The 127,467-nt window shown below is 39.3% G+C and overlaps 6 protein-coding genes and 1 long non-coding RNA gene across 9 annotated transcripts; all 7 read left to right on the forward strand.

Annotated features, from left to right (window-relative positions):
• The first annotated feature begins 23,189 nt into the window (after window positions 1-23,189).
• On the forward strand, window positions 23,190-24,132 carry LOC113069527 (uncharacterized). Its single transcript, XR_003279746.1, has 3 exons — window positions 23,190-23,560; window positions 23,712-23,822; window positions 23,931-24,132. It is a non-coding gene; the product is annotated as an uncharacterized LOC113069527 (long non-coding RNA).
• Window positions 24,133-29,386: 5,254 nt separating this feature from the next.
• Window positions 29,387-48,668, forward strand: LOC113085231 (MAP kinase-activated protein kinase 5). The gene is made up of 14 exons (XM_026255106.1): window positions 29,387-30,106; window positions 35,577-35,650; window positions 36,308-36,383; window positions 40,412-40,509; window positions 40,642-40,750; window positions 43,786-43,875; window positions 44,289-44,384; window positions 44,804-44,884; window positions 45,256-45,443; window positions 45,873-45,993; window positions 47,183-47,313; window positions 47,407-47,522; window positions 47,654-47,758; window positions 48,373-48,668. The coding sequence occupies exons 1-14, from the start codon at window positions 30,071-30,073 to the stop codon at window positions 48,465-48,467; spliced, it is 1,416 nt and encodes a 471-aa protein (XP_026110891.1). The 5' UTR covers window positions 29,387-30,070; the 3' UTR covers window positions 48,468-48,668.
• Window positions 48,669-48,801: 133 nt separating this feature from the next.
• kiss1rb (KISS1 receptor b) lies at window positions 48,802-55,345 on the forward strand. Of its 3 annotated transcripts, XM_026255109.1 has the most exons (8): window positions 48,802-50,268; window positions 50,719-51,441; window positions 52,103-52,155; window positions 52,295-52,372; window positions 52,454-52,578; window positions 52,942-53,077; window positions 53,577-53,815; window positions 54,858-55,323. In XM_026255109.1, the coding sequence occupies exons 4-8, from the start codon at window positions 52,345-52,347 to the stop codon at window positions 55,212-55,214; spliced, it is 885 nt and encodes a 294-aa protein (XP_026110894.1). In that variant the 5' UTR covers window positions 48,802-50,268; window positions 50,719-51,441; window positions 52,103-52,155; window positions 52,295-52,344; the 3' UTR covers window positions 55,215-55,323. The 3 variants fall into 3 exon arrangements, with proteins under 3 accessions (XP_026110894.1, XP_026110892.1, XP_026110893.1); XM_026255107.1 differs by having other exon boundaries at window positions 52,103-52,372; window positions 54,858-55,345; XM_026255108.1 differs by lacking the exon at window positions 48,802-50,268 and having other exon boundaries at window positions 50,666-51,441; window positions 52,103-52,372; window positions 54,858-55,345.
• A 14,311-nt stretch (window positions 55,346-69,656) lies between these two features.
• LOC113085283 (transmembrane protein 116-like) lies at window positions 69,657-79,883 on the forward strand. Its single transcript, XM_026255110.1, has 11 exons — window positions 69,657-69,891; window positions 70,087-70,133; window positions 70,238-70,301; window positions 70,395-70,523; window positions 73,453-73,554; window positions 73,632-73,681; window positions 75,156-75,239; window positions 75,379-75,514; window positions 75,918-76,062; window positions 77,971-78,050; window positions 78,138-79,883. Exons 1-11 carry the CDS (start codon window positions 69,826-69,828, stop codon window positions 78,321-78,323), a joined length of 1,089 nt encoding a protein of 362 aa, XP_026110895.1. The 5' UTR covers window positions 69,657-69,825; the 3' UTR covers window positions 78,324-79,883.
• Window positions 79,884-80,681: 798 nt separating this feature from the next.
• LOC113085299 (phosphoserine aminotransferase-like) lies at window positions 80,682-85,984 on the forward strand. The gene is made up of 9 exons (XM_026255111.1): window positions 80,682-80,861; window positions 82,170-82,230; window positions 82,327-82,396; window positions 82,485-82,690; window positions 83,736-83,908; window positions 84,002-84,171; window positions 84,396-84,524; window positions 84,825-84,962; window positions 85,473-85,984. The coding sequence occupies exons 1-9, from the start codon at window positions 80,805-80,807 to the stop codon at window positions 85,573-85,575; spliced, it is 1,107 nt and encodes a 368-aa protein (XP_026110896.1). The 5' UTR covers window positions 80,682-80,804; the 3' UTR covers window positions 85,576-85,984.
• A 390-nt stretch (window positions 85,985-86,374) lies between these two features.
• On the forward strand, window positions 86,375-107,227 carry LOC113085315 (terminal uridylyltransferase 7-like). Its single transcript, XM_026255112.1, has 30 exons — window positions 86,375-86,394; window positions 87,364-87,720; window positions 87,800-87,918; window positions 88,093-88,200; window positions 88,280-88,457; window positions 88,530-88,618; window positions 89,474-89,525; window positions 89,734-89,803; window positions 91,962-92,088; window positions 92,201-92,320; window positions 93,368-93,490; window positions 93,608-93,785; window positions 93,863-94,206; window positions 95,286-95,525; window positions 95,774-95,924; window positions 97,958-98,044; window positions 98,314-98,414; window positions 99,109-99,166; window positions 99,468-99,571; window positions 101,347-101,436; window positions 101,602-101,715; window positions 102,300-102,377; window positions 103,080-103,257; window positions 104,061-104,108; window positions 104,216-104,307; window positions 104,467-104,582; window positions 105,024-105,178; window positions 105,250-105,302; window positions 105,399-105,465; window positions 106,598-107,227. The coding sequence occupies exons 2-30, from the start codon at window positions 87,420-87,422 to the stop codon at window positions 106,660-106,662; spliced, it is 3,606 nt and encodes a 1,201-aa protein (XP_026110897.1). The 5' UTR covers window positions 86,375-86,394; window positions 87,364-87,419; the 3' UTR covers window positions 106,663-107,227.
• Window positions 107,228-108,158: 931 nt separating this feature from the next.
• Window positions 108,159-111,066, forward strand: LOC113085332 (iron-sulfur cluster assembly 1 homolog, mitochondrial-like). Its single transcript, XM_026255113.1, has 4 exons — window positions 108,159-108,311; window positions 109,949-110,002; window positions 110,104-110,209; window positions 110,383-111,066. The coding sequence occupies exons 1-4, from the start codon at window positions 108,231-108,233 to the stop codon at window positions 110,529-110,531; spliced, it is 390 nt and encodes a 129-aa protein (XP_026110898.1). The 5' UTR covers window positions 108,159-108,230; the 3' UTR covers window positions 110,532-111,066.
• Window positions 111,067-127,467: the final 16,401 nt, after the last annotated feature.

Below are 127,467 nucleotides of genomic sequence, written 5' to 3' on the forward strand. Positions count from 1 at the left end.
CTGCGTGTGGTAATTTCGATTTCATATCGCATATCGTTACAGCCCTAAAATAGAGTATATGCAGGATCACAATATTGCAGTTCCTTCATTTTTGGATTGGGCTTCTCATGTATTTTAGTCGGAAAGTCAGACGGTACTGTGAGATTTTGATTTTCACAGATTACACAGATTTTCGTGAAGTTAATAGCTTAACAAAACCAGATTGATTTCCTTTGCCCTGGGTTGAAGACTGCGTAGACCAGGTTGGTTCAGCGAAGTTCAAGCCATTCAGAACTTTCCTTCTCCGGCAACAAAGAAAGAGTTTATGAGATTTTTAGGGTTGGTTGGATACTACCGATCGTTTTGTCGCAACTTTTCTACTGTAGTGGCACCACTGACTGATTTGTTGACAGTGTTGGGAGTAACGCGTTACAAAAGTAATGCATTACAGTAATTTATTACTTTTTCCTGTAACGCAGTAGTGTAAGGCATTACTAATAAATTTTCAGTAATATTTCAGCAAAGCTTGCGTTAAAAAAAAAAAAAAAACTTTGCCAGACCGCGAGATTTCATTAATCTCCCTCTTGTTGGTGAAACTTTTTTATTGTGTGACATTGTCCAGTGAAGGAGGGTTTTACAAGAGTGGCGCGAGGCACGATTTCTGCCCCTGTTGTGCTCGCGAGTCGCCCTTGCCAGTGGAAAAGCGGCTAATGAAGATGGCAGAAGACGACTGGTAAGCAGTTAGGCTATGTTTAGCCTATATGTTCAGTTATGTGGACTAAAATGACTGAGGCTAAGGGGTTGGTCTTCCAATTGCATTTTATACTTGAGAAAGCACAGCCTAAGCTATGTTCATCATGTGCACTTTGTGCATGACAGTTTTGTGTTGTGAACCTCTTGAATTCAAAGAGAATAAAGTAAAACAAATGTGCATCTTGTCATGGCATTAGAGTTTACTTATGTTGTGTCTAATATTAATAGACCCAAGCTATTCACGGATATTGTCAGATAATAGTTTTACCTCTACCATTCTTTTAACAGACTTTAATCATTTATTAATCATTTTGTCATTTTGTCTTGAGCCTTCACTTTGCCAATTATATGCCATATTGTTAGTAGCCTGGATAGCCCACAGTCATTATGGAACATCAAATTGCCTTCTACTGGATGTAAAATGCTCTGTATAACATTTAGTCATTTTAGAATTTTAAGTTCTACCTTGTAGTTATTTTCGTGAAAGTAACTCAAAACTAATACAGGAGTAATGTAATGTATTACAATTCTGAGACAGTAATATTGTAAGGTAAAGTATTACATTTAAATAACAGTGTTTTGAGAGAACTTTCACGTTGCACATTGATGCAAGTAACATGAGCACTGGAGCTGTTCTTCAGCAGTCTGATGCTGATGGAGTAGTACATCCCGTTAGTTTCTTTTCGAGGAAGTTTAATTCATACCAGCGTAATTACTCTGTAGTCGAAAAAGAAGCGTTATCTGTTATTTGGGCCTTGCAGCATTTTTCTGTGTATTTAAATTCCAGCACACCTGTTGTTATATATACGGATCATAATCCATTAACCTTTTTAAATTATTTGCAGTGTCCAAATCAGAGGTTGGTCCGGTGGTCTGTTTTTGCAGTCCTTCTGCCTGGATATTTGACATGTCCGGGGTTCAGAAAATGTGGTAGCTTATGCGCTGTCATGCATTGTCTTTGGTCACGAATCGGGTGTCGCTTATTGTTTAACTGTTTTGTGTTTTGTTACAGGGAACTTTGTAAAAGTCCCTGTCTAATGCTGTGACGACCTCTGCTGTTGGTCTTGGATATTGTAGCTTTGTACTAGTTTCCACAAATTGACATTCTATTGGAGACACCTGCGACCAGTGTTTCAGATGCTCCTTTAAAACGAGATCTCCATTTGAGCAAAGGAAAGAAACTTTGATCTTTGTTTGGTTTGGACTTTGTTTTGGCTTTGGGACTTTGTTTTGTTTGACTTGTTCTGTTGCATATTAAGCGCCGTGTAGGATTTAAATCCAACTTCGCTTATCAATACATACATAAAACAGGTGCATATACACATATAAATTACTCACATATACATGCATACTAATGGATGTTCAAAAATACATACATAAAATACATCCGTGAATGATCCGTGCATTCACATCCATAAAACAATCCTGCATACATAAAAAATTACATTTACTAACGTATACAGTTCAGATGAGAAAAACATGCATTATTTGTGTACACACACACACACACACACACATATATATATGCAAGTGATTTCATATGTGGATGTGCGTGAATTTTCAGTGTAAATGGAGGGCATTTCAGTGTAAAAGGAAGTTGTGCAAGTGACCGCATTTGCAATCATAGACAGAGATCTGGGTCATTCCTAATCGTTTGCTCAATCATTAAAAAAAAAAAAAAAAGTTTTAATAGGAAAGCGAAAGCTGAATGTTTTTAAAGGGTGGGTGAAATGCTACTTCATGCATACTGAGTTTTTTTACACTGTTAAAGAGTTGGATTCCCATGCTAAACATGGACAAAGTTTCAAAAATTAAGTTGTACGTTTGAAGGAGTATTTTTGTTCCCAAAATACTCCTTCCGGTTTGTCACAAGTTTCGGAAAGTTTTTTTCGAGTATGGCTCTGTGTGACCTTAGATGGAGCGGAATTTCCTTATATGGGTCCTGAGGCACTTCTGCCGGAAGAGCGCGGGCTCCCGTATAGCAGAGCACTGAGAGCACAACAGACTTCACTGATCAGAGCGATTCACTGATCAGAGAGAGAGCGTCGCGAAAAGTCACAAAAGAAGTGTGTTTTTGGTTGCCAGGGCAAGACAACCCTGCACAGATTACCAAAAAAAAAAACAGCATTAAGGGACCAGTGGATGGAGTTTATTTATTTTTTTTTTTATTTATTTTTTTTTATTATTAAGGGGAAGTCGTGGCCTAAGGGTTAGAGGGTTGGACTCCCAATCGAAGGGTTGTGGGTTCTAGTCTCGGGCCGGACGGAATTGTGGGTGGGGGGAGTGCATGTACAGTTCTCTCTCCACCTTCAATACCACGACTTAGGTGCCCTTGAGCAAGGCATCGAACCCCCAACTGCTCCCCGGGCGCCGCAGCATAAATGGCTGCCCACTGCTCCGGGTGTGTGCTCACAGTGTGTGTGTGTGTGTGTTCACTGCTCTGTGTGTGTGCATTTCGGATGGGTTAAATGCAGAGCACAAATTCTGAGTATGGGTCACCATACTTGGCTGAATGTCACTTCACTTCACTTCACTTCACTTCACTTTACAGAGCATCAACGGAGTTGTGCAAGTGTTTTTGTTTGTTCCCTGCATTTCGAAGATGCTTGTTTTACAAACAAAGCCCAGTTTGATGACAGATTTGCGTATCTTTTATTTCTTAAGGATGATGCAATCCCAACGAAAAAGGGTCATGATCGTGTGTTGGAACCGCAGGCGGTGAGTAAAACTGCTTAAAATATCTCTGCCTCCTTGTTAGTGCGTCCGCCTCCCATGCCGGAGACCCGTGTTCGAGCCCCGCTCGGAGCGAGTCGTTGCTGCTGCTGCTCTCGTTCTGTTTCAGCCTCGGGATCTGATTCTGGATCATAAATAAACGGCTGAATCTGACTGTTAGCCATGGTTTGTTTTGGATGATGTTTTTTTTTTTTCTCACGGTAATGTCACAACTTCCAAACGCTCTCAACGCAAAAGCCTACTGGCACTCCTGATTCTTTAGCTCCGCCCACACGTCACGCCTCCAGCCGGTCGTGTTTTTCCAGGAAAAATCGGTACAGACTATCTTTCTCTTATGAATATAATAAAACTAAAGACTTTTTGGAGTTATGAAGGATGCAGTACTACTCTATAGGTACTCAAGATTAACAGGATATTGAGTGAAACCGAGCATTTCACCCCCCCCTTTATTTTTTTTTACATTTTTTTTATTTTATACACACATTAACTGGAATATAAAGATTCTTAAAGTCTCTATTTTTTTATTTAAAAAAATGTTTTGTCCCTAAATGATACATTTAGTAGATAAAATGTAGTATATAGTTATAAAAAGGTTGTAAAATGTCTTTATACACTTTGTTTTTGTCTTTAGCATTGTGCACTTTGAGATGAATTATCCACGGACCATGCTATATCACCAGAATATCCACCAACATAATCTTTTTTCTAAACCCTTTATCCACAATTTATTAGGTTGTGCTTGATTTGATTACCTTTGATTATCTTAATTTCAAAAGTGTGGATTTCAGGAACAGAATGTAGTAAAACTTCAAAACTGGTTAATAATACAACATTTGTATCAAATAGTATACAAGTTTTTTTTGTTTTTTGTTTTTTACTTACGATGTTTAACTATTACACTGATAAAGATCCACCATCCACCATCCCCTGCATCAGATAAAAAACCAAAAGTTAATTCTGAGAATGTTTACCCATGTATGTGTGCAATAGTGGCTCATGTGACACCCTTTTTAAGGAAAAAAAAGTTTAACAGTTGTTACTGCATACGAGTCTTTATATACAGTTCTTTATTCTCAATGACACCAAATTGATGAAAGATTGCACAGAAATGAAATTCTCACCTTTTTCTAGATCGAAACTGCCAGTTACCTTACTGCTGGCGAGTGTGATATCCTGGTCCATGAACTCGCCGGTGTTCTGAAATGTTCAGTGTCAGAGATATTTGGTGTCATTGAGAATAAAGAACTATATATAAAGACTGGTATGCAGTAACAACTATTTAACTTTTTTCTCCTTAAAAAAGGTGTCACATGGAAATGCATGAGAGCCTACAGTTCATGTGGAGAAGCTGTTTGTTTGTAATTAATGTATATGTTACAAATCAGCAGGGTTTGATACTTGCACTTCTGCCTGTTATTTTTTTTCCTAGTTTGCAGAAGCTCTTCTAATGGGGGAGACTTACATTTTCTCGAGTTATATACGAGCCACTATTGAAAAAACATGGGTAAACATTCTCAGAATTAACTTTTGGTTTTTTATCTGATGCAGGGGATGGTGGATGGTGGATCTTTATCAGTGTAATAGTTAAACATCATATGCAAATAAAACAAAAAAAACATTCGGTTTTCCTTTTATTAATAAACCTTTTTTTGAATGATTGAGCAAACGATTAGGAATGACACAGATCTCTGTCCATGATTTCAAATGCGGTTACTTCCGTTCACGCTTCCCTTTACACTGAAATGCCTTTTATGGTAACCCACTAGTAATTACTCAAGTGTTACTACATCCTTCAAAAGGAATTATTAGTTACTTGGATCAGTATTCTGAAGTGAATATCATGGGTAACCCACTAGTAATTACTCAAGTGTTACTACATCCATCTAGAGATATTATCTAAAAGTATACCATTAAAAAAAAGACAAAAAAAATCAACGAAAACCTCAAAAGCATTAAATGACATAGTGTTTGGTTGCACATGATATTTACTCATCATGACTAGAAAACAAGAACAATACTTAACCAGAATCATGGAACAAGCAACAGCTAAAATAATAGTGTGTATAGACACAAGGCCATATTTACGATAGCTGAATTTAAACAAGTGGAATGAAAAAAGATTAAAGTTAAAGTGGCTGTGTGTGTGTGTAGTCATTGAGCCAGAACATGTATGGAATGGTATTTATCATAGAAAGAAACACACATACACATGCATAAACATTTTTGTCTCTCACAAAAGTCAATAAGCATGCCAGCTTTCTTTTTGCTTCAATGGTGCTTTGCAATGGCTCCTGTCTGCATAATTTTCTGCACCACTCTGCAAAATCAGACAGTCTCAGTCCTCTTCAGAAGGTGCCACGCAAATTTTAGTAGGCCTCGATGTCACATGCTTCGAGCTCTGCAATTGCAGCAGTATTCACAATTGTCTTTCTATCCACGCCACATTTGAAGTACACCTGTTTTTTGTTGTTCCACTTTTCAAATAGCCCAAGACCTTCTTGTATCTCTTAATGGCTTGCTCTGGAAGAAAGACTGACAAAGAACAAAGAAATAAACCATTTGTGTGTTATGCTAATCGGATGTCTGTTTTGTAAATGAATGGAAATTGGAAATTTGCAACAAGGAATTAAAGTGTTAAAGTCTTTGCTGAATTTGGTGGTTAGGTGGAAAGCTAGGAGAAGTTTATCTTGGAAAATTAGGGTCTAAGAAGTAGAAGAACCATAATAATAATAATATAAAAGTGCTTCTATTATGCTTTTTAGAAAGATATTGGTATTTGAGGTAAGGTTTACATGCATTAGAGGTCAAAAAACTATTTTCATTAAATGTTCATTGCAGCATAATCTCCCTTTTCTTAACCCTCTTAACTCCTCCTTTCTGACAGCTTACCCGGCTCTGATAGGTCAGAATACCCAGTTTGTAGTGGTAGGTCAACAACACAGAAATAAAAAATCCCATTACCAAATCTGAATTTACAGCTTTAGAGGCTTTAGGGTATGGAAGTAAATTAATTACATATGTATTTGAAAAATAATTTGCATTTTCAGTGCATGCGTTTTTAGGGTCTGAAACTCAATGTGGTTGTATATTTAAACTAGGGATGGGCACGAGTTCACAAGATTTACAAGATGTTTTTTCAGTAGTTCTCAGGATCTGCTAATCAGTCATCAGTCACCCTTCCTTACTCGTTTATGTGGTAAGTGAATTTTAATGTACTGTAATGTAACAGGCAACCATTAGCAATCGTAATTTGTTTTCCATGCCTTTCTGAATACAGATTCATGCTTCGGGCACACCCCCTAATCCCCCCAGCCCCAGACCCACCCAGTCCTGTCTTCCTTTCCCGTGCAGCAGTATGTCAATTCTGTGAATTGTCACGTAAACAAACTATTTCACAAATAATGAAATCTTATAACGCAAATTAGATAGTTTTAATATGATTTAATTTAGATATGTGTGTCCAAGACCTCTCATAATCAAAGAGAAGACTTTTCTGACTTTTTATGACCTTACATTTTTTAAATTAAAATTAATTATTTCATTTGTCTGGTATTGTCGAAGTAAAGTGGTTGTTACAGTTTTCTCCTGTGATCTCTTTTGTTTTCTATTGGTGGATTAAATGAAGACCGTTTTTGTTAATTCTTCATGCACTTCATCACTAAAGCCACCCATTTGTGACAGTTAGCTTTATTAAACAACAAAAAAAGTTTTAGTAAAACACCAAAATGTTATCATTTCATTTTTCTTTCTTTCTTTTTTCTTTTCCTGTTTATTTTAAAAGTTTCATCCAAAAAAGCATCAGCCTGTCCCATCTTACTGCAATGTGTTACTAAATAAACAAATAACTAATATGAAACAAATGTATGGGGAACTGTACACAAAGATTACTGTAAGGTCATTTAAAATACATACCTCTTGTGCATTTCTGCTTTTTTTTTCTTCATTCCTTTTCTTGGCTTTATACTTATTTTTGCTGGATTTTAGAGGTGCAGGGGATGAAGAGGATTGAGATGAGAATGAGGTTAATTCAGAGGAGGACGATGAGTCAACTTTGCAATGTTTTTTTGTCACACCCAGGGGCGGCTATGCTTTGACTAAGCCACACCCCTTCTCAACTTCCACCTCGAGGAGGTCCCCAAAGCCAACCCAATGGCCAAACAACACGAGAACAAGTAAGTGATAAAACAATCTTTATTTAAATATTTAAAAATAGCTTGGGGAATAGGGAAAGGGCAATTAAAACTAAACTCTGACTCGGCCCTCCAGATGGGCTATGGCCGGGAAGAGGTCAGGGAGGCAAGGGGGCCACGGGGATCCGGGGCGTGGGACTCGGGGCCCGGCCAGAGTCTTAGGTATCCGTAGCGCCCTCCTTCTTCCTCCTCTTCGCTGAATACAACTCACGGTAAGTACTGGTTCACACAGTTCGTTCTCGGGGTGCTCACTCTCTTTCTCTTCCTCCACAGGCAACGGCTGGGATGCAAAGGCACAGTTAATTCGGCTTGGTTTTGCTCTCACCTCTTCGCTGATTGCAGCTCACAGTAAGTACTGGTTCACACAGTTCGTTCCTTGGGTGCTCACTCGCTTTCTCTTTCTCCACAGGCAGCGGCGTAAGTACAGGTTTCCTCGGTCTCTCCTCGTGTTACCCACTCTCTCTCCTTTTCTCTCCACAGGTATCAACTTGGGCACAATAGCACAGTTAGTTTGCTTTGAATGGCTCTCACCTCTGGGCTGGACACAGCGTACTGTAAGTACAGGTTTCGCTCTATTTCTCCTCGCGTTATCCACTCTCTCTCCTCCTCTCTACAGGTATCAACTTGGACACAAAACACAGTTACTCTGCTTTGGATGGCTTTCACCTCTGGGCTGGACACAACGTACTGTAAGTACAGGGTTCGCTCTATTCCTCCTCGTGTTATTCACTCTCTCTCCTTTTCTCTCCACAGGTATCAACTTGGGCACAATAGCACAGTTAGTTTGCTTTGAATGGCTCTCACCTCTGGGCTGGACACAGCGTACTGTACGTACAGGTTTCCTCTGTTTCTCCTTGCGTTACTCACTCTCTCTTTCCTTTTTTTCTCCACAGGTATCAGATTGGACACAAAGCACAGTTAGTTTGCTTTGAATAGCTCCCACCTCTGGGCTGAACACAGCGTACCGTGCTATCTCCGGAGATCTGAAGCACGCTCACAACATATACTGTACTGAACTAGGCTAGAACCAGCAGTCTCCTTGTCCTCCCGCGACGGAGTGCGTGAAGACGGGGGTTTATCTGACAGGACACACGGCAATACACAGCAACCCACAGCAATATACAGCACCACATCAAAATTTTAGGTTTTCACAGCACGAAGACTCACCCACCACACTCAGTGTACGAAAAGGACACCCGTCTTCCTTCACTTCGCTTGGTTCGGATCTGGTGATGGAATATGCGGCCTAGCTAGTGATGTCGTCGTTGTGACTACTTCAATAAGTATTCCTTCGGCTCTCCCATCACGCTATATTAGGGGTAGGGCCGCCCTCCTCCTCCTGGGGAGATCTACACAACGCCAGGTCAATATACAGGGCACTTTCGGCTTGCTCTTAGTACTCACATCAATGCCGCTTCCAATCCCCTTTTTCACGTCGTCTCAATTCGCCGTATAATCCGTTCACTTCTCAACCTTTAAGGTTCGCGATGTCTTCACAATCATACAATTCCAGCCTGAGGGAGAGAGAGAGTTAGACAGCCACCAGCAGCGCACCAAGACGGGCACGACACAGTGCTTCACACACACCAGAAAGAGCTCCCAGACTGTGAAATAACTTGGCCTTAAGTACTGCCTTGTCCAGCGTATCCTCCAATCACCAACCGCTGTCCCTAACTAGGCACAGGTGCATCGAATTCCCTGATTTTCCCTCTTACGGCGCTACCGGACGTTCCGGTGTTCTGTTTTTCCGATCCGGGCGGAAACACTTCCGGGCGGAACCAAACTTCCCGAATTTTGGTTCCGCCCCTAAAGATCGTCACCTTGTGACATCCTCCCCCGCCAATCCGTTCTAGTCCCTAGAACGTCCTCGGGCTGTCCACTCACCATAGCGGGCAGGGGGTCGGCCTCGGTTCTCTCGCTGGGATCGTCTCACTGGTGAATCGGGCTCAGCTTGTTCAGGAGCTGCTTCTGGTTCTCTCGGGGCGATCGGGGGTGGTGCCACCACGGGTCTCCCTGGTACCACAGCCCAACCTTCAATCCAGGGGGCCACTGGTACAGGTTCCGTGGGGACTTCTTCCACGGCTTCAGGGTAGTTAGGGCATGGGCGAATCATGTTCCGGTGCACCACACGGTCGGGGCCTGACTTCCCTTCTGGCCGGATGGTATAGACCGGCTGTCCCGGCCTCTGCTGCCGGCAGACTACATAAGGGGTGGCCTCCCAACGGTCACTCAGTTTCCCCTTCCCCTGCCGCCGATTATCTCTCACCAACACCCTCTCTCCTGGCAGTAGAGGGGCTTCTCTAGCAGTCCGATCATACAACCGCTTACTTTTCTCTCCTGCCGTCTGTATCCTTTTCGACACCTGCTCGTAGGCGAAATGCAAGCGCTGGTGATGGCGCCCCACCCACTCCGTTACACTTGCTTCCTCTTGGTCGGCTGTCACTCCTAGGACCAGGTCAGTAGGCATTCGTATGTGTCTGCCAAACATCAGGTACGTGGGGGCGTAACCCGTAGTACTATGTATACTGTTGTTATAGGCCTGTAGGAGGTTTGGCAATACACTCACCCAATCGTCCTGCCGTTGTTGGTCCAAGGTCCCCAGCAGCCCCAATAGGGTCTGATTGAATCTCTCGCAGCCGCCGTTCCCCTGAGGATGATACGAAGTGGTGTGAGTTTTCGTGCAACCGTACAACTGGCATAGTTCTCTAATTACCCTGGACTCAAAGTTGGCTCCTTGATCGGAGTGCAGAAACTCCGGGCATCCGAACGTCTGGAAGACGGCCCGCCATAAAACTGTAGCGGTGGTGGTTGCAGTCTGGTCGAGGGTGGGGATAGCCCAAGCGTACTTTGTGAACAAATCCGTTATTACCAAGATGTTCTGGTAGCGATCTCGTGGTCGGCCCAGTGTCAAGAAGTCCATAGCCATGATATGAAGGGGGGCCTTCGCATGGATGGGTACCATTGGCGCTCGGACCTCCCGTCTGGACTTAAACAATATGCATCTCGGGCAAGCTTGAATTAGAACGTGCACCAATGCCTCTAGCCCGGGCCAAAAGAAGAATCTCCTAAGCAGGGACACGGTCCTCTTCTGTCCCTGGTGCCCCAACTGGTTGTGGTACGCCGAAACTTATGCCGTTACCTCATCTGCGGGTACCACGATCTGGCGTACTTCTTCGCCCAACTTCGGGTCACTGACCCTTCTGCACAGAACGCCATCTCTCAGCTCCAGCCTGTCCCATTGCCCCAGCAGCCTCCTCCCAGTATCCGTCTGGGCTAACCTCTCCGCTGGCGTCAGCCGTCGGCCCTGTTCCAGCCATTCTCTTACCAGCCGCACATCTTGATCCCTGGCCTGTCTCTCCCTCCACCGACAGGGATCCCATCCCCAGTTCTCAGGCACGGCCTCTTGTCTGCTGCCTGGTGCCTCTACTGCTCCTACCATATAGCCCTCCTCCGGGCTGGCCCCTCCGGGGCTTTCCGCTTCGGGCAGCCTTGAGAGGACGTCCGCGTTCGTGTGTTCACGCCCTGGTCGGTACTGTAGTCGATAGTCAAAGTTGGCCAGTTGGGCCACCCACCGCTGCTCCACGGCTCCCAGCTTCGCCGTCTGTAAGTGTACTAATGGGTTATTGTCTGTAATGATCGTCACCTTGGCACCCCAGAGGTAGTCTTTCAATTTCTCACTTAGGGCCCACTTCAATGCCAGCAGCTCCAATTTGAAAGAACTATAGTTCGCATCGTTCCTCTCGGCTGGGTGGAGGCTCCGGCTGGCGTACGCGATGACCCTCTCGACTCCGTCCTGCCGTTGAGCCAACACCGCTCCCAGCCCGAGATTGCTGGCATCTGTATACAGAAGGAATGGTTTTGTGAAATCTGCGTATGCCAAGATAGGGGCCTGTAGCAGCTCCTGCTTCAATGTCTGGAACGCCGACTCACAATTTGCATCCCAGTCTACGTTGGGCGACCCCCGGCCCCGGTTACGACCTGTGCCAACCAGCAACTGATTAAGGGGTTTAGCAATTTTTGAAAAGTCCTTTATGAAACGCCTATAGTATCCCACAAATCCTAAAAAGGATCGCACTTGCCTCACTGTCCTCGGGGCCTTCCAGTCTTTCACGGCCGATACCTTTCCAGGATCTTCGGACACTCCAGCCGCACTGACCACGTGGCCCAAAAAGTTGACTTCTCTCCGTAGTAAGTGACACTTATTGGGCTTTAGTTTCAATCCGTACTTCTCCATGGCCCGAAAGACTTCCTCGAGGTGCCTCAGGTGTGAATCAAAATCTGGGGAGTAGACAATCACATCATCCAGGTAAACTAATACTGACTCCATTAACTGACCTCCCAAGCACCGCTGCATCAGCCGCTGGAAGGTGGCCGGAGCGTTACAGAGCCCGAAAGGCATCCGGTCCCATTCAAATAGTCCAAACGGGGTTGTAAAGGCAGTCTTCTCCCGGTCTGCTTCGGCCACCTGCACCTGCCAGTAGCCACTGGCCAAATCTAGGGTAGAGTACCATGCCGACTGCGTGAGGCTGGCAAGCGAATCTTCGATCCGCGGCAAAGGGAAAGCGTCTTTCTTAGTCACGAGGTTCAGCTTACGGTAGTCCACGCAGAATCTCCAAGCCCCCGTCTTCTTTTGCACCAGCACTATGGGGGCCGCCCACGGGCTGCTGCTTTCCCTGACAACTCCTTGCTTCAGCATGCCTTGCAGGAGTGTACGTACCTCGGTATACAAAGTGGGCGGAATTGGGCGATACCTCTCCCGGCTGGGCCCTGCATCCCCGGTAGGTATATGATGTTGTACCACCTGGGTGCATCCGTAGTCTTCATCGTGGGTGGCGAACACATGCTGCCATCTCCGAAGGAGGGCCTGTAACTTCTGTGTCTGTGCTTGTTCTAAATCCTCCCCTTGTAATGACTCACCCGCCAGGTGGCTCGGCACACTCCTCTCCATACCACCCCATGGGGTGTCTACTTGTGTCAGGGCCACCTCGATGACAGTGGGGCACACCTGACGAAAACTAATATCCCTCTTTTCCCTTACTTGGTGGGGTGTAACCGTTGTCAGACGGGCTAATCGTTGGTGCCGATGTAGTTGCACCGCGTATGGGTGTACATTCCGTATCCTCACTGGGACTCTCCCCCGCCGGACCGTCGCTAGTCCTCGTGCCACTTCCACTTGTGGACAATCCACATGGGGCTCCACCAGCACCCACTCTTCTGGGCCCGCTCTTCGGGGCGGTACTCGCGCCCACACAACAGCCTCACTTTTTGCGGGGACAGACAAAGCAAAACGACACATCACTCTTCCTACCTCTTCCTGTTCACTGCGGACTTGGCTCATTTGCACCCTTCGACAGTCAGCTACCACACACTCCCACTTGGGCCTCTCTGCAGGTGGTATCTTCGATATGGGCCTAGCCCGAAATAGCTCTTCCCAGCAATCAGCGAGGACATTCATGCCCAACAGGGCTCGATGTGCACCCAGACAATGGTCTTGCACGATGATCACACCTTTCTGGGGGACCATCACTCCGTGAACCTCTAGGTCCGTCAATCGGTAGCCAATATATGGGATGTCGAGGCCGTTTGCGCCCTTCAGAGTAAGCCAGGGGGCCTCCGCCCCTGGTGCCCCTTGTTTCCCAAACACTTCTTCGGATAAACTCTCAGCAAATAACGTCACTTGGGAGCCTGTGTCTACCAGGCATTGAATCTCCTTGCCGCACACTCTCACCTTCGCCCAATCATCTGGCTCCTAGAGCCATATCCTCTTCCAGGGTCTTCTCGAGGGGTCCCGGCCACACGACCCACAGTGGCCGGCCGACCTAAAAACCCCCTTCTGACGCCCTGCGGGGCCCACACTGGCGGCTATAGTGACCTGGTTTGCCACAGCGGTTGCAGATGGGTCGCCCTTGCTCGTCCCATTCAAAACGGGGCCGATTAAAGTGGTTCGGGCGCCTGAACGGCTCTCGGCCTCCCTCTGAGTACACTCGGTCTCGGGGCGCCGGCCGTGGTTCCTCCCGCGCCCGTCCTTGGCGCAATTCTCCTACGAGGGCTTTAGACAGTTCAGACATCTGATCGCGGACATCTTTCAAAAGTTCAGCCTTCAGTGCTTGCTTCCAGTCAGGGCCTCCGGGTTGTGCTGGTGCTACTTCACTGACGGCCGCACACACTGGGGGACCACTCACCTCAGTCTCATCACCTTCCAGGGCCAGTGCCTCTTTCTTCAGATCTTCGAACGTAAGACCCGGGTCCCTTCGAAACTGGATACGTAGGCTCTGTCTCACCGGACCCTCCTTCAGCCCCAGAAGAAACTGGTCCCGCAATAGAGTCTCTCCATCTCCCAACCCGTGGTCCTGACGGGTCTGTAGTCGGGCGAATTGCTCTCGCAACCTCAGGGCGAAAGCTGTAATCGGTTGACGGGGGCCCTGCTTACAATTGAAGAACTGGGAGCGAAGGACAGCTACGGGGGTGTGGTCACCATACTGTTCAGTGAGGAACTGGAACACGGTTTGGGCGTTGGCTCTAACGGCTTCGGGGGCGGCATGCACCTCTCGCCGCGCTTCTCCATCCAGGGAGTTTAACACAAATTGAAGCCGCTGGGCTGCACTAAGGCCCTGTAGGTCGGCCAGGTACTCTAGTTGGGCCTTCCATTCAGACAATCGTACCTCGGATTCTGTCCCCCCATACTTTTGGATCCAGGGGCTCCCCATAAAAACGGGCATAGCACGGGGTTGGGCTGAAGGCCCCGCGTCGTCGGTCATTGGACGACCTTGGTTACTCAACTCGAGGTGGAAACCCTGCCGACTACGCCAAATCTGTCACACCCAGGGGAATTGCTCTCGCAATTCTCGCTATGCTTTGACTAAGCCACACCCCTTCTCAACTTCCACCTCGAGGAGGTCCCCAAAGCCAACCCAATGGCCAAACAACACGAGAACAAGTAAGTGATAAAACAATCTTTATTTAAATATTTAAAAATAGCTTGGGGAATAGGGAAAGGGCAATTAAAACTAAACTCTGACTCGGCCCTCCAGATGGGCTATGGCCGGGAAGAGGTCAGGGAGGCAAGGGGGCCACGGGGATCCGGGGCGTGGGACTCGGGGCCCGGCCAGAGTCTTAGGTATCCGTAGCGCCCTCCTTCTTCCTCCTCTTCGCTGAATACAACTCACGGTAAGTACTGGTTCACACAGTTCGTTCTCGGGGTGCTCACTCTCTTTCTCTTCCTCCACAGGCAACGGCTGGGACGCAAAGGCACAGTTAATTCGGCTTGGTTTTGCTCTCACCTCTTCGCTGATTGCAGCTCACAGTAAGTACTGGTTCACACAGTTCGTTCCTTGGGTGCTCACTCGCTTTCTCTTTCTCCACAGGCAGCGGCGTAAGTACAGGTTTCCTCGGTCTCTCCTCGTGTTACCCACTCTCTCTCCTTTTCTCTCCACAGGTATCAACTTGGGCACAATAGCACAGTTAGTTTGCTTTGAATGGCTCTCACCTCTGGGCTGGACACAGCGTACTGTAAGTACAGGTTTCGCTCTATTTCTCCTCGCGTTATCCACTCTCTCTCCTCCTCTCTACAGGTATCAACTTGGACACAAAACACAGTTACTCTGCTTTGGATGGCTTTCACCTCTTCACTGATTGCAGCTCACAGTAAGTACTGGTTCACACAGTTCGTTCCTTGGGTGCGCACTCGCTTTCTCTTTCTCCACAGGCAGCGGCGTAAGTACAGGTTTCCTCGGTCTCTCCTCGTGTTACCCACTCTCTCTCCTTTTCTCTCCACAGGTATCAACTTGGGCACAATAGCACAGTTAGTTTGCTTTGAATGGCTCTCACCTCTGGGCTGGACGCAGCGTACTGTAAGTACAGGTTTCGCTCTATTTCTCCTCGCGTTATCCACTCTCTCTCCTCCTCTCTACAGGTATCAACTTGGACACAAAACACAGTTACTCTGCTTTGGATGGCTTTCACCTCTGGGCTGGACACAACGTACTGTAAGTACAGGGTTCGCTCTATTCCTCCTCGTGTTATTCACTCTCTCTCCTTTTCTCTCCACAGGTATCAACTTGGGCACAATAGCACAGTTAGTTTGCTTTGAATGACTCTCACCTCTGGGCTGAACACAGCGTACTGTAAGTACAGGTTTCCTCTGTTTCTCCTTGTGTTACTCACTCTCTTTTTCCTTTTCTCTCCACAGGTATCAGATTGGACACAAAGCACAGCTAGTTTGCTTTGAATAGCTCCCACCTCTGGGCTGAACACAGCGTACCGTGCTATCTCCGGAGATCTGAAGCACGCTCACAACATATACTGTACTGAACTAGGCTAGAACCAGCAGTCTCCTTGTCCTCCCGCGACGGAGTGCGTGAAGACGGGGGTTTATCTGACAGGACACACGGCAATACACAGCAACCCACAGCAATATACAGCACCACGTCAAAATTTTAGGTTTTCACAGCACGAAGACTCACCCACCACACTCAGTGTACGAAAAGGACACCCGTCTTCCTTCACTTCGCTTGGTTCGGATCTGGTGATGGAATATGCGGCCTAGCTAGTGATGTCGTCATTGTGACTACTTCAATAAGTATTCCTTCGGCTCTCCCACCACGCTATATTAGGGGTAGGGCCGCCCTCCTCCTCCTGGGGAGATCTACACAACGCCAGGTCAATATACAGGGCACTTTCGGCTTGCTCTTAGTACTCACATCAATGCCGCTTCCAATCCCCTTTTTCACGTCGTCTCAATTCACCGTATAATCCGTTCACTTCTCAACCTTTAAGGTTCGCGATGTCTTCACAATCATACAATTCCAGCCTGAGGGAGAGAGAGAGTTAGACAGCCACCAGCAGCGCACCAAGACGGGCACGACACAGTGCTTCACACACACCAGAAAGAGCTCCCAGACTGTGAAATAACTTGGCCTTAAGTACTGCCTTGTCCAGCGTATCCTCCAATCACCAACCGCTGTCCCTAACTAGGCACAGGTGCATCGAATTCCCTGATTTTCCCTCTTACGGCGCTACCGGACGTTCCGGTGTTCTGTTTTTCCGATCCGGGCGGAAACACTTCCGGGCGGAACCAAACTTCCCGAATTTTGGTTCCGCCCCTAAAGATCGTCACCTTGTGACATCTTTTCCTCTCAACTTTTCCTTTACTCTTTGTCTTCTTTTCTGTTCTGTATGAAGGTCATCTTCTGTACTGGAAGACTGTGACACAGGATCATCATAGTTGGGTTTGCAGGAAGCTCCCATCATGTCTTCCTTTGCTGACAAGACTGATAAGGAATACAAACCAAATCATATTTACATTCACATTTAATTTCTTCCATATTTGCCATCTTCCAGTCTAATGCTATTGAAAAATACAAAAATACCCTTAGACTCCAGAGGGTTAATTGTTGATATTCTTTGATATTCTATACCTTTGTTAAAGAAAACCACAAAATATAATTTAAAACAACAACAGATAGGCCTCAGACTACAGTAACCTGCTCCATCTTATGCCAGGATATGTTATAATGTGGACTATATACATTTTCCACAGTAAAAAGTGAATTCATATCTATTTATAGTACACCTTACCAAGTAAAACATATAACTGATTGTGAAGTTTAGTTGATTTTAAAGATAAAACAAATTTACCATTGTCTACTATTGTAGAAATTTGACTTTCTACAACTTTCTCCCACCTCCCGACTACATCTCTGGAGCTCAGCCACAGTGATTTTTGGGTTCTTCTTTACCTCTCTCACCAAGGCTCTTCTAAATGTAACTCGCTCAGTTAACTTATTTTCTGTTGAACTGCCGTGTAAAATTAATTTAACATTTGCGATCACCGTCACGTGCTGATTCTTGTGTGAAATTACTTAAATACATAAAAACTCACACAGGGATTTTTTTATTTCGTTATTTAAATTATATAGTCATGAAAATGTATTCTGATAGGTCACTGACATGGGCCTAACATTACCTGACAATGTCAGCTAGCGTAAATAACAAGAGGGCAATCGTTTCTAAATGAACGCAACCCTTGTCAATCTCTCTCTCTCGCTCTCTTTCAGTATCGTCCCACAGTCATACAAGAGTACTGCACAATAACTATGTAAGGGGAAGTCTTTAAACTCGAATCAAAGAAATATTAATATGCACCTTATTAAAGGGTAACTAAACCCCTGGTCAGTGCCTGACTCCACCCACTGGCAATATTTGAAAAAGGCTGAAAAGTGGGCAGAGCACAGTGGAGATAGAGGGGATGAACTGAGGGCGGGGCTGAGTGCGTGGGGCGTGAACCTGAGGATTGATTAACAGCTGCTCTCAGAGTCGCTAAAATGGAGAGCAGTGTTGCTAGACGTACGATAATTATTGTATTTGTACGATAATTATCGTATTTGTACTATCATTTTTACCTCTGTACAATATATGATCAATAATGAAAAAAATCCTGTAATGTATGATAATTTCAGATTTTTATGAAGATTTAATTGAAGTTGCAGTCATAGGGCTTCTTTACTCATACACGAAATCGGCTAATTACAGACACTCTAAATGCGTTCGTGTGCACCTCAGAGGAGGTTGCCCTACTTTAAAGCCAACGAGTACTAGTAGCGGTCCATGACAGCAAGAACCCCTGGCAACACGCAGGATTCCAATGACAGCGGCTCAGATGTGGAGTTAACTGCACCACGCCACAACAGTTAAATTCCGCCTACACTGGACGTAACAGAGCAATTGTTAAAAAATAATTTTAATATGTTTTAATATGCGCCGCAAAGCAGACAGTCACTGAAAAAAATGGGATAGTATTTTGTTGCACTGCTTCCGTCCAACCATACGCCTAGTTATATATTGTGGTAATTTGCATGACGTGTTGTTGGTTTAGAATAGATAAATAACTCTTTTGACTCCTGTACGATAATTTTCTTCCAAATACGATAATTTTGAACTTCTGGTACGATACTTGGACATTTCCAATCTGGCAACACTGATGGAGAGTGACTGTAGTGATGCTTTGCAACTTTGCAGCTTTGTTCATTGGAAGTAGAGGACATTTCTCCCCCACCTTCACCTGAAGTGTAGGATGTCGAGGTGTCTGTGGCCTGAGCCATATCAATTCGAGCCGCTGGCTCAAACTGCGGTCTTAACTCCCACACCGCGTCGCTTTTCAGCGCGAGCTGTGTGGAGAAGCCCATTTCCACCTCCATTGCGTTGGAGAAGCAATCCCGTGTAAAATGCAGTTCGCACACTCCAGCTCTAGAAGGGAAGTCGCGATCTTCCAGGCCGAGTACATGCAACCAATTGTGCCTAATTTTAAAGTCTGCTGGAAAACTATGCAGTTCAGCAGTGCTGTCGCAAACAGCAACACTACACATACGTACCATCCTGACCACTGTACTAAATACAGATAAATCTACACCAACTTGAAGCTATCCTAACTGATGCAATACTATGCTACTAACTATGCTTCTAACAATAGTAACGTTGCATTAATAGCTATGCTAATTAACTACATATTCTACACAAAATAATCTAAATAACTATATAAATGCTATGCTAAATAGATGCTATAATAGTCTATCCTGGTAGTTTTCAATATTCGCAATTCCAACTCCTGACTCACTACAGTAATTTTGACGGAACAAGATGGGTTTATACTGCCAAGGGCGTGGTAGCTCATACCAAGGGGCGTGGTGAGCTGGAAACTGCTTACGTTACCTGCCACCGCTTACATCACTTGCCACCATAACATACAATAGGAAAAATCAACTGCAGTAGCCACCGTTCAACCTGAAGAGGGCAGCATTCAGCCCCATTCTTACAGATCATTAACTAAAAAAAGTTGTTTTAGGGTTTAGTTACTCTTTCTTCTTTTTAAAGAACGTCAGAAGTTGCACTTAAAATATTTTGCGCGAAAAAGAACAAACACATAAATGAGCTCATGCGCAGCTTGTTTATACTGAGCTCTGATTGGCCAATCGTCGTTATTTCATTTTAAAATTATTATATGTAGAGAATATTCATATTTAATTTGCACGATAGATTTTACGCGATAAACAACATTATTAATGTAAAGGGGGGTGGTAAGAGGAATGGTGGTTTTACAGAGGTGTTTTTTTTTTCTCAACAAGGAGGATAACTTACCCGCATCCCCCGTCAATTCAGCCTGGACAATAAATTACCTTCATTGCTGAAATTATGAATTTGTAATTAAAATATTTAACCAGTTTTGTTAATGAACATTATTGCCTCGCAAATCACTAATTGACCGATACAGCTTTTAAGTGGTGCTAGGCCTAACTTACTAACGTATACACATATGCTGCTAATCGCATTATAACATGCCTGTCTAGAACTTAAAATAGAAAATTTAACAGCATCATTACCATCATTTTCCTCTCAAGGCGATTAGGTGGTACTCTTTTACGTGGAATCCTTCGATCAGCCATGCTTTCTCCCGAACTATTCCAACGTCTTGTAAAAGCAACTTCCGTCCACACAGATGAATTCTACTGCCGTGAATGATTCCTCCCCTTCATTTACGTTGTCCCAATATGTTATAAAATTAATCACTGGCCTTACACCAGTCATTCTCAAATCATTTAACATTTTAATTATGATTTTAGATTTGCCTTTCTTTTTATTACCAGTTATGAAATCCATTTTTTTGAGAGAACACTTGTTTGTGGTTGCTTAGTAGGCTAGGCATGTCCGGTCAGTTTTTAATTACATATTAATGACTACTGAATTAATAATTATTTTCACCACCTGCAGGAGGGATCATAAGGGGCCGGTGCATAGTGGATCGGGCGACAGTCGAAGGCGAGACCCCCGACGTCCCGATCTCTGGACACGGAATCTGGCTTTAGGGACGTGGAATGTTACCTCGTTGGCAGGGAAGGAGCCTGAGCTTGTGTGGAAGGTCGAGAGGTACCGACTAGAGATAGTCGGGCTCACCTCCACGCACAGCTTGGGCTCTGGAACCACACTTCTTGAGAGAGGCTGGACTCTCTACCACTCTGGAGTTGCCCATGGTGAGATGCGGAGGGCTGGAGTGGGTTTGCTTATAGCCCCCCAGCTCAGCAGCCATGTGCTGGAGTTCATCCCGGTGAACGAGAGGGTCGCTTCCCTGTGCCTTCGAGTCGGGGATAGGTCTCTCACTGTAGTTTGTGCCTACGGGCCGAAAGGCAGTGCGGACTACCCGGCCCTCTTGGAGTCTCCGGGAGGGGTGCTGAATAGTGCTCCGACTGGAGACTCCATCGTTCTACTGGGGGACTTCAACACCCACGTGGCCAGTGACAGTGACACCTGGAGGGGCGTGATTGGGAGGAACCTGAGCGGTGTTGTGTTATTGGATTTCTGTGCTAACCACGGTTTGTCCATAACGAACACCATGTTCAAGCATAAGGGTGTCCATCAGTGCACGTGGCACCAGGAAACCCTAGGCCGGAGGTCGATGATTGACTTTGTGGTCGTGTCATCAGACCTTCAGCCATATGTCTTGGACACTCGGGTGAAGAGAGGGGCGGAGCTGTCAACTGATCACGACCTGGTGTTGAGTTGGATCCGATGGCGGGGAAGGAAGCTGGACAGACTTGGCAGACCCAAACGTACTGTGAGGGTCTGTTGGGAACGTTTGGGCGAGCCCCCTGTCAGAGAGATCTTCAACTCCCACCTCCTGCAGAGCTTCAACTGGATCCTGAGGAAGTCTGGAGATATTGAGTCCGAGTGGACCATGTTCTCCACCTCCATTGTCGCTGTGGCTGCTCGGAGCTGTGGCCGTAAGGTCTCCGGTGCCTGTCGAGGCGGCAATCCCCAAACCCGGTGGTGGACACTGGAAGTAAGGGATGCCGTCAAGCTGAAGAAGGAGTCCTATTGGGTCTGGATGGCTTGTGGGACTCCGGAGACAGCTGACAGGTACCGGCAGGCCAAGCGGACTGCAGCCCGGGTAGTCGTGGATGCAAAAATGGGGCCTGGGCAGAGTTCGGTGAGGACATGGAGAAAGACTCGAAGAGATTCTGGCAAACCGTTCGACGCCTCAGGAGGGGGAAGCAGTGCCCTACCAACACTGTTTACAGTGGAGATGGGCACCTGTTGACCTCAACTGGGGATATCGTCGGGTGGTGGAAGGAATACTTTGAGGATCTCCTCAATCCCACTGACTTGTCTTTCGTTGAGGAAGCAGTGGCTGGGGAGTCGGAGGAGGACTCATCCATCACCCTGGCTGAAGTCATCGAGGTAGTTAAAAAGCTCCTCGGTGGCAAGGCACCAGGGGTGGATGAGATCCGCCCTGAGTACCTCAAGTCTCTGGATGTTATGGGGCTGTTTTGGCTGACAGGCATCTGCAACATCGCATGGCGGTTGGGGACAGTACCTCTGGACTGGCAGACCGGGGTGGTGGTCCCTCTTTTCAAGAAGAGGAACCAGAGAGTGTGTTCCAACTTTCCTGGAAAGTCTATGCCAGGGTACTGGAGAGGAGAATTTGGCCGATAGTGGAACCTCGGATTCAGGAGGAACAGTGTGGTTTTCGTCCCACTCGTGGAACACTGGACCAGCTCTATACCCTTTCCAGGGTGCTGGACGGTTCATTGGAGTTTGCCCAACCAGTCGACATGTGTTTTGTGGATTTGGAGAAGGCATTCGACCATGTTCCTCGCGGCATTCTGTGGAGGGTGCCCTGGGAGTATGGGGTCGGCGGCCCCCTGCTTAGGGCTGTTCGGTCCCTGTACGACCGGAACAAGAGCTTGGTTCGCATTGCCGGCAGTAAGTCAGACCTGTTCCCGGTGCATGTTGGACTCCGGCAGGGCTGCCCTTTGTCACCAGTTCTGTTCATAATTTTTATGAACAGCATTTCTAGGTGAAGCCAAGGGCTGGAGAGTGTCTGGTTTGGGGACCATACGATTTCGTTGCTTTTTGCGGATGATGTTGTCGTTTTGGCCTCCTCAACCCAGGACCTTCAGCGTGCACTGGGACGGTTTGCAGCCAAGTGTGAAGCGGCTGGGACGAGAATCAGCACATCCAAGTCCGAGGCCATGGTTCTAAGTCGGAAAAGGGTAGATTGCCCACTTCAGGTTGGTGGAGAGTTCCTGCCTCAAGTGGAGGGGTTCAGGTATCTTGGGGTCTTGTTCACGAGTGAGGGAAGGATGGAACGGGAGATTGACAGACGGATCAGTGCACCTTCTGCAGTAATGTGGTCGCTGTACCAGTCTATCATGGTGAAGAAGGAGCTGAGCTGTAAGGCAAAGCTCTCGATTTACCGGTCAATCTACGTTCCTACTCTCACCTATAGTCATGAGCTGTGGGTCATGACCGAAAGGACAAGATCCCGGATACAGGCACGTCCTACCGGGAGGAGGCCCTTGGGAAGACCTAGGACACGCTGGAGGGACTATGTCTCCCGGCTGGCCTGGGAACGCCTCGGGGTCCCCCTGGAAGAGCTGGAGGAATTGGCTAGGGAGAGGGAAGTCTGGGCATCTCTGCTTAGACTGTTGCCCCCGCGACCCAGCCCGGGATAAGCGGAAGATGATGGATGGGTGGATGGTTGGAATTAATTATTTTTTCTATTCTTTACTTTTATATGCTTCCTGAACTTGCCTTTTATATATTTATTTTTGGCTAAAAAAAGTTTGTACATTTTATAACAAATGTCCTACAACCAGTTCTAAATCATGTGGGGGAAAAGGCGCCTTCTTAGAGATTCAGCCTCTCTTCCAGTTCGTATGTCGTTAGGAGAATCTACAGTCCAACAATGGGACTTGCAAGAAAGATTTTAACGCTCTGTGAGAATAAGGGCGTAAAAGGAAACCGAAAATAACTAAATGGCTTCAAAAAAACAGTCTAATGGCTTCAAGAAGAAATGCAGAATATGTAAAAAAAATGAAATTAAGGAAGACGCAAAACAAAGATGGATACCAATGGTAAATATACACACCCTTAAGACACTTTTTTTTGTCAGATTGGAAGCCTGATTCAAATCAAAATTATATTGTGTTACTGTACTTATTCTATCTGTTACTTTTATTTATTTTTTTATTTATTTAATTGTATTTTTTGTTACTGTGGTATCAGGATATGTCAACAAAGAGCACACAATGAAAAAGTGACAAAATCATGCAGGTCAGGATCAATATTCGACGAGACCAAGACAAGTTTACAAAATTGGATGACTTTTATATACAGGTAGGTGTAATAACATATTAAATAACCTGTTTTTGTCTTTTAACTTTAAGAAACATTACTTTTTCTTTTTACAACATTTTTTTTCACATAAATATTTCAATATTGGAGATTCAGTCAAGGTTTACGTTTACGCCAAGTCGACATGGTCCAGGATGGCCTTGCTGGAAGCTCTGCCACCATTACTAAAATGACCCGGAAAATGAGATTAGTCTGCAGGAAAGCCTTGGAGATGTTCAAAAGGAAGACAGGAAAGGCATGGGTGGAAGAAGGGAATTTACTGTGATAGATGAAAGCAACATCCGCCACAAAAGGAAGGTGGGATATCCTTTTTTAACTATTTTTGTAAGACATTACATTTGTAAAACATGTAAGGTGGAACAGCTGAAATACAATATCTATATCAAATTTCAATAGTGATATTTGATGCATCACTGAATCAGACAGAGACGGAGAATCATTCCTTTAAATTTGGTATTTTTATTGAACCAGATGAACCCGTATCATCAACTGTATCACCTGAAACTGTTTGCATCTCGTGTCAGCACTGATCCAAAAATGATTCCACCAGTCAAGTCAAGTCAAGTCACCTTTATTTATATAGCGCTTTAAACAAAATACATTGCGTCAAAGCAACTAAACAACATTCATTAGGAAAACAGTGTGTCAATAATGCAAAATGATAGTTAAAGGCAGTTCATCATTGAATTCAGTGATGTCATCTCTGTTCAGTTAAATAGTGTCTGTGCATTTATTTGCAATCAAGTCAACGATATCGCTGTAGATGAAGTGACCCCAACTAAGCAAGCCAGAGGCGACAGCGGCAAGGAACCAAAACTCCATCGGTGACAGAATGGAGAAAAAAACCTTGGGAGAAACCAGGCTCAGTTGGGCGGCCAGTTCTCCTCTGACCAGATGAGACTAGTAGTTCAATTCCAGGCTGCAGCTAAGTCAGATTGTGCAGAAGAATCATCTGTTTCCTGTGGTCTTGTCCTGGTGGTCCTGGTACAGATTTTACTTGGGCTCTAGTTGTCCTGGTCTCCGCTGTCTTTCAGGGCAGTAGAGGTCCTTTCTAGGTGCTGATCCACAATCTGGTCTGGATACGTACTGGATCCGGGCGACTGCAGTGACACTCTGATCTTGATACCGACTGGATTTGGTGGCTACGGTGACCTCGGAATAAGAGAGAAACAGACAAATATTAGCGTAGATGCCACTCTTCTAATGATGTAGCAAGTACATAGAGTGTTATGGAAAGGGTTTCCAGTTCCGGTTTACCTAATTAATGCAGCCTAAAAATCCTTTAACGGATTTGGATATTAAAAGCATATTAGTATGTTATGTGAAAGCTAGGTTAAAGAGATGGGTCTTTAATCTAGATTTAAACTGCAAGAGTGTGTCTGCCTCCCGAACAATGTTAGGTAGGTTATTCCAGAGTTTAGGCGCCAAATAGGAAAAGGATCTGCCGCCCGCAGTTGATTTTGATATTCTAGGTATTATCAAATTGCCTGAGTTTTGAGAATGTAGCGGACATAGAGGATTATAATGTAAAAAGAGCTCATTCAAATTCTGAGGTGCAAAACCATTCAGGGCTTTATAAGTAATAAGCAATATTTTAAAATCTATACGATGTTTGATAGGGAGCCAGTGCAGTGTTGACAGCACCGGCTAATATGGTCATACTTCCTGGTTCTAGTAAGAACTCTTGCTGATGCATTTTGGACTAGCTGTAGTTTTTTTTACTAAGCGTGCAGAACCACCACCCAATAAAGCATTACAATAATCTAACCTTGAGGTCATAAATGCATGGATTAACATTTCTGCAATTGACATTGAGAGCATAGGCCATAATTTAGATATATTTTTGAGATTTTGGAAAAATGCAGTTTTACAAATGCTAGAAACGTGGAATTGTAAGGAAAGATTGCGATCAAATAGCACACCTAGGTTTCTAACTGATGACGAAGAATTGACAGAGTAGCCATCAAGTCTTAGACAGTGTTTCTAAGTTATTACAAGCAGAGTTTTTAGGTCCTATAATTAACACCTTTGTTTTTTCAGAATTTAGCAATAAGAAATTACTCATCATCCATTTTCTTATATCTACTATGCATTCCATTAGTTTTTCAAATTGGTGTGTTTTACTGGGCCGCGAAGAAATATAGAGCTGAGTATCATCAGCATAACAGTGAAAGCTAACACCATGTTTCCTGATTATATCTCCCAAGGGTAACATATAAATCGTGAAGAGTAGCGGCCCTGGTACTGAGCCTTGAGGTACTCCATACTGCACTTGTGATCGATATGATACATCTTTATTCACTGCTACGAACTGATGGCGGTCATATAAGTAAGATTTAAACCATTCTAATGCACTTCCATTGATGCCAACTAAGTGTTCAAGTCTTCGCAAAAGAATGTTGTGGTCAATTGTGTCAAACACAGCACTAAGATCCAATAAAACTAACAGAGAGATACACCCACGATCAGATGATAAGAGCAGATCATTTGTAACTCTAAGGAGAGCAGTCTCAGTACTATGATACCGTCTAAATCCTGAATGGAAATCCTCACATATACCATTTTTCTCTAAGAAGGAATATAACTGTGAGGATACCACCTTTTCTAGTATCTTGGACAGAAAAGGGAGATTCGAGATTGGTCTATAATTAACTAGTTCTTTGGGGTCAAGTTGTGTTTTTTTGATGAAAGGCTTAATAACAGCCAGTTTGAAGGTTTTGGGGACATATCCTAATGACAATGAGGAATTAATAATAGTCAGAAGAGGATCTATGAATTCTGGAAGCACCTCTTTTAGGAGCTTAGATGGTATAGGGTCTAACATACATGTTGTTGGTTTAGATGATTTAGCAAGTTTATACAATTCTTCCTCTCCTATAGTAAAAAATGAGTGGAACTGTTCCTCAGGGGGTCTGTAGTGCACTGTCTGATGCGATACTGTAGCTGGCGGCTGAATGGTTGCAATTTTATCTCTAATAGTATCGATTTTAGAGGTAAAGTAGTTCATAAAGTCATTACCGCTGTGGTGTTGGGAAATGTCAACACTTGTTGAGGCTTTATTTTTCGTTAATTTAGCCACTGTATTGAATAAATACCTGGGGTTATGTTTGTTTTCCTCTAAAAGAGAAGAAAAGTAATCGGATCTAGCAGTTTTTAATGCTTTTCTGTAGGATAGGTTACTTTTCCGCCAAGCAATACAAAATACCTCCAGTTTTGTTTTCCTCCAGCTGCGCTCCATTTTTCGGGCTGCTCTCTTTAGGGTGCGAGTATGCTCATTATACCATGGTGTCAAACTGTTTTCCTTAACCTTCCTTAATCGTAGAATCGTTAAAGTGCTAGAAAAGAGAGAGTCCATAGTTTCTGTTACATCATCAAGTTGTTCTGAGGTTATGTATATGCTAAGGAATTTGGATACATCAGGAAGATAACTTAAAAAGCAGTCTTTTGTGGTAGAAGTGATGGTTTTTCCATAATTGTAACAAGAAGTAGAATTTACAATTTTGGCTATATGAAGTTTGCACAAAACTATATAATGATCTGAGATATCATCACTTGGCTGCATAATTTAAACACTATCAACATCAATTCCGTCCTTCGGATGAGACGTTAAACCGATGTCCTGACTCTCTGTGGTCATTAAAAATCCCAGGATGTCTTTCGAAAAGAGTAGAGGTGTGACCTCGGCATCCTGGCTAAATTCGCCCATTGGCCTCGGACCATCATGGCCTCCTAACAGTCTCCATATCTACTGATTGGCTTCATCACTCCGTCTCCTCTCCACCAGTAAGCTGGTGTGTGGTGGGCGTTCTGGCGCACTATGGCTGCCATCGCATCATCCAGGTGGATGCTGCACACTGGTGGTGGATGAGGAGATACCCCCTGTCTATGTAAAAGCGCTTTGAGTGCTAGAAAAGCGCTATATAAAATGTAAGGAATTATTATTATTATTATTAATTCCATGTGACAGTATTCAATCTAAAGTATGATTTCAACAATGAGTAGGTCCTGAAACGTGTTGTCTAACCCCAATAGAGTTCAGAATGTCTATAAATGCTGATCCCAATGCATCTTTTTCATTATCAACATGGATTTTAAAATCACCAATTAAAACTTTATCTGCAGCCAGAACTATCTCGGATGTAAAATCACCAAACTCTTTAATAAAGTCTGTATGGTGCCCTGGTGGCCTGTATACAGTAGCCAGTACAAACTTAACAGGGGATTTATCATAGAAAACATTCAGGTTACAGTTCACCTCAGATTGTGTTGCTGATTTGAATCATGTGTATGGGATAGAAGGATAAGAAGAGCTTGGTCAAAAATGTCTTCTCTTCTGGCTCTGTTGTGAGCGCGATTGCTGTGACGGTTGACATAAGACGCTGCTGACGCGTTATCCGATGCGCCCAATAACACGTCAGCAGCGTCATACCACAACAACGTCACTGCAGTGTTGTGAACGCACTCACAACAGACCCGCAAGAGAAGGCAATGCTGATTGTTATTTTTGGACGAAAATGTATTTTTGATGCTTCAACAAATTCTAACTGACCCTCTGATGTCACATGGACTACTTTAATTATATTTTTATTACCTTTCTGGACATGGACAGTATACCGTACATAGGTTTTTAATGGAGGGACAGAAAGCACTCTGACTAAATCTAAAATATCTTAAACTGTGTTCCGAAGATGAACGGAGGTCTTACGGGTTTGGAATGACATGGGGGGGGGGGGGGGAGTCATTAATAACATAGTTCTAATTTTAGGGTGAACTAACCCTTTAATCTTATTATTCTCTTATTCAGAATAAGCTAAATAATTAGATTACTGACGTCCATGTAAACATAATCATTATGTCACCTCATAGCATAGCCTTAGTAAAGGCACGAATTACACCTCATAGTGCTGAGCTGAGCTCCTCTGCGTTAGGTGGCGGAATGCGCTCGGGTCGCTGCTCGCGCAATGTGGCGTGTAACAACGAAGAACAATCTTCCCCAGCTTTGGATCAAAGGTAGCACTAGCACCTTAGCAAACAAGCCTAGGATAGTATCAGGTCTCTATGGTGCTTTTCAAGACACTCTTAACCGCTGAGAGCTGGGTAACGCTAGGCGAGCGAAAATCGCAGGATCAAGGAGGTCGTGGCGTTCATAGAGTTAGCGTCTGCTGTGAACGCGAGCTTCGGAGCTAACAGCTGCACTACGTTACCGAGAACGGGCAGCCGACGAGGAATTCCGCTTTTATTGTCCTTCACCGGTTTCGTTGCTCACTTGTTAGGAACAGCGTGGAGCAGCTGGCAAACAGTGGCTAGATGTACGGCAACCTCCGCGGTGGCTAGTCTGTGGAATAAACGTGTAAGATGCTAGCCAAGCACGTCTAGCTCAGAAAGTCGCGTCTTTATTGCTTTTAACTGTCTAGTGGTCTGTCACTCAGTGCATTGCATTTAATGCCAGTTAACGTTACGCAACGGCGCAAAGTTCATTAACTTTGTAGTAAAGGCACGAATTACACCTCATAGTGCTGAGCTGAGCTCCTCTGCGTTAGGTGGCGGAATGCGCTCGGGTCGCTGCTCGCGCAATGTGGCGTGTAACAACGAAGAACAATCTTCCCCAGCTTTGGATCAAAGGTAGCACTAGCACCTTAGCAAACAAGCCTAGGATAGTATCAGGTCTCTATGGTGCTTTTCAAGACACTCTTAACCGCTGAGAGCTGGGTAACGCTAGGCGAGCGAAAATCGCAGGATCAAGGAGGTCGTGGCGTTCATAGAGTTAGCGTCTGCTGTGAACGCGAGCTTCGGAGCTAACAGCTGCACTACGTTACCGAGAACGGGCAGCCGACGAGGAATTCCGCTTTTATTGTCCTTCACCGGTTTCGTTGCTCACTTGTTAGGAACAGCGTGGAGCAGCTGGCAAACAGTGGCTAGATGTACGGCAACCTCCGCGGTGGCTAGTCTGTGGAATGCACGTGTAAGATGCTAGCCAAGCACGTCTAGCTCAGAAAGTCGCGTCTTTATTGCTTTTAACTGTCTAGTGGTCTGTCACTCAGTGCATTGCATTTAATGCCAGTTAACGTTACGCAACGGCGCAAAGTTCATTGGACAGCATGGGAAGTGTTCATAAGAAGGCATCTTAGCACTTAGATCTCGTGCAACGTCCAGATTTAGGGAAGATCGCACCTGTAAGAGCCTGTTGAAGACAAAAAGAGGGAATATCTGCGGGTGTCACAGTTATCATCATGTCTGAGGACCCCAGCGTGGACCGATTCATCAAGGTACGTCAAGTCGACTAACTAATCAACAAAAGCGGCTGAGTTATGTCTTTACATTCTGTAACTTCTTACACCGTAATTTCTGACACGTGTCTTTTCCTGCTGTCTGTGCATTATCCTGCTTGGCATATGGCTGCTAGCCCCAAAAATGTCAAATAAAATATCAATGTGAGTTGAAAATAGTACACAATATTATCTTAAAGCGTCCACTAAGAAAAAAAGTTAGAGTTAACAAAGCAATCCGCCCAGTAATAAGACGACCACTGTGTTATTACAGAATATTACAGTATTTTTATGAATAATGAAGGCGTCCGAGGTCACGCGCGGTGGCGCCATTTGTTTTTGAATAAGTCACAAGACTTCCATTCAAGGAGTCAGTCAGTTTCTTGATCTGGTCAGAATAAACTTTTTTTTTTTTGCGCAGTCGCAACCACAGCCTCCCAGACACTGTTCAGAGAGGTGTACAGTTTACCTTCACTGTAAATGTATTGCTTCAGAAGGGCCCAAAAGTTCTCAGTAGGGTTTAAGTCAGGTGAAGAAGGGTTTTTCATCTTTAAGGCCTTTACTGGCCAGCCACGCAGTGGAGTACTTTGATGCATGTGACAGAGCATTGTCTTGCAGAAAAATTTAAGTCTTCTTGAAAGATGCAGACTTTTCCTGCACCACTGCTTGAAGAAAGTGTCTTCTAAAAATTGGCAGTAGGTATGAGAGTTGATTTTTCAGTCAATTTTCAGCCCGAAAAAGGTCCAACTAGCTCATCTTTAATAATATCTGCTCATACCAGTATCCCACCTCCACCTTGCTGGCGTCTGAGTCGAAATGGAGCTCTGTGTCCGTTACTGATCCAACCACAGGCCCATCCATCTGGTCCGTCAAGAGTCACTCTCATCTCATCAGTCCACAAAATCTTTGTAAAATCTGTCTTCAGATATTTCTTGGCCCATTCTTGACGTTTCAACATATGGCTCTTGTTCAGAGGTGGCCGGGTTTCAGTCTTTCTTACCTTCAGTTACCTTCAGTTCTGAGAACTGAACACCTCGTACTTCTTGACACTCCAGGTAGGTTGCAGTTGTGGAATATGGCAGCACTGGAGGATAATCGTTTTTTTGTAGCTTCATGTTTGATTCTTCTCAAATCTTTGGCAGTTAATTTGCATCTTCTCGACACGTTTCTTGTGACCCTGTTGAGTATTTGCTACAAAACGTTTGATGGTTCTGTGATCACACCAAAATATCTTAGATATTTCAAGAGTGCTGCATCCCTGTGAAAGACTTTTTAAAATTTTTCAGTTTTCAGAGTCAGTTAAATCTCTTTTTTTGGCCCATTTTGGCCTAATAATTATGCACACCTTGATATAGGATGTTGATCTCCTTAGGCCACATCCTCCCTCGTTACACAAATACACATCACCTGATATGCATTAAATCCAATAAGCATTCAAGTTTATACTGCTTGGACTTCGAAATTATGGATATAATATGGTCAAAATAATCACTTGCCTAATAATTGTGCACAGAGTGTATAGAGTAATAATTAAAAAAATGCATGTTGCTTGAAATTATACATAATTTTTTTGTTGTTACTATAAATAATAAATGAAACACACATGTAACAAGTGTTACAGAAAACAATCATGTCCCTGTCCATATTACAAGTAAAAAAAAAAAAGGATTACAAGATTATCATCCATTATGAATAGACAACCTACTCGTCCTGTAGCAATGTCTAAAGGCTGTAAACGGTGAGAGATGCGGCAGGCGAAGAGAAGAATAAATATAATGATGATTATAATAATACATTTGCAGAGCCTGTGTTACAAAATAACAACAATACCATTTATTCTATGATATCAGTTAGGTTATTGAAACGGGTAAAACTCGATCCAATAGGTGAAACGCTGATTCAGAACCACACAAATGACATTATGATGGAGTTTCTAAGAATTTAGAGAACAGCAAACTACATAGTTTACTCTGTGGTTTGTTGAATTTTGTTAATTGCAGAATTAAATCAATACCTACAGAAAATACTATTATACAGGTCATGGTCATATAATTAGAATATCATCAAAACTTGATTTCACTAATTCCATTAAAAAAGTGAAGACATAAGAAATATATTTCAAATGTTTTTTTGTTTTTGTTTTTTTTTTCATTTAATTTTGATGATTATAACTGACAACTAAGGAAAACCCAAAATTCAGTATTACAGGAAATTTAGAATATTATGAAAAAGTTCAATATTGAAGACACCAGGGGCTCGTTCTTCGTACGTCGCTAACTCTGTTAGCTGGATTTGAATGTTGACGATTTGTCGTGTTCTTGGATTGTTTGGTTCTTCGAAGCTCATCCAGGAGCTGCTGTCATAGCAACAGGTCCGTAAGCTTAAACCTGCTCGGGAGCAGCTTATTTCATGTAAACAGGATTAGATCGCTTCTTTTCAACCAGAACTGATACTCAAAATATGCCTGCTACCACCGCTACTTTATTACAAGAGTATCCTACTGATCCAGGGACAATAATTAAAAATAATAATCATTAAAAAAAATATTTAAAAATAATATAAAAATGTTGTGTAGTCTATAACAGCCTACTATAGACACAGCCAGTTTTACTCACTGAAATATTTATTTGTCATAAAATTATTACTTCATAATTGTATTAGAGTCTTACACACATGCTATACAGATAATAGAGTCGTGCATTATTTTGAGTGATGACTGCTATTATTAGAGTGGCTTGATGGAGCGCAGGAGATGCAGATAACATGATATTGACCCTTAAGAAACTTTCATTAATGCTGTCACGTAACAAATCTGTCCAAATATAAAATGAAATGAATAGATAATTTCTACATTGAAATAAAAATTTAAAGACTGCACAACTATTATAAATTGCGAATCTAAATAATTGGGAATAATGAAAAAAAAAATCTAATAAAATAAAAACATGTATCTATTATCACATTTATGTAGTTTTGTTTGCTTGGCTGTTTCCTTATAAAAGTCCAGAAATTTGTGAAGTTTTTCGTCAGGTCTCGTTTTAAATTATATGATGTCATTACATTGCCGTCTTGCCACCAGCCAATCCCTGCGCTGCTGATCATGGTTTCGAGTATCGATACATATCCCCTTTTAAGACAACACATGAACGTGCAATTATCTCAGATAACTCAATCCAGCGATACTAATCATACACAACAGGTGTGTTCGAAGAACCCAATTAGCCGGATCAGGATTAGCACGATGATATCATTTTGGATGTGTCATTAGATCTCGGATGTAATAAGCGATGTACGAAGAACAGGCCCCTGGTGCCACACTCTAATCAGCTAATTAACTCAAAACACCTGCAAAGGCCTTTAAATGGTCTCTCAGTCTAGTTCTGTAGGCTACACAATCATGGGGAAGACTGATGACTTGACAGTTGTCCAAAAGACGACCATTGACACCTTGCACAAGGAGGGCAAGACACAAAAGGTCATTAGAAAAGAGGCTGGCTGTTCACAGAGCTCTGTGTCCAAGCACATTAATAGAGAGGCGAAGGGAAGGAAAAGAAGTGTACAAGCAATAGGGATAACCACACCCTAGAGAGGATTGTGAAACAAAACCCATTCAAAAATGTGGGGGAGATTCACAAAGAGTGGACTGCAGCTGGAGTCAGTGCTTCAAGAACCACTACACACAGACTAGGGGCTGCACGATATTGGTAAAAAATGACATTGCGATATTTTATTTTTCTGTGAAATATATATTACGATATGAAATCTAATAAAAAAATTTCTTACAAACAAAAATGAGGTGAGCACACTTACATTCTCATTTTAAATTATTTAAACATCAACACCATCGTGTCAAGTGATTAATATGCGCAAGAGAGCAAGACCGCGCTCTTGTTGTTTGAAGACGGTGAGCGTGAGGCCGGGGCGTGCGCGCTCTCTCTCTCTCGCGCACGCTCTCTCTCTCGCGCACGCTCTCTCTCTCGCGCACGCTCTCTCTCTCTGCCCTGTTAAACTGACAGGACTTAAAAACTATGATGGTTAAGCTGTGCAATTAATCCGCAAATCACATTCGTCAAGGGCCGTGGAGCAGCTGGCCGATACAGTTAATGAATAACGGATCAACTTAAAAAAGTCTCGCTTAAAAAAGGACTGGACTGCTGCTGAGTGGCCCACAGTTATGTTCTCTGATGAAAGTAAATTGAGCATTTCCTTTGGAAATCAGGGTCCCAGAGTCTGGAGGAAGAGAGGAGAGGCACACAATCCACGTTGCTTGAGGTCCAGTGTAAAGTTTCCACCGTCAGTGATGGTTTGCGGTGCCATGTCATTTCTAATTCAAATTTCCTGAGATACTGAATTTGGGATTTTCCTTAGTTGTCAGTTATAATCATCAAAATTAAAAGAAATGAACGTAAATCTATCAATATATCAGTCAGTCTGTGTGTAATGAATGAATATAATATACACGTTTCACTTTTTGAATGAAATTAGTGAAATAAACTTTTTGATGATATTCTAATTATATGACCAGCACCTGAATAACATTGCGGTAATTATAACTCAAGGCAAGCTACTACAAATCTCATCGTACAATCTCCAAAACAGTTGCTTTGTATTACAAGCATGTTTTAAAATATTAGGTTTAAATATGAAAATAAGTAATTATCTAATTAAATTAACACATTTCCATACTTTTCCAGGACAGAAATCTAAACACTTGATAAAGCCAGATTCAACATTTTTTTTTTCATTTTGTTGACACATTGGAGCTATGGGTTTTTTATCACTCCATGAACCATGAAAATATTTTCAACAATGCCCCAAAAATGTAACCGTTATATAAACCAGCGTGAATGATAGGTAATTTAAATCTACAGACACAAATAGATAAATTGTAATAAAATTAACCCTTAAAATATGTATTTTGGATGTTTTATTTACACTAGTCTGAAAGACGACATGGAAGCAAAATTCACTGTATTGCTTTGCCTATTATTTGTACTGTTTGCAAGGACTTTTATTTGCAGTGTGGTATTACTGCACTCAAATTTTTTTTTACATTAAATGTGTACCTTCATTTTAACATGCATTCTAAACATTCAAAATAGCAACAGGATCTTTGAAAGCTGAATTCAGCACAGCAGCAGTACATGATTTGACTACACAATAATAAAATGTTGAGTCTGACATTTCCTGTTAAATACATGTTATTACTACTGCACGTTGTGCCAGTGACTTGTTGCATCATAACTCTTTAAAAACCACTAGCCATGGATTCTTCTCTGACTCTATCCTTTAAATATGCTTTTAAGCCCTTTCAGTTTTATCACAAGCGTCTTGTGATGCGCAATGCAGAATTCAACTATTTGAAAACAATGGCAAAGTAATCAGTTTTTAAGTCAGGTCAGTCAGTGTGGATTAGTTTATGAAGTGAACAATGAACTGTTCCCAAACACTCAGTATGCTCTTGTTACAGGAGACCTCCATCCTGGAAGAGTACAACATTAATTGGACACAGAAGCTGGGAGCTGGGATCAGTGGTCCTGTGAGGTACAGTATGCTGTTAGTTTGAAGGGGATTTTAAATGGTAATTTCTGCATTAAAAAAGTTTTAAATAAAAATGACTTTCCGCTGTTAACACTATAAAGCTCCTCCAGCAGAAGTAGTTATTTCCCACTTTATGAATGCATTTTTGTTTCATTAAATATTTTCTGTTTCGTTGCTGGAACACAAATCAGCCACCATCCTGGGGGAAAAGTATTCATGAGTTATTTTGGATTAATCTTTTCAGCACTATTATTTCTCAATGATTGTACTGCACTGCATTATGTTTTGAAACTTCATAGCATTCAGCATTAAACTAAGCGTTTAAATACCATCTTACTAAGACACTATTGAGAAATATAGAGTGACAACTGATTTAAACTCATAATGTTATAAAATCTCATTGATTTCCATTACAATCTATCGGAATTGCATCTTCATTTTTGGCCACATAGATATAATCATCTTCGTCAGTTTGGTCCATATTCTCACTTTACCATTCTATATGAGCCATAAAATCCTGATGGATCAAATATGATTCTCAACAAAAACACATAATGAACGTTTCAATAAACCGTTCCATTTAAAAACGGTAGATTTTTGGGCTATATTTGGTTTTACAGTTAAGACGTTAACTAATGTATTGCTGTTTTTTTTCACCAGGGTTTGTGTAAAGAAGTCTACACAAGAACGGTTCGCCCTAAAGATCTTGATTGACAGACCCAAAGCCCGCAATGAGGTAGTGTGTGCTGTGTGGATGCTTTGGTTTTTTTATTTAAAGAACATCTAAATTATTTGGTGTTCTAGATTAAAGGCCCCATTATACTTCAGGTGCAATCGAAGAATGAACTGGTGTGACATCATTTCAAACAAAATCAGTTCATTTCAGTAGTTCAAAACAGCTTGCCAAATCAAACTTTCCAAAAAACGTTCATTCCTGCTGGTTAACACCTTTGACCTACCATTGGTCCGTGGAGATGATGTCATAGGTGTGGTCTGGAGCTCCGCCCTCTTTGATATGGAAATCTCTGGTTCATTTATTCTGTTGAGTCCAATGTCTGAGTAAAAGCTGCTTTATTTTAGAAACTGAAGTGTAATTGTAATCGAAATCAACACTGACACTGCTTTTTCATGTTTAAAGGCACAATAAATAAACAAGGACTTGTAATCCAGATAAATTACAAGTTTAAATAATGGCTCATCCCGTTTCATTGTCACTTATCAATTACGCAATATCCACACTATCAGTTTCCACTTGTAGAAACTACGGCAACACACATGGACAAAAATGCTGCTGTACAGTTAAACAAAAAATTTAACTAAATCCATTATGGCATTCATGAATAAAATGAAAATTAATTCAAAATTGTTGACTGCAGCATAAAATTTAGAAGTGCTCAAAGTTGATTATTTATGCATTTTTATAGCGTTGTGTATTATAACTAGGGTTGGGTATCGAAAACCGATTACATTTTAGAACCGGTTCCAAATTTCCAAGAACCGGGTATTCGATAACACACGTGCATTTCGATTCTGGTTAATGATTCCTGCATTTGCATTTCAATTTGATTAAAAATGACTAAGTGCAGGAACGAAAAGAATTTGCGCCCTGTTTGTGTGCAGCGCACATGAAGCAAAAGCGTGTGCACAGAGAGCAGCAGTCGCGTTGGCGGTTCCCGGTTTGTGTCCATTCTCGGACTGTTCCGTGTATTTCTACTGTAGAAAAGGGCGTTTCAAGCCGAAACTGACTTCTTTCATATTTGTCGACCAATATACAGAAAACTACATCGGTATATCATCATAAACACAGCCATTTTGTTTTATGTGAACGTAAACGGATGAGAAAGAAAACACACATGTACAGTATTTTTGGCTTAAAGAGACAACAGCCTAATAAACACACTGCCTGTTATTAATTTTAATCAAAGAATAAAAGATCATTCACCAATCTTGACTGAATACATTTAATAACTTTAATTGATTAATCTTTATTTTATATATTTAAATAAAAATATGTAGTGTTTTTAATCTTTTAATTAGTTTCTGTACCTGAAATTTTGTTTAAAGCTGCAGTCGGTAACTTTTGACGCTCTAGCGGTTAATAAACAGAACTGCTTGCGTCTTGTGGAAGAACATCGTAGCCGGAACTACTTCTCTCTGTTTATGTCTATGAAGAACCACAAAGGTACTGGGTTACTCCGCCGCGGTACCCCCGAAGCAATCTAAAATAGTCCGAATATAAACACTTATTATAGGTGTACCCTAGTGATTCAGGACAAGCTAAAAACAAGGTTTGGAAAATGGATTCATGGTGTATTCGCTTATTATATACATTTTTCTACATTTTGAACACAAACAAAACTACAGACCGCAGCTCTGATTGGTTGTTTCTTACCGGGAGCGATGGAGTTTCTGCAAATGGCAATAGGACACTGGGAGGAGCCAGAGGAGCTTGATTTTTATCACAGATTATCTGTCTCATATTCTACTGTCAAGACATAATGACAGGTTTAACAAATATGTAAAAAATATTTTTTTACAAAAGTTACCTACTGCAGCTTTAAAGAGATAGTTCACCCAAAAATGAAAATTCTGTCATTTGACTCACCCTCATGTCATTCCAACCCGTAAGACCTCCATTTATCTTCGGAACACAGTTTAAGATATTTTAATTTAGTCCGAGAGCTTTCTGTCCCTCCATTGAAACTGTGTGCACGGTATACTGTCCACGTCATCAAATTAGTCCATGTGAAATCAGAGGGTCAGTTAGAATTTTTTGAAGCATTGAAAATACATTTTGGTCCAAAAATACCAAAAACTTGTCTTAGTTTTTGCTATTTTTGAACCAAAATGTATTTTCGATGCTTCAAAAAATTCTGTACTGACATAATTTTAATATTTGGGTGAACTAACCCTTTAATTGTAATTATTTATGATATTGCTAATTGATTTGTTCCTATCTTATAACTGACTGTTTACTTGCCTTTAATATTTGAAATTTAAATTAATTAGTTGTTTTTGCTATGGTATTTTTTTTTTTTTTTTTTTTAAGCACAGGCAAAATTCCTCTTGCAGTGTTTTGTAGGCTGCTCATTTTTGCTCATGTTATTCAGCTGCAACAGAATGCTTCGTAAAAAGGCAAACATGTTTGACATCTAAATGTTTGACTTAATCTTTTTTTATATTGGATTTTTTTTATCTTATTGGAATTGAAACTAGGAATCGATAAGAATCGGAATCGATAAAATTCAAACGATACCCAACCCTAATTATAACCAATAATATAGGCCAATCATAGGCGTTCAGATGATTCATCGCTGAAAAAAAAAAAAAAAATGTTGTTCAGTGCATATGAATTCTCTCATCATAAAAAACCAAGTGCAGATGTACGTATGATGTAAGTAGAAGATTCATTCATTAAACCGTGTATAGACAACTTTACTGATTTATAAGAGGAATTTTTTAAGAGTGCTTAAACTCAAGCTAGACTGAAGTAAGTCATATACTGTTCCTTGACCATGTAAATGTTCTTTGATCGCTTTCTCTGTATAATTTATTTGCTGTTTGAATAGCTTTGGAAGGTGCAGGTAATAATAAAAAAAAATCATTACATCCATGAACATAATTTGGACATCTCTGGACAACACCCACACGTTTTCTGCAGTTTTTCCGCAATTTTGCACAAATGCCTTTCTACAGTCGCTTCTCCGTTTCTCTGGCCGCTCTGTGTGTCTGCGCTCGCCGCGGCTGCCTCCTCCCCCCTCCCTCTCAAACATGACACCGGCTTTGAGTGTGACCAGCTGATGATTGGCTGTTCTCCCTTAAGTCCCGCCTCTCTTGGAGTGTTATCGGTCAGCTCGTGCTGAGGAGGCGGGAACTTATGGTTATGGTTATTTACATCTCCCTTTTCCAGGTACTTTGAGTGTTTATGCTTTCGAGGTTTTTAAATAAGCTTGATATGTGTTTGGGAAGATGTTCTGTTATTGCTTTGTTGACATGTCGAGACATGTTTTCGGTATTATATTTAGTTTTTTAGACTAATGCTAATGGCTATTGTGATATTGTTCTGCAGCTATTGTTTGCATACCTGTTGAAGAACTATAAAAGTGTATATATTATTATTGTTATTATTATTATTATTATTATTTTTTTAACAGTAAATTGTGACATTATACATTTTTTTAAATGTAGGATTATTTTTTTTTCCAGCCAAACGCTGCAAGCCGGAAATCCGGCACGGTGCCGGATAACTTTAAGCCCTGCATTTTGTAACCCTCTGTCACTGTATTCATCATTTTTATTGTTTATAAACAAACCACATCCATCCCCCATACTTTTGAAAAGCTTGCTACGCGCCTGGGTTTAAGGCAATCGGTTGTATAAAGTGCTATATAAATAAACATGACGTGACTTTACTTGATTGGAGTGCTGGATCACAGAGCTGCTGCAAACATGTCCATATCAGGATGATCTGATGCTTTCTTAACTGCTGTTTTCTCACCACTGTCATTTTTGTTATGTGTTTATTTTGTTAGTGAGAGGAAAGCGTGGTGCACATTTACACACTCAGTCTACACCCTACTTCTGACAGTGCGGGATGTTTGATTGTGTAAAAACACAATATACCGTTGTTTAGCTTTTTCTGACTTCTTTTTACCCCCAAGCGAAGAACGAAAAAGAACTTCGCTTGAAGTATATCAGGGCTTTAATAAATTGTAATTTAGATTTTACAGAACGTTTTAATTCTCTGCTGTTTTTTATTCGCAGGTTAGGCTTCATATGATGTGTGCCTCTCACCCCAACATTGTGAAAATAATGGAGGTGTATGCCAACAGCGTACAGTTTCCTCATGAATCCAGTCCGAGGTAATGGAGTTCAGCAGCATTCGTGCACACAACATAGCACTTACTACACGTACAGTACAAAGAAAAGGTTTCTAATGCTCTTACTACCTCAAATGTAAGTAATCTGCTATTTTCTGTGCTTCTCTCTGATAGGGCAAGGTTACTGAATGTCATGGAAATGATGGAAGGTGGCGAGTTGTTCCACAGAATCAGCCAGCACAAGCACTTTACAGAGAAGATGGCCAGTCAGGTCACTAAACAGGTACAGGCTTCACAGTTAAAGGCCTTGCTTGTTGAGTTAGGCTCTGGTCTGGAGAAGTAAAACAAGTTATATTATTCTTGGGGATGGAAATTATTGCTCTTTTCCTACAGTTAATTTGGGTAATGTAGCAGCTCAATTGATGGTGAAAAATTAATTTAGAGGCCAACAAGAAAGCTATAATGCAAAACTGTCTTCAGTCCAAGCTTTCACCAAAGCCTGCTTGGTCTAGGGCTGGGTGAAAAACAATATCATATTGAAATTGATCAAATTTACAATAAACTCTGGACATTTTTTACTCAGTATGGATTAATCTAACAGTCTATCACATAGCCGAGACATAAGTAATAAGTCACACAGTGTAATAAGACACAGTTTCGTCTAGGGCTGTGTATTGCCAAGAATATCAAGACACAGGGGTTGCTATACAATGTTGCGATACTGTAAGCAAGGCGATATATTGGGATATTTGTTATTTTAGGAGTAGTATATATTGTAAGGAAAGCTGTCATTAAAGAGTAAGTTCACCCAGTAATAAAAATTATGTCATTAATAACTCGCCCTCATGTCGTTCCAAAGCCGTAAGTAAGAGAGTTCAAAACACTGCAGTTTAAGGGATATCCGGTTCGCGAACGAATCATTCGATGTAATCGGATCTTTTTGAACCAGTTCACCAAATCGGACTGAATCGTTTGAAACGGTTCGCGTCTCCAATACGCATTAATCCACAAATGACTTAAGCTGTTAACTTTTTTAATGTGGCTGACACTCCCTCTGAGTTAGAACAAACCAATATCCCGGAGTAATTCATTTACTCAAACAGTTCACTGACTGAACTGCTGTGAAGGGAGAACTGAAGATGAACACCGAGCCGAGCCAGATAATGAACAACAGAATGACTTGTTCTCGAGTCAAGAACCGTTTTTGTCAGACGCGTCCGATTCGAGAACCGAGGAGCCGATGATACTGCGCATGTGTGATTCAGCGTGAAGCAGAATGACACACAGAGCGCCTGAACTGAACTGATTCTTTTGGTGATTGATTCTGAACTGATTCTGTGCTAGTGTTATGAGCCCAGGTAAACCGAAGTCATAGGCGAATGTTTGTAAACATTAACATTACCATAGTAAACATGATAAATGCAACCACTTGGAGAAGCTTCTTATTCTCTATCACAATCATGAATTTTTTTTAGTAACATATTTTATCTGTCATAAATCTCGTCTCAAGAGTTTAGCTCTACGTAGCCTATCATAAAAATATAATAATGTTTTTTGTTATAGAGCTTTTATAAAAATAGAGATATTATCATTCATTCTTAATGTGATGTATAGACTACAAATAACAGACTCGACTGAATAAGCAAGCTATTTTCATAAATATAAAAAAAAATATTTTCATAAAAATAAAATAGAACGAAATTTATTTCTGTGTGACTAATTTTGAGTCATGATAAATTAATTCATTATGATCAATGTATCACGTATTCTATAGTAAAACATCGATGCTTTTGAATTTAAATATTTAACAAAGCATGCTAACAAACAGCCACTTTTATCATATTCGTTTTGTGATCGCGCTAGTTCCAGTGACTTATTTCTTATTTTTCTGATAACTTCTCTTTGTTGCTGAAATTATGTTGTTTCGCGACGTTGTTCCTGAGAGGCTTGTAAAGCACGTGTTTTAGTGAAGCGCAGCGGAGCTTCAGGACAGACAGTGGAAACACTTCGCTATTCTGGCCTCGGTGCTACTGGCCCGAGACTATTAGCCCCGCCTGGCCCATTTTAAGCCCTGGCTCGCACTGGCCATGGCAGTGGAAACACGGCTATTGCAAAAGAGGCTGGCTGCTTACAGAGCTGTCTGGCCAAGCACATGAATAGAGAGGCGAAGGGAAGGAAAAGATGTGTTAGAAAAAAGTCCAACCGCACCCTGGAGAGGATTGTGAAACAAAAACCCATTAAAAAATGTGGGGGAGATTCACAAAGAGTGGACTGCAGCTGGAGTCAGTGCTTCAAGAACCACTACACACAGACGTATGCAAGACATGGGTTTCAGCTTCGCATTCCTTGTGTCAAGCCACTCTTGAACAACAGACAGCGTCAGAAGCGTCTCGCTTCAAAAAGGACTGGACTGTTGTTGAGTGATCCACAGTTATGTTCTCTGATTAAAGTAAATTGAGGATTTCCTTTGGAAATCAGGGTCCCAGAGTCTGGAGGAAGAGAGGAGAGGCACACAATCCACGTTGCTTGAGGTCCAGTGTAAAGTTTCCACAGTCAGTGATGGTTTGGGGTCCATGTCTTCTGCTGGTGTTGGTCCACTGTGTTTTCTGAGGTCCAAGGTCAACATAGCCGTATACCAGGAAGTTTTAGAGCACTTCATGCTTCCTGCTGCTGACAAACTTTATGGAGATGCAGATTTCATTTTCCAACAGGACTTGGCATCTGCACAAAGTGGCAAAGCTACCAGTACCTGGTTTAAGGACCATGGTATCCCTGTTCTTAATTGGCCAGCAAACTCGCCTGACCTTAACCCCATAGAAAATCTATTGGGAAGATGAAGATGCGATATGCCAGACCCAAGAATTCAGAAGAGCTGAAGGCCACTATCAGAGCAACCTGGTCTCTCATAACACCGGAGCAGTGCCACAGACTAATCCATGCCACGCTGCAGTGCTGCAGTAATACAGGCAAAAGGAGCCCAACTAAGTATTGAGTGCTGTACATGCTCAAACTTTTCATGTTCATACTTTTCAGTTGGTCAAGATTTCTAAAAATCATTTCTTTGTATTTTATGCAATATTGTAATTTTCTGAGATTCTGAATTTGGGATTTTCCTTAGTTGTCAATTATAATCATCAAAATTAAAAGAAATAAACATTTGAAATATCAGTCTGTGTAATGAATGAATATAATATACAAGTTTTACTTTTTGAATAGAAATAGTGAAATAAATCAACTTTTTGATGATATTCCAATTATATGACCACCACCTGTATATTTATAACCAGCAGTTTGACTAAATTTCCATTATTTTTACAGATAAGCCTTGCATTACAACACTGTCATTCATTAAATATTGCACATCGAGACCTGAAGCCAGAGAACCTGCTCTTCAAGGACAATTCACTGGTGAGATCTGAGACCTGAATAATAATTTATTGCATTAATTCATTTGATTTCATTGATTACAGTGCAAATAAAGTGATCGATCAGGGTCTTGGTCAGTTGTGGTCCTGATCTCCCACGCACAGGGGCAAAAGTGACTTTACAGTTAAAATGCTGACTATTATTATTTGGATTTAATGCATATGATTTAATATGAAGTGTTCGTAACCCATTATTATTATTGCTTTTCACATTAATGATGCATCATCATACAATCTTGTATTTTGTCAGTCATACCCACAATGCATGTATTGTTTTAAAAATCCTAATCTCTTAAATTGCTTAGAATTGAGCAAATGTTTTTTCAATAATCAGGAAGGACATTTTTCCATTATTAGATTCTGAATCACGTTTCTTGTGTCTAACTGCTCCATTAGGACGCTCCGGTGAAACTGTGTGATTTTGGTTTTGCCAAAATCGACCAAGGTGATTTAATGACCCCACAGTTCACTCCATACTATGTAGCACCGCAGGTAAGACCTCAGTGACTTATTATATATAGATGATCACTCTCAATTCCTACTGTCAAATCATGAAAAATCACATTTCACTGGTCCTTTATCCATATTTACTTTTCTTGATGATAATGGGTCAAAACAACGAAACAAAACTTTTAATCAATTTATTTAATAGATGTCTTATACTGAACAGTGCAAGGAAAAGACAACAAGTTTCTATGGTCACGAAGTTTCATGGATTATTGTAATTCTAGTAAATAATGATAAAATCATTATGACCATGATAACAAAGTAAGCGTGTCCAAACCTTTGACTGGTATTATGGTGTGGTCCCTTTAAAACATTAGTTGGTCATTTTTACAGTGTTTTTCTGATCTTGGCAGCTACACATGAACTCTTTGATCAGTCTTATGTGAACTAACTTTCTTCAATAGGTGCTGGAGGCACAAAGACGCCACCAGAAAGAAAAGTCTGGAATTATACCTACCTCACCCACACCTTACACATACAACAAGGTAAACTTTCTTTCTCAGTTTTTGAACCCTTTGGAAATATTTGGATTTCGTCATTCGTTACTCAAACATTTTGGTCTATATGCATGAGTGACTTTATTTTCCCTTTCAGTCTGTGCAATAATTAATCCTTAATACTTTTGGACAGACAAAACATATACATTTTCATCATTGAATTATTATTATTATACATTTTTCTTGAATGTGTATTAATTTGTATTGGGGCCGTTTTTTTTGTTTGTTTTTTTTTTGCATGCAGTTTTACGCTTTTTTCACTTTGTCTAGTCGCAAGACGTACAAACTGGCGGTGATTCACTCGCTAGTAGTAAAGACAGTGCATTCATTCTTCCTTGCTTTTCTCGTCCGCTCTTCAGAGCTGTGATCTGTGGTCCTTGGGGGTGATCGTCTATGTAATGCTCTGCGGATATCCTCCGTTCTACTCCAAACACCACAGCCGCACCATCCCTAAAGACATGCGCAAAAAAATCATGACGGGCACCTTTGAGTTCCCAGAGGAGGAGTGGAGTCAAATATCTGAAATGGCCAAGGACATTGTCCGCAAGTGAGTGACTTTCCATTCACTTTTCTATTTGATCAAAACATGCTTTCCTCCTTATTCGAGGCCAAGCACAGAACGTATGTAGGCATGTACTGATTCTGTTACTCGAGTCCGTGCCAGCCTCGTCTAGATCTCTTTGGTAAAAAATTGTGAAATTTGGCACTGGTTTAAAATCTTAGTTCTTTATTGTGATGTCAGTTCCTCAAATACTCTGGTGCCACTAGGAGTCTAGGATTGTACATTTATGCATTTAGCAGACGCTGCTTTTATCCAAAGCAGCTAAGATTGGTTACTATTAACCAACGTTGGTTTAACTTTAAAAAATAATAATAATGAAGCAACTATGTATGATTAGTTAATCTTTTACCCAATTTTACCCGCTTTTGTCTCACGTAAACATAAGTCACATCTGACATATTTTGTTGCATCAAGGCTACTTAAAGTCAAGCCGGAGGAGAGACTAAACATAGAGGAAGTTTTAGCCCATCCTTGGCTCAACTGCACTGAGGCGCTGGACAATGTGCTTCCCTCGGCTCAAATGATGATGGACAAGGTGAGCTCCGACCAATCTGCCAATCTTTAATGCACTCGATGCAGACACAGTCCCTGGAGCAACATTGTCATTGATTTTAAACGCTTTCTGCAGTACATTTCAGATGTGGGAGGGAAAATGTATCGTTTAGTTGAACTTTAGTATCTTAACTTAAGCTTTGATTTAAGTTGAAGCTACACTATGAAACTTTGGGCAAGCATCTGCGACTCTGAAAGACAAAGAAGAAACATCATATACCGGGTAAACAAAAAATGCCCACCATTGTCTTGTAAAGTTGTATTGCCGCTGCTTGTGTGTAATGACTATTAGCTAAGAGAAACATGCTCTCTGACTTCTATTATGATTTCAGCATTGCTTTGACTACTTTGTGAAAGCAATTTGTGATGTTGCCATCCAGTGGATGTGTCAGTTACTGCAAAGAATGCCAGACACATGCACAGATGATGCATTCAGACGCACAGATGTCTGTGCATCCAGAAGAGTTTGACTGCACACAGACTCTTGATGACAAAACGCATGCACTTTGCATGAGATGCATCATCAGTCACAGACACCAAATCACTAGATTAGCCATTGTTTAGCTGTTGTTTGCATTGCACAAGAAACAAACGGTCACTCGTCGGTGATCGAGTGTGCACATTTATAACATTTAATTCTGTTGCAATGGACGCCCAGGTTACTGTAAAGCGTAGGCATTTCAGGCTCACGTAACTGCTGCTAAGCTAGATAGCACTGAAATCCATTCCAGTAAAGCCTGTGATTGCTCAGGTAATTCGCTTTGCCTATTCAGAATTTTGTGGAATCTTTGATATTCGCTTTATAGTGTGTGTGTGTGTGTGTGTGTGTGTGTGTGTGTGCAGAAAGCCGAGCTGGATGCTGTGAAGAGGGTGGAATTGTATATGTTTGTGCATGTTACTGGTATTTCTGAAATATTTGAACTTGTGCAAGGATTTCAGATTTATGTAGTAGCTTCATGGAAATAAAGAGGAAAATACCAGTGTTAATAAGACGCGCCCCACCATACAGCAAGTGTTCAAATTCAATCAATTCTGAATTTTTTCGGGAACAGATTAAGTACAAAAGAAGCGCAGTGCATCCGAGAACTGATTGCTGCATCTCTGTACACATAGTGCACTACACATGTGCATAATAAATATAGAAGTTATGTGTTGTTATATTGTTGGTCCAGGCAGTTGTGGCTGGAATCCAGCAGGCCCATGCTGAGCAACTGGCCACCATGAGGATACAGGACCTCAATCTCAGTCTAAAGCCACTTAACTCCGTCAACAACCCCATTTTGAGAAAGAGAAAGCTACTTGGGTGAGCTTCCCCTCTCTGCTGTGTTCCTGTTCATTTTATTGGCATGATTCAGGATGCACTTACAGATCCGTGTTTGATTTCTGCCTCATGCAGCACCAAACCTAGCGATGAACTTTTCATTAATGATCCAGAGGACGAGGCGGAGGACACCAATGTGGCTCTGGAAAAACTTCGGGATGTAATCGCACAGTGCATCTTACCACAGGCTGGTATGTATGGAGATACAGCGTAGGTTTGTGGTGTTTATAGTGTCCTTAGGTTATTCTTTCTAGAAGGTGCATTATATAACTCAGCGCTATGAACTACTGTAGTACTTACAATGTCTCTGTTGTTTTTACAGGTGACAATGAGGATGAGAAGCTAAATGAAGTCATGCATGAAGCATGGCGATTCAATCGCGACTGCAAACTTCTCAGAGATGGATTGCAAGGATTAAGTTGGGATGGTATGTGTTTGCAGTTTATTTGCTCTATTTACTATAGACTTGAACATCTGAATCTATGTGAAAAAAAGATTAAAGATTAAAGTTCGACATTTGAATCAATTATATTTTTTATTACAGATAACCTCAAATGGTGTCCTAATGTTATCTTAGTTCTAAACAGTCATGAGCAACCTCAAAGAAATGTCAGAATAGGTATTTTTTGCTCATGTGCTCTTTGACCTTTTAACGACAGGATGGATGTAAAATAAAGACTAGAGTTGCATTTGCTGAGGAAATAGTAGTTGTGTTGCACTAAAGCTAGGGTTTGGTTCTGTAGCATCAGTGCTTTAGTTCAAAATCTTTAGTTTGTTTATTTCTTTAATCTTTTAAGATGCTGGATTGTTATAAAGTGAAAAAATTTAAATATAGGACGAATGGCTAACCAATTCTTGGCAGTAAGGAAATTACAGTATTTACGTAAATTAATGATTTTTAATTTAAAAGTGACATTATAGACATGTTGTTTCACACGAACTCTGGAAAAAGTGAAGTATTAAGTATGAAAAACAGTAATGTGAGCCCTCTTTGACTAATTATTTGGATATTAGTAAAGTATCAACCTTCTTTCTTCACAGGTAGGTCTTTTTCTGACAAAGTAGATCGCTTGAAGCTGGCTGAAATCATCAAACAGGCCATTGAAGAAAAGACCCTTTTACAGGACGCCCAATAGCAAGTGCTGAAATTTTAACCCCTTTTGTACTGTTCATTATAATTGTCATTAGGCATATGATTGCAAAACGTTTTTTATTAATTGCAGACCTTTTTCCCTGGTCATGCTGTAGTCTGTTGTAAATCTGTAGCTGAAACCAAGTTGTTCTTGATGGTATGATTTGTTTTCACTACAGACTGCAGTAAAGAAATGTGTTTTAAAGAAATTGCAGCGTTTTCATTTCTGAAATTAGCCACATGTTGTTTGGGGAGGGATTCAAGGAGAATAAATGAGAAAATCCTCTCATCCCAAAACAAACTCCAGCTGAAACCCGACTGAAACCAACGGCCAGTGTCTGGATCTTCAAACAGGACTGGGTTCTAGGGTCAGAAAAAAAGGGTTTAAAAGGATACACAAGGATAAAACAACCAAAAAATGTGCTCATGTCCACGTTACGTATACTGCTATATTTGCTGAGCTCAAAATGAAGCTTCTGTCACAGTTATTCCATTCCGTTCCAATTCATTTATTTAATAAGGAGAAATCTGTCATTTTCATGTTTTTAAATATATATTTCGGCCATATACTGTATTCTACCTACCTATAGATTACATCTGGAAAAATATACTACTAGAACATAATTATTATAGGTTTATACTATTCATATTTTTTCTTATATAGACCAGCTGTTGGGACATTTTATGTCAAAAGACACTTAAATTATTTGCTATATAACTACAAACAAAAGAAAACAGCAAAATTAATAATAAAAAAAAAAATATGCACACACAGTACTATGTGGTTTGGGTATATTACTGTATGAAAATCTTATTTTGTAAAAAAACCTTCACAGTATGAATACTGTATAATTTTGTCAAAAGTGATGTTCTAAGTCTTTTCTTGTTTGATAAAAATTAATGACAGACTGCAGCAGGTGTATTAGACTGCTCTCACTTTAAGACTTAAATTACGTTATTGACGTGTGATTAGTTTTCCAACCATTTACATGCACTTAAGGAATAACTCTTTACATCAATATCCTTTTTTTACATTTATTGATTTTATACAACAGTTCAACAAAAATTCCTATTACAAATGTAAAGGGAAGGAAGGTGGTCATGACAGATTCCTCCAGCTTGCTTGAGCGTGTTGTGTGTTTACACCGCTCCAATAATGCAGTGGTGGGTTACTATAAAATGAAAATGTCCCAGAAGCCAAGCGTGGGACGTGACACAAACCCTGTGGGACGTCTGTGGGAAGGCTGAATGACGTCGTCGAATTATAATTTTTCATCTTTGTAATCCACCATTAAAAAAAAGTTCCTGAGGCATATTTGCGCAAAGTCAGCATCTTGATTGGGTGTTTCTTAAGCACATGGTTCACATGCCTTGACCCACCATTTTTCTTTGGAACAGGGAAGTAGCAACTGTAAAAGCCTGACCAACTCTGGTTTTTTATAACCTCTTTCTCCAGCGCCATCAACAGTGGTGAAGACAGCACAATTAGAGGAGTGGACACGCTTTGAGTAGGGGCATGCTATGCCTTGGTAAGTTTATCGTAAACTTACTCCTTTTATAGACTGAAGTTTCGAGGTATCTTTTGAAGAATGACACACGGTTTTATCACGGTTCAAAAGCAATTGGCATGGAGTGTGTAAAAACACCCAATCCAACCAATCCACCAGTAACGGATGAGAAACATCATCCTCATATGTCTTATGAGGGCCTGTAAACATAGTGAGATTAAAGTAGAGAGAGAGGAGAAAAAGACGGGCCAATCTCGACTTTCTTCACCTAGAGCTGCTAAATACGATCTAGTTCAGGTAAGTACTAAGTATTGAGTGCTGCACATGCTCATACTTTACAGTTGGCCAAGATTTCTAAAAATCCTTTCTTTGTATTGGTCTTAAGTAATATTCTAATTTTCTGAGATACTGAATTTGAGATTTTCCTTAGTTTCAGTTATAATCATCAAAATTAAAAGAAATAAACATTTGAAATATATCAGTCTGTGTGTAATAAATGAATATAATATACAAGTTTTACTTTTTGAATAGAAATAGTGAAATCAACTTTTTGATGATATTCTAATTATATGACCAGCACCTGTTTGTGTGTGTGTGCATGTGTATATATATATATATATATATATATATATATATATATATACATATATACACACTTTGGATAAAAGCATCTGCTAAATGAATAAATGTAAATGTAAAATGTATAATAAACCTGTATGTGTATTTATAATGCTCTGTTCCATTAAGTTTCATAGTACGTACATTACCCTGACAAACAGTAGCCACCCTTGAGGCACCTGCAAACGTCATTTCTGTCATGAACTCAGGCCAAACATCTACTGTCATCTGCCATCTCTCATACTTTAGGAGGAATGCAGGAAATGAACAGGTCTGGGAAATGTAAAACTATATCAGGCTCTGTTATGTGTTCTGCTTGATGCTCAGCTATTACCACCACTGTGTTGCTGATCTTTACAACATTTTCAGTGTGAAACCATGAACAAAAGTCAAAATCATGTCATTAATAAAGGTTTAAAGCTCTAACTGGGAATGATTCCTATAACAGATCTCCAGCTGCAACCAGTAATGATTTGGCATGTGATTGCCGTCTTATGAAGGAGTAACTATGTTCATCAATCACATTTCTGATGGTATCTTTTATTTTTTTTTTCAAGTAAAGATGCTTGTACATCCAAAAAAAAATTAACTTAATAATTAGCATTTTGTCTTGTACTATTGGCAGTTTTTTAATTGTTTACAAACCACATGTAAATGACTCTTTCTCTATTTTATTTTATCTAAAAGACCTTTTATAGCAGTGTTTCACACCTAAATGTCATTTAGCTCCTCCCTTTGAGCCGGACTAAATGCAGTCAATGCATGAGTGACCCTCCACTGCAGTGAAGAAGAGTCATGGACCGCTCCGAAACACTCACTGCCCCTTAGGATTGAACGAGGTTTCTGAAAGAGGTAAGCTAATATTGCTTATTACTGCATATATACAGATGTGTCTTCAAAATGAAGGCAATACCACAAAGAGAGTGTTGTGTTTAAGAAATTAGACTTTTCCGTAATTAATACTTTGAGTGTTCAGTGTGGCTGATACACTTCAGAAATGATGTTACACTTTATTTTAAATAATATTAATAAACTACATGCACTTACTACAGGATTAGGGATTTGTTGAGGGTTTGTTACTTGTAATTATGCATAATTTACTATTATTAGAATAAAATAAAAAAGTGTAACCAAAATGTCTTCTAAATAAGATCTGTTTTACTTAAATATATCTAATAAATATCTTTCACATTTTTTCTTTAAAAATCCATGAAACAAGATAAATTGACTTTAACTATTAAGATATTGAGTCGTTTTGATAAAGCGATAAAAACATTTTAGATATCATTAATAACAGGGTTTCTGCAGTGTAACAGGTTAAAAATAGTAAATAATATTTTTGATTACTCATCATGATGATATGGGGTTGTAAAAAGACTGTAAAAGGTGCATTTGTTCACTTGGTCACTTGTTCAGAATATTGACAAAGCTGTGAGATGTATACTTGTGTTTTGCAAATAATGAAGATTAGCATATTTATTGAGAAAGTTGAATATGTTTTTGTGTATTTCAGGTTATTGCTAGACCCATGCAAGGCTAATGGCAGAAAGCAACAGGACCACTGAGGTTGCAGAACTTATCTTGTGCAATAATGAAGCAAATATTTATGATTGCAATCAATCTGATCCCATGGGATCTCAAAGCCCTGTCCCGCTGACAGACGCCTGGCTAGTGCCAGTGTTTTTCATTCTTATATTGTTTGTAGGCTTGGTGGGTAACTCACTGGTCATCTATGTAGTCGTCAAAAACCAACAGATGAAAACTGTTACAAACTTCTACATAGGTATCAAAGATTCCTTGTTTCCTAGAATACCACATTTACTACTTGATATTGTTTTAGTGAACAATCTTTGTTTCTCTTCAGTTAATCTTGCCAGCACAGATATCCTTTTCCTGGTTTGCTGTGTTCCTTTCACTGCCACTTTATACACTCTTCCTAGCTGGATATTTGGGGACTTCATGTGTCGCCTGATCAATTACCTGCAACAGGTGAGTGCTTTTTTACACTGTAATGCATGACTGAGCCCTAGTGAACTGAACAAGGTCTGTAAAGACACGGTTGAACACCTTTGGGATGAAGTGGAAGAGAGACAGACCAACATCAGTTCAACTTCACAAATGCTCTACTGGATGAATGGGAAACAATTCCCACAGAAACCCTCTAAAATGTTATAGAAGCCGTTTATACAGTAGATGCAAACGGGAACCAATGGACAGGTGTCCAAATACATTTGTCCATATAACAGTTCTGAAAAAGTACTACAAATGCATTTAAACAGCTATAGGCTAAACTTTGCTGGAAGTGGTTATGTAGTTGTGTTTTTTAAGCAGTGTCTTTGAATGAATTCCCAGGTAACTGCACAAGCGACCTGCATCACTTTGTCTGCAATGAGTGTTGATCGTTTTTACGTGACGGTCTACCCTCTCCAGTCCCTCCGTCATCGAACACCACAGATGGCTCTGTCTGTATGCACCACCATATGGATATGTATGAAAATCATTCCACTCAGTTTAAGTAGAATCATCATTTCAATGCTTTTGACAGCTATTCATCATGTCATAGTTATACTGTACACTTTTAAAAACAAAGGTTCCAATAGTGGGGTTTTCAGTGCCATAGGAAAGCCATTTTTGGTTCCCAAAAGAACCATATTGTGAACAGTTCTTAAAAGAACCTCATTTTTTTCTTAGTGTGAAGAACATTTTTCCATCTTTTGTGGAATGGAAAGATTCAATAGATGTTAAATGTTCTTCACTGAAGCAAGATTCCAAAATAGAACCTTTATTTTTAAGACTGAATGCATCTTTGCATTTAGCTTTCTCTCTGCTGCTAAAGTGACTAGCAGTAATTTATTACTGTAATATATTGGGCTCACAATTATTTTTATACCGCATCCATTTGAGTTATTTGGGTTTGGATTGTTTTAATATTCCAACTTGTTTATTTGAAGTGAGGAAATAAATGATTTTGTGATCTTTTGCCACAGGTTCTTTGCTGCTTTCAGTGCCGATAGCGTTGTATCAGCACACAGAGTCTTCGTTCTGGTTCGGTCCACAGACGTACTGCACCGAGGCCTTTCCATCTCTCATTCATAAGAGGGCTTACATTCTTTACTCCTTCTTGGCTGTTTACCTTCTGCCTCTGATCACCATCTGCATGTGTTACACCTTCATGCTGAAGCGCATGGCTCAAGCCACGGTCGAGCCTGTAAATGGCTGTAACCAGGTAAAGGTGTTACCGCTTTAACTGCATTTCAATGTAAATACATTATGTATTTAGAATTAAACTTTTAGCTGGTCGACCAGTTTAGACAAGCCAACCAGCTTAGGCTGGTTTTAGCTGTTTTTTTTTTTGTTTGTTTTTTCAGGAAGGTATTTTTTTTATTCTTTTTTTTTTTTTTGCATGACAACATTTGAATTCTGAGACTTTGTTCCATACCTGTCTGTCAGTGTCCTCTTTGCTCTGCGATGTATCTTTCACTGCATGAAAACATGATGTGTGGCGTGAGAACACCATGGCTCGTCAGATGTAGCAACAGTAACTTAGGGGGGCGGGTCTATTAAAAGATTCCATGGAGGTTAACCATTGATGCTAATAAAGAATACTGACGAATGACAAAGCCAAAAGTTTGCGGAGAGATGAAATATTTTTATCAGTAATAATAATCGGCTAAATAATTACTTAAGTTATATTAAACTAATTTAATTCTAAACTGGTGGGTCGTGACCAAAGAAATTGTTATTTATGGCTTGGGTTCTAGTAGTGTTGTGCAGCTGGAAAAAAAAAAAAATGCAGTTATGCAAAATAAAAAACTGACATTTGTAGCTGTAGACACAGTAGACTTTCTTTATCATTTATTAACATCAACGGTTGTGTCCAGTCCAATCAAGCGTTATGATATTTTTGTCAAACTTATGTTGCAAAATAAGATAAAATATTGACAACCGTAAAGTTTTAATAATCATTCTAGATGTACGAGAATAGGTCAACATTACAGCTACAATGATAATGACGCAGAAAAATGTTGTCGTTGGAATTTCAGAACTGAATTGACAATTGCTGATTAACACTTTGAAGGTCTTTTCGAATCCATCCAAATTTGAGCTTGAGCATTTCATGTGGTAAATGACACAACTACAATGTTAATATAGTTATTAATCTTAGAAAATTATCATTTTACTTTTTCAGCCATGTTAATAATGTAGCATTTTGTTATGGACAACCACAGTAAAGCCTATTTTTTCTAAGAGTGCTCTTTGTTTTCTAGCTGCAGACGCCAGCAGAACGTGTTGAAGCAGTGCGGACCAGAGTCACCAGGATGGTGGTTGTAATGGTGCTGCTGTTTCTGCTCTGCTGGGGTCCAATCCAGATACTGATTCTCTTACAAGCATTCTGTTCTGAAGACGTGAGTCACAGCTATACACTCTACAAACTGAAGATCTGGGCTCACTGCATGTCCTACTCCAATTCCTCCATAAACCCCGTCATCTACGCCTTCATGGGAGCCAACTTCAGAAAGGCCTTCAGAAGTGTGTTCCCTTTGATCTTCAAAAGGGGCGCAAGAACAGCCCAGCCTCTCCCCACCTATAACAGAGAGATGAACTTTCTTTCATCCGGACCCTAGGCGTTTTGGAAAGGCTTTGCGTAAATATTAAATGCAACTAGCTGAACATTAATGTGTTTTTTGTCCCATTTAAGAAGGACTTAACTGTATCTTTATATGTAATTTCAATAAAAATGTATACGTCTATGAAACAAGGTTAAAGTGTTCTCTCACCGATAAGCATTTATGGTCAACTATTTCAATGTCATTTCCGTGAAACTTATGTCATGTTATATATATATATATTTATATATATTAAAAATAACTTTAGAAACAGTAGAAAACTTTAAGAACAAACTACAGTTAACATATACATGTACTCTACATGTACTTTACATATGCTTTAGTATGTTTACTAGAGTCAATGCATCAAGATAAGTGTACTTTAAAAGCACAACAAAAATTATTACAACATTATGATTTAATATACTTTAAAACTTTTAATTTGACAGCATTACAAAGTGCACATTCAATACAATTAAGCACATAATATTTTTTGTGTATTATGAATGCACTGATAAAGAGCAGTGTATAAATATCAAATGCAGTTTAGAGTTGAAAAAGCTCTGTGTACAGGACAGACAGATCTGTAATGTTGGCTTAAAGGCACAAACATCTTTTCAAAAACCAAACCAAGACCGAGGTTTTCAAGGTAAATCCAGCAAAATCTGGATTGAGTAATCAGATTCCAAAGATTAAGTACTTGTAATTACATTAAATTACATTTTAAAATACTCTGAATCAGACTTCAGTTACTTTTTTTATTGACTACGTGATTACATATTATTCACACAATAGCAAAATAATTCGTATTTTATTGATTCTGCATAATTCCTATTTTTCATCTTCGGAAATATCCTACCACTTATAGATTCAGAAAGAAAGCAGTTTTGTAGACATAAACACAAAAAAACTAATTACAAACCTGAGAGGCCACACCACATTTGACCTCTGGATTTACAGAAATCATTTACATTTTAAAGAAGTGCTTTCTAATGAGCACTTTCTTTTTTATTTGAATTGTGATTCAGTATGTTATTTAACCATTTTTTGCTTAGTCTTTGGAATATTTTTTTTTCTTCAGACACCTTTAAATGCATAAATTTACATAATTTCTTATTTACGTGTAATGCAGGGCTTGACAGACCTCTTTCTCCCAATATATTTAGCCTATTTGAAGCATCCCTGAGATCTGAAGTAATACGTTAATAATTAAGCTACAGGTTTGGATGCTCACGTTCTCACTGGCCAATAGTTATATAACCTTTTTTACATTTACATTTTACTTTTTTAAAAAACTCATAAACCCCAGTTTGAGAAACATTGATGTAATATTTAATGTTCTTCATGTTGTTAATAACAACAAATGGAATCCACTGCTCCGGGTGTGTGTTCACTCCTCACTGGTGTGTGCGTGTGTGTGTGTGTGTGTGTGTGTGTGTGTGTGTGGGCATGTTTTTGTATCATATCAGGACACAACTCTGTATAATGACATGGGTATGACACAGGTATTACAAGGAGAGGGTGACTTAGTTATGAGGACATAACCCATGTCCCCATTTTTCTAAACGCTTATAAATCATACAGAATGAGTTTTTTGAGAAAGTAAAAATGCACAAAGTTTCCTGTGAGGGTTAGGGTTAGGTGTAGGGTTGGTGAAGGGCCACAGAATATACAGTTTCTACAGTATAAAAACCATTACACCTATGGGAAAAACAAACATGTGTGTGTGTGTGTGTGTGTTCCCTGCTCTGTGTGTGTGCACTTTGGATGGGTTAAATGCAGAGCACAAATTCTGAGTATGGGTCACCTTATATTGAATGTCACGTCACTTTATATTTTCTTTCTCTTTCTATTATTATATCATGTGAGAAAGAAACAAGGGGCTTGATTTCACTTTAGGAAATTACATTTTAGCATTGATATCTTTGTGTTTCCTGCCATTTAATTCGTATCTGAGAGAATATTTCTGTATTATATTTGATGTCTTTGTCTAGGTACATTGTTGTTCTTGATAATAAAGTGTTTGTGATACAATAAAACTCCACAAGATGGCAGAAGATATCTTGGTTGGACACATTTATAGATTGAAATCCTGTGGCCTCCAAAAATATTTTTACACTTAAAAATAAAAAAATAGTTCACCCGAAAATGTAAATTAGCTGAGAATTTACTCACCCTCATGCTATGTTTTTCACAGGAGAAAGCATGATATGGATTCAAGTTAAAACTTCTTGATGATGGAGACATTTTTTTATGTATTTATTTGACAAAACAAGCAGCTTTTCACTTCACAAGTCATGGACTGGTGAACTGGAGTGGTGTGGATTACTTGTGAATTATTGTAAAGTGTTTTTATCACCTGTCTGCGCTCTCATTCTGATGGCACCCATTCACTGCAGAGCATCCATTGCTGAGCAAAAACCGAAAACTGAAAAAGAAACAAACTCATCTACATTTTGGATGGCCTGAAGGCAAGGATATTTTCAGATAATTTTCATTTTTGGGTGAATTATTCAAAACTATTGGCCTTCAGTTTAAGGATAAATTGTACACTTTAAGCAAAACAATTGACAAAAAGATGGTTATCTTTTTAAATTAAAAAATATTATAAATATTATATATATTTTTTAAATGAAAATGAACAATATCGTTGATGAACACTATATGGTTATAATTAATGTGATTCCCTACACCTTTGGTTTTTCTTCTAGGGCGTCTGAAGATGAGAATGTCTTGGTTACCTATGTAACCCCCATTCCCTGATCGAGGGAACGGAGACGTTATGACGAAAGACATATGGGGTCTCACTTGGAAGGTCAATTATCAATGAGTTTAAGAGAAATAGCCAATGAAAATTGGCTAATGGATTTTGCAAACCTGAACCACTCCCAGTGCCTACGGGTATATAAGACGACAGCGTTCATCCACTTATTAGGTTTTACACTGAGGAGCCGAGAACATATCCAGGCAACAGCAATTAGTTCAAGGTTGTGGCATGGGGACATTACGTATTCATTCACTTCATCAGGGAATGATGGTTACGTATGTTACCGAGATGTTCCCTATCTGTCAGTCACTACAAGCTATGTCGAATGACATTTGGGCTCCATGGAAAATGCCACAACCTGAACACCGTCACAACCCTGTGGTGCTGCAATTGACCCAGGAGGCAGTACTACATATGGAATGGGTCTCTGAGGCAGGTCCTACCTTAGAATAGGTTGGAACGTCTGCCGGAAGAGACTGACAGAGGGGAACAAGATTTTACCAAGAGGGAAACCTTACCATGGAAGGATACACATATGAGAAGGCCAGAACAAGGGCTGACTGGAACTCCAGGCATGTTAACACCAGTACTGGGCCTGGCGTCACACTGTTCCTCCAAGTCTGACTGCCGAGTGTGCTGGAGGATGCTCGACTCTGCTGGGAGAAACAAAGTGCTCGCATCTCCGTGTGAGGGGGAATGGCGCAGCAAGCATGACAATGAACAAGTCCTTCCAACCACTTACCTTTTACCCAACAAACAGGAAGAAACCGGCTCTACAAGAAAGGTTGTAAAATCTTGCAAAGATGTTAGGTGTTGCCCAGCCTTCAGCTTGACAGATGTCTGCCAGAGAGGCATTCGTGTGCCAGCGCCCAGGAGGAAGAAACACTCTGAGTGGAGTGGGCTCTCACTCCCATTGGGCACGGTTCGCCTTGGGATTGGTACGCCAAGGCGATGGCATCATGTGGGCCAACCTCTGCTTGGAGACAGCCTTCCCTTTCTGCTGAACTCCAAAGCAGACCTAGTCTTAGTGTTTATACTTGACTAACTGGAACTGGGGTCAGGAATCAGACAGACTGGCTAAACCGACCGTCTGCTAGGTGCCTCACATCACAGAGGTCAGTTAATTCTCAGCACATAGAGACTCTTTCACCTAGATATCACACTATAGAGACTGTGTCTGTTCCCCAAACTAGAAAATACAAAAAATGTCCAAACCAAGTTAATTAACAATTTAATTGAGGTTCAAAAAATAAAAAACAGATGCAATACGGATAAACAAATGATAAAGCTTGGCTTATTGAATATCAGATCCCTTTCTACGAAAACACTTTTTGTAAATAATATGATCACTGATCATAATCTAGATGTGCTCTGTCAGAAACCTGGCTAAAACCTGATGATTATATTATTTTCAAGTATAACTCGTTTGAAGTAATGGTGCTTCATATAACATTATCCAGAGAAACAAATGTTAATGATAAATCCCCTGTTATGTTTGTAATGGCTACTGTATACAGGCCACCAGGGAACCATACAGACTTTATTAAAGAGTTTGGTGATTTTACATCCAAGTTAGTTCTGGCTGCAGATAAAGTTTTAATAGTTGGTGATTTTAATATCCATGTCGATAATGAAAAAGATGCATTGGGATCAGCATTTATAGACATTCTGAACTCTAGTGTTGAAATTATGCAGCCAAGTGATGATATCTCAGATCATTATTTAGTTTTGTGAAAACTTCATATAGCCAAAATTGTAAATTCTACTTCTTGTTACAAGTATGGAAGAACCATCACTTCTACCACAAAAGACTGTTTTTTAAAGGGACAATAAGTAACTTTTTAGGTATTTTATTATCTAAAATCAATATTTTTATTCATAAATATGCCCTCAATGGTGTACAAATACCTATGCCAATGTTTAAACTAATCCTTGTAAATGAAGAATTTATTATCTTTATATACATGGGACGGGTAGGTCGACGGAGGCTTCCATGTAGTTCCGCCATCTTGCAAAACTATAATAGCAGAGAGGGACAAAAAGTACTAAGCCAACGCGTTTCCACAGCGCGTTTTCGGTCAGAGCCAGAAACGCAGGTGCAGAGCAGTGAGAGGCGCTTGAAACTGCACCGGCAAGTTTAAAAGTCTGGATTGCATTCTTATTATGGACCATACATATGCCGCGCCACAGGAGAAGAAAACATCGTCGCCAAAACAGTCAAAAATAGAACGTAAAAGGAAACGTGACCGTAGATTACAGAAAACAAGAGTTAATGTCGGGGAAGCTTTTTCTAGGTGGAAAGAGCTAATGCTGGATAAAGATTTCAAAAGAGACGCTGAAGTGGCCAGTTTTCTTCTCGACAGGTAAGTCAGTGTTACAGTCTATATTATAATATTTTTTTTATATCTAACAATGCATATAATTCAGAAAATATAACGAATAAATTAGACATAACTACTAATTACAATATTTCATGTTTTCCACAGTCAGTAATTCATACTGTAACATTCGTTTGTTAGTTGTCATGTTGCAGTTTGTTTGAAATAACACACCTGTTCACCTGAAGGAAGACTCGACGAAGTGCTATTAGAAGACATCCCGTCAATGCTTTTTGGTACATATCGCCTACCGTAGATGCAACGCGCATTTGAAAAAGCGAGGCGCTGGAGAGCAAAATTAGTTTGAATGCAAAATACAATTTCACCACTAGATGGGAGTAATTCCTACTTAGTGTCCCTTTAAGTTATCTTCCTGATGTATCCGAATTTCTTAGCATATCCAAAAGCTCAGAACAACTTGATGATGCAACAGAAACTATGGACTCTCTCTTTTCAAGCATTTTAAATACAGTTGCTCCTTTACGCTTAAGGAAGGTTAAGGAAACCAGTATGACACCATGGTATAATGAGCATACTTGCACCCTAAAGAGAGCAGCCCGAAAAATGGAGCACAGCTGGAGGAAAATAAAACTAGAGGTATTTCGTATTGCTTGGCGGGAAAGTAACCTATCCTACAGAAAAGCATTAAAAACTGCTAGTTCCGATTACTTTTCTTATCTTTTAGAAGAAAACAAACATAACCCCAGGTATTTTGTCAATACTGTGGCTAAATTAACAGTAATGACTTTATGAACTACTTTATTTCTAAAATTGATAATATGAGAGATAAAATTGTAACCATTCAGCCGTCAGCTACAGTATCACATCAGACAGTGCATTATAGACCTCCTGAGGAACAGTTCCACTCATTCTCTACCATAGGAGAGGGAGAATTGTATAAACTTGTTAAATCATCTAAACCAACAACATGTATGTTGGACCCTATACCATCTAAGCTCCTAAAAGAGGTGCTTCCAGAAGTCATAGATCCTCTTCTACATCTTATCATCTGATCGTGGTTGTATCTCTCTATTAGTTCTATTGGATCTTAGTGCTGCATTTGACACAATTGACCACAACATTCTTTTGCATAGACTTGAACACTTTGTTGGCATTAATGGAAGTGCATTAGCATTGTTTCAATCATACTTATATGACCGCCATCAGTTCGTAGCAGTGAATGAAGAGGTATCATATCAATCACAAGTGCAGTATGGAGTACCTCAAGGCTCAGTACTAGGGCCACTACTCTTCTAGCTTTATATGTTACCCTTGGGAGATATCATCAGGAAACATGGTGTTAGCTTTCACTGTTATGCTGATGATACTCAGCTCTATATGTCTTTGCGGCCCGGTGAAACACACCAATTTGAAAAACTAATGGAATGAGTAGTCAATATAAAAAAACTGGATGACGAGTAATTTCTTATTGCTGAATTCTGAAAAAACAGAGGTGTTAATTATAGGACCTAAAAACTCTGCATGTAATAACCTAGAACACTGTCTAAGACTTGATGGCTGCTCTGTCAATTCTTCGTCATCAGTTAGGAACCTAGATGTGCTATTTGATCGCAATCTTTCCTTAGAAAGCCACGTTTCTAGCATTTGTAAAACTGCATTTTTCAATCTCAAAAATATATCTAATCTCAAAAATATATCTAAATTACGGCCTATGCTCTCAATGTCAAATGCAGAAATGTTAATCCATGCATTTATGACCTCAAGGTTAGATTATTGTAATGCTTTATTGGGTGGTTGTTCTGCATGCTTAGTAAACAAACTACAGCTAGCCCAAGATGCAGCAGCAAGAGTTCTTACTAGAACCAGGAAGTATGACCATATTAGCCCAGTCCTGTCAACATTGCACTGGCTCCCTATCAAACATAGTATAGATTTTTAAATATTGCTTATTACTTATCAAGTAACCTAACATTGTTCGGGAGGCAGACACACTCTTGCAGTTTAAATCTAGATTAAAGACCCATCTCTTTAACCTGGCATACACATAACATACTAATATGCTTTTAATAAAAAGGATTTTTAGGCTGCATTAATTAGGTAAACCGGAAACCAGGAACACTTCCCATAACACCCGATGTACTTGCTACATCATTAGAAGAATGGCATCTACTCTAATATTAGTCTGTTTCTCTCTTATTCCAAGGTCACCGTAGCCACCAGATCCAGTCTGTATCCAGATCAGAGGGTCACTGCAGTCACCCGGGATGTAGACAGGACCTCTACATCCCTGAAAGACCGCGGAGACCAGGACAACTAGAGCCCCAGATACAGATCCCCTGTAAAGACCTTGTCTCAGAAGACCACGAGGACAAGACCACAAGAAACGGATGATTATTCTGCGCAATCTGATTTTGCTGCAACCTGGAATTGAACTGCTGGTTTCCTCTGGTCAGAGGAGAACTGGCCCCCCAACTGAGCCTGGTTTTTCCCAAGGTTTTTTTCTCCCTTCTGTCACCGATGGGGTTTTGGTTCCTTGCTACAGTTACCTCTGGCTTGCTTAGTTGGGGTCACTTCATCTACAGCGATATCATTGATTTTATTGCAAATAAATGCACAGACACAACTTAAACCGAACAGAGATGACATCACTGAATTCAATGATGAACTACCTTTAACTGTCATTTTGCATTATTGACACACTGTTTTCCTAATGAATGTTGTTCAGTTGCTTTGACGCAATGTATTTTGTTTAAAGTGCTATATAAATAAAGGAGACTTGACTTGACAAAGAATTGCTCAGAGCGTCTGAAGATCTGGGTGCAGTCCACGTATTTGTGTAGCGCTCTTACGGGACACAGCAACGCCAAGGCTGGATCTGCTTCCCCTCTTCCACCACCTGGTCTCAGAAGGTAGTGGTCGGAACCTTGGGCATGTACCCAGGCCGGGGTCTCAGGACAATGTGAGAGTATGCCGGCCCGAACACAAGGCACTCTTCACTTACCGAAAATGCTTGGAGGTCCCCGACCCTCTTGATGGAAGTGAGCGTGATCAGGAGCAATGGACTTAAGAGAGGAACTTTAGTTAAACTGAATCAAGCAGCTCAAATGGACCCGTCTGGAGTCCAGCCAGAACAACAGAAATATCCCAGGAGGGTATTGGGGTGTCCTAGGAGGATTCAACCTTCTGGCACCCCTCAAGAACCTAACGATCAGGTCATGACTTCCAAAAGACCATCTCTCCACTGCATCATGATGTGCTGTGATTGCAGCAACATACATTTTCAAAGTGGAGGGAGACAGCCCACTCTCCAACCTTTATTGCAGGAAAGAAAGCACAGTTCTGACCGAGCATCTCCAGACTCCACTTCAGACTCCACTTCAAACCATAGACCTGCCTCTTAGAGGAACTTCTAGCCTGAGTAATTAGGTCTACCACCGCTGGCGGTAGATCACTTAGGTCTGCCACATCCCATCCAGAAGCCACACATGGAGATTCCAGAGATATGGACTCAGGTGCCAAAGTTGCCCAGCCCCTGAGAAAGGTGGTCCCTCATCAGGGGGATGCACCAGGGAGGGGCTGACACGAGAAGCATGAGTTCCGGTCCTGGGGGTCCTGGGTCAGGGAATAGTACAACTAGCAGTGGGAGGACTTATGGGAAGCAAACACTTCCACCTGAGTTTCGCCAAATCGACTTCAGATCAGCTGGATCGTCTGGGGATGGAGTCACCATTCTCCTCCTGAGAGTGCGTCAGCCACACAATTGAGCTCCCCCAGAATCTGCACAGCGCTCATCGACTTAATCGACGTCTTACTCCAGAAAAGGAGATAGCGGGCGAGTTAAGAAATGTGACCTGATCATAAACCACCCTGTTGGTTGGTTTATGAAACAGCCGCAGTGTTGTCCTTGCAGACCAACACATGCATGTCCAGCAGCAGTGGCCGAAACTGCCTTAAGGTTAGATGCACTGCCAGCAAATCCAGACAGTTGATGTGCCAAAGCTGTCGAGGTCCTTTCTAGGACCCCATGCTGCCTGTCCATTGCACATAGTGCCCCAGCCTGTGTCATCCTTCGTGACAATGACATTCCGGGACACTTGTTCTTAGGGCACCCTGGCCCATAGAAAAGCAAGGTCTGATCAGGTGCTGAATAGGCAGCAACAGATCGATGTGATGATCACACTATGTGTACCGTGGCGCCATGCCCATCTGGAGACTTAGTGTAACCAGTGCTGAAATGGTCTCATATGAAGCAATCCAAATGGTGTGATTGTGGCTGCAGATGCCATATGCCCCAGGAGCCTCTAAAATTATTTCAGAGGTAATACTGTCCTGCCTCTGAAGAAACTCAGTTCAGCACCAACTGGGCACCTTCGTTGGTGAGACATGCTGTCATACTCACTGAGTCTAAGTCCATACCAAGATACAAAATTCTCTGCACAGGGAAGAGCTTGCTCTTCTCTCGGTTGACCTGAAGCCCCAACTGACTGAGGTGTCAAAGCACCAGGTCCCTGTGACTGCACAACTCCTCTCTTAAACGGGCCAAAGGGGAGGACCTTGTACTGCCATGCTCAACCCTCGATTGCAAACCGCAAGAACAGTCTGTGACTAGGATCAAGACATGAAAGTACACATCCTTCAGGTCGATCCCTGCAAACAATCCTGGGCTTGAACACATTTGATAATACATTTCTGCGTCAACATCTTGAATGGGAGCTTGTGAATGGTCCGATTCAAGACACAGAGATCCAAAATTGGCTGAAGGCCACCACTTTTCTTGGATACGATGAAGTAAGGGCTGTAATACCCATTCCTCATCTCAGCTGAAGGGATTTTCTTCGCCTGTAGTTTAGACAAGAATGTTTTTATTACCAGCAATATTCTTCAACAACGCTAGTATCCTCAAAAAGGTAAGTATTTCCAAAGAAAAAAAAAAGTGGTCTGTCTAAAAGTGTTTATTTCATTTAGAGTGAAAATAATATTTGCATGTGAAAGCATGATTCCTAACTCCCAATGGACAATGTTCAGTCAGTATTGTGCATCAATGAATATTCAGTTTTTCTAATAATATTACCAAGTGGCAACATGTATATTAAAAATAGAAGGGGACCTAGGAAGGATCCTTGTGGCATTCCATATTTTACTGATGATAAATGAGATGACACCCCATTTAAGTAAACAAAATGGTAGTGATCAGACAGGTAGGATCTAAACCATCTTAGAGCCTGCCCTTGAATACCTGTATAGTTTTGTAATCTATCTATGAGTATGTCATGATCTATGGTGTCGAACGCAGTACTAAGATCAAGTAAGACTAGAAATGAGATGCATTCTTGATCTGACGCAAGGAGCAGGTCATTTGTAATTTTAACAAGTGCAGTTTCTTTGCTATGATGGGGCCTGAAACCTGACTGAAATTCTTCATACAGATCATTTTTGTGCAGGAAGGTGCTCAATTGAGCAGACACAACTTTTTCTAAAATTTTAGACATAAATGGAAGATTTGAAATAGGCCTATAATTTGCCAGTACACTAGGATCTAGTTTTGGTTTCTTAATAAGAGGCTTGATAACCGCCAGCTTGAATGGTTTTGGGACGTGACCTAAAGATAATGACGAGTTAATGATATTGAAAAGCGGTTCTTCAGCTACAGGTAACAACTCTTTCAGTAATTTAGTGGGTACAGGATCTAATAAACATGTTGTTGGTTTAGATACAGTGATAAGTTTATTTAGTTCTTCCTGTTCTATGGTTGTAAAGCACTGCAGTTTATCTTTGGGTGCGATGGATGAAACTGTGTTAGACGCTGTAGAATCTACATTCGCTATTGTATTTCTAATGTTATCTATTTTATCAGTGAAGAAATTCATAAAGTCATTACTATTTAACGTTGGTGGAATATTTGAATCAGGTGGCGTCTGGTAATTTCGCAGTAAGATCGATTCCATGAGATTCCATTTTTACTTCCATCAGTAAAAAACGATAACATTGTGAAATATTATTAACATTTAAAATAATTGTTTTCTATTTGAATATGTTTTAAAATTTAATTTATTTCTGTGATTTATGAAAACCACTGAGCTATATGCATTTATTGTCATCACAATACACACAAGTAGATAATGAAAGTTTTGAAGTTAATAAGTGTAACTGCAGAGTTTTTTGTTTGTCTCTGTTTCCTTAAGGCTCTGGTTTACTGATGTGAAGTTTTAATGTTGCTTGTGTGTAAAACATTTATGCATTTTATATGCAAGTACTTTTTTTTTTCTTTTTTTTTTTATACAGGAATTGGAATGTGTGTATTTCCTGCAGCATTTTTACTGAAACGTGAGTTGGAAACTCACACAACCTGTCAGTGAATACCTGATAAGTGGCAATGGTGTGACTGGCTTTAGAATTGCTTCTAGATTTAAGGTTTTTCTTTTTTTAAGTTTGTGTGGTCTACACTTGCTCTGGGCATTGTTCAAATATTCCACGTCTGTTCTGGAAATGGCAGAAAGGCAGGGGTTTTCCGTGTTCCTAAATCTATGAATATAAAGTCTACACAGAACTTTTCTATTGTTTTGTTTCATGGGGAAACACACACATGAAAGTTATTCAATGAAAGGTATACAACTCTTTTGCATTGTTTTGGGGTGCTAAAATATAATGTATTATTCCATAACATATAAATGTTACATTCAAATAATATAACTGACCTCACAATAGGTCAGACTATTTAATATGTGGTTCATTGCAAATCTTCAAATAGTGATATCTGAAATAGCAAGGACAGCAATCGTTTCTGGCCATCCAATACATTATATTTTGTTTTTTATACTGCTTCTTCCAGCTCCCAGATATCACAGTTATGCTTGTATGCGACACCAGGTTAAGCTGTGTTTCGTGACACTTTATTTCAGTGGAAACCGAAAAAGGGAAGAGAGAAAAGGGGGGGTTATATTGCTATTTCGTGCATACTCATCTGTTCTGGATTCGAAACATCACAATAAATCCCCACTGATTGATGCCAAACAAAGCTAATGTCTATAACATCTTGATACTTAGTATTATATAGTCAGTTTAAGATATTAATATTTTAAGATATGCAAATGTTGATATTGTATTTTTCGGTTGTAAAAAGAAAACAATGAAATTCAGTGAAAAAAAGAACTCGATCTCCACGTTACCTCTAAACACAGGTTTTCTGGATAAACGTTGCGGTCTGGTTGATCTCCAGAGTACATTTGGATAATTTATCTGGAAAGGATGATGTATCAGATCACACAGATAGAGCCTCCAGGAAAGGAATGGTTTACCCCAAAATGTCCTGAAAATTGAGTTTGTTTCTTCATCAGGTTTGGAGAAATGTAGCATTGCATCAGTGTCTCATCAATGGATGCTCTGCAGTGAATGGGTGCCGTCAGAATGAGAGTCCAAACAGCTGATAATAACAGCACAACATCGGTGCAGATATTATGAAGTATGGACTTGTATTTTAACTGGAAGCAACAGTTTGAAGTTAAAACGTTTTAATGATGGATTTGTTGATGAAGACACAAACTCTTGCTTTTGGCCTGACAGAGGATAGATTTTCAGCCAATTTTAATTTGTGAAACTATTCCTTTAAAACTGTGCAAAGAAGACTTGTGAGAGAGTTCATGAACTGAGAATGGAACTGAGAAAAATATGTATTGCAGTCAAACATATCAAACATAAGATAAGCGATTACTCAAAAAATAAATGTATTTAAGGGACTGAATGTATTCAATAGATTGGGGCCAGTAAGAAAGAAGTCTCTTCTGCTCACCAAGGTATTTATTTGATCAAAAGTACAGAAGAAAAGTAATAATATTACATATTCTTCTGTTTTCTATATGAATATATTTTAAACTGTCATTTATTTCTCTGACGCTCCGCTGTATTTTCAGCATCATTCCTTGTCTTCAGTGTCACATGATCTTCAGAAATCATAATAATATGCTGATTTTCTTGCTCAAAAAACATTTCTGATTATTATCAGTGTTGAAAACAGTTGTGCTTTGCAATGTTTTTGTGGAAATGGTGATACATTTTATTCTTCGGGATTCTTTGATGAATATAAAGTTCAAAAGAACAGCATTTTTTAAATATGTCTTCACTGTCACTTCACTAATCAATTTAATGCATCCTTGTTGAGTAGATGTACTAATGTTTGAAACTTTTGAAAGATAGCGTATGCACGTGAAATAGAAAATCAAAGGCTTAGAGATGACTAGTGTGGCAGAGCAATGACCCATGTTGACCTTTCACCTCTGTGTCATACAAGGGCTTTTCTGAACCTGTGCTTTTCAGCTGCATGAAAGACAAGATGTGCTCAGATGAAACGAGCAGCTTTGTTTATGGGCTTTTTATGTTTTAATGGACAGGACAGTGGATAGAGAGGAATGTCATGACACAGTCTGGACTCAAACCTGCATCCCCATTGGAGCAGCATCACGTGCCGTGTGATGTGCACTGTCACATAAACACTGCGGCACAGATATGGAGCAATGACGTAAACTCTATTAGACAGCTCTTACAGACAGTCCTTGTGTTCATTGTTCTTCATTAATGAAGCAGACAGCAGCTGATGTGAACTGACAGATCAGCAAATAACACACATCTAACACACAGAGTCACATCCAACTCTTCCCACCAGCTTGAAAAGACAGAAAGTGAGCGTGGCTGAAGATCGAAATGAATTTTATTATATGAGAAGCTAAATACTGAGCAGTTAGAATGGAAACATGCATATTTATGGTAACTCGTTTCAGATCAAAAACTGATCCGTGCAGATTTATACATTCACATATTTCACAATATCTATATGACCATGTAAATTTCTATACAGGTTGTTCTTGCTAAATAGTACTTTTAATGATTCAAGGCAAGCATAAATGCGTTTTAGAGTTTAACTAAAAAAGCCCCCACTAAACTAACAGGAGTAGGCCTAGATAATACAGCTATAACGCTTTAGCTATTTGGACTTTAAGTTTTTGACTAAATACATATAAATATTGCCTGATGTGTTCAAGCACAGCCTGTAAACCCATGACGCGTGCTGACTGTCATCACAACGTCAGCTTACACGGCAGTGTCACGCATAGTTTGGCACAGTTCCACGCATAATTTGACAATAGGCAAACAATAAATTGCTAAAACAGAACGACCTTTCTAATACAGAAGATCATAACAAAGAGGAAGTATGTTGTCAAGCTTACTGAAGAAACACACGCCGTGGCTTTGAGTTACTTCGAAACACGACGAATGTGTGACGCCAGCGGATCGTAGCCAATCAAAATCGCTTTACGATGAAGTGGGCGGGGCGTGCTGTTTATTATTTACAGCACAGGGATGCGAAAGCACATTGTACTGCTCCAGTGTGGACCGAATAAATGTTTACCATTTGGGCATGTTCTGGCAGCAATTATAAATCTGTTACAATTTAGGCTATTTGCTGGTGTCACATAACGATAGATTTCGAGAGATTTCGAGAGGAATATCATTAAACAGTATTTATAACAAAATGGACATTTTTGGACAAAATAAGACACAGACAAACACCACCATTCCGCCTGACAACTGGACATATGTGAGTGATTTAACAGCTTTCACCATGACTTAATGACAAAATGATCGCAGTTATTTGAGAAGTACTAATCCAAGTAAATGTTTATGAATCCCTGATTTCAGGTCATAAACTCATAAAAATAGGCTACCTATGTTACGTTTGGTGTTCTACATGCCTAAAATGAACACAGACAGATTCTTCTCTTTCTTTTCTTAGGTATATTCAATAGTTCGATGGATTCAAATATCAATGGCCGTCCTGAGGTATCTATTCAATCATTTTCCTTTACTCGTTATATAAAGAGACTCGTATTAATCAATGTTTATGTCTTTTATACTTATATATCTCTTAATGATTTGACTCTCAGCATCTTAGGTGCTGGCTCCATAATCTTTTATGCGATTTCGAAAGGACTAGTAAGAAAACCAGAGGTATGCCTCCATCATCTATATCTACTGTGATTTGTTAATAACGTGTTCAAACACGCATGTGATTTAGACCACCGTCACACACCTGTGTTTCAGGTGCTGCCGTTGTTCTTGTTGAGTTTGACAGACCTGCTGTTAGCTCTGAGCTGGATGTGTGGAGGTCTTCTCTTCACCGAGTCCTGTGACGCTTACAACATCTGCTACAACCTGCACATAGTGGAACAGGTACGAAACCGACACCTTATCATGCAGAAATAATGCTTACCACAGACAAAAGAAGATACTTCCTCTTTGTGTCTCTGTACATTACGTGTTTTTACATCACACTTCCACTTCCACAAATAAAGCATCATTGCCCAGGAGCAGTTCGACTGACTGTTAAAGCAACAGCCTACCCAAAAATAAAAAAGGGCTAAAAATGTACTCGCCCTCAGGTGTATTTCTACATTTGGAGAAATGTAGCATTGCATCAGTGTCTCATCAATGGATGCTCTGCAGTGAATGGGTGCCGTCAGAATGAGAGTCCAAACAGATGATAATAACATCACAATAATACACAGCACTGCAGTCCATCAGTTAATGTCTGGTGAGAAGAAAAGCTGAAACGAATCCTTCAAGACTCAAGCATCCATTATATGGCATTCTCTAGTAAAACATTTTGTCTCATCTGAATCAGGAGAGAAATATGTGCAGGTCAAGCATCATTTGCAGGCCAAAATAATCTAAAACAGCTCTAAACAAATATCTTTGATGGATTTTTATGTGAGAGGGAGAGGGACTTCTTCACTGGAGGAACAATGTTATGGATTATGGATCATATTTTGGCCAGAAATGACAGTTAAAGTTAAAAAGTCTTAATGATGGATTTGTTTCTTACAAACATGCAGCTTTTGGCTTCTTAAGACATTAACTGATGGACTGGAGTGCTGTGGATTATTGTGGTGTTTTTATCAGCTGTTTGGACTCTCGTTCTGACGGCACCCATTCACTGTAGAGCATCCATTGATGAGACACTGATGCAATGCTACATTTCTCCAAATCTGATGAAGAAACAAACACATCTTCATCTTGGATGGGCTGAAGGTGAGGACATTTTCAGCCATTTTTTGAGGCTGAACTATTCCATATCAGACAATCTTTTCATATGTTTATCAAGTCATTCATTGTCTCTATCACTATTAATTAAATAAATGTTTTTAACATACTGGTATTTTTTTTACATTGAGAAAAATAATGCCATTTTACCAAAAATAATTTTTTTTTGGACATGGTTCTAAAGATATGTTATCTTAAGGGATGTCATGGCACACAAATATTGTAATTATTCAATTTCATGCTACCAATTGATACATGAGTTTTTTGAAAATGACATGATTGCAGAAAAATGGAAAGTATTTAGCCAGTAATTTGTTGTTTGATTGGCGTTTAAATTGTATGTGCTAAAAAAGAAAGAAACTCAAATGAGGGAGGGACCATTTAACCCTGTGCTTCATTCCTGCATCCTGCCAATGCACTGCAGGCCTAAACATATGCCTCTCATTACTGAAGCCTGTTTGTTTGGCATTTAGTGAAGAAAACCATGCGAGCTTGGGCAGTTTCACTTCAAAAACAAGTTGTTCTCAGCTCAGACCATAAAACCAGAGAGCTCTGAAGCAAAAAACAGACATGGAACTGGGACGAGTCTGAAAAAGAAGTGGAGCAGCAAATTTGATATAATTAGTTGTGACCCACATATAATGCAGTACTGCAGTGAGTTTGTCCCACTGACGTATTTCATTGTGCATTTCTAAATAGAGCAAATTGTGTACACAGTTTAGGGATTGTTTAAATCAGGCAATCCACACCTTGATCATATATAACTAACAGCTATCCTCCCGTGCTCCAAGCTAAACAGAAAGGAAAACCATGTTGGCATTGCTAAAGATATGATATCGTTAATATCAGATGTTTCTCAATCCTGGAATGTCATTCAGCTCTTTGCTTTGCTTTGTCACGAATGTCAACAAAGGTGCTGTAAGAAAGTGTTTCCCAACCCTGGCCCTGGAGTCCCTCCTGAAAAACTATTGCAATTTGCATTTGAAATGAACTCCAAATCTCAAAAGTGTATATATTTATATGCCTATAATGGAATATTAATGAAATAAAAGGCCACTTAAGTGACTTGAACAGAGATACTTTGGGTTTGATTCTTAACACACTTAAATGCATTTTCAAAACATGTGCACTTTCGTAATTAAATGTTTTACTTAAAATACATTTTAAACCATTTTGTTGTAATAATATTTTTTTTTCTTTAAAGAAGTACACTTATTTTAATGCGTTGACTAACGTACTAAACGCACATGTAGAGAACTCGATTATTATTTTAACTCTGGGGTGTTATTTGATATGACATTTAAAGTTAATATATTTTAAATGTACTACATTGCAACGTCATCATTAAATGTGTAATTGCAAATATGTTTAAATACATGACTTAAAAGTTTGCAGTAGAAATGCATTAAAGTATATTTTAGTTCACCATAAATGCTTGTCAGTACATTCAGTGGTACACTTTAACCATTTCTCAAAGAAACAAAATAAATAATTATAAAACTGCATTTAAAGATCTGCTTAAATCGGGATAGTGGAAATAAATTAAAATAAAAACTGATGTTAATTTACCCGTCCTCAGACTTATCCAAGATGTAGGTTACTTTTTTTATAATGCGAGTCAGAAGCTGTCCGTTTCTAGGAATAAAAGAAACATATAATTGAACACAAAATTAATCCTCGTGGCTCCTGACGATATATTGAGTTCTTATGAAGCGAAATGATCAGTCTGTGCAAGAAAATGCACATTATTTACTACATAACCCAGAGCCTCCGGCAAACAGAGAAATCTGGTTCTGTGTGTACTTCTTTTGCACAAGGGGAAGCCCGACTGCACACATAAGCACGTCTCTCTCATCTCTTCACACACCTGGTCTCCAGTAACTAACCGCTGGCCTGAATCAGGTGTTTGTTAAGGGAGAAACAAACTGTGCTGTGTTGAGGCTCTCAGGGTCAGGGTTGGAAAGCACTGCAATCACATACTGCGCCAACAGGGTTTGAATGTGGATCTGAACTATCTTAAACTTTCTTGACTTCTCCCTTTGACTTTCACATCCTACAGACGCTTTACATGGCCTCGTTCTTCTACACGCTGCACTATGTTTGGGTGCTCTACACCGGACTGATGGGGAAGTACAGGAGACTCAACGGTTTCCCAGGCGAGGTAATCCACTCAGGTTTATATGACGGTAATAAAGCAGCATATGATAGTCTGCATGCTGACTGGCTTGTTTATTACAGTATCCAGCAAACACAAGGATCTGCAGGTGTCTCGGCCCTGTCCTGTCATGGTAAGAACATACATTATACAAAATATCACTCAAACTGAACCCATTAAATATTGATGTAGCAACATCATTTGTGCAAAGAAATGGTAAAATAAGTTTTGATTAAAAATCAATGTTTAAAAGCAGATTTAATGTCAAATTACCCAACATTTACAGTAAAAGCCCCTCAGATAGGGTTAAATGCGTTCAGGGCCGACTCTAGTGTAGATGTAGAAAAAACATGCCACAATTTACCAATATGTGCGTTCTTTTGATATAGAAAGTTATTTTGTAAAAGCTTTTAGTGCTTTATCAAAACAACACTTCAGCAGTTTCACTTTTTATTCATTTTTACTATTTCGTAGCCTCTTATCTTAACATTTTTACCTTTTATTTTAGTTCATTTAAATTAAAGGGATAACCCCTATTAATCACTTACCCTCATTTCGTTCCAAACCCGTTAAAGCTTTGTTCGTCTTCAGAACACAATTTAAGATTTTGGATGAAAACCAGGAGGCTTTTTACCGTCCCATAGACTGCCAAGTAAATAACAGAGTCAGGGTCCAGGAAAGAATGAAGAGCATCAGTGTTTTAATGGTCACGCTACGAAGCGGCAAAAATACTTTTTGTATGCGAAGAAAACAAAAAAATAACGACTTTATTCAAGAATTTGTCTTCTCTGTGTCTCTCCACATCAGCGATCCATGCAGCGCGAAAAAAAAAAAAAAAAAAACTGAATCCAGAATTTTTTTTACGGAATGTGGAAAAAAATAAAACGGAATTTATTACAAATGTTAATTGAAATAAAATAAAATCTTTAAAAAACATGTTTTATTTCAGTTGCTACGGCACCATTTTCGTCTAGTTTTCACTTTTAAGTACTTAATTAACTAAACCTAATTAAACCAAAAGTAATAAAAACAACATAATTACTAAAACTTTGAATAAAATTAAAGTGAAAACTATTCACATCTACAAGAACTATACTAATATAGCAAAGATACTAAAATTAGCCCTAAAGGTGTTTGTAAAAAACGTGGTGTGTCATGTTGTTATCTGATTATTGGTTTATATTGCCCACTTGTCCTTCCTCGTTCCCCTCACGTTTGCTCTCCTGTTTATTCTGCCTCCAGATCGTCACTCTATGTATATTGTGTTTTCATAATTTGTATTATTTTTGATAGAATAAAATCCCATCAGCTCTGCGGTCCTCACCTCTTCTCTTCACCCAAGCGTGACAAAAAGCTGCATCCTCGTCACCACGTTTATAGCATGGGAATATTAGCAAATAGTTCCCTCTTTTTAATTAAAATTTTATGCATAAAAAGTCTAGAAAGAGTACACAGCCAAGCTCCTTTGGAATGGTTTTTACTATAAACTATGATAAACCCATTACCTGTAATCCTGCATACTATTTGGGGTAAACAACAAGCAAAATAAAGGTGAGAACAGAATGAGGTTTGGTCATCTGACTGTCTGTCCTGATCTCTCCATACAGTCTGTTTCCATTAATGCTCACAACGCCCGTCTTTGTAGCAGGAAATGTGTTTCGGTGCTACACAAACTTCACCCAGCCCTACAGGTCAGTCACAATACATGCACGGAAAATGATTCATAAACTACACTTTCTCATTACTTATTACCTAGCTTCTTTGATTTAAGCCTGTTGATATTAGGACTTTTAAGATGACACTAATCCAGATGTGATTCCTGGTTTCCAGATGTTTGCTGATGCATACAGGCGCTGTGTATCTCACCTCATCTGTAAATACAGAGATGACAGCATGTAGTGTCATTCAAGACTACTGCATGACCATATTCCTTACGACCTTCCTCATCACCTTCATCGGCATCACTGTGAGCCCTCTCTAGCATTTAACATGACTTGATCTCATTTTTGAATTCCTGAGCTAGTTACGATTTAAATGCACACTACTGTTCAAATGTTTCAACAGGGATATTTTGAAATATTATACGTGAATATCTTTTAAAATCTAATTTATTTCTGTCATTAAAGCTGAAGTTTCAGCATTATTACTCTAGTCTTCAGTGTCACATGGTCCGCTTCATCATTTTGTGGAAAATGGGAAAGATCTGCTTTAAAATGTCTCTTTTGTTCAGCTTATTGTATTCATTTCTTTCAAAAAAGTCTTTCTGACCCCAAACATTTGAACAGTATCATAAGCGAACATTAGGCTAAAGATTCTCCAGACTGTGTGACTCGATCATAATCTCACTGTAATCCTCGTTTTGATTTCAGACCCTCATGTGTAAAGCTCGCTCCCTGTACAAGCGTATCATCACGTCTCAAGGGTTTTTCGCCGACAATCATTGGGAAACTCTGCGTCTCCTGGAACGGCGTATGCTGCTTTATCCCTCAGCCTTCTTCTTCTGCTGGGGACCAGGTCAGCACACATTTGAAAACATTACAACATTTAAAACGAGAAAATGTTCCTCATTGGCTGCTTTAGAACATCAGTAACATTATATATATATATATATATATATATATATATATATATATATATATATATATACATATAATGTTACTGATGTTCTAAAGCAGCCAATGAGGAACATTTTCTCGTTTCCCTTAACCGTATATATGTCAGTTTGTTTAGATAAATTGGGATTTATTATTTTATTGTATTAATAACAACTGCACATGCATAACACTCAAAAAATACATTAAGATTTGAATTGCATAAACAGTTTCCATACATATGGATTACACATTTTTAGCATAAACAAACGAATAAACTTAATGTAATGCAAAAATAAATAAAATAAATCATAAGTGAAATGGTAAGATTTCTGTACTCAAAAATTCTTGGAATAGTTCATTTTTAACTACTCTCGTCTATTTAAATTTATTTAAATGAGCAAAATCACAGGAGTAGCTGAGCGTGCTGATATACAGCTATATCACACAGCTACGAGTGTGATATTGCATTTATACAACAGTTCGACGCTACAATATGTGGTATTTTCACGTGCTCTCAGATGGAGCAGCGTTTACTAGACCGAGCCGTAGTTCACTGAGAATATACACAAACAGCTGTCATTATCATGAAAAATTTAGTAGATTTCATAATCCTACGATTATATATGCAATTTTGCATAGCTTGTTAAGAGAACTATGGCTCTGTGTAGTAAATGCTGTTAATTCTGAAAACAGGTGATGGAGATTTACTGCTAATCACAGAACCTGCTTTACTGACTAAATGTGCATAACAATCACGATTAATTGCATTTATATAAAATATTATTTATTGAATAATTATATTTAATAAACAACGACAGGCATCATAAAAGTTCCTTGGCAATTCAGTCAAAAGTACAAAGGCAGAACTCTGATGTACTGCATTAAAGTTATAAAAATACAAATTATATTACATCATGATAGGTAAAAATTGATAGCGTGAATGCACTGTAAGTCGCTTTGGATAAAAGTGTCTGCTAAATGCATAAATTTTACTTAAACTGCACTTTTAAATAACTAACTGCATTAACTTCTCAAGTCTAAACAACTACATTCTCACCTTAAAACTCTCAAAACTACATTCAGTGACACAAAACAGTATTATTTATCAAATTAAAAGTGGATTTGGGCGGAGGGATACAAATGATGAAATAATGAAGCGGAGGGATACAAATGTTATCACTAAAATATCTCTCAGACAATCGGATTTGAGAACCAGAAAGAAATGTTGTATTAATAATAATATATTTAAGACGCATTTATTAAAATTGCTTAGCATCAGCATTAATCTGTTTGTTATGAAGACGAATAAATGGATTCAGTTAAAAAGTATGAACAAGGTTCAAATATGGCTAGTTGTGGAACAAGCAATAATTAATTTATTAAAATGTATGAGATTGGGCCAAAGAATGACAACTACATAAACCGATAGATATTGTGAATATCTTAGAAACCCTACCTGTGTCTTATTATTTCCTTTATGTGTGTCTGACAAATATGAATCACATTAAGTTTACGTTAAAACAGTGTAATCAAAATCAATAGAAGTTTTATATGCAATTCAAAGCTGTATTTTCAGCATCATTCCCCCAGTCTTCAGTGTCACATGATCTTCAGAAATCAGAATAATATGATGATTTACTGCTCAGGAAAGATTTCTGATTATTATTGTTTTATGTTGAAAACAGTGCACAATATTTTTACAAAAATCTTAAAAATAGTTTGTTAATAACTTCAAACAATGAATTGCAATCAGCTCTTTTTTGAGTGAAATAAATCCACAGCTAAACACTCAACTTTTTTTTTTTTAATGATCTCCTCTTTATTTCAGCAATATTTCTGGCCAGTATGATGTTGGTGAAACCGGAGATTATAGAGGGAAGGATGGGAGTCGTTCTCTACATCCTACAGGTTCGACAAAATACATAAAAGCACCTAGTGACTCATTACCCGTGCATGCAGTGTACTGTAACATGTTCCTGTGGGTGTCCTCGACAGGCCTTCACCTCCGCCTCTCAGGGTCTGCTGAACTGTCTGGTGTACGGCTGGACGCAGCAGCACTTTCGCTCTCTCAGCAGCGGCAGCATCATACGGGACGCCTCCACCCAGACTCCACTGCTGCGCTCACAGAAACCAAACTATGCCGCTCTGCACTCTTCTGCATCACTCACCAATTTTGTCTGACGGAAAGACACGCAAGAATCCCTGTAATGCACTGGGAAGATACTTTAAGCCAAAGCGACCGAGGGATCGAACCCATGACTTGGCTGTTGCGAGTGTCGTGCTCTACACATTGAGTTACCTGAGCCAGTACAGCACAGTTACAGAAGACTGAAACAAGCGAAGTATGAAGACGCGTTTAGTCTTGATGAAACCCGCCGGAGCAGAAGCGTGTTTTTTGCTGTTGTATTACTAACACCAGATGGTAAAGACGCGCTGCTGAAAAAGCAACTTCATGTTTTTCTCTACTTGTTTTTTTTTTATTAATAACATTTCAGATGCTGCACCTGCTGCTAGTTTAGCTGAGAAACCGTTTCATCATCCAGATTTTACAGTACTAGCTTTTACAATGATATGATCGAGACTTTCAGATCACGATTCACTGCTGAACAGTCGAAAAGGGAAAGACCGAAGGGAGATTACAGACAGAGGGAAATAGCTCTGAAACAGGATCTGAGAGGACAATACTGCTGCTTTCCATCCAAAAAAAAAAAAACTAAAACCTGAAGCCACCCACACACGGTGGTTAGCATCGCAGGTATCAGTCACTGCTAAAAGAGCACGAAAAACAAATAATTCATCCTTCAAAACAATTCTTCTCAGTGGAGCTGAAGAGAAATATTAGCAGGAGATGACTCATATGAACCTGTCAAGATATTAGCCATGAATCAGGGAGAAGCGTTTTGCTTAAAGTGAGGTATTTACAGTCATGGGAAAGCTGGAAATATGTGGTTTTTTCAGGTTTTGAAAAGTTATGAAATACTCTTCACAATAAAGCTATATTCCTTCATCTTTTTACTCAGCCTTGTGAGGTTTTATCTTTAAACCTTCATAAAGGCATCGTACAAGAAATCCAGTAATCCAAGCTTTCATAAAAGACACGATCAGTAGTCTCAGTAGTTAAAAATCATTTAATATAGGCTTTTATTCTCATATATACACATTGATCAATGCACATCCATAGAGCACATCCAATAAGCTCAACGTATGCTCAAATGTGCTTGTGTGAAACGCAGAACAAATCTCAAATGAATGACTTCTACCATGTTTTGGTTGTGTGACCTTTCAGTGGAAGGACAGCAATCTCTCAGGTTTCATTAAAATCATGATCTTCATCGAAGTTTCATAGGTGAACAAAAAGACTCGAGGGTGAGGAAATGAGGACGGTGTTTTCATATTTGGCTGAACTGTCCCTTTACAATGTCTTTGGAAATTTCTATTGTTGGTCAGTTTTTCCAGTTGCTTTGATTTCAAATATGTTTTTGACTAGAAACTGGAGTAGAAAAGTCCTTGTTCAGTAATTACAAACAGCTGGGAAAGTCATGTTATAAAGTGAATTGGTTAAAAGAGTGGGAATCCTGTTAAAATTATATACGTATGGTGTCAACAATGACACGTTGCACTGTTTTCCCATTTTAGTTTGATTCATTTATCCCATGACGGAATGAGTTTTTAATGAATAGTATTTTATATGCATGTGTGTACATAGTCTTTCCACATTAAATGCTGTATGAAATATTTTAATATGTATAAGGTGTTGATATTTTGGGCTGGTTGATTTCAAACAGATTTGTACAGATGGATCCCTGCTCTAATTCTCAGCAAAATACTGCCACCTTCTGAAACAATCCAATATTATAACATAAGGCTCTCTCGAACTGATTTCATTGTAGGATATTATTTATATAGCAACAGTGTTTACACATGGAGCACCAAACCTGCCGAAATCCCCAAGAAATTAATGAATTAATAAATGAATATAAATAGGAAAATAAATATACATATACGCGACAGACAGAAATATAAATAAAATAAATAATTGAAAATGTGAAAATAAATGAATAAATAAATGTGGAAATAAATACTAGAGGGATTAAATACATATAACAACAACAAATACATTTAGAATTAAATAAGCTTAAAATAAATACAAAATAAATTAAAGAATAAAAAAGAAAAATAAAGTTAAAATAAAATATTTATTGAAATTTAATTAAACATTTATTAATTCATTCTGCGTGATTGGTCCTCCACATAGTTACAAAAATACATCTAAATGTAGGTATAAATAGGGAAAATGTTAGTAAAATAAATAAATTAAAAAAATTTAACACAAATATAGAAATAAAATCCTCAAGGAAAGGCCTTAGTGAACAAGTGTTTTAAATGTACAATGTTTTAAAACGCTGTGGCGATGAAGCTCATGAATATTAAATGCTCTCAAACAACGTCACAAACAAACCATCCAATCAAACAACAGCGAGCAGACATCCCGGAAAATCCATAAGCCAATGAGAACAAGCAGGAAACTTGCACATTAGGTGCAATCATGTGTAAAGAGAATAATAGTGCCAGTCCTAATCACTCACAGAGAAGCAGGTCAAGAGGAAGAGTCTCGGAAAGTTTTATATTCCACGGCCATCCTCGAGAGTTTTATTTCAAAACATGGAGAACAAACAGACCATTAATTTCGGAGCTGGACCAGCTAAACTTCCACAGCCGGTGAGTTAGCACATCCCTAAAAATAAAATAAAAAAATCGGTTATTTAGGATTATCCATTATTTCACACTAGACATTGATTATATTTTTGCAACATATTTGTTTACGCGTCTTAGAGAAGCGTAAATAAGGCAGTGCGATTATATAATATCAGTATTCTTTACGATTACATCATATATCAGTTAACGTTACAAACCACTGCGCGTGCGAAAATATATTGCGTGAAATAAACACGTGCGTTTAGCTGCTCTAGATGTGCAATGTTGCGTCAGCCGCAATCAGGCTCCAGATCCAGACTAAACTCTAGATCTGCAGATCTGTCACGTACAGCATATAATTTAACATCAAAAATACACTTCACGCATTCAGATCGCGTCAGAGCACATTTAAATGCCAGCGAAAGGCGTGAAAGCTTACAGATTTAGCATGAACGTGTCTTGATTTGTTGTGAAAAATACACATTATTAGAAGCATGCCATCTCTCATTAGGTAACTCTCTAATTCTGTGTTGCTGGTGGTTAACTTCAGTAATTCAGCTGTGTCTCTCCAGTGCTGGCTGTTGTGTCTTGTTGAAAACGATTGTTACTGCATCATGGCCGATTGGCTGAACATGGCCCAAATCGTGTACAGCATTTCCATCCTTTTATCTTTCACTGAGGTTGTTCGGATAATTGAAGGACCTTTTATTTAAAGAATAAGTTCATCCAAAAAATGTAAGATTGCTGAACATTAAATTGCCCTCAGGACATCCAAGATTAGGATGTGTTTGTTTCTTCATCATTTGGAGAAATGTAGCATTGCATCAGTGTCTCATCAATGCATGCTCTGAAGTGAATGGGTGCCGTCAGAATGGGAGTACAAACAGCTGATAAAAACACCACAATAATCCACAGCACTTCAGTCCATCAGTTAAAAACATCTGGAGAAGACAAGATACAGATCCATCATTAAGATGTTTTTACTTCAAACCATTGCCAAAATACAAGGAGGTGTAGTTATAGATCATGGACTGCAGTTTAAGCATCTTAATAATGGATTTGTTTAGAAACGCACCGTTTTTCTCTTCTCCAGATGTTTTTAACTGATGGACTGGAGTGCTGTGGATTATTGTGGTGTTTTTATCAGCTGTTTGGACTCTCATTCTGACGGCACCCATTCACTGCATCCATTGAGACACTGACATTTCTCCAAATCTGTTCTGATGAAGAAATACAAGCATCTACACATTAAATGAGGATGAGATGCATTATTGAGAAGTTTTAACTTTCAAACTGTTAATTAGTTATTGATTGATATTATTATATTCTTAGGTTTTACTCCAGGCACAGAAGGAGCTGCTGGATTACAGTGGCACTGGGATAAGCATTCTTGGTAAGGATCTGCATTTTTAATATATATGTGTGTGTGTGTGTGTGTGTGTGTGTGTAATGCCATGTTCTTGAGGTGTTTACTTCTGTTTGCAAACAGAGATGAGCCACAGATCGTCTGATTTCTCCAAGATCATCAACACTACTGAAAACCTCCTCCGTGAACTCCTGTGAGTGTTTACATCTGTCTCTCAATCGGAGATGAATGTCTTCGTTCATATTCAGTAACACATGTAGAATCTGTTTTGATTTGAGCAGGAGTGTACCTGAGAACTATAAGATCCTGTTCCTGCAAGGCGGAGGCTCGGGACAGTTCAGCGGGGTTCCTCTCAATCTGATCGGTCTGAAGGAGGACCGGTGTGCTGATTATCTGGTCACCGGGACGTGGTCTGCAAAGGCAGCCAAAGAGGCAGAGAAGTATGGAAAAGTGAACGTGATTCATCCGAAACTGGATCGCTACACCAGTGAGTAATCACAGCTATATTTTGTGAATAGAAGATCTTTATAAAAACACTATTTGCACAGTTTTCTGAAATCTGTTTCATCTATCCTGTATATTTTACATTCTTTCCAAAAATAATTGGTGTGTCCCTTGTAAAAAACAAAACCAAAAAAAACAACAACAACGTTTTAAAAAGAGTGCTTAGTATGAAACCAATATACTTAAGTGTGAACTGAATGTCATGCTTTCAGGCACTTAAAAGCTTGTTAATTGCAATTACATTTATACTTATGCATATACAATTTAAATTTATATTAAATGCAATTTGCTGAACTTTACAGTGTTTTTGACCCTCTTAAGTACATCTTTAAATGTAATTTCAGAATTGCTTGTATTATATTTAAAATATTAAATATAAAGCGTACTGCTGCATGTACTGATAAGTATTTATGGTAAACTAAAATGTACTTTAATGTCCTTTCTATTGCAACTTATATTTAAATATACTCGTAATTGCACATCTTGTAATAATTAAGTTGCAATTTAGTATATTTAAAATGTTAACTTTTTAGTATGTTAGTCAACACATTAAAATAAATGCATTTACAGCATGACGGAAGATTATTAAAACAGAAAGATTTAAAATGTACTTTAAAGCTTTTAGTTTTACATTATTACAAAGTGCACTTTTTAAATCTACTTAAGTGCTTTAATAAACAGCCAAGAAAGTGCATTTAAGTGACATTTTAATTAAACGCACTAACAGCTCGACACAAGATTATTAAAACAAAAAGATTTAAAATGTACTTTAAAGCTTTTAAAAGTGCACTTTTTAAAAGTATACTTAAGTGTGTTAAGAAACATAGCCAATAAAGTACATGTAAGTGGCATTTTATTTCCTTCAAATTATATTATCAGCAAGTACAGTTTAAAAATAACCTAAGACGACGTATACTTTAAATTAGCACACATTACATAAAAATGAAGCACACTTATTTTTCAGAAGGGGCTGCACAGCTTCGGTCCTCACATGACTTGTAGTGATGAAGCAAGCCTTATTTTCACAGAAATACCAGACAGCAGCACTTGGTCGCTGAATCCTTCAGCCTCTTACGTCTACTACTGCTGTAATGAGACGGTGCACGGTGTTGAGTTTAACTTCATCCCCGACAGTAAAGGAGTGGTTCTGGTCAGCGACATGTCATCCAACTTCCTCTCCAGGCCGGTAGATGTGTCCAAGGTTGGTGGTCCTCCTTCAGGTTCATCGACATTGCCATAAAAGCTCTTCCCAGTAGTTTTTGTTGATGCTGTGAGTCTCTGTCCTTTTCTACAGTTCGGTCTGATATTTGCCGGCGCGCAGAAGAATGTGGGCTGTGCCGGTGTGACCGTTGTCATCGTCAGAGAGGATCTGATGGGCAAAGCCCTGAAAGAGTGTCCTGTTATACTGGACTATCAGGTGCAGGCTGGCAATAACTCCCTCTACAACACTCCTCCATGCTTCAGGTACGGCTGTTCTTTCTTCATCACACTGTGTCTCTAGACTTCAATTAAATTGCATACATAATTATCAGCTTGCTAATTCTAGATAGCTATATAAAAGCTTACCAAACAAGCAGCAGTCAAAAATAGTTTTTCTTTTTCTCATTGTCTCTATTTTTTTGTTCTCTTGAACCTCAACATCTGCTCGGGATATCAACCGTATTGTAACTGATTTGTTCTTCCTGCAGTATTTACATCATGGCTCTGGTTCTGGAGTGGATCAAGAACAGCGGAGGGGCGGATGCCATGGAACGAATAAACAAACAGAAGTCTGACCTCATCTATGACATCATCAACCTCTCCGATGGATTCTACTCGTCAGTGATTCCCTCATCATCCGTCCTAATCACACCCTAGCATTTCTAACAAACACTTGATCACCATTATAGATAGAATACGATCTTCTCGTACAGAAGGTTATTTCTAATGTACAATCTTAAACATTCAACTTTAATTTTTAATCAATATTTAATATTCATATAAATATTTAAAAAAGGATTTTAGTCAAACTAAAAAGTAACTGACTAATGCAGCACTTGCAGTACTCTCATCAGACTTTAGTGTTCGTCACAATGACCTCTCGCCCCATTTTTCCCGCTCTGTCCGGTCTCTCGCAGATGCCCGGTCGACGAGGCGTGTCGAAGCCGCATGAACGTCCCGTTCCGCATCGGAAACAAGGAAGGAGATGAAAGTCTTGAAAAGGCGTTCCTGGATGGTGCTTCCAAACTTGGCATGATCTCACTTAAAGGACACAGGTGTTGTATGAACATTGGGAAAACGTTACGTCTGTTTTTGTAATTCATCTAATCTAGCATTGCATCAGTGTCTCACCAATGGATTGTCTGAAGTGAATGGGTGCCATCAGATTGAGAGTCCAAACAGCTGATTAAAAACATCACAAAAATACACCGCACTAAAAACATCTTAATACTTGAGTTGTTTTTGCGTTTGTCTTCTCCAGATGTTAACTGATGGACTGGAGTGTTGTGGATTATTGTGATGTTTTTATCAGCTGTTTGGACTCTCATTCTGACGGCACCCATTCACTACAGAGCATCCATTGATGAGACACTGATGCAGTGCTACATTTCTCCAAACCTGATGAAGAAACAAACTCCTCTACATCATGGATGGTCTCATGCTAAATACATTTTCAACATATTGTCATTTTCAGTGGATGCATTTCAGATAAAATGTGATTTTTGTCTTATTCACTGCCATTTAAATGATTAAAAGCAGCTCATGATTGTTTGATTGTGTTTCAGGTCCGTGGGGGGCATCCGAGCGTCTCTGTACAATGCAGTGACTGTCGAAGATGTGAAGGCTCTTGCCACATACATGGAAGAATTCCTCAAGAATCACCGTTAGCTCAAAAGCCCAGTAGTTTATACTTGCATTGGAAAAGTGTTGCTTGACTGAGAGCACCTTTAAACTGGAGTGACACTAACAGATCGGCTGCATTTCTTGTAGCTAGTGGAATGTAATGTAACCACTCTAATTCTATTCAATTTCAATAGCAAATGGTTGTCTTTGTTGCCTAACATTTATGTATTTTTATTTAACTGACCATTTTATTTGAATTCTGGTGTGCCTTAATGCTTGTAAAATTGTATTTCAATTGTACTCCAAAATGTTTTACTAATGTAAATGTGTTAGTAGCTGAATACTAAAAAAAAGAAAACACTACTAAAATGTACTACAAACACTGCAGTGCTTATTCCTGAAAACAGCTGATATTTTTTGAAGATAAAATAAACATGCATTATGGATATTAATACAAGTATGTCAACATGGGAGTATTTGTTCATTTTTTTTTTTTTTTTTGGAGTGTAGTATTACCATTTTCTCTTTAGCATTTATCGAATACATACAGTAACAGTTGATTTTCAACAAGTGTTTTACTTTTAAAATGTTGGATAACTGAATAAAATATATATTTTATGTTTGAGAGGGTTGTCTTTGATTTTAGTTTAATTGGTCACTTGCTTAGTTTAGCAACCCTGGATCTGTACTGATGCAGCACGTTTCAGCGAAATCCAATCCATTCAAGAGGACCCTCAGATTGAAAATTTATTGATTTTGGAGATTAAAGAAACGAGGTTTAATATTAAGAGAATTCAAGCACTGGCGCTTTAAATCACGAGAAGACGGTTTATTTTGACGTCACGTGGGACCCGGAAGTGCAAGGTGTGTAAACAGCTACACATCGTTTAAGAAATGATCAGCTATTTCAGTATTAACTGTCAAGTGTGGCATTTGAGAAGTCCGATATTAAACTTGCACTTTATTTAGGCTTCATTAAAAGCCGAATGGTTAATATTTCAGACAGTTGAGCTCGTGCGATGATGTGACAGAAGCGCCGCCGGCGGAAGTGAGTTCGGCTCAGAATCAGGCTGGTTCATGTTCGGGCTCCTCACGCTGAAACTCTCGGCATGTCGTGCTCGCATCTATAAATCAAGAGCGATATTATATCGGGTGAGTTGGGCCTGTCGTGTTGTTGCTGATGTTAGTTTGACTTCCGCCTGTCGCGAGCTGCTCTTTGTCCACCGGAAGCTGCAGTCACACAGTAACTCTAATGCTCGATGACTTCACAACACACGCGGAGAGACATGTCTCTCATATAAAGGTGCTAAGTGGGAATTCCAGCTATTCGTTGGGACTAATATATATAACGTTTTAGGCCATTAGTATTTATAATGGCCTAAAAAAAGGTTTTAAGACGGTTATTTCTGTGTTTTGCTGTAGCGTGTCAGTAGGAATCATCAGTTTACATGTCCAAGCATTCGTTTTATCCATTTATTGTTATAATCCAGTGAGATTTGTATGTGACAGCAGTCATATAAACCCAGAAGAACATCTCCAAAACCCTTCTGGAGACTTCACCCCTAAAGGATTATAGGCACAAAATGTCATCAGAATCATTCATACACCTGGAAATCGTTTGAGAATTTAGTTGTAATTTGGCTCAGAAGAAGACGGGAATCACGTCTCTTCATCTTTTCATATTTCCAGACCTTATAACTTCTTAAAGGGCTGTCAATAGCCAAACTGCTATGAAACCCACCATATTCTGTTGTTATGAAGTGTGACATGTTATAGACCATGTTTTAGGAATTAGGAATCAGCCTCTGATTGGTATCTGGTTTCTTTCGGCAGATGTGAACACCGTATTGTTTTGTGAATCCCGTATTGATCTCGGCTCCAGATCCAGGATGGCTGATTGGGGAAACAGGAAGTATACTCCGCGTTACAGGAGACCGAAGGAAGCAGATGAAGCTGAGAGCTGGAGGAGTCCTCTGGGACGGGACGGTGAGCGCGGTTACAGTCCGAAAGCGAAGCGTGCTCACGGTCGAACCTCAGACAGAGCCAGAGCCTCGCTGTCGTGCAGCTCTCCTGAGGGACGAGGGTTCGGACCGAGTCCTTCTCACAAGGAACGGATCCAGAGGGGTTCACCGGCTGACCGCAGGAACTGGAGAGAACAACCGCGGGATGGACCCAAACACGACAGGCTTGGTAAAACACACCGTCTCCTAATGAAACATGGGGTTAAAACAGAACTAATATCTGTCTCCATCTCATCTGTCTCTATCAGGGAGCGTGCAGAGCTGGAGGGAGAAGAGCAGGGTGGTCCGGATTGAGAGATGTCTCACTAAACGGGACGTTTTACAGCTGTGCTCGGAAGCAGAAGGCAGTGACTGTGACCTCAAAGAGGTTTGGGAGTTACAGACTGACCAGTTACAGGAATTAATCACCCGAGAAATTAACATTTGCATCATTGCTGAATAAAATAATGAATCCCAGCTTCTGAAACGTGGTGTGCATTGATCATATTTCATCACATAATCTGATTTGGGGTTTTTGTGTGTGTCTGTGTGTTTTCGTCAGTCGAGCGTCAGCCTGAAGTTCAGATGTGATAAGTGTAAGGTGTACTGTGATGACGTGTCACCCGCGCTCAGTCACATCAGAGAAAGAGCCCACAGGAAGAAAGCCAAGGTGAGGAGTCGTGATGAAGTGGTTAGACTCAAGCATCTGTTCCTGTGATTTGAAGAGCATCTCGTCGTCTTCTTCTCAGGAGCTGCAGAAGCTGACGCTGCTGTTGAACATCCCTCCTCCTGGAAGAGACCAGTGTCTCTCGCTCAGCTCGGTTCTGGGAAGTGTGGCCACTGAGTTCGGTCTAAACGCTCAGGATCTGAAACAACGGCGAAACATCCTCGCTCTCGTTGAAGGAGTCCTTCGTCCTGTCCTTCCAGGTGTGTGACAGCACAGCGGTAAACTCGGTGCTCGTTTGATCATTCGTCCTCAATGCATGTGTTTCCCTGCAGATTGCCAGTTTAGGTTATACGGATCTTCCTGCACACAATTTGGCTTCAGAGACTCTGATGTGAACATTGATGTGAAGTTTCCATCCCATGTGAGTAGAAAGTGCTTATCGGAAATATTATTAATACATCTTATTTGTGACCCTGGACCACAAAACTAGTCATAAGGGTTAATTGAGATTTAATCTTTCCATTTACGGATGGTTTGTTAGCATCTGACAATATTTGTCCGAGAGACAACTATCTGGAATCTGAGGGTGCAAAAAAAATCTAAATTTTGAAAAAAAAATGATTTAAGTTGTGCAAATAAAGTTCTAAGCAATGCATATTACTTTTAATATATTTACAGTAGGAAATGTACAAAATATCTTCATGGAACATGATCTTTACCTAATATCCTAATGATTTTTGGCATAAAATAAAAATCTACAATTTTGTCCCACACATAGTGTTGTTGGCTATTGCTACAAATATACTCCAGAGACTTAAGGTTTTGTGCTCCAGGGTCACATTTTGGCTTTATATAAACATTTAAATGGGTCATTTGTATTTCATCAGTTTCTTTATTTTAAACCACTTGTTTAACTATATTTCATGCACCCAGCATTAAGTGAACTTTAGTATTTTCAGTCTTTATAGGCATCACAAAGTAATATCTCAGTTATGAAGGCTATGCCTCTCAGAAGGTGAGACACTATTGGCTCAAACCCTTGATAGATGGTGAATTATCACTGACATTTGGACATGGTGTCTCGGTTTATACTTTGATAGCAAACACATGAGCTATGGCGTATGTATTTGATAGACTTTAATCAGATTCCTTTCGTCAGACACCAAGTGTTGTCCAGTTTTTGAGAATGTTTGGTCGCTTGTTTTACAAAAATGCACAGCTGTGAAGTTTGTTCAGTAAGTGTTTTGCAATAAAGAAAACCGTCATCTCTCATCAGCTGCAGCATCCTGATGTTCTGCTTGTGGCTCAAGAGCATCTCTCTCAAAGTGGTGAGTTGAAACGCAGTGAAAGTGGATTGTAACGTTGACTCCTCAGTGTTTTCATTGGCTGTGGTGAAAGAAGAGCGGGCTATATAGTAGAGTTCCTCTGCTGATTGTAATATCATTCTTTTATACTGTTTTAGCATACTTTGTAAGCATTTACAATAAAACGCCACCAATCCAGAATAAAAGGACTGTTTTATTTTCATCTTCACAGCTCTTTTTGTCAGTGTGGAGGGAGACTTCCATCGGAGGATGCCTGTAGTTGTGTGCAAAGAGAAATCAAGGTCTGTGTTTCCTTGCTTATTGTTCCTTTGCAAAGTGTATAAGTTTCCTGCTTCTAAATGTGTGTATGCTTTGCCATTTAGAATTGGGGTCGGTAAGGTATTTTTATATTTATAAAGAAATTAATTATTTCATTCAGCAAGCATGCATTAAAATTGTCTTTTTAATGTTTTTTTGTTTTTTTTAAGTCATCTCTTCCGCTCAACAAGCCTGCATTTATTTGATCCGAGATACAGCAAAAGCTTTAATATTATGAAATATTTTACTATTTTAAATAACAGTGTTCTATGTGAATCTATCGTTAAATATAATTTAAATAATTACAAAACAATTACTTTGTAGTTTTAACCTGCTTGATCTGTCCGCTGCTTTTGACACGGTTAACCACCAGATCCTCCTATCAACCCTACTGGCGAAAGGCATCTCAGGAACCACACTTCAGTGGTTTGAGTCTTACCTATCAGATAGGTCCTTCAAAGAATCTTGGAGAGGTTAGGTGTCCCAGTCACAGCATCTAACTACTGGGGTGCCTCAGGGCTCAGTTCTTGGTCCACTTCTCTTCTCTGTCTACATGGCATCATTAGGTTCTGTCATTCAGAAACATGGCTTTTCATACCACTGCTATGCTGATGACACTCAACTCTACCTCTCCTTCCATCCTGATGATCCGACGGTAGCTATTCACATCTCAGCTTGTCTAACAGACATTTCTTCCTGTATGATGGACCATCACCTTCAACTCAACCTTGCCAAGACAGAACTGCTTGTGATTCCAGCAAACCCATCGTTTCATCACAATTTCACCATCAAGTTAGGCACATCAACCATAAATCCTTCAAAAACAGCTAGAAGCCTTGGAGTTATGATTGATGATCAGCTGACTTTCTCAGACCACATTGCTAAAACTGTCCGATCCTGCAGATTTGCTTTATTCAACATCAAGAAGATCAAGCCCTTTTTTTCGGAACATGCTGCACAACTCCTTGTTCAAGCTCTTGTTCTGTCCAGGCTGGACTATTGCAATGACCTCTTGGCAGGTCTTCCAGCCAAATCTATCAAACCTTTACAATTAATTCAGAACGCGGCAGCAAGATTAATTTTTAATGAGCCTAAAAGAATACACGTCACACCTCTGTTTATCAATTTCCACTGGCTTCCAATAGCTGCTCGCAGAAAATTCAAGGCATTGATGTTTGCCTACAAAACCACCACTGGCTCTGCACCCATTTACCTAAATTCGTTACTTCAGACTTATGTGCCTCTAGAAGCTTGTGTTCTGCAAGTGAACGTCGCTTGATTGTGCCATCCCAAAGCAGCACAAAGTCACTTTTACGGACTTTTAAATTAAATGTTCCTCCTGGTGGAATGAACTCCCCAACTCAATCCGAGCAGCTGAGTCCTTAGCCATCTTTAAGAATCGGCTTAAAACACATCTCTTCCATCTTTATTTGACCCTCTAAGTTTAGCACTCACTATTCTAATTATATTCTTTAATCTAACTACCTTTCTATTCCTTTTGTATTCTATTTTATTTTCATTTATTATACAATTAAAAAAATACCTCTAACACTAGCTTCTCTATTTTTTTTTCTATTCTTTCTGTTTTCTTTTTTTTTATTATATTATTTAAAAGCCCATGCTACGTGTACTGTTAACCTAACTGAGACTTGTTATAACACTTATATATCATTGCTCTTTTTGTTGTTTTTGATTGCTTCCACTGTCTTCATCTGTAAGTCGCTTTGGATAAAAGCGTCTGCTAAATGAATAAATGTAATTTGATTCTGTGATGTGCAGCTGTATTTTCAGCATCAATTCTCCAGTCTTCAGTGTCACATGATCTTCAGAAACCAATCATCATAAACGCTGTTCCTCTGAACATTCAATTTTCTATCGAAGAATTCTATAAAATTCTACTCGACTGTTTTCAACATTATAATAATCAGAAATGTTTCTTGAGCAGAAAATCATCATATTATTCTGATTTCTGAAGATCATGTGACACTGAAGACTGGAGAATTGATTCTGAATAATAATATAAATTATATTTTACAATGTATTTACATACAAAACGGTTATTTTAAACTTTAACTGTAAAAGTTTTTACTGTATTTTTGATTAAATGCATCTTTGGTGAACAGAACATTTTTATCTCCAAAGCGGTCTGATCTGCAAAGTCAGCGCAGGCAATGAAAGTGCATGCTTGACAACAGCGTATCTGGCTGAGCTGGCCAGTCTGGAGCCACAACTTGTCCCGCTGGTCGTGTGCTTTAGATACTGGGCTAAGGTGAGACTGATGTGCTACTTAATTCAGATGGAAGTATGTTTGGTAAAAACAATAGTATTCGTCTCCATGAATTCGTAACATTTGTGAAATTTTATTTGTGTGTGTGAATTAGATCTGTTGTGTGGACCAGATGGAAGAAGGTGGACTTCCATCCTACTGCTTCGCCCTCATGGTCATCAGCTTCCTGCAGCGATGCAAAGAACCCGTCTTACCGTCATACCTCGAATCTGTGGTGTGTGTGTGATTCAACATTAATGCAACATTTGATATAAGTTTATAGGACCAATGCCTGATTATTGCATCTGGAACCTTATGAAGAGGTTACATGAGATAATGTCCAGTCAGATGCACAAAATCATGACACGGTGATTAGGACCAAGACGCTAATGCATTAATTAACACACTTTCTACACATCTACTCACGGAATCAGTGAATGAATATGAGAAATTTACATCTGAAGCTGAAACTTAAATGGTTTAGTGATCTGTACAATCATTAACAGAATACTCTAGTTGACCAATCACATGCAAGTATTTCAGAGAGTCTTGTAATAAACAACAATATGGGATTTACACCAAAGAGAGGCAAAATTGAAGGGATTGTTCAACACAAAAATCATCCTCAGACATCGAAGATTGGCTAAAAGCATGGTCCTTGGGGATTCGTAAAATGCAAGTCATCAGCGACTCACTTTAAGGGTCAGAAAAGCATATCCGAGAGCACAGGATTAATACCTGAGGATCATAAATATATATTGAGGTCTTGTGAAGCGAAACGATCAGTCTGTGCAAGAAACCGCACATTATTTACAGCATCACTACCTGTGATCCAGAGCTTGAATGAAGGGGTGAAATCTACGTTTGTATGCTTTCTCATTGTTGATAAAGACTAGTTTTTTCACTTTATATGCTGTAGACGTGCAAAACAGCCATGTTTCACACATTATTGGGAGCTTTAATAATATAATAGCATATATTCAGGTGATGATGTTGTAAATAATGTTCAGTTTCTTGCACAGAGCAATCATTTTACTTCAAGAAATCTGTGTGTCATCTGCAGTATTCATTTTGATTTGCTGCATTTTATGAATCGCCAAATAAAAATTTACTTCTTTACGGTTCTTCTTGGATGCCCTGAGCATTGAGTTATTTAACAGCAAATGTTCAATTCTGGATGAACTCTCCCTTAAACCGATGTTTTCCCCGATGTTTATTGTGCCGGTTTTTATTGTGAGGTAGTTTAACTCTTTTGAAGAGTTGATGTTGTGTTCTGTTGTAGGGTTTGCCTCTGAGTAAACTGAAGAGTTTCTCCTTAACTGGGGTTGAGAAAGGACATGTGCTTTGGGTGTACGATCAAACCTCAAGCGACTCGTCCCAAGAGAAAACCGTCAATAAGGGAAAGGTGAGCCTCTTTTTCCTGATCTGTACGTCACAGCGTTTGAGTTGAAGACAACTTTGAGGTTGGGCCAAAAAACATTTGAACACAGTGTTGAGTTGTGATTTGTCTTTTCTACAATAGTGTCCTCTGGTTTTCAAAGGCCGCAGTCCTTCTGTGCTGCTAGGGGAGCTGTGGATCCAGCTGTTGAGGTATTATTCGCTGGAATTTCAAATACCTGAGAAAGTCATTAGCGTGCGCACAAACGGTGACCTGTGGCGTGATCTGAAAGACTGGCCCAAAAAGAGGATTGCAATAGAAGGTGTGTGAGCTAGTTCTGTTTTTCGTCTAGATATGAAACGGGTCAACGCTCATCTTTGTTTTTGTCTTCTCTCTCAGATCCGTTCGCCGTCCAGAGGAACGTGGCTCGGATGTTGAACAGTCAGATGATGTTTGAGTATTTGGTGCATTGCCTCAAAACAACTTACAAGTACTTCGCTTCTCCTTGGAAAAGCGCCGCAGGGAAGGTCAGTTCAAGCGGTCAGTCTGGCAGATCTGTGAGAGCCACGAATCATGTGGATTCAGTCAAGAGGAGCCCGAGAGTGTCCGCTGAGGATCTGAAAAGATCTCGAGCGAGGTCCAGTCCACAGAGCGCAGAAGAGCTGGAAGACGCTGACTGTGTGATTGAGCTGGAGCTGGAGCCAGACGAGGAGGAAGAAGCCGACTCTGAGCTGGAGACTGAGGTGTGCAATGAGCCTGATGCACTGATCGGGAGAAGAACACTAATAAAAAGACGAATACACATAGCAAAGCTACTCAAAACTAGACAAATTAAAGTTTTGTTAAACACTAATTAAAAAAATAGTAACGCTTTACAATAAGGTTCATTAGTTAACATTAGTTAACATTAACTACTTAAGCTAACGAACTAAGAATAAACAGTAGCTTTACAGCATTTATTAATCTTAATGTTAATTCCAACATTTACTAATGCATTATTAAAATCAAAAGTTTGTTAACATTAGTTAATGCACTGTGAATTAACATGAACTAACAGTGAACAACTGTTTTCAATAACTAACTTTAACAAAGATTAATAAATAATGTTAATAAATGTATCGTTCATTGATTGTAAATGTTAGTTAATACATGAACTAGTAGGACCTTACTGTAAAGTGTTAACAATAAAATTAGATTGAATAATAGATTTTTTTTCATACTAGACAAAATACTAACTTTCCAACAAACTGAAATAAAATTTAAGCTAAAGCTAAAATTCAAATAAAGTAATGGTAAATATAAATATTTTAAAAAGATAAAAGCACATTATAGCAATTAAAAAAGCTTAAATACATTTAAATTAAAACTAATAATATAAAAATAAATAGCTAATTTAAATATTAATTATTACTATAATAGTACATAATAAAATAACACTGAGTTGCAATATGTTCATATATATATATATATATATATATAAATGTTTTCCTTTTTTTGTGCATTATTTAGCTATTTATTATTTAGTCTCTTCCAGTGTCTTGACCTGGAAAAGGCCCTGAACAGTCCAGAAAAGTCAAGCAAAATTATAATAGTCAAGAAAAAGTTGATTCCTCATGGTTTGATCCTCTTGAATTATTTTCATGCATGTGAGCTGCTTAGGTAAATTTGTCTTGTTTTAAGGAAATTGGTTGATTTTTTTTTTTTTTTAGTTAAAATAAGACACAGATAATCACTAACACTCTTGTAGTGTAAGTTCAGCTAAATTCTCTTGTAAAATAGTGGACAGTGACACTCTGGAAAATAACAAATGAACATTTTATAGGGTGAAGATGAAGATGAAGACGTAGAGCTGGACGGATCTGGATGTGATCAATCTGGCGATGAGATCTTCCCATTCGAGCGGGAGATGAGTGATGATGGGGGGTCTGATGCAGCTCATCCAGAGGAAGCAGTCTCTGTCCTAAACAAACCCAAAGCTGAGCTTACCAAATCTGAATCTCCTCAGACAGCTCCTGAAGGCTTTCAGTACATCTTCAGCAAGCGCTTTTTCAGTAATGGCAAGGTAAAATGCTTTTTTCCCTCTTATGCATGGCTACTGAGTCTGAGTCCATCCAGTCATGCAATTGGTAAAAAGTAAAAGCTTTGTCATATTCAGCTGTTGCTGTTGAGCAATTGAGAAATTTGTTTAAATATGAACATATTTCTGTTGACATTTATTAATAATTTCGACGTTTAATAACTTCCTGCATCAGACATTATTTCAGTTTAATGCGGGTCATATTGACAGACTAACTTCATCTTCTCTGTTAGCCCCCCGTTCTGATATGCAGTCTTTGTAAGAGCGATGGGCATCTGAAACAGGACTGTCCCGAGGACTTCAAAAGAGTGGAGCTGGATCCCCTTCCACTTATGACTCTAGACTTCCTCCAGATCCTCGATGAAGTCTGTGAGCAATGCTACCGTAAGTACCCTGTCAATATATTCAGCAAAACACCATTTTCCAGGCATTCCTTTTTGTTGTTGTAATTTTTGTGAACTAAACTGGAGAATGAAGTATATCATGGATGTCTGTAGTAGTGTTGTCAAAAGACCCGGTACTTTGGTACCAAGTCGGTACTATAGAAATGAAAATGTTGGTTTTCCGCTCAACGCGGTTCTTGACGCATACAGCGCTATGATTTCCGCGAAGCAGAAAACGCGGATGGAATCTCAAAATCCAGTCATGAAAATGAAACTTACATTTTAATATGGAAATTCACGGAATTTGTCAAAGTTAGCATAAATTAATCCAATCAAATCTCCATATGGACCATTATCTGTAAAAGTTGGTTGAAATCTGAATCCTGCATGTTCTGCGTGTCTGTGTGTGAATGAATGAATGGCAGAGACGTGCGGGTTTGTTTACTACATAGACTGAAGCATATCTGCCGTCTCTATGAGGACATAAATACATAAACAACATCACCAGAACTTTTCTGAGTCCCTTCACAAGCATTTTACCGTTTCATTTGAGTAAATCCAGTGTCAATTAAAAGGTATTCATGTTAACCCGCCAAAATAAAAGTTCATTTTTACATAAAGGCATTGTGCTAGAAATTTGACTATTATTTAGTAGAATGTATGTGATACTGTTGAGAAAAAATTAATGCAACTTTATTTTTTAGAGAAATAAATCATACAATATTTCTTCCATGTTTAAATTTTAATAGCAAATCCTCTTTATTTAACAAAAAATAAAATGTTTAAATTTCATTCATTAAAAGACAAATTAAATTTGGGTGAAACTTGTTTATACTTATTTATCCTGAAAACATTGAATTTTTATTGGACATTATCTTGTATTGGTGTAAGCCTCCACAAGTGTTCCTGTAGAAAAATATTGATTATATTGTGGGATGCACGATAGATCGGTCATCATATCGGTATCGGCCGATAAATGCTAAATTTTCTGTTACCGGTATCGGCCCGATAAGAACATTTTGCCGATATATTAAAGGCGATAAATATTGCCTTTATTATATATATATATATATATATATATATATATATATATATATATATATATATATATATATATATATTGGGATGTGTCTTTTAATGATGAGACCTTTTTTATAATCAAAAGTATAAAAAAATTTGGATATAGATTTATCGGGCTACATATCAGTTATCGGCTTTCAAATAAAATAAAAATATTGGTTATCGATATCAGCCAAAATGTTCATATCGGTGTATCCCTAATATTGTGATTAGGGTGATAACGTTTTGTAATCTAATGAATTACTTGATGTACTGATTATATTGTATTGAATTAATGACAAAAGGAAATTGCACATAAATTTGGACTTAGAACTTACACCCAAAAGATCATTTTAAAGTCATGATTTTTTTTTTGGATGAGAACAGTATTGCATAGACCTTACAAAAAGTAACTTTGGAAAGAATTTTTTTAATTCCATATTACATAAATTATGATTTTTATTATTTTATTTTTTTAAAGAATTTTTAATATTGAAAAATGAAATGATAGGGGGAACAATTATATCTCAATATGAAATTAAAACCTCAACCAAATGGCTTCTGCTTATTTATCCTGAAAACATTTCATTTTTATTGGACGTTATCTTGCATTGGTATAAGCCTCCACAAGATTTCCTGGCTACGGTTGCCAGATGTCAAGAGATTAAATCCCCCAGTCAGAGATTTTCTCATTACCATGCAAGCAAACCATGCAAGTTGACGTTCGCTTAATTTGTACTTAATAATTTTAATGAAATGGAAAAAGTGACAGTAACATGATCAATAATCATGGTTATATTTTTGGGGAATATAACTGTAATTAACCATTTATCCATTATCATACAGCCCTGTTGTGACTGTAATTGATCAGATACATTTTCTTTTTATTATTATTGTTTTAACAGATTGAGAAACTTAGCTTGCACTTGTTGTATGCATATAGTTCCAGTGATAAAAATGGTTGTATTCATTTAGGTGACTTTGCACCAGATGATGTGGAGGTGCAAGTCAGAGAACATATTTTACAAGATTTCGAGACATTCCTGAGATGTCAAGTGCCAGGTGAGTGTGAAAACTAATTTGGCAACACTTTACTTTTAGGTTGTATGCATTATAAATGTTTATAATATAATTATATGATTTCCTTTTATTATAATAATTGTGTTATATTCCATTTCATTACATATGCATGTCTTTATTTTTTCTGCACTAAAGGCTCCTGTCTCCGAGACAAATTCCTAAAAAAGGCCAATCAGAAGTCAGAAGATTTGACATGTATGTAATGGGAAGACTATACAGATGCTTATTCATTAATGTGTATTTTTAAACAGGAGCCAAGTTGGTTTTGTTTGGCTCATCCAAGAATGGGTTTGGCTTTAAACAGAGTGACTTGGACATCTGTATGACTCTCGAAGGCCAGGACACAGCAGAGGTAACATGACTTATTTATACTGCTATACAAGGTCTTCATGACCAGTGTCGGGGAAATAGTAATGCCTTACAATGCATAGCATACTAATCACATTACTGCCGTTACATTACTTTTGCATTACTTTTTAAATCTGGGCCGGGCTTGCTTCTTTGTTTTAATATAAAAAGTAATATTTTTGGCAAATGTAAATGCCCTTTCACCCCAATTGTGAAATTATCTAATTTATCTAAGTCATTTTTGCATATTAGTATGATTGAACTGAATTTTCGCTTTTTGTTTTTAAAGAAGTGGAAATAAATAATCCTGCAAAATTGTATATAGCTGTTTTTACAAACATGGAGCAGCACAACTGTTTTCAACATTAATAATAATCAAAAATGTTTCTTGAGCAGTAAATCATATAAGAATGATATTGGAAGATCATGTGACACTGAAGACTGAAAATACAGCTGCGCATCACCATAAATAAATTTTAACAGATATTCACTTAGAAAAGAGTTATTTTAAAATGCAAACATATTTCACAATGTTACTGTTTTTACTGTATTTTTGATTAAATGTATGCAGCTTTGGTGAGCAATCAGTAACAAAAAAAGTAACAAAATCATACTCAGCCAGATGAAAGCACTTTTTAGCCCCTGTCTGCACCTGTGTTTTGCACTGATTGCGTGTGTGATTCTGGCTCCTCTCACAGGGTTTGGACTCCATGGCTGTTATCGAGAGTTTGACTAAAGCGCTGCGGAAACACCACAGTAAGCCCTCCGTCTGAAACTGCCTGTTGTTTACACTGCACTTCAGTTTTCATGAATGAAATTGAGCATTATTACGGAGTTTTGAGACTTTTGGGAAGGAAAAGGCTATATTGTTTCTAGACTGTGTCCTCTCTCCGTACCTCTAATCTTCTGAATGGATAATGAAATAACAAGAGCCTGCCTGTACGCTTCAGGCAACCTCCGTTTACTCGAAATGTGTGTTGTTCAAATAAATCAGTGGTTTTGTTTTACACCCCATCTCTCTCTACCTCTGCCATGTCTATTTATCCATTCATTTTAGGCCTGAGAAACATCCTACCTATTACTACAGCAAAAGTCCCAATTGTGAAGTTTTACCACACCAAAACTGGACTAGAGGGAGATATAAGCTTGTACAATACACTGGTGAGAGAATAAACCAGACACAACATTATTAAATGGACGTTCAGTAAGTGTCGCAGTTGTTTATAGCACTAATATTTCATAAGAAAAGAGCCCTCTTTACATATTTGTCATGTGGCTTCTGTAAAAAGGATGGACGGTTCCTTACTTATCGCAAACGTTTATACTTTAATATTGCAGCATAAGACAAGTACTCTGCTTGTTTGGATTTCTTCACACCCCTGCATTCATAAGATCTCTTTTTTTATTACAGATTTTAATTTGGTCGGACATCTCGTCATTAAATAGCCACTGCAGCATCTAAAGCTTGATTTTTGAAATGTAAATAAATTGCTTTTATGATTTAGATTTGCTCATTATTTCATAACTCAGCTCTTGCCGTGTGCTTGTATGGTGAAATAAATTCCTTTATTTATGCTAGTTATTTCCTACTTCTGCTCTCTAAAGAAGTTTTTCACAAGCACCACATTTGTTAATTTCATGCCCAGAAGTGAATGTCTGTGTTCATCATTCAAGTCAAATACAAAGTATTTATATGTAGATCAGGATCACATTAAAGTCAGCTTAAGATCGTTACGTCTAACTAGCATTAAAAGCAGGGCTGGCAAACTTTTTTTATATCCCCTGAAAAAAAAAAAAAAAAAAAAGGTTATTGCCTTTAATTTTTTTGCACAATTCGTACTTATCACAGAATTATGTGATATAAACTCACAATTGTGAGTAATGAAGTCAGAATTGCGATATATAAAGTTACAATAGCGAGATAAAAACTTGCAATTCTGACTTTTTTTCTCGCAATTCTGACTTTTCTCGCAATTCTGACTTTTTTTCTCGCAATTCTGACTTTTCTCGCAATTCTGACTTTTTTCTTCCATTCTGACTTTTTTTTCTCAGAATAACGTGTTATAAACTCACAATTGTGAGTTATGAAGTCAGAATTGCCAGATATAAAGTTACAATAGCGAGATAACTTGCAATTCTGACTTTTTTTGTCGCAATTTTGACTTTTTCTCAGAATTACATGATATAAACACAATTTCGAGTTATAATGTCACAATATTGAGTTATGAAGTCACAATAGCGAGATAAAAACTTGCAACTCGCAATTCTGACTTTTTTCTTACAATTCTGACTTTTTCTTACAATTCTGACTTTTTTCTCAGAATTACGTGTAATAAACTCGCAATTGTACAAAGTCACAATTGCAAGATAAAGACATGCAATTCTGCCTTTTTCTCCCAATTATGACTAACTCTCAATTGCGATTTTATATCATGCAATTCTGAGAAAAATGTCTGAATTGTGAGATAGAAAGTTGAAATTACCTTTTTACATGTTTTATTCGGCAGAAACGGGCTTCCATAGAGATCAGTGGATAGAGGCTTTCAAACAGATATTTCAAATATCAGATATTTAATTTATTGTCTTATTTCAAAGTTAATTTGGAGAATTATTGTTCAGATGTATCCTGGTCTTTGTTGTGAATGTGCTGAATGTCAGGTCACAGTCTTTATTTACATCAAAATGTTTTTTTTATTTTTATTTTTTTTACATTTACTTTATTTTTAATGTAATATACATTTAAGTGAAAAATACAGTGATAAGTATTACATATTACATTGAGTGCTTAATATAATAGCAAGCTCCTAACCCTAAATTTCACTTTAAACTCATATTAAGTCCAAGTAGTTAACTTATACTACTCCCTAGCTTCTGATGTAAGGGCACATACTGTCAAATAAACAGCAACCAAGATTTTTCCATTTGATTTTCCTCAGGCTTTGCACAACACGCAGTTACTGGCATCATACGCTGCGATCGACGCTCGGGTGAAGATCCTCTGCTACGTCATGAAAGTGTTCGCTAAAGTGAGTTTGACGCATTCATGAAATATCGTAGAGATGGCACAAATCAGTGACTGCACTTGAAGCTAGAGCGAGAAAGAAAGTTGGTTCCTGAAGGAAAGCTTCTGCATTGGGTTCAGGGGGATGCATCGCAGTTTCTGATGTGGAGAGCGATGTTTGTGGTTTCAGATCTGTGATATTGGCGATGCGTCCCGTGGGAGTCTGTCTTCATATGCCTACACCCTAATGGTGCTGTACTTCCTTCAACAAAGAAGCCCGCCGGTTATCCCAGTTCTCCAAGAGGTGTCTTTTCTGGACCATTATAACTTCCTTAATCACAGTTACTTGTAATAAATGATTAGTGGCCGACCGATATATCGGCCGATATTTGGCATTTTTCTAATATCGGCATCAGCCGATAAGTTTTTCTGCTTGTTAAAGTTAAACAAAAGGAATTAATGTATACAAAAAGTATTATTATTATTATTATTATTATAATTCACTGTGTGCTCTATGTAAAATTAGTGAATATAATAAATAATGATACAAAAATGATAATAATAATTTAAAAAACCAGTATCGGATTGACCACTATAAATTTATTTAACTTCAAGGTTACAACTCTTACAACACTTCATGCAGTACTTTAACCATTAATATACAAGCACATGTGAACACCAAAAATTCAGAATCATTTAGAAGTGAAGTAATCCATAGATGTTTCCATAATCCTGATATTTTTCCTCATATATAATAAAAGGTAAAAATGTGAATAATGGAACAATTTAAGTCATTTTGTGTATATTCTTCTGTATTGCATTAAGTTCATCCTAAACCACTGTATTTTGGTAGGACTGTGTCTGAATGGATTTTGTGTGTTTCTGTAGATGTACGTTGGAGAGAAGAAGCCTGTAGTTCTTGTGGAAGGCTGGGATGTACATTTCTTTAGTGATCTGAAGAACTTGGTGAGTGAGATTATTTTAATAGAACAGCTGATTGTATTTTTTAAAGTTTTGTTGTGTGATGTTTTGAACCTAATGTGTAAAAGTGAATCTGAACTGGAGTCTGGCTTCTGATGTGAGTTTTATTATCCCAAATTATGCTTTTGTACAAAAACAAAAAATAAACGTTAATAGTTTAACAGTCCTCAAAGTCTTTGATTTTTGGTGTGCATTTCTAATGATCACCAAAGCTGACTTATTTGATCAAAAATACAATAAAACAGGAGTAATCAGAAATATTATTACAATTTAGAATAGCTGTTTTCGAGTGTAAATCACACGAGCCTGCTCAAGAAACATTTCTGATTTTTACAGAATATTACCGTTTTACTGTATTTTTTTTTTTAAATAAAAAATGCAACTGTAGTGAGAATCAGAGAGTACTTTCAAAAGCGTTAAAACAAATCATAATTATTGCAGTTTTGGAGAGTAGAGTAAGTGCACTAGTGTAAATGTGATTTTATTAACAGTGGGATGATTCAGTACAACCTATATTTCTGTAAGGCAGGAGGATGTGTTACATCCGTGGTCAAATTTAGTTTAGTCCTAAAGCATCCAGTGGAAACTTTCTTCTTTTTTTTTCTTTTTTTTTTTTCTTTGTTTTATATGTGTCTTGAACTTGTGGTTTAATAGCCAATACGTCTGGGACTGTTGTTGATTCCTCAGCATAAATACTGGCCGGGGTACAAGAAGAATGAGGAGTCTGTGGGGCAGCTGTGGTTTGGGCTGCTGCAGTTTTACACCGAGACGTTTGACTTCAGGGAGACCGTGGTCTGCATCCGCAGGAAAGAGCCTCTCACCACCTTCAAGAAGCAGTGGACCTCCAAACACCTCGCCATCGAGGGTAAGAGCAAACTACTGCGTGCTGGATATCAGACGAGGAACTTATGAATATGCAACAATAACATTTTACACTTTCAGAAAAAAAAGGTACGAAATCTGTCAATTTTTCTGAAGATACACTTAAAGTAGCTAAATATTAGAACCTTTTTGAGAGGGTAGCGCTCCAGTGGCATATTTTGTACCTTTTTTTCTGAGAAGGAACATGTACACAGAATTAAAGGTACAAAAGCTGTCACTGGGGGGCGGCACCTTTTCATATTAGACTATTAGATTTCCTATTAGGTTCTAATATGTACCTTTAAGGTACCAAAATTGTCCCTTTGGTACAAATATATGTACCTTTTGAAAAGGTTATTTGACATAAAAGGTTACATGACAGTTGCATGCGATTAATCGTGCAGCCCTACTAGAAATTGTTTGCTAGAAAAATATTACATCACTGCACCGCTACACTGAGTGAGAGCTGTTACTTTTTTAGAAATTGGTCATTATTTTCATAGAATTTTTATTGCATTTCAAATTTTTTTTTTTTTTCATTTTACTTTTTATTATATACATGTATATAGACTAGGGCTTGCACATCTAATCATTTTACTAGTCATTTAACAAATGAACATTAATTTACACATTCCAAATGACTTCAATTTGAGAGATAAAATGCAAGCCGGAAAACCACAAAAAATAACAGTGTAGTACATTTTGTACTTAAAGTAGCAGTAATGAAGTGCATTTCTTTAAAACTGACATTCCTCCGCGCTTTATGTGTTACAAGATCGTAGTTGTTCATTTGTGTGTTTCTTTCAGATCCCTTTGATTTGAGTCATAATCTTGGAGCTGGTCTCTCACGGAGAAGTATGGCATGCTTTTGTGTTTTTTTGAAAAGCTTTATTAAGATGAAACGCCTGTGTTTAGCTGCTGATATCTTGTCGTCATGTTTTCTTCTGTGTGGCTGTTTGCAGTGGCGAGCTTCATCATGAAGGCCTTCATCAACGCCCGCAGAGTTTTTGGCACGCCCCTCAGAGACTTCCCTCCAGAGTATCCCAACAAAATGGTTTGTGTCCTTTATGTTGACCATATGAATTCTGATAGCAATATGCATGCTAATAATTAACTAGTTAATAGTGAGAATTGGTCCTTAAACTTAAATGTTACCAAATTCTGTAAAACCGCTCCCAAGTCAGTGTATCTGATGTCTGTCTTGTGTTGGCAGGAGTATTTTTTTGACCCAGAGGTGCTGACAGAGGGCAAGCTAGCACCCAATGACCGCTGCTGCCGGGTCTGTGGGAAGATTGGGCACTTCATGAAAGACTGTCCGATGCGGAGGAGGTAGTTCAGCTCAAGATCTGCTGGAGAATATCTGTTTTAGTTCTCGTTCATACTGAACACTGTATTAACATCTGAAACATGCTATAATAATCCATAAGGAACATGCACTTCTGTTTAAAAGTTTGGGATCAGTCAGATTTTTTTATTATAGAGATGAATACTTTTATTCAGCAGGGATGCATTCAGTTGATCAAAAGTGAGAGTAAAGACATTTCGATTGATTTATATCACAGTTTTCACACATCTTAGTTATCAGATCACAGTTTTTGCAAAAAACTTCTGATTTCTGAAGATCATGTGACACTGAAGACTGGAGGAATGATGCTGAAAATACAGCGGAGCATCACAGGAATAAATTACATTCACATAGAAATCATAAGTGGGATGCTTGTAGTCTGATTTGGGTTGTTGCTGATATATTTGTCTGAATGGTTTGCCCAGACAGAGACGTGACCCTGATGGACGTGATGTGAGCCGAGCCGATGGCAGAGCGCTGACGGACGGTGGACGCTGGCGGCAGAGAGAGGAGAAGTGCTGTTATCTGTGTGGATCCAGCGCTCACATCAAGAAAGACTGTCTGCTGGCCAAATCGCTAGGTAGCTGCGCTCATCGCATGTTTCAGCTCTGCAGGAATCTCTCAGTTCATCCCTGTGTTTTCTCTTCGCAGAATCCTCCCCAAACACACACCAAAGAAGCCCTGCGTGCGACAGGGACAGACTGGTATGTCTCATCTACACTTATCCTCATGTGCTTATACTGTAGCTTTGGCTTGGAGCTCAACGTGGAGAGCTCAGGTGGATTCTCTTGTGTTTGTAGGACGGTCCTCAGCAGGACAGGAACAAGAATAGAAAAGCAAGGAGGAGGATTCTGGGTCCTGAAGCAGGTGAGCGCTTTACATAGTGATATCTGCCCTGTTGAGAATGTTATTGTTTAATTCTGTGTCTTTTAGTGTTTAATCAGTCATTTACAGGATTGAAAACCAAATCAGATGCTGAAAAATGCAGGTAGAGGTAACCACATCTACAGAAATTACACTCTGAATCAAACTGAACGACTCGCTGTTAATCTGTATTCTCCATGGCACATGTTGACTCATTTGTGTTGCCAGATCTTATTCGAAAAAAATGGTAGATGGGAACAAGCCCATAATAAACTCAAATCCAAACGCGTTTTCTTGGAAATAAGTCCATGCCAAAGTATTGTGACCTGTACCTGTCTACTTTAATGACCCTTAAACTAGATCACTTTATGAGCCGGGCACGAACAGCAAACCCAGGGATGCTTAAAAGGGGCATCAGATGCAAAATAAACCTGTCTTAGCAGTGTGTGGACACAACCACCCTACAATGATAAAAATCCATTCACTCCTTTGTTTTGAATCCACCAAAAACCTAAAGAGCCTCGATCATCACGCCGTTTTGATGATGTCATACCGCTCAGGCCCCGCCCACCACTGTCCCGTATTCGCACATCTCTTCCATTCGAATCCCAGGGTACAACTTTCAGTAGATTAGTTTTGTTTATGGTAATGCGCCACTGAATACACAAGAAACAGAAGAGAGGGGCGGGGTGAGCACTGGCTCCTTATCATTGAGAGACATGCACCGAAACGGCTCGCTGTGAACAGAGCTGTTCTTGACAAGGTAAGAAGGGGTTGTATTGCACAACCATTTAAGGAATTTTAACCAAAGTTCATTTCATGATCACCCTAATAAAAAAAAATCACACCAACATCCGAAGTCCCCTTTAATAAGCATTGCTTATATTGAGTGGACATGGCAACCCTTCAAGAGCACACTCTGCAAAGCAATCTTCCAGACATCAAACATTCGCTCTCGTATTTAAAAGCAGTTTTCACTCCTGAAACATGACTGTGTTCACTGGCCTATGTGAGGTGTATTCATATCAAGATGTTCATTGTGTACAATATTTGACACTCTCAAAGGACTTCATGGAGCAGCTGCTGTCTTTACTCTGAATTTAACTGATGATGTCCTGTTGTCATGTTATTGTAGGTAGTGTGGCCAGCAGACATGCGTCATTAAATGCGTCTGTGGAGAAGTGGAGCCCTTTCAACTGAACGATCTAAAGAGAAAAGGCTGAAGTGTGCTGGTTGTGGATCTAAGCAGGCCGAGCTCAGTATTATCATAAACCCCAGTTAGGACACTTCGGTTAATGTGCCTTGTATCAGTGTCTACTTTTTAGTTTTGTCTTTTTCTAATCATGGAATGAACGTGATGTGATTGATGTTTCTCGTTTGATCTGTTTTTATTTTTATTTTTTAAATTAAAAGTCCAGTTTGATTACCTTTGTAACTTAGATTGTAGGCTCAATTTGTGCTTTAAATTTGCTTGAGTAGTTTTAGTGAGAAATTTGCACAATTGTGCGTCCTGTGCATGTACCAAGAAGCATTTTATTTTGTATAAATTGTACATAAAGAAATGCTAGTTGTGGTCTGTGTATTCATAGTTACGCTGAGATTATTGCCTGTTCTTTGTGCTTTCTCAGTTTGTGTAGGCTTGTTTTTAGTTGCTTTATTTTATAGTTTATATTAGTACTTCAATGAATTGTGTATGTTTGGGAAAAAGGCTCCATTGCTACAATGCATTTGCGTCAGTGCCAATAAACTAAATTCATTCCTTCCATGTTAGTAATTTAACTCTGGTCCTCTTTTTTTTTTTTTTTTGACAATAAATAAATTTTGTCAAAGTAAGGTCTCTACGTTTTGTGTTGAATTTACATTTTCTTACATCCCTTGTGTCAATTTCTGCAGGTCTTTTAATGGTGAGAGAAAACATCTGATATTACTCATACAAATTTTTATTTTATTTTATTTTATTTTTTGCATTTTGCACACATATATTAGATGTGAACAGTTTTATCAGGTAATAGTATTATAGTTCAGGATATGACACTTTGAATGTGTTTTGGACCGCTTAAACAGAAATGGCCAGTTCTTGTATTGGAAAGTTAATTTAAATGTATTCAATTTATTGTCAATCTAAAATATACCACCAAGTTTACCAATTGATGCTGTCTAAATAAAGGCCCACTGTCAATATGCCTTTTTTTTTGTTTGTTTGTTTTTGCAAATAGTTAAAACTTCTCATTAATTATACTGTTCTTTCTATCACGCAGTTCTTCTGAATAATATTTCATAACACTAAAAATCTACACACGTTTGTGTAAGTAGGATGATGGATAAATACCTGGTGATTTTGGAAGCGGGTTATCTGTGGTTACTTTAAAAAATAAATGTACATAGATTTCCGGCTGGAGTTCATTTCCACTTGTAAGCTATCTCCAGAATTTATAGATTTTTAACGATTACTTTTAGTGGACATAAATCGGACTTTTGAGCCCCATGTTATCAGAATCAAATGCTACAATTTCAACGAATTAGTTCTATAGTTATCTTTAATAATCGTTCAGTACAATCTTTCCGCGAACTAGACTCACTAGACTCGTTATAATAAGTTGCGTAATACACTCATACTGTCACATGCTAGTAAAGCAGTAGCGATCACTCATTGGCTTTACGAGCTGTCACTCAAATCACCAGCCAATCCTGTGCGTCTGTAGAGGCGGGCGTTCCGCGCATTACCGCTGGTGTTTACATCGAAACCAGAAGTACTCAGCAGCTCCAACATGTCAGCCTCTATAGCACGGGCGACGGTGAGGGCGGTCAGCAGGCGGAAAATACTGCCAACGAGAGCTGCTTTAACGCTGGTGAGTGCTTAATGTCTTTACAACACGACGAAGAAGTCGAACAAGCATCTAGTTCTCAAATAACGTGACGTTACTCGGCTTAGCTTGTGTGACAGATGCGTCCAGTGCTAGCCAGAGCTCGGTTATCTGATCAATAACAGTATAATAACAGACAGCCTCGTCCATCCTCACACATCCAGACCGTGAGTCACTAATAAAAGCAGTTTAGGTCTGCTTGTGTTGTGTCTGTGCTGTTCAGGTTGAGCTCTAGGTCAGGGTTTGGGCAGGTTAGCCGCTAGCTGATGCTCGGAGAGCCAAGTAACTTCTACATCTGCCTTCAGATATATATATTTGATATATTTATGTTCATATATTTAATCTCCACTTGTCTGGACTGTCCAGCAGCAGTTGTTTAGGGTGAGGTCAGGTCTATGTTCCTCTGATCAGATAACTGGGTTTGTTGTTAAAGACTGCAGCAGTGTTTATTGAGTAACGTTACGTGCTGAAGTGACGTAATCTGTTTACACTTGGTTAAACCGGAGTGAACCTACTTCTTTAAAGATAGTGTGAATGTGAACATGCCACTATGGGATGTAATTGTATATCTTCACCATTAAAAAATCTTCTAAAATGTATTTCTGCCTCATCATTTTGACAAAAAGTCTACACTGGATCACAATCAGAAGTTATTACAAACACTCAATGGTGATTGATAGTAAATGTGTTGTATTAATGATGATTGTAGCTATACTTTCTGTTACCCAAATCTAATTATATAAGTATTTTATCAAAAGAAGTCACATATCATTTCTATCTGGATCAGGGGGATGCGGGAGGGCAAGCAGTGTAATACCACAGTAAAGTAATGGCACAACTTTCACATCTGTGACCAAAAATGACAAAGAAAATAATGACAATAAATCTAGGAATTATTGGATTGTTAGATTTCAGATCATTAGGGATCGATGCATCAAAAATAAGCAAGCAATGAGCAGTTTATGGATGGTAGCTGTAATATTATTACTGATTAGTAATCGTATTAGTAATTAGTTACACTTCTAGTTACTGCCCAACACTGGATGTTAATGACATGTTTCTAAAAATGACTTCCAGATGAGTGAAGCCAGAAACCGCAGGTAATAGATGAAACCATAGTTTTCATTGTTGATTAATCACAGTATATTACGGCAGCTGTTTTGTATGGCAAGTTTTCTGACATGTTTGTTTAAATATACAAAAATGTAAATTAAATACACATTCATTTACATCAAGTCCGGAGCATAAATCTGAAGCTCAGAGAAAGCCAGGTCCAAAGTTCTCGTTTGATTTTGTTGACACTCAAACTAAAGGTTTTTTTCTGAGGTTCACGTTTGATATATATACAACCAACGTTTCTTTCTCAAATTCACTCTCAGAAGAAAATGGTCTCTAGAGTGGTACCTTTACAAAAAAGGTACTAATATGTACCTTTTAGAGACTAAATATGTACCTTTTAGAAACTAAATATGCAGACTTTAGGGGTGTACTTTCTGAAATGATTCTGATCCAGTGGCCATTTTTCTGAAAGTGTTTCATCATAATGGTTTTGTGAGATCAGATCATTATGCCTTCATTCATTTGTCATGAATAATCACAGAGTGTATTTTCTTCATTCTCAGACGCCTTCGGCCGTGAATAAGGTCAAACAGCTTTTACAGAATAAACCAGATTATGTGAGTATATTAGTCTTTGACCTCTGCAGCCTCTGTGATCTATGTGTTTTTATTCCCGTCTGGTTTTTTGGATGATATATTATTTACACATCTCTAAACAGATCGGTCTGAAGGTTGGCGTTCGAACCAGAGGTTGCAATGGCCTGACTTACACACTGAACTATACTAAAGAGAAAGACAAATCAGACGAGGAGGTGTTACAAGACGGTGAGTAACATCTCATCCACACTACTGTTCAGAAGAAGGAAAACAGCTTGGAGATCTTCTCTGTTTTAGCTCCGCAAGGCTGCATTTATTTGATTAAAAATCAATCAATCAGCTTTGATTGTTTAATGTATCCTGAATGTGTCATCGATGGGATGTTGGTTGTGTTTCTCCAGACGTGAGAGTGTTCATCGAGAAGAAGGCTCAGCTGACGCTGCTCGGCACAGAGATGGATTTCGTCGAATCGAAGCTTTCCAGCGAGTTCGTGTTCAACAATCCCAACATTAAAGGGACGTGTGGTTGCGGGGAAAGCTTCAACATATGAACCTCGCCGCGTGTTTGGCTTCACCTAGAGCTCGAGCCCTGCAAGACATCCAGGACACATCCTAGATCCAGATCCAGACAGACATCTAGAAGACTGAAGAGCAGAAGAGCGTTCAGATCCACTGTAACCGGTTTCATCTGTTCATCACACACTTCACTGAGCAGCTTGATGTGTGTATGCACTCAGATGTTCCTGCATGGAGAGTAATCGAGTAATAGTTTTGGTCCCTTCTCGTCCGCTGGCTCTTTTGATTATCCTGATGAGCCGAACCTGCTGGATATGGTAACACGTCCTCGGGGCTCGTGTGCTTTCTCGTGGCTATGTGGTACACATCTGTAACCATCTGCATAATATTAGAAGATTATTATTAACCTGGCACTTTCCGCAGGCCACTTGTTGTCATTTAACCCTGTAATAACACGCAGCACAGGAACTGATGCCAAGTTTGGAAATGTTATTGTCTGATATGTACATAACAGTGTAAAAGCCTTGACTGTCTCTTAACGCACAAATAAACTTCCATTCTACTCCAGTATCCCGGCTCTTGAATCAATGCCTTTACTGTCCTGAATGTGGCGCTGTTCTTCTGTAATGACCCATTGCATCTCAACATTACAGTTCATTTCATAGCTTTGTGTCTCTGGTAAGGCTCATAGATCAGTCTGCAGCATCTGGTGTGCTTTCTTTATATCTTCACTGCAGATCTGATGATATCTTAAAGGCCAGATGCCACAGTATACATGAAGTCTGCCTCTCTACTGACTCCCACAGATTGATATTAATATGTGAAGGGAGCGGAGGAGATCTGGTTATTGTTGCTGGACTGTTCTGTCTGAATACGGTCCGGACGGGAATGTCTCCTATCACACAGGTGTTCATCCATTCATCTGTGTCTTTATTTGTTTTTCATCATCACAGATCTGAATAACTGTGGTCTACAATATAAGTAAATAAAGAGTGAGTCATTAAAAGGACTTAAACCCATTTCACTATGTTCAGAAACTGTTGAGCTTAATATCTCTCTTCAGATGAACTTGATTGTCGAGTCATATCATCAGAATGGGACTCTTTGAATAAATATGCTTTAATAAGACTTTGGAAGATAAACAAATCTGTTATCCATGGATCTGTTCCCTCCATTACAAAAAAATAACTCTATTATTAAAGCAAAAGTGTAGTAACATAGTTTTTTAGCCCATTTGTACTAAACTATGGTTAGTGTTGCAAAATCATGGTCAATTTGTGAACACCATGATTTAACCTCAACCAAGATTGTTTGTGGCTTTATTTGTAATAAAACCATGCTCTTATTATCTGAATTAATGACCGAGACAATAAAAACAACCAATATAGTGTCAGAAGCGTCTCTCTTCAAGAAGGACTGGACTGCTGCTGAGTGGTCCACAGTTATGTTCTCTGATGAAAGTAAATTGAGCATTTCCTTTGGAAATCAGGGTCCCAGAGTCTGGAGGAAGAGAGGAGAGGCACACAATCCACGTTGCTTGAGGTCCAGTGTAAAGTTTCCACGGTCAGTGATGGTTTGGGGTCCATGTCATCTGCTGGTGTTGGTCCACTGTGTTTTCTGAGGTCCAAGGTCAACACAGCCATATACCAGGAAGTTTTAGAGCACTTCATGCTTCCTGCTGCTGACTAACTTTATGGAGATGCAGATTTCATTTTCCAACAGCTCTTGGCACCTCCACACAGTGCCTGGTTTAAGGACCATGGTATCCCTGTTCTTAATTGGCCAGCAAACTCACCTGACCTTAACCCCATAGAAAATCTATTGGGAGAGGAAGATGCGATATGCCAGACCCAACAATGCAGAAGAGCTGAAGGCCACTATCAGAGCAACCTGGGCTTTCACAACACCTGAGCAGTGCCACAGACTGATCGACTCCATGCCACACCGCACTGCTGCAGTAAATCAGACAAAAGGAGCCCCAACTAAATATTGAGTCCTGTACATGCTCAAACTTTTCATTTTTATACTTTTTAGTTGCCCAAGATTTCTAAAAATTATTTCTTTGTATGGGTCTTAAGTAGGGGTGTCCCCGACTAAGGATTTTCGTAGTCGAATCGGAATTTTCGAATCTTGCTGATATTCGACTAATAGTCAAATCATATGTTTGGGGGCAGGGCAAAATACATTGAGTCAAGTCAGATATTCACCAGCCATAATCACTGATGTTAACACAGAGGGAAAATGTGTAACAAATGCCTCACAGATACAAACGGGGTAAATAATGTTTTCATCAACGTCATTAGAGAAGCCCTAACAATTGACAGTTTTTACAGTAGTGCTCTCATCGTAAAGTTAGCCTATATGACAGTAGTTATTAATGTTCTGCATTTCTGTTTTGAGCTGTACATGCTGAAGATGACCAGTAGAGTGAGCATTTGATAGCAAGTTTTTAATCAATGGGATTAAACTCATTGTAAGAGCCATTATGGTCTATTGTAATTGTGTTTTTTACCACTGAGGGGAGTGTGGGCCTGAATCAGTATATAGGTAGGCAAAGAGTAAGAGAGGGCAGGTGTGTAATTAGAGGCAAGCACAACATTTTTTGACCTTGTCTGGAGGTGATTATGTGAAAGCATTTGATGTTATCATACTGTAAGTGCATTGTGCAGCAGAACTGTGAGTTAAAATGACCAGTACAAGCTGTGATGAATAAATCAGATAAAGCTGACTTTGGAAGACAATGTTTTGTTTGGATCTCATGCATCAGAAACTACCCTACAACACCTCAAGGGACAAAATGATTGATATTTATGTCATTATATTGTCAAATGCTTCTTGTGGATTATCACATATCACTTCGGAAACTTTTGAACTTTTAATGGACTAATCACTGGATTTGGATTTGGATTTAATTTGATGTAGCAGTGAATCGAGGAACAGCCCTGACAAAAATAATTGAATGAAACCAATCAGTCTGCGAATATGAGTGTTGAAAATCATGATGATGTTGTGGCCACTGGGGAACAAATAGAGACTGAGTCATTTGAGAAAGTTGAAACTGTAAACCTGTGGAATACAGGATGAATGTTTTTTGGAGCCATGTCATCTCCATTCTACATGGATGATTGTCTGAAAAGTGTAGCTTCAGAGGAAGAGGCCATCTTGTTAATTTGAAGATCTCACAACAGTTTGTTTAACAGGAGGTTTCCAGTTAACAATACGGGTTAGTAATTCTGCAGATGCGAGTACACTTGGATATGGCACTGAAACGTATTTTAGGATTGAGACAAATTTTGGTGTCCATGTAACTTTCCTACTCAGTATAGCTAGAGTAGCACCTTTGAAACAAGTACCCAATCCACGTCTTGAATTGACAGCTGCTGTACTTGCTGCTCGAGTGGACAAAATGTTGAGGGCAGAGATACAGTTTCCATTGGTGAACTCTGTGTTCTGGCCACACTCATCTTGCGGCATATACATCAACAGTTAAGCCGCAGTGGAAGAAATCACATGCTTTCCAAGCTGAGGAAAAGATATTGGATCATTAAGGGTAATGCAGCTGCCAGAAAGATCATATCAAGTTGTGACCATTGCAGACATTTTGGAGTTAAGGTGAGTGAGCAGAAGATGGCAGACTTACCAAAGGAGCGACTCCTTCCAGATCTGCCTCCATTTACAAATGTTGGGGTGGATTATTTTGGTCCTGTGGAAGTTACACGAGGATGTTCAGTTGCAAAACGTTACGGAGTCATCTTTACTTGCATAGCAAGTCTTGCAGTTCATTTGGAAGTCGCCTATTCTTTGGACACGGATTCATGCATCAACTCTCTATGAAGATTTATTTGCAGATGAGGGCAAGTAAATCACATAAAATCAGACAATGGTACAAATTTTATTGGAGCCAAAAGGGAGTTAAAGGAAATGCTTAGTTCATGGAATAAAAGCAAGATTCAAAGGGTAATGTGGTCCAGTGGAGTTTCAATCCTCCGGGAGGTTCCCTTTATGGGGGAATGTGGGAGCGTGTGATCAGTGTCACAGGGACGAACCCCTCACCTGAATACTGACACACACAAATCCATCCATTCAAGCCTGTCCTCCAACAAAAAACCACCATTTACGTTTTAAAGTTAAGCGCCCTCTAGCGGGTAAAAATAATGACAGTATCGCGTTGCGTCTGTCGTCATTAATTGACATGTAACGTCATTACCAATCAAAACGCATGTTTATTTAAATGCAATGTGTGGGCGTTTTACATCGATCTCACAGTATTTCCTACATATTTTACTACTGTAGGTGGCTTATTCGGTCGAATGACCACACCTAACCCCACCCCTAAACCTAACCCTCACAGAAATCATGCTAAATTATGTTTTATTGAGTATATACATCTTCGTGCACGTTCATGCCTGGGATCGAACCCACAATAGCAAGATTACATATCAAGGTATAACGCAATAATCTACTAACTGAGCTACACGAAACGCAAAGCAGAGGGCAAATAAAAGAGCACAAAACATTAATATGAAAACGACCTTTTGCCTATAGGGGCGCAATTGTAGTATACGCTCTGATGGGTCATATTTCAGGGATTTGGACAAACGACCTATACAAGCGTATTGGTTGGAGGACAGGATGATCCATTCATTTACACTGACTACACTACATTTCCCACAAGCCCCGTCCTTGGACTCTGATCGCTGTCATAAAATATACAAGTTTCATTTTATTTATAATTAATGAAATAAATCAACTTTTAGATGATATTCTAATTATATGACCAGCACACACACATTTATATATATATATATATATATTAGGGGTGTAACGGTTCACAAAATTCACGGTTCGGTTCGATACGATACACTGATGTCACGTTTTCGGTACGTTTCGGTACGTTTCAACTTTTCAGAATGCCGCAAGCGCACTGCGGGTCATGTGACAAGAACGAACCAATCAGCTTCATCCTTTCCCGTAACAACGTTGAAAGCTCAGCCAAGATGAAGGAACAGCTGATCATAGTTGTATATGGATTGCAATTTTTAAATAAATTTAGTAGCAGAGCTAGCCTACTGCAAGCGATTTTTAGAGCTGCAAATCCATTTATCCTTTGCTGAGATTTCAGCGTCTTCATGGAGAGAGCACGTCATTGTTGCTTAGCAAAGGCAGACGCCTCAGGGGTGCTTCTGCCGAGCGCTTTGGAAAGGAGGCGTTTTCCACGCATTTTTAGGCGCGATATGTTAACGGCCCCTAAGGCGCTCGCTCACTCATTAGACATTGCAAAATGTCTAATGCATTTAACAGACCAGAAATAGAAGATCCTCCAATAACCAACAGTTCTGGTGTTTGGGTGCACTTTGGATTCCCTGTAAGCTATAATGGTGATGATAGAATGAATGGTAAATAGTAAGGTTTCATATCCGTGGCTATAATGTAAATGTAACGTAAATGAAGCCTACCAATCGCCACGGTGATGTCTTTTGCCCTGTTTGAATCCGTTGGAAATGTCTTGTCTAAATGCTTTGGGGATAGTTTGTTGTGTGTATGTTTCTCCTCTTTTTCGTCTTTTCCCAGATACTAACACACTAAGGTGATGTCGGCGTAAATGAGTTGACATGTTTCAAGTATTCCCGCTGGTGTTTTTTTTTTTTTTTTTTTCGTTATTTTATTGTCATGTAGATGCGACATACCGTTGTTGTTTTTTATCCACCACTCTCTTGCCATCACCATTAAAGCTTACACGGAATCCAAAGTGCACCCAAACACCAGACCTGTTGGTTATTGGAGGATCTTCTATTTCTGGTCTGTTAAACGCATTGGCCAACCCGTACCGTGCATGAACTGCTCCTGACTGAGTAGCCTAACATAAACATATAAGTTGGTGTTTTTTTCTTCTTCGGGGGTGTCAGGGGCGTTTGCTGTCACATTGTTTGGGTTATTGGGCTACCTTGTTGAATGCATATCATTATATTTCACTTTTTTTTTTCAAATATAATTAATTAGTCCAACGAACCATTCGGTACATAATGCGTACCGCGTACCGAACCAAAAGCCTCGTACCGAACGGTTCAATATGAATATGCGTATTGTTACACCCCTAATATATATATTTATATATTAATACCAAAGACTTATACACTCTCTCTGTCTATATTATGAAAACTGGTAAAATAAATGAAAAATATTATTAAAGTAAAATTCCTATTATTAATTCCACGTTGCCATAGCCTATGTATCTCTATCCACACAACAGCGATTGAGTTAGTGTACAGTTGAGATATCCTGACTGAACACAGACCGGCTGAACGATGCTTTCATTTAGATGCTAAACTCCAGCTTGTTTGTTTTTCAGATATCTGCGGAGGCACTCCCGCAATGAGGAGAAAGCATTTGCGTGTGACAGGTTGCTTAAAATAAGCAAAACACAAGGAAGAAAATGTATCTATGTAACAGCGAAGCTGTCACGCTGTCAGTCTCTGTTTTCCTGGGTGTCCACTAGTGAGCTCACTTCTCCTTAGGTACTTTCCCATAGGCACTATAATTCCTCTAGTCTGGTCCTGTCTTCACAGTAATTGCACTCCAGTTAATCGCACAGGTGCAGGCCTCTATTGTCATTAGTCTCCTTATAAATACCTGTCCTTACCCTTCGTGTTACCAATGTTCTCGTCTCCCGAGACTTACCCTTGCTATCTCGTCCTCCGAGTTCCCTGTCTGTTCCACCAGTTCCCTCTTTTGTTTTGTTTGTCTCCTTGGTCTGTTTGTTTTGGATTACCCTTTTTGTTAAATAAACGTACCTGCAATTGGATCTCCCCCTCTCATTGTGTTTTCCTGGTGCACGAACGTCACAGAAGGACTCCATCCAAGAGATCCAGCGGTATGTCTGCTCCAATTTCCTCCCCAGCCATCAAGCGGGAGAGAAATGGTTTTGAGGGTACTCGCCAGGTTGTGTTCCGTGGAACCAGGGGAGGTCGCTCCGGAGTAAGCAGTCAAGAGGAGGTCCGGCAGCGATCTCCACTGTGGGCTCCCGTTGACCCGGGTTTCGGTTGGGAGCCGCCATTTCCCCATCATGAACAGAGAGAGGGAGAGGAGACGCAAATTGGCTGAACCAGTGCCGCTACACAAAATGGCCGCCAACCCAGCACCATGAGGCAAGATGGAAGCCAGCCCCAAGCCACAGCACAAGATGGCAGCCAACCAAGCGCCAAGAGTCAAGATGGACACCAGCACAGCGCCAAAGCACAAAGTGTCCACCAGTCCAGCGCCACAGTGCAGGATGGCCGCTAGCTCAGCACCAATGCACAAAATGGCCACCAGTCCAATGCCACAGCACAAGATGGCTGCCAACCCAGCGCCAAGGGGCAAGAAGGATGCCAGCACAGCGCCAAAGCACAAAGTGGCCACCAGTCCAGCACCACAGTGCAAGATGGCCGCCAGCTCAGCGCCAATGCCCAAGATGGCAGCAGAGACATTTTTTGATTATTTCTCCAGGCTGTCAAAAATCCTAGATAAAAAAAAATCCTGTCAAAAATCCTTCATCTGTTCAAGTCACGTCTGAGGAGCCAGCACCACTGCACAAGATGGCCGCCAGCCCGGAGCCACTGCAGAGGAAGGCAGTTACAGTGGGCTTTCCTGAGTTGAGTCAGATTACTGTTGACCTTCCAGAGTCGAGACAGGTGCCCGTTGACTTTCCAGAGTTGAGTCAGTTTCCGGTTGACCCTCCAGAGTCGAGTCAGATGTTCATGGACCTTCCAGAGTCAGGGTTAGTCACTGTTGACCTTCCAGAGTCAGGGTTAGTCACCATTGACCTTCCAGAGTCAGGGCTAGGTTCTGTCGACCCTCCAGAGTCGAGTCAGGTGTTCGTGGACCCTCCAGAGTCAGGGTTAGTCACCATTGACCTTCCAGAGTCAGGGTTAGTCACCGTTGACCTTCCAGAGTCAGGGTTAGTCACCTTTGACCTTCTGGAGTCAGGATTAGCTACCATGGACTTTCCAGAGACAAGGCTAGTCAACGTTGACCTTTCAGAGTGAAGTCACTGGTGATCTTCAAGGACAGAGTCAAGTCACTGGTGATCTTCAAGGACTGAGTCAAGTCACCGGGGATCTTCATGAACAAATGCAAGTCACCAATAATCTTCATGAGCAGAGTCAAGTCAGCACCGATCTTCTGGAATCCAGTAGAAACACCATAGGATTACCAGAGATTCGTCCTCCCGTTAGTCTGGCCAAACGGATGTGGTGGTCTTCTGCTCTGCCCTGGGGGACTTCGGCTTCGACCACAAGGATGTGGTGGTCTTCTGCTCTGCCCTGGGGGACTTCGGCTTCGACCACAAGGATGTGGTGGTCTTCTGCTCTGCCCTGGAGGGCTTCTGCCTTGACCACATTGTTGTGGTGGTCTTCTGCTCTGCCCTGGTGGGCATCACGTGATGTCCTTCATGGACTTATGTTTTTTTGTTTTTGTTTTCTTTTGTTTTTCTGTTTGTTTTCTTCTTTGGACCTGGCCCTCCGTCCCTCCCCCTGATCCTCCGCCGGTCCACCACCCTCCTGGACTCCTTGTTTTGTGTTACACTTCTCTTGTCTCTGTCTTTCCATTTTACCTGGTTGTCTTGTCTCTGTCTCCCCATTTTACCTGGTTGTCTTGTCTCTGTTACCCCATTCTACTTGGTTGTTTTGTCTCTGTTTCCCCATTCTACCTAGTTGTTTTGTCTCTGTTTCCCCATTTTACCTGGTTGTTTTGTCTCTGTTTCTCCATTCTATCTGGTTCTCCTGTCTATGTGTACCATGTTTTCTGTCCCTCCGTCCCTCCGTCCCTCCCCCTAGTCCTCCGCCGCTCCACCTCCCTCCTAGCTTCTTTATCTGTTGGTTTTCCCTTGGTTTCAGGTGGAGCATCTGGCAGCTGCTCCGTGGAGGAGGGGGTAATGTCACGCTGTCAGTCTCTGTTTTCCTGGGTGTCCACTAGTGAGCTCACTTCTCCTTAGGCACATCACCATAGGCACTATAATTCCTCTAGTCTGGTCCTGTCTTCACAGTAATTGCACTCCAGTTAATAGCACAGGTGCTGGTAATCTATTGTCATTAGTCTCCTTATAAATACCTGACTTCTGACTTTCCCTGTTGTTTGTATGGAGTCCTTACCCTTCGTGTTACCAATGTTCCCGTCTCCCGAGACTTACCTTTGCTATCTCATCCTCCGAGTTCCCTGTCCGTTCCATCCGGTTCCTTCTTTTGTTTTGTTTGTCTCCTTGGTCTGTTTGTTTTGGATTACCCTTTTTGTTAAATAAACGTACCTGCAATTGGATCTCTCCCTCTCCTTGTGTTTTCCTGGTGCACGAACGTCACAGAAGCTCTTATTTGGGGATTTCAATTCTTGATATTTGGCAACCGCACTCATGAGAGATCGTGTAGTAGAGGATTGTGGAGCAGTCTGGAATAACATTTCCTTTTTTGGACTTTCGGTGCGTTCTTCCTATATTCCGCACACAAAATATTGCTATCCGTCATTCGGTACACACGTGCACCGTACCGAAAGCCCTGTACCAAAACAGTCCGGTACGAATACACGCACCATTACACCCCTAGTGGACATGTATTTAACTCTTTCTTAACGCTCTTGAGCAGCTGTGGAGGATTCTGTAGAGACGAGCTTAGCAACACTTCCCTTTAAAGACCAGAGCATTAAGTGTGTTTAATATGGTTCAATTTTGCCATTTTTCCATGAATTATATTAGTGATCATTAAAAAAATACATCTTTTATATTTATTCAGAAGAGGTGTACTAATTTGCGCTGTGCACTGTGGGTAATAATGTTGTAAATAATGTTAATTTTCTTGCACAGACCAATCGTTTCACTTCATAAGAACTCAAAATATAGTCAGGAACCACAGGGATTAATTATGTTTCTTGAAATGCTTTGTTTTAATTTTATAGAGTTCGACAGCTATGACTTGCATTTCATGAATCACCAAGATTCACGTTTTCAGTAAAAAATCTTCTTTAAATTATATTAATACAAAATTATGTTCTGGGGAAAAACACCCTGCTCACCCATGAGTTCTTTCATAAATGAGCAGGGAGAGAAGCAATAAGCCCCCCCAGCAAACATTGGTTCGACGGCGACGTCGTGTGGCTGGCCAAAAATAGTTGCGGTAGGACGGCATAAATCGGTAGAAATATGTAACACAGAACATTTCCTAAAAATGCATTCAGATATGTTAGTACACGTTTAGAATTCTATGGGGTTTCATGTATAATTGTAGTTCAATATTTACCAGAGTTGTGAATCGGTTGTGAGAGGACGTCACCTAGTGACGTCATTTACACGTGCGTTACACGTCCATCATGACCCTTTTTGAATTCCTTGTGGAATATGCAAAAGCTGTGCTTACACCTTGATTAATACTGCAATAATTAATTAAAGTGCACCAAGTAGTTTTTAAGAGGTTTTAAAGAGGTTGTGAATAGATGTCCACTGACGACTTTTACACGTCTCGTCATGGTTTGTGAGAAGATGTCCAAGCAAGACTAGCAGGAATAAAAAAATTATATACAAAGTAAATATATTTACATATATATTTATATACTTTACCTTGTTAAAAAAATATAATCACAAAGAGCCCAGTGTGGTTAAGTGATTGCAAAGCAATGCTGCAATTTAGTCATTATTTCAACCTGTTTTATGTATTTGTTGTTATTATTTTTATTGAATCTATGCATATACATGTGAAACAGATATATACCCGGTCACAATTACGGTCTGAGTTGGATGTAATTGCCAAAACGGTGCTGCCAAGATGTAGACACAAAACATACTGATATATTTCGTGATATTACAAAATCCCGCGATAGGGTAGATTATCTCGCGAGATCTCGCTTTCTTCCGGAAGTTCTGGTACATCAAGCAGGCAACCACCACGAGGAGGAGAGGACTCGAAGAGGACTCTTGGAGGGAGATTTGACGATATAAATTACATAAAATCTACTGTGGGGTAAGTACATTTTGTATTATTTGATTAACGTGCTTGAGTTTTACTTGTTTGACACGAAGGAACCGAGAGAAATGATGCCCACGTTGTCAACTGAAATTCACTGAGTGTGGCTAAAATTAGCTAACGTTAGAAGGCTTAAAGTTACTTATATTGATGTAATTTTTATATTGGTATGCTTTAATTAATTATTCAGGGGACATCACAGCTCTCCTGTCTTATCAGAAATGTCCTGTTCACTATCTCACAGTTACACTGTGAGTGTTTCTCAAGGGCATCACATTAAAGCATAACACCTTTTGTACAAAAAATAAAATCTAATGCTTGATTACCTTTTTTCCCTAATGTTTCATTCATGATTCATTCATCTTGGTCCAAGGTTGTTGTTTTTTTTATTTTTTTTTAGCTGTAGACCATAAAGATATTTTGAAAATAAGTGCATGCCATTTATCTCAAATGTTTTATTTTATTTATTTTAAAAAGAAATATATTCTCTTCCCTCAGATGTTGTGAAGAGGTGGAGACTCTGAATGGGATGTAGCAATGACAGAACACCTGAAGCTCGCTCCAGGAAGAGATGGGGGTGGAGGTTACAAGAAAGGAGCCAAACAACTGTAGTTTGTTTAAGGGATAGTTCATCCAAAAATGAAAATAGGCATAATTTTCTCACCCTCATGTTACGATCATAATAATTTTTCCTGCAGTGGCAGTTAATGGATTGTGAGATCTGCTTGGTTACAAACATTCTTCCAAATATCTTTGTGTTTATAAGACAACTGTGTAAGTCAATGACAAGATTAAAAAATAATTGATAAAAAGAAACCATCTTTTAACATTCTAGTAGAAAACATTCTCAGAAATGTAATATTTTAATTAATGTCGGTTCTATACAGTTTAAAATCATTTACACCACTTTGATTTCATAAATAGCAATGATTTCAAACATATTTTATGATGAGGGTCTTATGTTTTATGTTTTTCTTGTCACATGACAACAATGGCTCCTGCAGGGTGTTTATGCCACATGTTCAAATATTAATAATATTCTTAATATTATATGATTAAAGTATTTTAAAATAAATGCAATTAATATTGATTTATGTTATATATTAAAAACATTAATAAACAAACACTGCAAATAGAAATTTTTAACAATAATAATGGACTTAAGTGATGCCCCTCATTAAATCATATTTCTGATGAAAAAATGGTAGGCCTGTAAACTTATTTCAGAAATCCTAAATGGATACAAAGATAACATTGAAAAACAAATTTTTAAATATATTATCATCTTTAAGATTCTTATTTGTCATTGTCCCAGTAAAGCAAACATGAAAACAATATCGTCAGAACACAGAAAGGTATACAGGTTTGAAACATGAGTTTGAGTAAATGAAAGAATTTTCCCTTTATATAATAATTCAGTATTTTGTAATTAGTATTTTAGTTTGGTTAACAGATGGTAAACTGTTCAAAAACAATAAAATGTGCTAAATCAGAACATGCTTCTTTTTTGCATATGTCCACAAATAATGTGTTATTGTTAATGATGTACACGTGATTAAGATGTTTTATGGACGTTCATGTCTGACTGGACCGATCTTGAACTTTTGTCAAGATGTGTTAAACCTCAAGACATAATTGATTGCCTTTCACGATGTTACACAGTGGGTGTGAGATTATTTTATATGCAGGCTTATATATACATACACTTAAAATATGCAGCAACGCATTTAAAAATCCAGAAGACAACGACGTCCAGAAATCGACGCATTTGGACGTCCAGAAGACGACGCATTTAGACGTCCAGGGACGTGCAGAAAAGACGTGCAGTTCACGTCTAGAAGACGTCAAAGACGTCGGTTCAACTTTCATTTTGGAACTATTTTCAACTATGACGGGACCTGTCGGATGGACGTCTTTTCAACGGTCAAAAGACGTCCAAATGTTTGCTGGGTAGGGTTAACAGAACAGAACCGAATGCAGATATCATTACATTTTAGTGTAAAAACGTAATAAATTATAAAAGGAGACTGATTCAACAAGGAATAATAGAAAGCCAAGTCATGACTGTGACGAAAGGAGGAGTTGGGGATGGAGGGGGGTAATTTGCTGCTGAGCAAGCAATTAAAGCTGCTGAATTATACTGAATGGACCTTATAGGATGCTTAGATAGACGTCGTATTCCTATAATTGGACATGGATCCGCTGAGAGTCAGCAGATGCAAGCCGGACTCCTCTGACCTGCCAGGACTAATGCTACACTTTTATGTTTTGTTCAAGATTGAGAAATTGCAGATTTAATTACTTTTTCTTTAGAGATGTTCATTTGTCTTGGTAGTTGTTTTCAAATTTCCTTTCATTCAGTCAATCAGTTCCCCCTTATGCATTCATCCATAACTTCTTTCATATCATTTTTGTCAGCTCTTTGTTCCATTATGTTTTCACACAAAACCTATGTTGCATGCGCATCACTCTTACTAACTTTACCTTATGCTGAGCAGTTTATCAAATCGTGATAATCGAATACGGTTTTATTAATTAAAATATGAAACCCCAACCCACGTCACATCTCCATCAGACACTGGCGCATATCTCAGACTAACTGACTGAACTTGAATGGCTTCTGGTAAACAGCTCTTTGGAAAGCCCTCTCTGATCAAAGAGGATCAGTCCATCATTTTCACTGTCCAGCTCTGGGTCATAAAATCATCATAAAGTCATGTTGTCATGTGACTGCTCAGGTGTTGGATGAGATAATGCAGGAACAGGGTTGGAAATAGTTTAAATTCTCTGATCAGATCAGATAATATACAGACAAATGATTAGCCACCAAAATAACTGACTAATGATTCAGAAAACCCAACTACAGTTTTGAAAATATCATTTCCTGCATCCCTATTATCAAAAAGCTTCTTTTACCTCAGATATAACAGGTTAACAAATCTTGCATATGTGGTCATTCACATAGTGCTGACCAATTATTGTAAAAGGTAGCATTAAATATATTCTCAGATTTTGGCGTAAGATAATCCAACATTAGACAGCGACTACATTCAGACTCAAACGCACCGATATGACTGTTTGGATAACCTGAGTGAACTCGAATTTCCGTGGCAATTTTTTAAAGGAAGTAACGTTTAGGAGAAGGAAATGTTTATGTTGGGTGTCATTGAGAATGTAAGTGTTCAAGATCATGGCTCATTTTCCTGAATGTGTGTCACTAATACCCTCATTTTCTTGCTCACTTCCTTTGCCCTTCACCTATATGATTGAGCACGCATCACAGTCCGGGGGCGGGGTTAGCAGGCCTGTGTCCTTATATGGGCATACTCATGCTGAGGCTGGAATGGACTGCTGATTCACGTCTCTCTCTCTCTCTCTCTGCTTTTGCATTGATTTCCATTACCATGATTGATGTAAAATTGAAAGTTTCCATCAGTCTTACCTTCATGACTCAGGGACAAAGTTCTCCAACAGAAGTGAAACTGCAGAATAAATCTTTGGATTACTAATTATTATTAAACTGTAGGACTTTTTTTTTATTTATAAATACTTATAGCTAGTTATTATTCATAAGCTCAGTTTTTCCGAACCCACGCACATCTGGGTGATTTGTTCACTATGCATCTCCAAGGCCCTATTACACCTGTAGTCACCACTATTCACTTGTGATCGGACCACCTGAGATGATTGTGAATGCACTCATCCTTGCATGATGGTTGTCGACTGTGTTTACATCTTTATTCATAAATGGGGAAATTGGTACGAAAGTAGTAGAGGAAAGCTCACAGAATGTATGCTTTAGCAATACCAGTATCATTTGTCATTGTATTTGAGTATTTGAGAGCCAAATGGCTGCTTTTCCATTTGTGTGTCCATGCTGTCATCCAACTTTCTTTCCAACTTAAAAATGTTGAAACATTTTAAAATATTTAAAGAAATGATGGTGCACATTCCCAGACCAGCCTATTTTTTTTCAATACTTGAATACTTAATTAACTTTCTAATTATTTTTTTTTAAGAGATTCATTTAACAATTATAATGTCCTCACCAAGATCAGGATGAGTTTGTTTCTTCATCAGATTTGGAGACATGTAGCATTGCATCAGTGTCTCATCAATGGATGCTCTCCAGTGAATGGAATATTTTATAATTTAATTTTCTAACAAGTTTATTTTCTCAATGACATAATTAACTAATGAAAGAGTAATGAAAATATTAGTCTCAAAGTCGGTCAATCATGTATTTCTAAACCTTTATTTTGTTAAATGGACAAATCATGAAAATCGGACTTTTCCAGGTTTTAAATGCTATAATCAGGTCCCCGGTACATCTCCCAACCAAGGAAACGTGAAAAAGGTTAACCCAGTAACTTTGGTGAGCCTTTTTCTGCAAGCGTCTGAGAAAACCAGTGTGTCTGATTTCGCTCCCCTGATGACGTGGCAAAGGGATCTCATTATAATATAACCACCCCTTGACCTGTAAGTTTATACCCACGGTGCCGTCATTTTGCAAGCGACAATGGTGTAGCAGCTCTAAAGCCATGGTGAAAGTTTGAGCAAAACATGCTAACTGTTCTGTCTTTGGCTGATCAGACTAGCCCAGCCTCAGAAGAGACAACAGATTTACTGATTTATATACTGTATATCGCTGCTGTCTGTCACACAGATCTAAACCTTCACAGACATACCCGACTGTTTTTGCAGCTCGTGTGTTTTTAATGTAAACTTGTGTAGGGCTTCAACTCACGATTATTTTGATTATTCCATTATTTTTCTGATTTAACGGTTTAAAAGCCCTATTTTCTTTATTTAAATTTTAATGACAAAAACACACTATTCCACACTCTGTCCGATGTCCCAAAAACAAATCTGCCAACTGAATGCCATGAAAACATACAATTATTAACCATTTATTTTAGCACTTTCTGTAAGGCGAAACGCAATTGTTTTAATAATCTGTCAAAAAAATGTATTCTAAAAATGTTATTGTATTATTTTGACAAATAGCAAAGTAAAACCACTAAATAGTGTTTATTCACATAACAAAAAAATGTTTTTTTTAACCCTTTTATTGATTGTATGTAGATATAAGATGATGTCAACAATGTGCTGCAGATTAATATAATGAAATAGGAGTATGCATTGTTAAATATAAATAGCTTGTGTATGTTAATTAATTTCTTTAAATGTCTTCATACTAATAAAATTTAAAATAAATAATGATAAAATATTTCCCTAATTCAGATATGGAAATGGAGTGTAATACTATAGATATTTCAAATCTGAGCTTGCATATCCTGAAATATAATTTGGGTTTTATCTCAAATCCCTTTGGCTAATACACATAAAAAGAGGCGTGTCTTACTTCACCGACTCTTTGCTCAAGGTAATCTTTTTCATTTCCCAAAGCGGATTTGTTCTTTGTTTCTGTAGCTTGATAAAACTGATCTGGACCGTGATCCGTGATATTGAAGAAATGTAGGCAGCGCTGACCAGCAAAGCAAGCGCTTCACACAACACACACGAGGATAAAGAAAACCAGTGCTGGTGTGAAGAATCTGATGGGTTTATAGAAATGCTACAGCTCTATGTGACATGCAAAATTTGCAAATGCAAGACTCTGTTGTGTAAAACACAATGGAAAGTCTTCCGTAAAAAGTTTTGCATTTGAACTTGTTTGCTTGTGTTTGCAGTCCTGATCTGACAGCTTCTTTAGACGTTTCAGGCTCTAGATGACACTGAAGAACTCACTGGACTGCTAAGGTCATGTATAAAGACAGAAGATGCTCTTGTGTTGTTCCTGTCAACATCCCTCGAGTGAGATTGTGCTCATAGTATTCTGCAGATGCTTGATAAGTGTTTCCGCCCCTGAATGGAATGCCATATCACCAAAATCATGAAAAACAACAACATCAAAAACCAGACGCCCTGTAAGCTCTTTGTTAGTGTAAAAGAAAAGGCTGCAAAGAAATCTTTTCCCATGAAGAAA

Source organism: Carassius auratus, chromosome 5, assembly GCF_003368295.1.
Source record: "Carassius auratus strain Wakin chromosome 5, ASM336829v1, whole genome shotgun sequence".
NCBI lineage: Eukaryota > Metazoa > Chordata > Actinopteri > Cypriniformes > Cyprinidae > Carassius > Carassius auratus.

Coding starts and splice junctions, on each gene's coding strand:
- LOC113085231 (XM_026255106.1), top strand. CDS start 30,071: ATGTCTGAGGACCCCAGCGTGGACCGATTCATCAAG. Junction 45,444..45,872: donor GCCAAGGACATTGTCCGCAA/GTGAGTGACTTT, acceptor TGTTGCATCAAG/GCTACTTAAAGTCAAGCCGG. Junction 45,994..47,182: donor CTCAAATGATGATGGACAAG/GTGAGCTCCGAC, acceptor TTGTTGGTCCAG/GCAGTTGTGGCTGGAATCCA.
- kiss1rb (XM_026255107.1), top strand. CDS start 52,129: ATGGCAGAAAGCAACAGGACCACTGAGGTTGCAGAACTTATCTTGTGC. Junction 52,373..52,453: donor TGTTACAAACTTCTACATAG/GTATCAAAGATT, acceptor GTTTCTCTTCAG/TTAATCTTGCCAGCACAGAT. Junction 52,579..52,941: donor TGATCAATTACCTGCAACAG/GTGAGTGCTTTT, acceptor ATGAATTCCCAG/GTAACTGCACAAGCGACCTG.
- LOC113085283 (XM_026255110.1), top strand. CDS start 69,826: ATGGACATTTTTGGACAAAATAAGACACAGACAAACACCACCATTCCG. Junction 76,063..77,970: donor CTTCTTCTGCTGGGGACCAG/GTCAGCACACAT, acceptor TCTTTATTTCAG/CAATATTTCTGGCCAGTATG. Junction 78,051..78,137: donor TCGTTCTCTACATCCTACAG/GTTCGACAAAAT, acceptor TGTCCTCGACAG/GCCTTCACCTCCGCCTCTCA.
- LOC113085299 (XM_026255111.1), top strand. CDS start 80,805: ATGGAGAACAAACAGACCATTAATTTCGGAGCTGGACCAGCTAAACTT. Junction 84,172..84,395: donor AACACTCCTCCATGCTTCAG/GTACGGCTGTTC, acceptor TTCTTCCTGCAG/TATTTACATCATGGCTCTGG. Junction 84,525..84,824: donor CTCTCCGATGGATTCTACTC/GTCAGTGATTCC, acceptor GGTCTCTCGCAG/ATGCCCGGTCGACGAGGCGT.
- LOC113085315 (XM_026255112.1), top strand. CDS start 87,420: ATGGCTGATTGGGGAAACAGGAAGTATACTCCGCGTTACAGGAGACCG. Junction 93,786..93,862: donor AAAGAGGATTGCAATAGAAG/GTGTGTGAGCTA, acceptor CTTCTCTCTCAG/ATCCGTTCGCCGTCCAGAGG. Junction 105,466..106,597: donor GATTCTGGGTCCTGAAGCAG/GTGAGCGCTTTA, acceptor ATGTTATTGTAG/GTAGTGTGGCCAGCAGACAT.
- LOC113085332 (XM_026255113.1), top strand. CDS start 108,231: ATGTCAGCCTCTATAGCACGGGCGACGGTGAGGGCGGTCAGCAGGCGG. Junction 108,312..109,948: donor CGAGAGCTGCTTTAACGCTG/GTGAGTGCTTAA, acceptor CTTCATTCTCAG/ACGCCTTCGGCCGTGAATAA. Junction 110,003..110,103: donor TACAGAATAAACCAGATTAT/GTGAGTATATTA, acceptor ATCTCTAAACAG/ATCGGTCTGAAGGTTGGCGT.